The sequence below is a fragment of the Pongo abelii genome, chromosome 6 (assembly GCF_028885655.2).
Source record: "Pongo abelii isolate AG06213 chromosome 6, NHGRI_mPonAbe1-v2.0_pri, whole genome shotgun sequence".
Classification (NCBI taxonomy): domain Eukaryota; kingdom Metazoa; phylum Chordata; class Mammalia; order Primates; family Hominidae; genus Pongo; species Pongo abelii.
Genome location: NC_071991.2, coordinates 90,964,082 through 91,108,260, shown reverse-complemented (window position 1 = coordinate 91,108,260; position 144,179 = coordinate 90,964,082). Strand labels below are relative to the sequence as shown.

The window sequence follows — 144,179 nt, the reverse complement described above, 5'->3', positions numbered from 1 at the left end:
GGAACTCAATTAATTCACAATTGTCAGGAAAAGAGTGAAATATGTAGGAATACAGCTACCCAGAGAGGTGAAAGATCTCTACAATGAGAATTATAAACCACTGCTGAAAGAAATCAGAGACAACAATATAGATGGAAAAACATTCCATGCTCATTCATAGGAAGAATCAATATTGTTAAAATGACCATACGGCCCAAAGCAGTTTACAGATCCAATGCTATTCCTATCAAACTAAAAATGATATTATTCACAGAATTAGAAAAAAAAACTATTTTAAAATTCATGTGGAACCAAAAAAAGAGCCCAAATAGCCAAGACAATGCCATGTGAAAAGAACACAGCTGGAGGCATCATGTTAACTGACTTCAAACTATATTACAAGGCTACGGTAATCAAAAGAGCATGGACTTGTACAAAAACAGACAAATAGAGCAATGGAATGACTAGAGAGTTCAGAAATATTGCTGTCCACCTATAACTAATTGATCTCTGACAAAGCCAACAAAAACCAGCAATGGGGAAAGGACTTCCATTTCAATAAATGGTGCTGAAATAACCTGCTAGCCATATGCAGAAGTTTGAAATTGAACCCCTTCCTTACACCATACAAAAAAATCAACTCAAGATGTATAAAAGACTTAAATGTAAAACTTAAAACTGTAAAAACCCTGGAAGATAGCCTAGAAAACACCATTCTGGATACAGGACTGGGCAAAGATTTCATGACAAAGTTGCCAAAAGTAATTGCAACAAAAACAAAAACTGAAAAATGATACCTAAATAAACTAAAGAACTTCTGAACAAGCACACCCTAAACTATCAATAGAGTAGTCAGACAACCTACAGAAGGGAAGAAAATATTTGCAAACTACCTGTCCCACAAAGGTCTAGTATCCAGAAGCTATATGAAACAAATAGGTTCACAAGCAAAAAACAACTCCATTAGAAAGTAGGCAAAGGACATGAATAGACGTTTTTCAAAAGAAGACACGCATGCAGCCAGTAAGCATATGAAAACAATGCTCAACATTATGCATCATTCAAGAAATGCAGATCAAAACCACATTGAGATACCATTTCACACCAGTCAGAATGGCTATTATCAAAGAGTCAGCAACAACAACAAAAACAGGTGCTGGTGGATTTGCAGAGAAAAGGGAACACATACAGTGCTCATGGTAGTGTAAATTATGGTAGCCATTGTGGAACTCAGCATGATGTTTCCTCAAAGAACCTGAAACTTGATCCAGCAATCCCATTATTGGGTGTTATGATGGTTAATACTGAGTGTCAATTTGATTGGATTGAAGGATGCAAAGTATTGTTCCTGAGTGTGTCTGTGAGAGTGTTGCCAAAGGAGATTAACATTTGAGTCAGCAGACTGGAAGAGGCAGACCCACCCTCAACCTGGGTGGGCACCATCTAGTCAACTACCAGCACGACTGATATACAAGCAGGCAGAGAAACATGGAAGGACTAGACTGGCTAAGTCTTCTGGCCTCCATTTTTCTCCTGTGTTGGATGCTTCCTGCCTTCAAACAACTTTTGGACTCTTGGACCTACACCAGAGGTTTGCCAGGGGTTCTCAGGCCTTTAGCCACTAACTGAAGATTACACTGTTGGCTTCCCTACTTTTGAGGATTTGGGACTAGGACTGACTTCCTTGCTCCTCAGCTTGCCGACGGCCTATTGTGGGACTTCACTTTGTGATTGTGTGAGTCAATATTCCATAATAAACTCCCTTTCATATATGCATCTATCCTATTATTCCTGTCTCTCTACAGAACCCTAACTAATACAGGTATATACCCAAAAGAATATAAATTCCTCTACCACAAAGACATATGCTCACATATGTTCATTGCAGCACTATTCGCAACAGCCAAAAACATGGAATCGACCTAAATGCCCATTAATGACAAAGTGGATAAAGAGAATGGGGTACGTATGCATACAGAATACTATGTAGCCATAAAAATGAACAAGATCATGTCTTTTGTAGAAACATGGCTGGAGCCGGAGGCCATTATCCTTAGCAACTATGCTTATTAACTGGGTATTAATTAATCTGTATACCAAACTCCCATGACACATTGTCTATAAAACAAACCTACAAATGTACCCTGAACCTAAAATAAAAATTATGATTTTAAAAACTAAAAATAACAAAATTGTCAAATTCTACTTTAATTTCTTTACCTCTCACTTTTTATTACACAACTTTTTTCCTGAAATTTAATGTGCTTAATATTTTTTCAGTTATGTTAGAGGAAAATAAAATATAATTAATAAAACAATCTTGATAAAGGAATTTTTAGACATTTCTCAGTTTTACAAAAGGAAATAATAACATCAATATTAAAATTGATTTAAAATTATAAAACAAGTTTTTATATTTAAATATTTAAAAAACTATAATTAGATTTCTGATTTGTAATTAAAATTTAGTAAAACCACAATGACCATAAAACAAAACGACAGAAATCTTTGAGCAAAGAATTACTAATCTATTTATAAACTTTTGTTTTTCATTCTGTGGTATTGGATTATTGTTACTGGATATACAATAATTTCCATTTTTTCTGTTTGCTTTTACTTTAGCCAATGGTAATAAAATACTTGGTACTATTTGGTTGTTTTTCTTCTGTTTCGACTGAAAATATTATTATATAGAGACCTCATATAGCCAACTAACTTAAAACATTCAGTTCTCTATTTATTTCTTCTTTTATGTTGGTCTTATACCAGCATTTGAAATGAAATTTTCTGGTTTGCTGTCTTTTACAAACCGTGTTTCCACCATCTACATATTATTTTACTAAGGGAAATAAGTATAGAAAATAGAAGTAAACACTTCCTTATGAACTATGATTTCTACTCTAGTTATAGAGGCTATATGTGAGATTTTATAGATGTCAGGGAAATACTTGACTTAAATAGGGATTATATATTATGTGTAAATGAATTGTAAAGCCACTTTGAATGAAATATACACATTATTAGGTTAGGTGAATAGGTAATTCACAATGGAATTTATTTTTAATTTCAACTTTATTTATCGATTGTTAAATAGAGGAATGTTAAAGCTAAAATGATATCAGGGATCACTTAGTTCAATCTCCACAAACCAGAAATTTAAGAACTATAAATTTCCTAATTTACAGAAAGCTGTACAACCAGTAAGTGACAGATGTAACATGAGACCTAGGCCTCCTGAGTTTCAGAGAAATTTAGTTTCCATTGAAATATGCTGTATTCTCAGTTGTTATTACATGAGTGTAAGGCATTGACTGTGTCAAATGCTTTATTTATAAAATATTTATGAAGTTTTTAGTCCTATTCAAATGTTAGTTTATTTAATTGGATTCTAGTGTAAAACATGTGTCTAGGGACTATGACAAATTGTAGTCCTTGGAACCAGGCAAAACTACTTTATTTTGAGCTAGTTACTAGCCAGCTGTGTAGTTTTGCAAAACTCTTAGCTTCTACTGCTACTATACAAGACTGCTGTGGGGATTATATGTCACCGAATGTGTTTCCTGGCCTGTTTTAAGTCAATGACAAATAATAACAATCAGTAGCAGTGATATTTTTTGTGAAATTTTAAGATTTATTCTCAAGATTTAAGTCCATTTATAATCCATAGCAGGACAACAATTATTTTAAATTAAATAGTATTAGAAAAATGCAGAGCAATTACAAATAATTCATCTAGGGATTTACGTCAAGGCTTAGGTGTAACAATAACAACATTTTCTTCCACAAAGTAGTCTTTTTATCTGTAAACTAAACAAATGGATGACTACTGAGATTTTTATCTCTAAAAACTCATAATTCCATAAATAAGCTTAAGCATATATCATTAAAAGAACAAAAACAGCCAGAATATGTAAAATACAGTATATGCTTTGGAGAAGTAATAATTTAAGTCAGACTTTTGTATAAAAAGTAAAAGATTTCAAACTAATGGTAAAATAAATCATTTTAATTTTTAAAATTATTACACATTATTTTACTCAAGACAATTTGATTGATGAGAAAATTAAGATTGATATTTAAAAATAAAAATCATACCAATTATTTTAATGTATTTGCATACTTATATTTATAAAAAAATCAGCAGTATAATTATAATCCTTGTGATCTTGGGCATGTCACTAGTATTTTTAGGTATTAGAAAATGAAAATAACTGTGTTGTAGAAGCTCTAGGGAAACTGTCATCATACATGTCTAATGGAAGTCTAAATTGAAATTACAATGTAAAACATTAAAATTTTTATTTGCCTATTACTAAATGTAAATTGGTGGATAGCAAATTGGCCATATTTATCTACAATATTACTAGTTAGTAGCCTTACCTTATGTCCAAATGATAATTCTACTTCTAGAGAATTTCATGGAGGAATAAATGAATACATATATGCTAGGATAACTGTCACATTTTTATTGATTATAGTAAAAAATTGGAAATAACAAATATTCAAAGTAGGAAATTTGTCAAATAATTTTTGGTACATTATTATAATTAAATATAGTAATCATTTTAGAGAAATATGTTATAGCATTAAAAAGATGAGGACTATATTACTATATAAATGATAAAAAATTTAATTGCCAAGTTAAAAGTTTTATTAAACAATTCTATGTCTATATATTACATGCACTTATATAATAATTTATGTGGAATACATATTGCAATATTCTTACAAATCACTCCTGGCATATTGGGATACAGATTATCTGTATTTTTCTGAATGTCTTAAAAATGTGTTCATATTAATAATAACAAAAAGTTTATTATATTTTCAATGAGTCAGGTTGGGCTAGATGTCTCCTGGGGTTTTTCTAAGTCTGAAACTTTTATGGTTTTAAACTAAATGGATCATTTCAGGCTCACTGCCATGTAATAAATTGATTGGCAATTTAATGGTCAAAGTATGCAGACATTATAGAATGGAAGCCAATTGTTTTATTTATAATAATACTAAATATTTATAAAAGAAATACACAAACAAACCCTCAAGCAAATTATTTTATATAAGCAGAGCTAATATTCAACTGATAGCTACCTGTGCAGTTTTAGTGGTTGTTTATGGTTGGTTCTCATTCTGATGGATAAGGGCCTGTGCAGTTCTAGTTGTTAAACATTTAAAATTTTTATTTGCCTATTACTAAATGTAAATTGGTGGACAGTGATTTCAGTAACCGAATTTGAAAGGCAGGAATAAGCCTGTATATCGAGGAGGGGGAAATATATGGGGACATAATCAGTGAAAGTTCTATATCAGTTTTTTTGGAGGTATCTAAGTTACCTGTGGCAAATTATACTTTACAAAATGGCTACAGAGTATTTCTTTCTAGTCCCTCCTGTTCATCAAGATCCCTTCCATTACCCCATCAGAAGATGAAGTCCATGTCCCTTCACCTTAAACATAGGTGGGTCTTTGTGATTTCCTTGACTAAAAGAATATGGTAGAGGTAATGCAATATAACATGTGAGATTAGGTCATAAAAGGCAATACAGTTTCTTCCTGACTGTCTTGGAACACTAACTCTTAGGATTCTTCCACAATGCTGTGAAGAAGCCCAGTACAAATGCAGAGGCACAATTAGAAAGCAACTGTGGCCTCAGTTGGGTTCCAAATCAATAGCTGGTATTAACTTGCCAGCCATGTAAATAGACTATCTTTGAATAAGATCTTTCAGACCTCAGAGCCAGCCTAAGTGATGCTACATGGACCAGAAATTAGACTACTCTGGAGTCTTGCTATAATCACAGATTAATTAACAAAATAAATGAATGTTGTTTTCAACCACGAAGTTTTTATGGTCTGTTTCACAGCAAATAATAACTGATATAGGACCTTACTCATTGTTATTTGACTTTTAATAAAAATATTTCAGTAATATATTACACAAGAAAAATGCAGAAAATTAAGCTCAACTGAATCAAATAAGTGCAAAGGCTTTTAAATGTGTTGGCTTGAAGGCAGAAACATTTTAATCTGGCTAAAGGAAAAGAGAGACATGAAAAGCCCCATCTCCATTGTTATGATACTTATTTTTTTTCATACAGGGAATTGTAAGTATTAATATAGTTGTCTCACATTTACATCTCATAAATGTCCAAGTTTTCTTTATTACATTTTCCTTTTTGTAAACCACATCAGCCTCTTTTCATCCCCTTAATTGACAAAATATTTTGTAGGCCAAGTCATACTCTAAAGATTTATTTCAGCTGGGCATGAAATAAATGGTGGCTCATGCCTGTAATCCTAGCACTTTGGGAGACCCAGGCAGGCAGACTGCTTGAGTACAGGAGTTCAAAGCCAGCCTGGGCAACATGATGAAACACTGTCTCCACAAAAAATACAAAAATTACCCTGGTGTGGTAGAGTGCACCTGTAGTCCCAGCAACTGGGGAGGCTGAGATTGGAAGATTTCTTGAACCTGGGAGGTCAAGATGGCAGTGAGCTGTGATTGCAACACCACACTCCAGCCTGGGTGACAGAGTGAGACCCTGTCAGATGGAAAGAGGGAGAGAGCAAGAGAGAGAGAGAGAGGACAGAGAGAAAGAAAGAAAGAGAGAGAGAGAGAAAGGAAAGGAGAAAGAAAGAAGAAAAAGAGAAAGAAAGAAAGGAAGAAAGAAAGAGAGGAAGGAAGGAAGGGACGAAGGCTGGAAGGAAGGAAGAGAAAGAAGGAAAGAAAGAAAAATAAAGAAAGAAAGAAGGAAAGAATTTTCAGCAAGCATCCAGAAACTACAGCACATGGTAAGAGTTAAATTCCCAGGAGTTTAAAAAGGTGGGAAATCTTATTATAAAATTTACTCATCATAGAAATCACTCCTTTGTCAATATTGCTGAAGTTCGGGTCCCTTAAAGCCAAATTTGCTCCCTGTGAACCTCTGAGCAGCACCTGATCCTCCTGCTGCTGTGACTACTTGGCAAACAAGTTCAGTACTCTGTTCATCGAGAGGCAGTAGAGCATGGTATTTAATGGTACAGACTTTGAAGCCAGACCAGCTGTATTTGAAGCCCACCACAATCCATGTAACCTTGAGAACTTCATTTAACCTCTCCTTGCTGCAGTTTTTTCATCTATAAAATGAAAATTGTATAATAGTGTCTAACACATTGGAATAGTATTGTGTTGTTGAGGAAACTAAATAAGCTAAAGTAAGGTTCTTAAAACTGTACCTGATACTGAAGAAATACTATCTGTCAAAGTAGTTGGAAGACTTTCTCAAATGCTTTTCAACTTGCTGCTTTTACTATGGAGCTTGAAAATCCAAAAATTCATATTCAGTCTTCCTTGCATTTAGAGGCATCCATTGATTTAAGGGGATTTCAGGAAATCACTTGCTTTCCTTATTAAAGGAACAATTGAAGTTAGTACTGCCATTCTTTCTCCCCTTCTATCAACTTATAAAGCTGCCACATTGGCTACAGCTGCAGCAGGGAAAAGTTGAGATAAAAGCACGACCCTAAACTCTAACTTCTGTCAGATGTTAAGCCCACAGCAGCAAATACTTATGAAATAAAAAAAATAATAAATCAGTATTGGAGACACAGCTAGTTCAATCACAACATATATAATGGTACAATTGCTGCAAATAATTCCACTCCTGTCTAAAATGCCTAGCTAGGACTTATAATAATAGGTACCCTCTATACATTTCATACATGTAATGTATAATTCTAATAGACCTGCTGGCATGGGTATCATTATGCCAATTCAAAGGTGAGGAAATTGAGGTTTAGGGAGATTACATAAAATTACCTAAGTTGTACAGTTAGTAAATAGAGGAATAGAAATCTGAACCAAAGTCTGTAAGAGTTTACCATGCTCTTAATAATTATGCTTTTCAGCTACATTATAGGCATAGGAAGTAACCTAGGTGCAGAGAAGGAGAGTATCTGAAATTGCTTTTATGAAATTAAATACAAAAGTGTTCAGCAATTAAGAAATAAAGACACATTTCACTTAAATTACTTTTATAGGTATCTAAATTAATCAAATTCATCGACATTTATTCAACTTCCTATTTCTCTTTGCCCGTAATAAAATAGAAAAAGAGCTATTTAAATTCTAAATTATACATTCAGTTTTTGGTGGGGAAAACTAATGGTTTGTGTCTGGAGGCATTTTCTGTATCATTTGTGAATGGGTTAGTGGTTGAAATCCACTTCCTAATTGTCATGTGTCCACCCACCACTATTGTTACAGACTTAGCGGTGATTCCAAGATCTGGTATGGTAGGAGGAGGCACTGTTTTCTAGGGCTTGGTATTTGTCCTTTCACTAAAAACAGGATAGTTACAGATTAATTCCTTTGTAACATAATCCATTTCCATCATCACTGCTTATGTCAAACTTGCTATCCTATTTTGTGATTGACCCCACAAGATTATAAATTCTTACCTTCAGAGGATATAACCTTTCTAAAAGTAGTCTGAAACTTGAAGAGATCTGTAAACATTTATGTAGGAATCATAACCGCAACCCAAAATAAACAAACATAGGAAACCATTGGGGTGGCTGGTGAAGTTTAGAACAATAATAAATATGCTCACTTTGCTACTAGGAGATAAAATAATAACAAAACCAACTACACAATTAAATATGATGTTTCATCACATGGTTATTTATTTTCCCTCCAGAAATAAATTTAACTCTTTTGTTGTTAAGATACCTAAACAGTTTTAAATCAAAAACCAAAAAAAAAAAAACCCATCGTGAAAATGAAATTGATAATTTATACAGATGTTATGCATTGTGATCTTGGGCAACAGAGATCATAAGAATGATTTAGATCAATCTGGTTTTGTTCCTTTTGAAGAGTTAAGCATTAACGTATTCCAAACACATAGAAATAAATTAAAATGCAAAAGGAACACAGATTTTTGTGCATTTGTTCTACATTTTTCTCATTCCTTTTACTCATTCATCCTAAAATTATTTCTATAGCCTATTATCTTATAGGAAGTAAGGGAACTGAAAGGCCACAATCAAAACTTACATTTTCCATGGAAACTTAATAATCTAAAATGAAAAATAAAATGTAACAACTAGAAAGTATAACACATAATGCTGTGTTAAATATAGTAGCTGCAGGGTTTCAAGGAGTAGAGTTCAATGAGAAAATGAAGGCAGAGAATGAAGGATGAACATGTAGAGGATGAAGACTTTGAGATGGGCTTGATTTTTACTTGGTTTTGTAGGAAAAAAAAAAATGGGGCACTTCTACTTTTAGGGAATCAACTTCTACACTTCTGAATGTCCTTCTCTGTGATGCTTGGTCCCATCCCTATCTCAGCAGCTGTGCTTCAGAAAAACAAACAAACAAACAAACAAAAAAAAACAAAAAACCTTACCATAGCAGGCCTGTAGCAGTTACCTATAGAACATTTTCTTGCGGGTTGGGCTTTTGGCTGGCACTGGAACATTCAACCTTCAGAAAGTCTGATCCATTGATAAAGTTGGTTTGCCCGCCTGTGTCACTGCACATCTACTTTCTTTCTGGGAGTCTGGAATTTCATCAGCTACAGCTGATTGCTTGTGCCTATGCGACCATCCTCAAGCAAAAACCTCAAACTCCCAAACAGGGCTCCCTTGGCGTGGCCTCTCCCAAGAGGGAGAACATAGGGAGCCTATGCATGAACCCTTCCGGATTCTGTCTGCCCTGTTTCCTTTTCTTTTAACTGATGATCCTGCTGTGTATGCTTGCTGTGTTGAAGTTCTGTGAGTCTTTCCAGTGAATCACTGTGTTTGGATGGTCCCTGGGGCCTTAAAACATCAATCTATCAGACTCTTTCATTTTTCACAACTGTTTCCTACCTAGAATAGGCGCCATACTGAATCATTTTAGTACAACTTATTCATCACTCTAAAGCAAAAAGAAGTTACTTAAAACAACCCTACCAATATATCTCAGCTATCTTGTATGCATCTCTTTTGATAGCCATACCCTAGTCATCCTTACCTCTTCCTAATTTCTCAAAAAAACTAAGTTTTTTTTTTCTTTTTTTTTTCTTATTTGGGGTCTTACAATTAACTCAGTTTGAATGATTCTTCACCAATCTCTTCTCCCAAAATGCCCACTATACACACATTTGAATGGGTGGATTTGTTTCATCTGTGAGGTCTTAGTTTAAATGTAATGTTTTGTTTGTCTGTTTCTTTTGAGACAGAGTTTCACTCTTGATGCCCAGGCTGGAGTGCAATGGCGGGATCTCAGCTAACTGCAACCTCTGCCTCCCAGGTTCAAGCGATTCTCCTGCCTCAGCCTCCCATGTTGCTGGGATTACAGTCATGCACCACCATGCCTGGCTAATTTTGTATTTTCAGTGGAGACAAGGTTTCACCATGTTGGCCAGGCAGGTCTCAAACTCCTGACCTCAGGTGATCCACCTGCCTTAGCCTCCCAAAGTGCTGGGATTATAGGCATGAGCCACTGCGACCGGCCTCAAGTGTAATCTTCTTAAAGGGGGATATTTTGACTACATAACTTTAAATAGTACCTTCCCCTCTCTATTATTTGCTTATATAACACTCTGATTATTTGTTTCTCTAGCCATTTATCAAAGTTTCTAATTATATATTCAATTTTCTTTTTCTTTTTTTTTTGTCTTTGCTATTAGTCTGTAAGTTCGATAAAGACAGAGACCAATTTAGTTTTTTAATCAATGTATACTCGGTCCCTAACCCAGTAGCCTAACAAAGAGAAGGCAATTAAAAATTATCAAATAAAAATTTTTATTCAAATATAGGAGCTAGATGTAGCCGATATTACTTAAAGCGAAAACTCCAGGAAGGAGAAGATACTGGATAAACTAGTATGCATAGAAGAAAGCACATACATTACATAGAAGAAAACACATCAGATTATTTTTTAAATGCTTATCATTCTCATAATTTTTGGATTATGTGAATTTCACTTTTAGAAGTAAAATAGGATCTGTGCAATCTACTGGATATTCTTGGGTCAAAGAAATGGTACTTAAGTATTTATTGTAGTATTAAATAAAGTGCAGGAAAGCTAAGTATAAGCTGAACAAAGTAATAATTCTTCCCTGGAGCAATGTGTGCAAGGCTTACCTGGAACTGAAATGACCACTATCCAGTATGCTCAGGTATGTCTAAGACACTGGGGATTTCATCAAAAAGCAAATGTATCTGTAGGCTAAGTTTAAACTGTTGCCTAAGGATAGGTCTAAATGATCTAACAAGAAAATTGATTCCAGTTTGTCATTGCCTATAAAAGCTTGAAAATCAGTTGATAATATTTATTTATGAACTTCTATAAAAATGTTCCCAGTACCATATGTTTTAATTTTAATCATTGGCCCCAAGATCATTATAAGTACCCTTATCTACAAGTCATTTCCCTCAAAGGCAAGTTTCAGAAAGACCTGTGTCAGTAAAAAAGCTGATTATGGGAAATAGTTCAAATTTCAAAAACTTCAATATTTATACCCCAAGACATAATAAAGTTCTGAAATAGAAATTTTGAGGTTATGTTTTCTAACAATAACAACTGTTATCAAAATCTTTCCAAATACATAAATATATATAATCTGCTCATGTAAATCTTAATGGAATGTATTTAAAGAACAGCCTTATATGGCTCCAAAGTTCAGGTGTAAGTATGGTCAAATTTAGCAACCTTGACTCACTTTGTGGATTTTTAGCCAAGGTAAGATAAGAAACTACATCAAGCCAATATTTAGAAAACTCTGTTTAAATATTTTGTTTGAAACAGTTGGTTTTGCAAGGCATACCAACTGTATCGAAGGATCTTGAAAAATAGTTTTAAAATGTTGGAAGCAAGTTGCTACCCTTCCTAAAGAAATGCTTTGAAAAGAATAATATTTATGTAATATGTACCATACATATATTAGATGATTCACTAGACACAAAGTGGGCACTCTGATACTTGCTGATTATTTAATTTATCTAACATAATCAAAAATATATTTTGGGAGGACAGAGGATGTTTTTTAGGGGAATGAAATATTGCTCCTCCATGTTTGACATTAAAAAATAACATCAGGACTCCAGGATATTTCATATTCATGTTGAAAAATTGGTTCAGTTGTGTTCATTATAGTGACTTCTGGCAAATTCCATGTCAGTTTCTTTTAGTGAAAAATCCCTTCTACTTCTTACAAACGAATTGCACATTCAATAGAATAAAATTACATGAAGCAAATTGTTTACCTCTTCTTTCAATGAAAGCAAAAAGAGAGGCACATCATAGGGAATCACAAATTGATTTTTAAAGTAGCTTCAAGGAGAGAAGACTGAATTAAAGTAGCTTAAAGGAAGGAAGACTGAATTAAAATTGTTGCCAGCAGGTATGAAGAAACTAGTAAACTCCTGGGATGCTAGGGTGCAGTGGGGAAAACATTTCGAGGCCAAGCTCCACACATTCCAAATTCAACTACCCAATTTCTAACGGAGTGTTCTTTAATTCCCAACCCCTTGGACCCTAGTTTCTTCCTCCATAAAGTTAGATAATCCTACATGTGTAAAAATGTTCCCAGAAATTATATAAGATAAAATAGAGGGTTTCATACACTCATCAATTTTTACTCTGAGTGTATCAGAGCTCAGCTTTACCTATTGCTTCATATTTCTTATTTCTTATTATTATTATGATTTGAGATGGGAGTCTTTCTATGTTGCCCAGATTGGAAGGAGTGACTCAATATACAATGTTCTCACCATAACAATGAAATACCTGACCCCTTCCTTTTTATATAAAGGGCTAGAAAGTCAGTTACAAAGGAGTGACTGGATTTATAGTATTCTCACCGTAACAGTGATAACTATATGGGGTAATGCATGTGTCAATTAGCCTGATCCAGTCATTCCTATATATATAATATATAGGAATATATATATATATATGAATTGAAGTATATATATATAAATTGAAGTATATATATATATAAATTGAAGTGTGTATATATATATACTTCAATACATTGTGTTGTACATGATGAATATATAAAATTTTATCTTTTTTTCTTTTTCTTTTTTAAACAGATGGGGTCTCACTATGTTGCCTGGGATGGACTCACACTGTTGAGCTCAAGCTATCCTCCTGCCTCAGCCTCCCTAGTAGCTGGACCTCCAGGCACATACCACAACACCTGGCCCTATTTTATCTTTTAACTTAAAAAAAATACAAATTTTAAAAAAGGAGTTAGAAAAACATAGTAAACATAGCTGTATTTAAACTATGTATATATGTAATTATTATTTTGACATAATGCTTGGCATATTTAAATGAATGTAACTAATTAGTGAAACTTAGGCTAATTTATCTTAACTATCAAATTGTGTATCTACTCTCTCAGTAACCCCACATGAATATATAAAGGATATCTCTAACTTAATATGGTCAAAACTGAAACTCCAAACATGGTCTCCCCGGCTCTTCCTCATTTCAATAAAAAGCATCATCATCTATATATTTGCTAAAGCCAAAGTACAAGAGATCGTCTTTTTTTTTATCTCCTCTCAGCTTCAGCAAACTAACCTCAAAATCCAAACAAGTATCATCAAACTCATCCACAAAATATATCCCTGAATCTGTTTATTATACTTCAGCTCCTTTAACAGTCTCCAAAGCCATCATAATTTCACCCTAGTTTCGCCACCCTAATTCCATTACGTAGTCATTATTTTTTTCTAGTTTACCAAAGAAACCACCGAACAGATCTCTTTACTGTCAATCCATTTTCCACAGGAAAGTCTGAGTGATATTTTAAAAAGAAAAAAGTCATGACAATTACCTACTTAAATATCTCCAGTGGTTTTTCTCAGTGTTTAAAATACAATCCAGATATTTTATGAGTGGAAATCTCTACCAGGTCTGTCCCCTGCCTACCTTCTCAGTGTCAACTCATGCCACAAGAACACTGATCATCTAACTGTTCCTCAGACAGGTAAAGGCTTCTAAAATTTCAGGTTCTTTGCAAGAGATTTTGATATATCTCAAAAGCATCCTTCTTGTTCTTCAAAAAACTGTTTTTCTTTTGGCATTCAGTCCAAGGGTAAACGATACCTCTTTTTGTTGAGCTTTGCTTGAACTGACCATGTAGAGAAATCAGTCTGAGTTTGGATTTTCTGCCTGGCATTTTTCATACTAGGTTAATAATCTGTGATCTGTTCTTTGCCTACTAGCCCTAGATTGCAAGCTCAATGGACAATAGTAAATAATAAATCAATACATCTTGAATAAATAAATGGATGAAGAAGAAACTGGTAAAAAACTGATAAATGCTTGGCTTATTCTTTCTTTCTTCTTTTTTTTTTTTTTTTTTTGAAACGGAGTCTCACTCTATTACCCAAGCTGGAGTGCAGTGGCATGACCTTGGCTCACTGCAACCTCTGCCTCCCGGGTTCAAGCGAGTCTCCTGCCTCAGCCTGCCAAGTAGCTGAGACAACAGGCGCATGCCACCATGCCTGGCTAATTTTTTTTATTTTTAGTAGAGACGGGGTTTCACTGTGTTAGCCAGGATGGTCTCGACCTCCTGACCTTGTGATCCACCCACCTTGGCCTCCTAAAGTGCTGGGATTACAGGCGTGAGCCACCGAGCCCGGCCAATTCTATCAATTTTAAAGTCAGTTGAAGGCTAGGCTGTGTACTGCTTCCTGTGGCACTCAGCAAAATATTTTGTACAATTTAGTAATCAATGAATATTTTTGATTAAAGTAAAATGTTTCACGTCTCTTCCCCACCCCCCCACCCCCACCCCCCCGGGGAAGGAATTTCAGCATAGCAGTTTTCTTACACCATGTAACAGGTGTGTTGTGTCTGATTTTACAGTGTGTTGCTGAATTGAGAACAGGTGTGCCGTTTCAGACATTTCTCCAGTTGTACATTTAGTAGTAAAATAAATACAATGAGTACTTTATATTAATGTAAAAAATAGTTTTATGTTAAATGACATGAATATATCTACAGTGACTTAGAGACATTGTGAATCATTTCACTACAGTCTTAATTTCTAAATTAAATCCAGCAGCTTGCATGTGCTACCTCAAGATTAATTAAGAAAGACGTATGAAAATAAGATTATTTGGTTAGCAAAAAGTCATAGAATTTTAGAGCTAGAAGAGAATTTAGAGATTGCTAAGATTTGTGATTTCTTATATTAATAAATTAAGGCCATAAATGTTATTGGCTTGCCAAGTTTCTTACAAATATATTTAGTAATCTCTTACCAGTCTTGATAGTTACAGTTCTAAAAATTCTGTGTATACCAAAGTCATAATTAGAAAATTACTTAATTTTAAAAGGAAATCTAGAAAAAAAGTAATAAAACTGCATAATTCACATCAGCTTATAATGTCTTCACTTAAAAATTAATCAGATTCATGCTAGGAAAGAACCACTCAAGTAGCTACCCTTTCTTAAGCATTATCTCTTCCGAGGGTTCATGAATACAGTCCCATGATCTCCTGAGGCAGATTGCAACACAACTTTTCAGGTAAAAGTTGGACCCATTTTTGAATTTTACAAACCAGATCCTACTACTTTGAACTGAATGACTTTTGGATTTGTATACGCTTTGTTTTTTGCCATTTTTCCTGATCTGGATAAATTACATGTGTAATCCTCTGGTGTTTAAAAAATATTAGCAGTTAATATTGATATATTTAAGTGTACCATGTATTCTTTTCTAGGCCTTAATTTCTATCATGTAAAGAGAGGTTTTTTGCCTTCTTTAGAAATTTCAAAAATATATCTACATGGACAAATGAGCAGAAATTATCATTGTGGTTTGTTAGTAAGGGAATTAGAGAAAATCACTGTAAAAAGACCATATATTTTAGCATTATGGTCAACAGGCATAAAACCAAGTTTTCTCAAAACTTCATTGAAGAGAAATAACAGTACATGGACAAGTAGGTCATAGCATACATTTCTTCACTCAGTCCAATGTTCTCAAATTGCGCCTTTATATTTTAGCTTATGAAAGTGTTTATAATAGATACTAGTTATAGTATATAATACATCTATAGTAGATACTATATAATAGATATACTATTATATACTAGCTATATAAGTTATAGTACGTAGTATATAATAGATACTTCGTTCAGAGAAGATAAGGTCTGCCTTCCTCTCTTGTTCTCTCTCTCTTCTTCTTTTTTTTTTTTTTTTTGTACAAAAGATTGGTCCAAAAAGATTAGCTAAGACATTTATTAATATGGAGTGTTATTTACTCAAACTAGGGCTCTCACGGGGGTTGAGTGGATAGATAGTTTTGTGTGTGCTAGATACATCAGTTTACTTGAAAAGATTGGAAATAAATAACAGGAAATTGGTTGGTGCTTAGATAATTATTGGAAAGCAAAAAATAAAATTAAGCTAGGAAAATAATAAGAATCTTTTATTCTCTGCTTCCACTCAGGGTGAATCAGGACCAGTGCAATAAATCACCCTCAATACTTCCTGTGAATGGCAACTGCTGAAGGGAAGCTTCTGCCTCTCATCATACACTGCCTCGGGGGGAACAAAACAGATCATTACAATGGAGGCCAAAGAGTGGTAAGAAAGTTCTACTTATTTTTATACTGACTTATTTTCAATTTATACATCTAAATAATTTGTACATGTTGGTTAAGTATGGAGAATTGAATGGGGTTAAAATTAATTGTTGTTTCTAATTTCATAAAAATATTCCAATTATGGCAACCTCTAGTTGTGTGTTAAAAATTATTTAAAATAAATTCCAAGATATTCTTTCATTGCTTGAATGGAAAATGTTCAGGGCCTTATCTGCTATCCAGTATAATCTTGTCATTTTTGTGGCCACTTACGCTACAACTTTAAGTTTTTAGGATTTCCATTAAAAAAAAAAAACAAAAAACTGCTTTTCAAGAATGGGAGTAAACTTTTCATTTTGCCTTGAGCCACAGCCAACTGACAAAGTATTTATTTTTGTTCTTAAAAATATATACATTGACTTATTTTGGAAAATAACAAACTTTCATGTTTTGGCTTGAATAAGTTTCTTTTTTTCCTAATTTAAACCCATACATGTAAATACACACCTTCTCTGATTGAGAATAAAAAACACTGGAAAAAGAAGTTATTTATGTCTCACTGCAAAAAAGCTATATCCATATTGGTTTTTAGGCTTGAAAATGAAGAACGAGAAGAGTCAAAACAACAACAAAACAGCTTAATGATTAGTTAGCTCCTTCATTTTACAACTGAAGAAACAGGTTACAGAAAGGTTATTGGTGCTGGAAAGGAATCAGTGGCTATTCACCTCCAGATCTATGGAAAATAAAAGACACAAAGGATCCTTGCCATCAGCTATATTGTGGTGTCTTTAGACAATAGGACCAGAATTATGTAATAGCCTCATTATATTTTGTGTCATTTAGAATTATTTTAAAAATGTGAAGACAAAATAAATCTGTAATTTGGAGAAAATATGCTTACATAATATATTTTAGAACATCCAAATATAGCAATAAAAAAACAAAGTAAAATGACTTAAGAAGGAAAATGGCTTAAAAATACAATGAAATAAAATAAATTGAAATGGCTTAGTGACTACGCGAGGTTGTCACTCTTTACATTAAAAATTTTGTTTTAACCTTGCGGAACAACTTTTAAAATAGTAGCTACATAACTTAATTTGGGCACACATTTATAGATTACAAACTTATTAGCAAGGAGTTTTGGGGAGAAAAGATTAGAATTTATTGCCAAGTATGTCCAAAAAAAAAAAAAAAAGAAAAAAACCTCCTGAAATTATACCAGTACAAGAGTAGAATTAGATTTAAATAAAAATTTAAGCAGTACATCTGTTAAGGAAAGTGAAATATGATGGCACTTAACTATTGATTCTTTTGTGGGAACCATGAATTGTGTTTACAATAATGTTATGTTTCAATTACATTTTTTTAAAAATAAAAGGTTTATGCCTTTAAAAAGGAAAAAGACTCTCAAGAGCAAGATGTCAAATTACAGGAGCAGAACTACACTAAAGAAAGATCCCCTGCCATGTGGATAATCCCCTGATTATAGAAATTAGGAAAATAAACACGTTTTACTAAATTAACTTTTTAAATTAAAAAGTTACAAAGGATATAGGTTTTAATAGAGTGAAGTAAAGCATATACGACATTGTATTTTAGGCTTTCCTTTTTCTTTTGTTATCTTTTAGGGGCAGGTCTAGATAATTGTTATAAATATATACAAGCCCTGTATGAGAAGGCAATACCATAGGTGAAAATAATTAAAGCAGTCCCTGGTTTAATTTAAAAAAACAATACTTTTTTTTCAGTTTATCACTAGCATTTCATAAGGCTATTAATGATTCAGGAGCCCAAAGATTTTAAAAACTTTCAACATTGTGTATAGATGAAAGTAAGTTACGTCTTGAAAGTATAAAGGGAAACCTAAAACAAATGACTGATAACAAAGAATTCCAGTGGCTTTGGGTTCTTTGTATTTCCTTAGATCTTCAACTGTAGTATATACTGAAAGATTACAAATTATGAATGTTAATAATGATGGCAGCGGCAGCCCGTCCGGGATGGCCACTGAGAAGATGTCGGCTAATATGGGGGAGGTACAGAGGGGCTGCATGCTCCGCGGAGCCAGTGGGGGCCTCTCCCGCTTCCAGGTCGTCTGGGCTGGAGCCCGGTGTTTCCCCGCACAGCTACAGCTGCCCAGCTGTGGTTCCAGACCCTGGCATACCTGTGCTACTGGGGGCTGGGAGCTGGCAGGAGCCCCGCCTCCTACCTAGTTGGTGGGATGGGAGCCCCTCACTCCCTGGTGCAGGTGCAGTTGCATAGCCAAGGCTACAAACCTGGGCATCCCTGCACCCTTGGGGTCCTGGGAAGCCACCCGTATCCCGCAGGTTCCCTGCTTCCATTACCTGGGCTCCTCTGCTCCCAGCGCCTGCTCTGATTTCAGAGCAAAGTTGAGGATGAGCTCAGGCGCTGTGGCGACCTGGCCAGTTGCGAGCGCACTCAAGGCAGCAATGATATGCCAGCCCCCTGCTGCCTCAGCCCCCTCCAGACTTTGGGTGCTGACTAGCACGGGAGGGAGGCTGCTGGAGATGCCAAAGGCAGCTCTGGGTGGGCCTGCAGGCACCCGTAGACATGAACAGCCTGGGTGCCTTGGATGACATGTAGATGGCAGCAGCACGCAGACAGGCTCCTGGGCAGAAAGGGGTGGATCCCTGGTGAAGCCTCACCTTCAGGCGAGAAATGGCCTATGGCATGGGGACCAGGCTGAGTTCCAGGTGGAGTCTGTGGCTTGAAATGAAAACTTCTGGTGCTTTTTCCAGGCCTTCCCATGGCCACCCACAGACCAATTAGCATGCACGGCCTCCTATCTGGAGCCTATAAGCCTCCCCCACCCCCGACTCAGCCCGACACAAAGACGTCCGAACAACCTGCCTGCAGATAGGAGCTACACACTCACTAAGGAGCTCCTCTTTGCTAAGAACTGCATATTCCTTCGGATGACCTGCCAGTGGAAAGGAGCTACCCACTTCAGGCCTCCTGAGAGCTGTACCGTTGCTTTATAAAGCACCTCTTGGCTTTGCTCACCCTCCAGTTTTCTGTGTACCTCAGTCTTCCTAGATGCGGGACAAGAACTTGGAATCTGCTGAATGGCGGGAATGAAAGAGTTGCAACACAAACAGGGCTGAAACAGACACCCCCCTCCCCTACCCCTGACTCGCCATATTGCAAATGACAAGGAGAGCAGAGCTGCAGCCCTTCGGAAAGCCCAGACCTAGCTCATGCACACCTTGCCACTGCACACCTGGCTCACCCTTGTAGATCCGGGCTGGCAGCATGAGCCAGGCACAGCCTGCCAGGCCGAGTGGGTGGCGGAAGGAGCCCAGCAGGCCTGAGCAAAACAGACAAAGAGGCCACTGGCCATAGAGACTTCAGGCTGGAAAAGTGACACCCTAAGGATCCTATGACAATAATTTATTATCTTAATAGGATATATTTTGTATGACACATATATGATATCCTATGAATTTCAGTCAGGGTTGTGCTGGTTAATGTTCAAAAACTTATTTTTCAGGAGAAAAGCATCCATGATCTTTTGTTGATTTCTATGATGTAAATACTCCCAGCAAAGCCACTTTTTAACTGTCAGCATGGCATCTTCAAATACGGAGTTGGAAGTAGATATGGAACATACCATGGGCTCTCAAAAGCAGGCATAAGTACTCCAGCAACCACTGATCTTAACTCATCATCCATGCTTTTCTATACCTAGAATAGCTTACCATTAGGTCTGGGCACAAAAACTTAATTCACCTATGTAATTTCTACATGATTTTGTTAATTACATTTTTGCTTAAGATGAAATGATCAGTACCTATGGCACCTTAATAACTTCACAAAGTCATTAAGCTAGAAAATTGTATACATGATTGAGATGCAGAGTGGCCTTTTGAAATTTTAATATAACATACTCATTTGCTTGAGAAAAAAATTATTTTGTAATAAGACTTCATCTTATTACACAGAGATGTGGTACACAGTAAAGAAGTAAACAGCTAATTTTTGGTGCAATTGACTTCATTTGTATGTTATCATTCTTCCCACTTCTTCACTATCAGTGTTTTCCAGGCTCTGCATTTGACCCTTAAATCATATAATTCTACACACCCAGAACATTAGAATAAAATTAGGAAACTGGCTTTAATCACCACATGAAATCCTTTGGTATCAATATGTTCTGATTTTATCCTTAGCCTTAATTTTTTTGCCTCTTCTGCTGTTGTAGTTTTTCTAGTTTTATATGTTGTATCCAAAATACCTTAAAATCACTTTGTAATTTATAAGGAGAGGTATAAGTATACAAATAAGTTAAAAACCTTTCTCATACAGTTGATCCTCATTATTTATGGATCATATATTTGCAAAATTTGCCTAGTCACTAAAAGTTGTTTGTAACCTTCATGTCAACACTCATGTTTTCACAGTTATTTGTGAAATGCACAGAATTGTGACAAATTTGAGTCACCTGATGCAAATGTTCCCAGATGACATCAAATAAGGTGACACCCTGCCTTTCTTGCTTCAGGTCTCAGACTATAGAACAAGTATCTTTTTCAAGATGTATTTAATGCCAGGTTTTCAAATTTTAATGCTTTTTGGGACAATTTTGTTGTTTAAAATGGCCAACAAGAGTAGTACTGAAGTACTCTCTGGTGTTCCTAAGTATAGGAAGACTGTGATGTGTCCTAATGAGAAAATACATGTGCCACATAAACTGTTCAGGCATGAGTTATGTGCAGTTGGCTGTGAGCTCAATGTGAGTTAATTGATAATAGAGTACATATAAGAATGTGTTTGGCCCTGTACTCACAAGGTTTATTATTTACTTATAAGGTTTATAATCTATTTGTTGAACTTCTATTTAAATGAGATACTTAGGGTTATTTTAAATTATATTTTCACTATTGCTTAAGCTGATCATTTTAAAGTTATAATCTTCCTAGTTAGGAAAATGGAAATTAGAGCAAGGGTTAATGGAAAAGTCACAAAAAAGTCTTCATTCCATTTCTGCAACATCATACAATAAGAATTGGCCCAGAGGTAGTGGAGCAAGATAGTGGAATAGAAGCCAGCACTGTTCATAACCTGTGCTGTAACACCAAATTTTAACAACTATCTGCACACAGAAAAGTACAACCACGAGAACCAAAAATCAGGTGAGCAATCACAGTACCTGGTTTTAACTTCGTATCATTGAAAGAGACATTGAGGAGCTTCTGAGAGATAGTCTTGAACCACAGATGCCACCACAGAGTATGTACATTTGGCAGAAAAAGAGCACAGTGAATGGGGGTTATTACCTTGAACTCAGTTTTGCCCTGTCATAGCAGAGAACAAAGCTGAACTGAGCTCAGCCAGTGACCACACACAGAGGGAGCATTTAGACCATATCTAGCCAGAGGAAAGTCATCCATTCCATTGGTCAGAACTTGAGTTTCTTGGAAAGTCTCACGACCACAGGTCAAAGTGCTCTGGGTCACTAAACAAACTGAAAAGGCACTCTAGCACTCAGGGACTGATTCCTAGGCAACTCCTAGTGCTGGGCTGAAAGCCAGAGGACTAGGGTGGCATGTGACCTAGGGAGACACTAGCTGAGGTAGCTAAACAAGGGCTTGCATCACTCTAACCCAACCCCAAACTGTGGAGCTTGCAACAACAAAAGTGTCTCCTGCCTTCTGCTTAAGTGGAAGAAAGCAAAGACTGGAAAGGATTTTGTCTTGCATCTTGGATACCAGCTCAGTCATAGTAGGACAGGGCATCTGGTAGAGTTGTGAGACCCTTATTCCATGCCCTGGGTCCCTGGGGATTCATCACTGTTGACTAAACAGCCCTTGGGCCCTGAGTAACCACCAGTGATACCCAGGTAGTATGCCATGGGCCTTGTGCTCTAAGGCATGCTGGCTACAGGTGTGACCCAGCATGTTACTGGCTGTGATGGCTACAGTGAAAGACTCCTTCTGTTTGAGAAAAGCAGAGGAAAAATTAAATGGGACTTTGTCTTGCACTTTTGCTAACAGCTTGGCTACAGTGGGGTAGAGCAACATGGAGGCTTTTGGGGTCCTTGAGTTTAGGACCAGATTCTTGGACAGCACTTCTAGACCCGACCTGGGCCAGTGGTTAGCCCACTACTCTGAAGGGTGAGTCCCAGACCTGACAGTATTCACCACAAGCTGATTGAAGAGCCCTTGAGCTTTAAGTGAACTTCGGTGGTGGCCTGGAAGAACTTCCTTGTGGGCCTGTGGTGGTGATGCCCACGGGAGAGGCTCCTCTGTCTGTGGAAAGGGGAGCGAAAAGCTGGAAAGACTTTATATTGTGGTTGGAATGGCAGCTTAGCCACAGTACAATATAACATCAAACGAATTTTTAAAGTTTTTGGCTCTAATACCTGGCTTCCCAAGAGCATATGTGGACCCACCTGGGGCCTGGGAGAACTCACTGCCCTGAAGGAAGGGCACAAACATGGATGGATTAGACACCTACTGATTGTAAAGCCCTAGGGCCTTCAGTGAACACAGGTGGTAGCAAGTAGTAGTTACAACAGGTCTTGGGCAAGCTCCAGTGCTGTCCTGGCTCAGGTCTGACCCAGTGCAGTGCCAGTGGTGGTGGCCACATGCCTGCTTGAATCACCACACCCCCAGTTCCATGTGGCTCAGCAGAGAGAGAGAGACTCTGTTTGGGGAAATTAAGATGGAAGAATAAGTGTCTCTGCCTGGCAATCTAGAGAATCCTGGAATTTATCCAAGACCACAAAGGCAGTACCTCTACCAGTGTGAAAAACCACAGCAATATTGAGGCCTAATTCTCTATGAATACCTGAAAAGCCTTCTCAAGGAAAATGGTGACAAACAAGCCCAGACAATGAGGACTACAATAGATACCTAACTCTTCAATTCCCAGACATCTACAAACATCAAGATTATCCAGGAAAACATGACTTCACAAAACAAACTAAATATGGCATCAGGGACTAATCCTAGAGAAACGGAGACATGCAACCTTTCAGAGAGAATTCAAATTAGCAGTTTTGAGGACACTCAAATAAATTCAAGATAACACAGAGAAGAAATTCAGAATTCTATCAGGTAAGTATAACAAAGATATTAAAATAATTTAAAAGAATCAACAGAAATTCTAGAGTTGAAAAATCCAGTTGACATACTGAAGAATGCAGATGTCTTTTAATAGCATAATTCATTGAGCAGAACAAAGATTTAGTGAGTTTGGAGACAGGCTATATGAAAATAGTCAGAGGAGATAAAAGAAAAAAAGAATAAAATACAATGAAGCATGACTACAATATCTAGAAAATAGCCTCAACAGGGCAAATCTAAGAGCTATTGACCTTAAAGAGGTGGTAGAAAAAGAGATAGGGGTAGAAAGTTCATTAAAAGGAATAAGATCAGAGAATTTCCCAATCCTAGAGAAAAATATGAATATCCAAGTACAAGAAGTTTATAGAACACCAGGCAGTTTTAACCCAAAGAAGACTATCTCAAGGCATTTAATAATCTAACTCCCAAAGATCAAGTATAAAGAAAGGAGCACAAAATCAGCAAGAGAAACTAATAACATAAAATGGAGCTCCAATATGTCTGGCAGCAGACTTTTCAGTGGAAATATTACAGACCAGGACAGAGTGGCATGACATATTTAAAGTGCTGAAGTAAAAAAAACAAACAAACAAACAAAAAAAAACTTTTACCCTATAATAGTATACCAAGTCTAGTTATCCTTCAAGCGTGAAGAAGAAATAAGTACTTTCCAAGACAAATAACACCAGACTTATCCTACAAGAAATGCTAAAGGGAGTTCTTCAATCTGAATGAAAGGGATGTTAATGAACAAGAAAAAAAAATCATCTGAAGGTAAATAACTCACTGGAAATAGTAAGCAACTGGAAAACATAGATTATGATAACACTGTAATTGTGGTGTATAACCTTCTCTTATCTTAACCCTTTTCCTGTTTGCCCCAAGAGTACTCACTGGCAGCACTTGTGGCTGCAGTGGTTATCCTGAGATAACTATGCCATGAAATATCTCACTTTTATTATTATTTTCACATGGCTTTAGTACATTAACTTTGAAAACCGTATTTATATCATTCTCTGTTTTCAGTAGTGGTCTTTCTATTTACAAAATATAGTAATTCTCAATCACTAAAAATGTCAAATCTTAGAAAATGTAGCATTCCAATGTGTGATGTTAACATCATTCTTGAATAGTTGTTGGCTGAAGATTCATTTGATGAATTTGATTTGATTCTGATGATTCAGATAATTCTAATGTTAGTTCTGTTTAGGAAACAGTTTTTTAATACTTTGTTTTCACATTTAAGGAAGGAAAGAAGGAAGAGAAGACTACCAAACAACCAGAAAAAAAAAATAACAAAAAAACGGGAGTAAGTCCTTACTTATCAATGATACCATTGAACATAAATGGGACTAAACTCTCCAATCAAAAGTCATAGAGTAGGGGAACGGATTTTTAAAAAGACTCATTGACCTGTTGCCTACAAGAAACACACCTCCCCTATAAAAAAACACAGAGACTGAAAATAAAGGGATGGAAAAACCTAATCCATGCCAATGGAAACATGCCAATGGACACAAACAACAAAAAAAGCAGAAGTAGCTATACTTATATCAGACAAAATAGGTTTGGGGAAAAAAAACTACAATAAAAGACAAAGAAGGACATTATGTAATGATAAAGAGGTCGATTTAGCAACAGGATATAACCACTATAACTATATATGCAGTCAACACTAGAACACTCACATATAAAGAAAATATTATGAGAGAGAGAGAGAAAGAGAGAGAAAGACAAAGAGAGAGACCTGAATACAATAACAGCTGGAGACTTCAACATTCAACTTTTGGTTTTAGACAGATGTCCCAGACAGAAACTCAAGTAAGAAACATCAGACTTAGTCTGCAGTATAGAAAACATAAACCTAATAGATATTTACAGAAAATTTCATTCAATAGCTGCAGAATGCACATTCTTCTCCTCAGCACATAGATCATGCTCAACAATAGACCACGTTAGGTCACAAAACAACTATTAAAACATTCAAAAATATAGAATTTTTTTTTTTTTTTTGAGACGAGTCTCGCTCTGTCACCCAGGCTGGAGTGCAGTGGTGCCATCTCCGCCCACTGAAAGCTCCACCTCCCAGGTTCATGCCATTCTCCTGCCTCAGCCTCCAGAGTAGCTGAGACTACAGGCACCCATCACCATGCCCAGCTAATTTTTTGTATTTTTAGTAGAGACGGGGTTTCACTGTATTAGCCAGGATGGTCTCTATCTCCTGACCTCGTGATCCGCCCGCCTCGGCCTCCCAAAGTGCTAGGATTACAGGCATGAGCCACCGCGCCCTGCCAAAAATATTGAAATTTTATCAAGCATCTTCTGACCACAATGGAATAAAACTAGATATCAACAGCTAGAGGAATTTTGGGAACTATACTAACACATGGAAATTAAACAATATGAGCCTGAATGACTAGTGGGTCAATAACAAGGTAAGAAATAATTGAAAAATTTCTTGAAACGAGTGATAATGAAAACACAACATACCCATATCTATGAGATACAGCAAAAGAAGTACTAAGAGGGAGATTTATAGCTATAATGGCCTGTATCAGAAAAGAAGCAAAACTTCCAATAAATAACCCAAGAATGCATCTTAAAGAACTAGAAAAAGAAGAGCAAATTGAACCTAGAATTATTAGAGGAAAAAAAATGACAAAGATTAGACAGAAGTAAATGAATTTGAAATGAAGAAAATAATACAAAAGGTCAACAAAACAAAAAGCTGATTCTTTTGAAAGAAAACAAAATTGACAAACCTTTAGGTAGACTAAGAAAGAAAAAAGAGAGAAGACAGAAATAAATAAAATCAGAGTTGAAAAATGAGACATTAAAACTGATACCACAGGAATTCAAAGGATCATTAGTGGCCACTATGAGCAATTATGGCAAATAATTTGAAAAATCTAACTTTAATTGATAAATTTCAAATGGATGAATTCCTAGACGCATATAATCTACCAAGATTGAACCATGAAGTAATCCAAAACATGAACAGACTAATAACACTTAATGAGATGGAAGCTGTAATAAAAAGTCTCCCAGCAAATAAAACCTGGGACCGAATAGCTTCACTACTAAATTCTACAAAACATTTAAAGAAGAACTAATACCAATCATACTCAAACTATTCAAAAAAAAAATAGAGGAAGAGGGAATACTTCCAAACTCATTCTACAAAGCCAATATTACTTTGATACCAAAACCAGACAAAGACACACACGCACAAAACCAAAACTAAAGGACAGTATCTCTCAGGAATATCAATGCAAAATCTTCAATAAAACATTAGCAAAACAAATTGAACAACACAGTAAAAAGATCATTCATAGCAACCAAATGGGATTTATCCCAGAGATGTGATAAAGGTTCAAAACACTCATATTAGTCAATGTAATACATTATACCAACAGAAAAAAGGAGAAGAACCATATGATCGTTTCAACTGATGCTCAAAAATCATTAAAATTCAACATCCTTTCATAATGTAAATTCTCAAAAAGCTGGGTATAGAAAGAACATACTTCAACATAATAGCTATATTCCACAGATCCACAGCTAGTATAGTAGTCAATGGGGAAAAACTGAAAGACTTTTCTCTAATATCTGAAACAAAAAAGGATGCCCACTGTCACCACTGTTGTTGAACATAGTCCTAAAAGTCCTAGCTAGAGCAATCAGAAAAGAGAAAGATATAAATGGGATCCAAATTGAGAAGAACTAGTTGAATTATCCTTGTTTTCAGATTATATAATGTTATATTTAGAAAACCTAAAGACTCAACCAAAAAAGCTATTAGAACTGATAAATGAATTCAGTAACACTGTAGGATACAAGATCAACATACAAAAATCAGTAGCTTATTTATACACCAACAGTGAACAATCTGAAATATAAATAAACAAGTAATAAAGTAATCTAATTTACAATAGCCAAAAATAAAATTAAATACTTAGGAATTAACCAAAACAAAATGAAAGATCTCTATAAAAAAAACTATGTAATACTGATGAAAGAAATTGAAAAGAACACCAAAAAAATGGAAAGATATTCTATGTTCATGGATTGGATGAATCAATATTGTTAAAATGTCCACACTATCCAAAGCAATCTACAGATTCAGTGCAATCCATATCAACATATCAATGACATTCTTCCCAAAAACAGAAAAAAAAATTCTAAAATTATTTGGAACCACAAAAGACCCAGAATAGCCAAAGCTCTCCTGAGCAAAAAGAGGACAACTAAAGAAATTACATTACCTGACTTCAAATTATACTACAGAGCTATCGTAAACAAAACACCATGCTATTGGCATGAAAACAGACATATAGACCAATGGAATAGAATATAGAACTCAGAAACAAATCCACACACCTATAGTGAATTCATTTTTGACAAAGGTGCCAAGAATATACATTGGAGAAAGAACAGTCTCTTTATTATAATAAATGTTGCTGATAAAACTTTATATCCACATGAAATTAAATGAAACTAGGCCCCTAACTCTCAATGTATACAAAAATGAAATAAAAGTGAATAAAGGCCTTAAATCTAAGACATCAAACTATAAAACTGCTACAAGAAAACATTGGGGAAACTCCAGGATGTTGGTCTTGGCAAAAATATCTTGAATAATACCCCACAACCATAGGCAACCAAAGCAAAAATGCGCAAATGGGATCACATCAAGTTTAAAGGCTTCTGCACATTGAAGGAAACAATCAAAAAAATGAAGAGGCAAAAGAGGCAAATGACAGAATGGAAGAAAATACTTTCAGACTACCCATCTGATATGGCTTGGCTCTAGGTCCCCATCCAGATCTCAATTTGTAGCTCCCATAATTCCCTTGTGTTGTGGGAAAGACCTGGTGGGAGATAATTGAATCATGGGAGTGGGTCTTTCCGATAGTGTCCTTGTGATAGTGAAAAAGCCTCATGAGATCTGATGTTTGTAAAAATGGGAGTTTTCCTGCACAAGCTCTCTCTTTGCCTTCTGCCATCCATGTAGGATGTGACTGGCTCCTCCTTTCCTTCTGCCATGATAGTGAGGCCTCCCCACCCATGTGAAACTGCAAGTCCACTAAACTTCTTTCTTTTATAAATTGCCCAGTCTTGGGTATGTCTTTATCAGCAGTGTGAAAACAGACTAATAGAGTAAATTGGTACCAGTAGAATAGGGTGTGGCTGAAAAGATACCCAAAAATGTGGAAGCCATTTTGGAACTGGGTAACAGGCAGGGGTAGGAACAGTTTGGAGGGCTCAGAAGAAGACAGAAAAATGTGGGAAAGTTTGGAACTCCCTAGAAACTTGTTGAATGGCTTTGACCAAAATGCTGATAATGATATGGACAGTAGGGTCCAGGCTGAGGTGGTCTCAGTTGGAGATGAGAAACTTGTTGAGAACTGGTGCAAAAGTGACTCTTGTTATGTTTTAGCAAAGAGACTGTTGACATTTTGCCCCTGACCTAGAGATTTGTAGAACTTTGAACTTGAGGAAGATGGTTTAGGGTATCTGGTGGAAGAAATTTCTAAGCACCAGAGCATTCAAGAGGTGACTTGAGTGCTGTTAAAGGCATTCAGTTTTAAAATGGAAACAGATCATAAAAGTTCAGAAATTTTGCAGCCTGACAATGCAATAGAAAAGAAAATCCTGGTCGGGCACCATGGCTCACACCTGTAATCCCATCACTTTGGGAGGCCGAGATGGGCAGATCACAAGGTCAGGAGTTCGAGACCAGCCTGGCCAATATGGTAAAACTGTCTCTACTAAAAATACATAAATTAGCTGTACGTGGTGGCAGGCGCCTTTAGTCCCAGCCACTCAGGAGGCTGGGGCAGGAGAATTGCTTGTAGCTGGGAGGTGGAGGTTGCAGTGAACCAAGATCATGCCACTGCCCTCCACCCTGGGTGATAGAGTGAGACTCCATTAAAAAAAAAAAAAAAAGTTAAGTAAATCCCATTTTCTGAGGAGAAATTCAAGCTGGCTGCAGAAATTTGCATAAGTAATGAGGATTCTAATGTTAATCACCAGGACAATGAAGAAAATGTCCCAGGGCGTGTCAGAGACCTTTGCAGCAGCCCTTACCATCTCAGGCCCAGAGATTTAGGAAGAAAAATGGTTTCATGTTCCAGGACCAGGGTCTCTCTGCTGTGTGCAGTCTAGGGACTTGGTGCCCTGTGTCCAAGACACCCTAGCCATGACTGCAAGGGGCCAAGGTTATAAATAATTATAACAGCTTGGGCTGTTGTTTCAGAGGGTGGGAGCTCCAAGCCTTGTCAGCTTCCATGTGGTGTCTAGCCTGCCAGTGCTTAGGAGTCAAGATTTGAGGTTTGGGAACCTCCACCTGGATTTCAGAAGATATATGGAAATGCCTGGATGCCCAGATATAAATTTGTTTCAGGGGCAGAGCCCTCATAGAAAACTTCTGCTAGGGCAGTGCAGAAGGGAAATGTGGGGTCAGAGACCCCACACAGAGTCACTACTAGGGCACCATGTAGTGGAGCTGTGAGAAGAGGGCCACTGTCCTCCAGGCACCAGAATAGTAGATCCACTGGCAGCTTGCACCATGCATCTGGAAAAGCCACAGACACTCAATGCCAGCCCATGAAGCAGCTGGGAGGGAGGCTATGCCCTGCAAAGCAACAGGAGTGGAGCTGCCAAAGGCCATGAGAACCCACCTCTTGCATCAGCGTGACCTGGATGTAAGCAAGGAGATCATTTTGGAGCTTTAATATTTGACTGCCCTACCGGATTTTGGACTTGCATGGGGCCTGCAGCCTCTTTGTTTTGGCCAATTTCTCCCATTTTGAATGCCTATATTTACCCAATGCCTGTACCCTCATTGTATCTAGGAAGTAACTACCTTGCTTTTGATTTTATGGCTTATAGGAGGAACGGACTTGCCTTGTCTCAGATTAGACGTTGGACTGTGGACTTTTGAGTTAATGCTGAAATGAGTTGAGACTTTGGGGTACTGTCAGGAAGGCATGATTGGTTTTGAAATGTGAAGACATGAGATTTGGGAGAAGCCAGAGGTGGAATGATATGGCTTCGCTCTATGTCCCCACCCAAATCTCATCTTGTTGCTCCTATAGTTGTGGTAGAGACCCAGTGGGAGATAATTGAATCATGGGGGTGGGTCTTTCCCATACTGTTCTTATGATAGTGAATAAGTCGCATGAGATCTGATGGTTTAAAAAATGTGAGTTTCCCTGCACAAGCTCTCTCATTGCCTGCCACATAATATGTGGCTTGCTCTTCCTTGCCTTCTGTCATAATTGTGAGGCCTCCCCAGCCATGTGGAACTGTAAATCTATTAAGCCTCTTTCTTTTGTAAACTGCCCAGTCTTGGGTATGTCTTTATCAGCAGTAGGAAATTGGACAAATACACCACCTGACAAGGGATTAATAACCAGGATGTATAAGGAGCTCAAACAACTTTATAGGAAAATAATTTAATAATTCAATTAAAAAATGGGCAAAGTATTTGAATGGACATTTCTGAAAGAAGACATACAAATAAATGGAAGCAGATATAAGAAAAGGTGCTCAGAGTAATGTGAATCAAGCTACAATAAAATATCATGTCACTCTAGTTAAAATGGATTATAGACAAAAGAGGCAATACCAAATGCTGGAAATTATGTGGAGAAAAAGGAACCCTTGTACACTGTTGGTGGGAATGTAAATTAATACAACCACTGTGAAGAACAGTTTGGAGGTTCTTCAAAAATTAAAAATAGAGCTACCATACAATTCAGCAATCCCACTGCTGGGTGTATACCCAAAATAAAGGAAATCACTATATCAAAGAGATATCTGCACTCCCATGTTTGTTGCAGCACTGTTGACAATAGTGAAGATTTGGAAGCAACCTAAGTATCATCAACAGATGATTGAATAAAGAAAATGTGGTATTTATACACAATAGAGTACTATTCAGACATAAAAAGGAATGATATCCTTTCATTTGCAGCAACATGGATGGTTCTGGAGGTCATTATGTTAAAGGAAATAAGCCAGGCACAGAAAGACAAACATCACATGTTCTCACTTATTTATGGGATCTAAAAATCAAAACAGTTTAACTCATGGAGATGGTAGAAGAATCATTACTACAGGCTGGTAATGGTAGTGTGGGGGTTGGGGGGAAGGTGAGGATGGTTAATGGGTACAAAAAATAGAAAGAACATGTAAGATCTAGTATTTGATAGCACAACAGAGTGACTACAGTAAAAAATAATTTAACTTTACATTAATAAAAACTAAGAATATGACTGCATTGTTTGAAATACGAAGGGTAATTGCTTGAGGGGATGGTCACCCCATTTTCCATCATGTGATTATTATGCATTGCACGCCTGTGTCAAGATATGTGATGTACTCCATTAATATATACACCTGCTATGTACCCACAAAAATAAAAACAAAGAATTGTCCCAAATCATTTTTAGCAAATGCAGTTATCAATAGGTTAGTTTTCTTTCTCCATTGATGTTCACATTCTGCACAAGACTGAAGCTATTCCATTTGTTTCTTATTTTTGACAACACACTGTAACTATGCTGACGAACTATCCTGTGTCTTTAATTATTGTGCTTTGTACCCGAGAGAGACTGCAAGGACGTAGACACCACCATCACCAGGACAAAGCAATTCAGGGAAGAATGTCTTTGAATTCAAATTTCAATCACATTATTTTTTAATCATGAGGTTAAAGATATGGACAAACAAGACCTAATGTGGGACCTGGAGACAGTGAGAGTGGGGTGTTTTGCAGATGTTTAAAAGTTACTGAGAATTACAAGTGTATATACGGAGAAACTGTGCCTATTATCTCTCTGTGAATGCCTCCAAAGCAGCATTACCCAGACATATGGAACAGGTTTTTCTCTTCCCAGAAAGAAATTAAAATTTAAGGAGAGGAAATAGAACAAGCAGACAGAGAATTCATTTATTGTATGGCTCCTGTGGACCATATTGCACAGGGAATGACACTGGGTAAAACCCCCATGCAAAAGTGGCTTTTATAACTAACCAACTCAACCATATGTTTAAAGCATTTTAAATTTCCCTAGAGTTGACTCTCAGAAATAAAACCAAGAACTCTTTAGTTAGTCCAAAGAAGTTTAATGTAACTTTGAACAAACTTCTTACAGTCAAACATTTTCAAGGAGCCCAACTATCTACTAAAGAATTCAGATTACACTGCAACTCCTAAATCAGCAGAGACTGTAATTATGCTTTTTTTATATCACCTAGCACTCTAGGGGAAAATTCTGGGTTTGTTTCGAAGGTTAGAAGGTAAGGATCAGAAAGCCTTTTCAATGGAATATCTTTTGTTTCTTAAATAGAAGGCACATATACACACAGATCGATTATTTTTCATGTGATTCAACAGAACATATGATCTCTAGCGAACATCAATTTTTTAATAAAAGATGAGTGCAATATAAAGAGGAAAACTATTAAGTATTGCACAACAAAAGAAAAACAAAAGGTATTTAGTACTTCTTTATGTACTCCAAAAGAAAGACTAGAACCATACCTGCTTTTCAGTTGTTTGATTGCCCCCACTCTATATATTTGCCCTTGTTTATTGTCTCCAAAATTTTCCTTCTTGGCAAACTTCATTTTCAGCGGCAGAAGGCAAATTAGACATGTAAAGGAGTCTCAGAGCAAAGCACGACAGAATGTCTTTGAATTCAAATTTCACATTGTTGTTTTAATCATGAGATTAAGGATGTGCACAAATAAGACCTAGTGGGGAGCCCAGAGACAGTGAGAATGGGGTTTTTTGCAGATGTGTAAAAGTTACCGAGAATTACTAGTGGACAAACCAAGATTGTTACTGTTATCTCCAATAGAACGGACAAAAAATAGAAAGCTAACTTATTAATAACTATATTTATTATAGGTGATTTGGATGTATACTATATTTCTGCTGAAATTAAACAAAGGTAATTTATAAATTGATACATAAATTATCATGTTTTTTATTTTCTCAAAAAAGAAGAAAATCCCTCTGGGATAAAGGGGAGGGTTGAAAATATTTTATAAAATGAAACAGTCTGGGTTTTTATGGTTTTCTGTTTTATGTTTAAGTCTTTAATCCATCTTGAGTTAATTTTTGTGTAAGGTATAATGAAGGGTTTCCATTTCAGTTTTCTGCATATGGCTAGCCAATTTTCCCGGCAACATTTATTAAATAGGGAATCCTTCCCCCATTTCTTGTTTTTGTCAGGTTTTTCAAAGACCATATGGTTGTAGACGTTATTTCTGAGGTCTCTGTTCTGTTCCATTGGTCTATATGTCTGTTTTGGTACCAGTACCATGCTGTTTTGGTTACTGTAGCCTTGTGGTATAGTTTGAAGTCAGGTAGTATGATGTTTCCAGCCTTGGTCTTTTTGCTTAGGATTGTCTTGGTTATACAGGCTCTTTTTTGATTCCATATGAAATTTAAAGTAGGTTTTTCTAATTCTGTGAAGAAAGTTATTGGTAATCTGAAGGGAATAGCATTGAATTGATAAATCACATAGGGTAATATGGCCATTTTCACAATATTTATTCTTCCTGTCCATGACCATGAAATATTTTCCATTTGTTTGTGTCCTCTCTTACTTCCTTCAGCAGTGGTTTGTAGTTATCCTTGAAGAGGTCCTTCACTTTCCTTGTCAGCTATATTCCTAGATATTTTGTTCTCTTCGTGGCAGTTGTGAATGGGAATTCATTCACGTAGGCATGGGCAAAGACTTCATGAGGAAAACACCAAAAGCAATTGCAACAAAAGCCAAAACTGACAAATGGGATCTAACTAAACTAAAGAGCTTCTGCATAGCTAAAGAAACTAGCATCAGAGTGAACAGGCAACCTACAGAATGGGAAAAAATTTTTGCAATCTACCCATCTGACAAAGGTCTAATATCCAGAATCTACAAGGAACTTAAACAAATTCACAAGAAAAAAAAACAAACAACCCCTTCAAAAAGTGGGCAAATGATATATACAGCCACTTCTCAAAAGAAAACATTTATGTGGCCAGCAAACACATAAAAAAAAGCTCATCGATGATAATTAGAGAAATGCAAATCAAAACCACAATGAGATAACATCAGTCAGAATGGAGATTATTACAAAGTCAGAAAACAATAGATGTTGGTGAAGCTATGGAAAAATAGGAACGCTTTTACACCATTGGTGGGAATGTAAATTAGTTCAACTATTGTGGAAGACAGTGTGGCAATTCCTCAAGGATCTAGAACCAGAAGTACCATTTGACCCAGCATTCCTATTACCGAGTATATACCCAAAGGATTATAAATCATTCTACAATAAAGACACATGTACCCATATGTTTACTGCAGCACTATTTACAAGAGCAAAGACATGGAACCAACCCAATGCTCATCAATAATAGACTTGATAAAGAAAACATACATATATGCCATGGAATACTATGCAGCCATAAAAGAGACTGAGATCACGTCCTTTGCAGGGACATGGATGAAGCTGGAAACCATCATCCTCAGCAAACTAACACAGGAACAGAAAACCAAACACCATGTGTTCACACCCATAAGTGGAAGTTGAACAATGAGAACACATGGACACAGGGAGGGGAACAACACACACCAGGGCCTGTTGGGGGGTGGGGGGCAAGGGGAGGGAGAGCATTAGGACAAACACCTAATGCATGTGGGGCTTCAAACCTACATGACAGGTTGATAGGTGTGCAACAAACGACCATGGCCCATGTATACCTATGTAACAAATCTGCATATTCTGCAAGTGTATCCTGGAACTTAAAGATAAATAAAAAATAAATAAAATGAAACTGTCTGGAGTTGTTACTGCTTTTAAAAGGGATAGCACAGCTTATGCTGATAAAAATTGACATATATAGCCTTTCCTTACAATGTATAGAAACTGGTAGGAAGGAAGGAAAGGGGAAACTCTTTTTAAAGCCTTTCTTATTCCCTCTGTGTTGCAAAAACGAAAAGATCACCTACTCTAGGACTCTATTCTTAGAAGGAAAGAAAATTTTGGGGTAGTGGTCTTTCATTTTAGTAAGAATATTAATGATTACAGTTATCCTGTAAACCTCCTCCCCCATTTTTAGGGCAAGATAATAATAATTTTTAAGTCACAAAAATTTTGTGAGAAATAAATAAGATAATATTTTGTATACTAAACAAATTTGTGTAAATTAAAAAAGTGTATAATTATTTGTTATCAATAGAAATAGATAATCATAGAAATGATCATAGCACAGTTCCCTGGGAATTGTTGCCCAAATGATATTTCTCCAGAATATCTGAAAGTGATCTGTGAAAGACCTATTCAGTGATTCTTTTTATCTTTTAGTTTTGAGGATAGTACCAATCTTTTGGGTTAGAAATGGGGTTAAACTGTAAAGTATTTCACAAAGTTGTAAGCAGAAAGCTAGAAGAAATATGTTTATACTGTATGGGCTAATGTCCTAAATTTATAGAGAAAAAAATTATTCTGAATTTATAAATTATAAACTCTAGATATTATTTATAATACAGATTCAGGGTTGGTAAACACTTTCAGAAAAATGTCAGATAGTAAATATTTCAGGCTTTGTGGGTTCCGTATTCTCTGTGGCAACTACTCAACTGTGCCATTATGGTATGAAAGTAGCCATTGAGAATGTATTGAATAATGACTGGCAGCTTTTCAGTAAAACTTAATTTATAAAATCAGGCAGTTGTCCAGATATAGCCTATGGGCCATAGTTTATCAATCCTTGCTATAGAGTAAAACTAATAGTGTAATTCTGGACAGTTTCCTGACATCAGACCAATATAAGACAATGGGATCTAAAAGTCCATCATGGCCTAGCATAATCAGGAATTCTATTAGAAACTAATTCATTATTTATTTATTTATTTATTTATTTAACAGGTGTTGAATACTGCTTAGTGGCAGATACTCTGCTATTACCAGACTTCCAGGGCGTGGGCTCTGCCTTCCAAGGAGAAACATGAATTGCATGATGACTGATTGTTATACTTCAACAAAACTATAATGGAGGAGAAAAAGTTTTTAAAGGCCCAATCAGAATGATCAAAGGATTATAAAGGCTTCTTTATGAAGATACACTTAAATAATTAGGACCCTATAATCTGGAAAGAATAATTAAGAGGTGATGTGTCTGATTTTATTAGAATTAACTTTATAGATGCTAATAGGTTACATGTGCTAATTTATAGTCAAGATAGCTTGCGGAGTCTCTTGTTGAATGTTTTTGTGACTGCTAATAAAAAGACACAAACAATAATATGTCAGAAACAGAAATCAAAATTGTAAGAAAAGTTCAATATTCAAAAATTCACATTTTTTGCATGTCTTCCAGAATTATTCTATACACATATATACTTTTTGCATTGCTATTATCCTAGATAAGATGTAATCCTTTCTCAATTAACATTGTAGCATATATTCTCATATTGTCAGTCATTACAATGATAATTTCATTCAATTTTGGAATTCTCTTCTGATGTATTTGACTTTTCACTGTAGAGTATATGTTACCCGTTGATGTATTTCTACGTCATTTTTTTTTAGCACAGACTTCTATCTACTGATATTCAAATCTTTATCTCAACTATCTTTTGCATTTTCATAGGTCACATATACAACAAACTCAACATGTCCTGGAAATAAATTATCATTATCGCTGTTCAAAGCTGTAAATTCCTTCTTTATTCCTCATCTTTCCAAATAGCGATATTATAAAATTCTCAAGACAAGATTCAAAGGATTACTTTAGACTCTTTGTTTTCCCTCTCCTCTGATTCTGCAAATAATTGCATATTAAATTCTGTCATTTTACCCCCTGGGAATCAGTGCCTTAGTGTACACAGTAACATTGCTTGTGGTGATTATTGCAAAAATCTCCTTTCTAGCCTCCTGTCTTCAATTCATCTTCCTCTCTGCCGCAGAATTATCATTCTAAATGTAAGTTTGATTATGTAATACCTAATTAAAATCCCCCATTGACTGTGAATAATAATCCAGACTATTTAATCAAAAGTAAAATAAATCTTACCAAAACTGGATTAAAATTATTGGTGCTTTACCAATTTAGAAAGATGTTATGGAGATGACATGATCCCTGGCTTGAATGATGTTTTAAAATTTATTATCTCTGATTCTCTGTCATGGTTTTCTCTGTCTCAGTCTCTCTCTCTCTCCTTTCTCTATTTTTTCTTTCAAAAAACTTTAAAACACTTGATTTTTTAGTTAAAGAATTAAAAGATTCAGAAAACACCTAAAAGTAATAGGTTTCAATACACTATTTGGAAATTATTGGAAAATTCTGCTTGGTTTTGTTCTCTGTCTCTTTCTCTGCTTTCTGTCTTTCTCCCCTTTCATTATTAAAACATCCTAACCAAATTAATAAATGAGTATTTAAAAAGCTAAATATACATCTAAGTATCTAGGGACAAAAGTTTATATAAGAAAGAAAATAATATGTTTAATGTTAGGAAAAGGAAGGTAACAGTCTTAAGATTGCTCAAGCTAAGATCACAGATACGTCTCGACTGAGCTAATTCCCACTGGAGGCTCCGCATTGTTAGACACTTAAGTGATTTTGATTATTTTTAGATATAATTTGTGTAAATTGATGTATATAATTTATATCACCATTTGAGTTATTCTAGTTTATTTTGATTATTTCTTTTTGTTGTTGCTGTTGTTTAGCAGGTTAGTTAACATGCACCACAACTTCCTTCATTCATATCCTGTTAAATAAGAATATTAATAACAACACATGAAAAGTGACTTGGATATTAAAAATATATACATAGGCCAATATAAAAATTCAGAAAACGAAAGTTGTATATACACATATATACACAAACACACACACTGCTAACTTATTATTTCATATATCTCAAACTATTAGTGTTATATTCATGATTGCTAAGTTACTATTCTTAAAAGAAGTATACTTGAGCGTGCTAATTATTATGGGAATTCAATTCTCTGAAAATGAGGAAAAAGACCATTTCTAATTACAAATTGCAATTCCAAAAAGTTGTTTGTTAATTTTTTTGCGCCTCACACTGAGTTCTGAAGACATCTCTTACATAAAAGGAAGGGATTAATTCCAGTCTTGGGGCAGTCTTTAGGGAGAGACAAGAAATATCAACTTACATTTACAAAATGATGTTTCAGGGCCCTTTTGTTGAGCTCTCCACGCACCAGCTGATATAAGATGTTGAGTTACATGTAAACACAGGGAAGAAGGGCCTGCACATATCTCTGTAGTAGATCTCTGCCTGATTGATCCACTAGACAAAGAAGGAATACTGTGTTAGTGGATAGCATTCATTGGTTCCCACAGTGATTCAAGTATTTATAGACATGCTTTTTCATTTTCCTTCATACTGAATCTTGAACCACTTAAATCCAGATTATACCAATTATCAAGGACAACTGTTTGAAATCAGGGTTCTTTGACAATACTTTAAAAGTTTTCTTTTAAACTATCATACGCATAGATGCTCAGACACCAGCCTTGAATTTTCCCATGTAAAAATAATGTGAAAGACTCCTCTAATAGTTACCTCTTCATATGTATAAAAATGTTATTATAGTTACAAAAAAAGACACAATCTGTTGCTTAAACAGTATTGTCTCCTTTTTAAAAATGGTTATTTTGAAATAGAATTCCAGCTGAATCATTAATAAATATTGCTACATAAAAATTTTACCACAATAAGCAAGCACCATGAGCATTTCCCTGTGATTATTATGTTAGTACTTTACAATCCCTTAACTGAATAATTGAATAGAGATAAGAATATATAAATATATTTAATTTATTAGTCATCATATTTGTCTGATTAGGCTTTATTTTTAATATTATAATACAGGGAGATCTTTGTGGAAATAACAATGAATATTTGCTACAACTGGGTATGACAGAGGTATGCTAAACTGGGCCATATAGCTATAAATAAAAAAGAAAGGTAAGGTCATGTGAGCATCAGATTCATTTACATGGAATTAATTAACTGAATAATTACTACATTTATTTTAAAAATTCCTATGAGATAAAAAGTCATAGTAGATACAAGGTAGGTCTAAAACATTAACTCTGAACCTGAGAAATTAAAAATGAATAGCAACAGAATTAACAAAAACTTGGATAATGCTATTAATTACCCAGGCGTGGTGGCACATGACTGTAATCCCAGCTACTCGGAAGGCTGAGGCAGGAGAATCGCTTGATCCTGGGAAGCAGAGGTTGCAGTGAGCACAGATCACACCATAGAACTGCAGCCTGGGTGGCAAGAGCAAAACTCTGTTTCAAAAAAAAAATAAATAAATCACGTTGGTGAAGCATAGTGTTTTCAAACCAAATTATTGGAAAACTATGGTTACCAGGAGCAATACAAGGATTTTAAGACTTCGCTTTGAATTTTATGAATACTATGTATGTGTGTGTGTGTATCACTTAAAATTATCTGAAAACATTCAAATTTATAATTTACTGCATATTAATACATTAGAGACCAGTAATATGTTAACTCCTGCTTCAAATTTAATTGGCAAAGGACTTCTCATTTTTCTCCAGACCTTAAAATAAACGTCTCCAACTGTAAACCACATTAAAATGTATTTGAATTCCTTATAATGTGTCATGGGTCTTCATTTGAATTTACATCTCCACATGGGCATCCGTGTATTAATAAAATGTATGCATGAGTTCACGACCTGAACACACATACACCATGTTTCGTTAAATGCTCAATGAGTCTCAGCCATTTATGCTGAGAGAACACTCATGTCAGGGAATAATAGTTTTTCAGTAAGAAGTAAACATCTAATATGCTATGTTATCATAGACTTGTATCATTTCAACATTTAGCAATTCTATTTATTGTGTATTACTTATATTATTTTAATATTTAGGATATAACGTTTGAGAGCAATTGATTAAATTTGCACTTAGAATTTATTATTTCAGTTTAGTGTTTCTAAATCAACTTAGTTCAAAATTACGTGATTTTTTAAATTTTTAAATTTTTTTTTTTTTTTGAGACAGAGTCTTACACTGTTGCCCAGGCTGGAGTGCAGTGGCGTGATCTTGGCTCACTGCAACCTCTGCCTCCCGGGTTCAAGTGATTCTCCTGCCTCAGCCTCTTGAGTAGCTGGGATTACAGGTGACTGCCACCACTTCCAGCTAATTTTGTATTTTGTAGAGATGGGTTTCACCATGTTGGCCAGACTGGTCTCAAACTCCTGACTTCATGTGATCTGCCTGCCTCAGCCTCCCAAAATGCTGGGATTACAGGTGTGAGCCAACATGCCCAGCTAAAAGTAGGTGATAATGCCAAGAGATCTTAAACAAGATCTAGTTACTATGTTTTAAATATACAGAATTTTGCTGGATGATATATATAAGAAACTTATAGGATTGCTCTATGTAAGGAGTCCTTAGTTCTGGAAGGGAGAGAAGTTCAATTTACTTTTGGTTGTATTGTATTGCATTGCATACTCATTTACAACATAGCTATTGTTTAAAATTATTACCATGTGCCTCCTGTAACAAATTCATTGTCTAGTGCAATTTGGCAAATGTTATAATTATGGATTTTTTTAAATGTAATCTGAAATGACTTCATTGTAAGAGTCCAAGAGTTCTTGAATCTAAACAACCAATATAAAGTAAATTTGAATCTGACATGCAAATGTTATTATCATTAACCATTTATATAGGAAAATATATATATTTTTAAGTCAGGAAATACATTTATAAAATGCATTTGAATATTTTCTTTCATATATGTCATCTGAGAAAATAAGTTTTAATAGCCATTTCCCATAACTGCTATAAGGCTTAACTTTATAATATACTTTCACTTGTATTGGATCATTTAATTCTTCCAAGAAAAAAAAAATGTGAGGTGGGAATTATACTCATTTTATAGTGAAGAAAACTGAGGCTCAGAGAAGTTTAGAGCTTCTGCTAAGACCAAAATGTACTGTTCTGTTTTTCACAATATTTCCAGGGATGGAAGATGTACATATGAAAAAGAAATAACACATATTTGAAAGTACAAGACAAGCAAGCACAGTACTTTCTACATAAGAAATTGAGAATTCCAAAAATAATAAAGGAATGTAAGTTTTATTCCAGGAGCATCATGAGAAGGCCGTATCACCTCAGTGCTCTGAACAGCAGCACTGACACCTGTTAGAACCTCTGCCTTAGTGCCAGTAACTAGATGTTTTTTGGGTTCCTTGTGTCTAAGTCCATGTCTTGGGATTCTTTCTACTATCTGTGTTCTGTTAGGATCAAAACCTTACCTGTCTTTGCTACTTACTGCCTAAAACACAATATGTATTCATTAATAAGTATCTGATAAATAAATTTATGTTTTCTGTCATCAACCTAGAGATTAGTTTTATTTTCTTGAACCCTAAACAGATTATTGAGTTGTAGTTATGGATGCCATAATTGTTCTAATGCCAATAACTTATCTGCCCTCTTATATTATACATTATTTTCTCTTCACTGGTCCCCCACTGTCATGTTAAACTAACTGATGAAAATATAATGTATTACTTTATGTATGTAACCTTCTTCTCCTCTGCCATGCCCACCAATTTTTATCTGCCTTATTGTGCACTATTTAGGATATTGCATTCTGTCTGCTGCTCATGACTTCCTGAAGAGATTACAGCTTACTTCATTTACCAAATATCCGTTGTGCTCATTTTATAAGTTCAATGCCAGGCCAGCTGTACCCCAAATGTCTCATCTGTACTTATTTAAATAGACTGTGTCCAGGCCTGTCCTCAATCATCACACAGAGTATAATTTACCACACTGGTTTGTGCAAAGGCATTCCTCCAAGTGATATTTGACAAGAACGTAAACATTATAGACAGCATTTTTTCAAACCTTTAGCAATCATCATGACACCTGACATTCTTGAGAATCACAAAGAAAAAAATGAATAATTTATCTTTGAATATCATTTCAGTAGAAGGATCATCTTGCAATGCTATATTTAGTAAATGAATATCAGCATATTCTCGCAAAAGTGTATATTCTGATAATTATGCTTTTCCTATATTCCGCCTGAAATATAGGTAATGTATGATGCTGTTAATACATACACAATAGCCTGAAATAGATAAAAGTTGTTTAAATTCCTCTAGAATTCCCCACCTCCAACCCCTGCCAACCAATTCTACTCCAAGAGGAATCTCTACCTCTTTTTTTTTTTTTTTTTTGAGATGGGATCTCACTCTGTAGCTAAGTCTGTAGTGCAGTGGTGCAATCAGAGCTCACTGCAGCATTGATCTACTGAATTCAAGTGTTCCTCCCACCTCACCCCTCCGGTCCCAGCCTGTAGCTGGGACTATAGGCACGCACCACCATTCCAAGCCAATTTTTAATGTTTTTGTGTGGAGATGAAGTCTCATTATGTTGCCCTGGCAAGTCTTGAACTCCTGGGTTCAAGGAATCCTCCCACCATGGCCTCCCAAAGCGTGGGATTACAGGCCTCAGCCACCTGGCCCTGCCAAGAGTAATCTCTACCCCATATTTTATGTTTGCATGTCCCTTATTTTTATTTATGTATTTATTTTTGAGACAGGGTCTCAGTCTCTTGTCTGGGCTGGAGTACAGTTGCATGATCTCGGTTCACTGAAACCTCTGCCTCCCTAACTCTAGCTATCCTCCTGCCTCAGCCTCCTGAGTAGCTGGGACTACAGGCACATGCAACCATGCCTGGCTAATTTTTGTATTTTTGGTAGAGGCAGAGTTTAAGCTTGTCCCTTATTTTTAGTGTTTTATCATATAAATAATATAATATTTTAAGTCTTGCATGTTTTTGAAGTAATAGTATATTGTGTGTAATCTTACATTAATAAATTAATTTTCATTTTAAAAAATATTTAATTCTAAATACACTAAAATTTATTCATCCACTCTATCGATAGATTTTTGGGTATTTTCAAGGTTTTATTGTCTTAATGAAATGGTAATATAAATATTCTTATGGTCTTCTGGTGCACATATGTTCCCTTAGGTACCAATCTAGGAGACATATTGCTTGTTTCAGAATATACAAATATTAAATTTACAAGATAATGCCAAATTGTTCTTCAAAGTAGTTGTAGCAATTTACACTCACACTAGTAATATACAATTAATACCAATGTTTTTCTCCAACATTTTTTATTGTTGAACTTCTTAACTTATAAAAATTAAACAATAGCACATTGTTGTCTTGATTTAAATTTCTCTAATCTCTAATATTGGTTATATGCATTTACTTTCAGAATACATATTCCTATCTTATCCCCACCCCAAAAAAACACACAAAAATGAATTCCTCTAGAATATCTGTAATTAAATATTGTGCTTATAGGTTTGGAGTTGTAGCTGAGTACAGGTCAACTTTATGAAAAGATACTCACAAGGCTATTGCTTCTTATTGTATGTTTATTATAAATCAGTAGAGGAACAGTAAAAACAACATTACAGTAACATTTTTGGCAATGGTCTTTCTTTAGGATTTTAAAGAATCAAAATAAAAATAAAACAAGTAAAGATGGAAGTAGATAAAATACAAATGGGGACCATTTACTCCATTATAATATTAAGACATTGACTAATGGAAAATCATATTAATTTTTTTGCATGATACTAAAAGAGGAAAAAATGTAAACATATTTCACCCTTTAATGGATCAAACTGCATGTTCTACTTTCAAAAATATGTAATTTTCATTATGGTGCCACAAAGAAATTAGCGTTATCATCTATACTTCTACTGTCTTTTTAAATATATGTAGCCAGTGAACATTGAGTTAAGACTTTTCTTGTATTTAACCAGGACCAACAAGCAGAACATAAAACATGAATTTGATCACCAGACAATATTTTAAGACCATCTTTAAATAGCCTATATGAGTTAATTATATTTAAAATGAATGGCTTGGTTAATTCACTGAAATCAATGGTTTTATCTCTCTGTAAAGCAACAGTATCCCGAACTTGTACCTAATCAAAATGTACATAAGGAACTTACTTAAAATATTTATTCTTCTACCCTCTCTTAGTGAGTCTAATTTGGCAGATTTGGGGCTTGGCTCAGAAATTTGTACTTTCAACATGAGCTCCAGACTAATGGTGTATCAGCTACACTTTAAAAATGATTTGGGGGAAGTACTATCAGAACAGACTTTATCCCTTTGGTAGAGTTACTAACAAGAACCCTGACAGAATCATGTCACTGTATTACAACCTGGTCTACAAAGCAAGAGGCCATCTGCAAACAAAACAAAACAAAACAACTCTGAGAATTCAGAGTTGACTAGAACCTGGGGAAGCCCTCTAGATTGTTTTCTACATTTGTAAAAGAAATAAATGTAAGAACTGCTCTAGAACGTATATTCTCAACCAGAGTGCCAGCTTCATGAATGCTGGGATTTGTGTTGGTTTTACAGCTTGAATGTCTCTGCTGAAGGCTTTCAATAAATATTTGTTGAAAAGGAAAGAAGGAAGAAAGGAAAGGAAGAAGGAAGGAAGAAAGGAAGGAGTTAATGAAGACTCAAGGTGGTTCTTAACTTTCTAACACAGAATTCTCTTTTCGTTTCCTCCTTCGATCCAGATAAATGACGTGCCATGATGGAAAATCTGAAATATGTTTTGTGATGCCTTTTTCTGCTACTACCAATAGTAAACTCAAACTCTTGAAACTGGGTTTTGTTCCTCTTTTTCTGCCATGCCCCATAGTAATCTTCCTTGCTTGCATATTCCACTGCACCTCAATGATGCTTCAGATATTCAACTAAACTACAGCATAATAAATATAAAGCTAGGACAAGTCACTTAATTCAGGTTTAAATATACAAATTTTCCTTTCAGTAACTTAAAATTGATACTTCTCATCCACTGATTTCCTGTCAGGATCTTGCCTACTAAGGGCCATGATTATTCTGGCTGTCATATCTCATTTTTTCCGTTTAGTTAGGCAAGTTACTTTAGTGACACTCTTGGTAAAGACTCTATTGTTTGGTGTCTGGAAGATAGTCTTTTTTTTTTTTTTCTTTTTCCTTTCCCGGTGTTTTCTTTATAATCTTTGTAGTCTACTGTAATGGGTAAGCTTGGACTATAAACTCAGTTTTGAGTTCTGAGACTGACTTAATTAATACACTTAAACCTTAGATGATTTATTTTATTTTGGAGACTTTAATTTCATCATCATAAAAAATGGGAGTCCTGCTGGAGAAGACCTCTAGGATCTCTTCTATCGAATGATTGTGTGATTCTCTGCAGAAAGGTAATTTTGCTTGTAATGCTGACCCTGATTCTTCAGATTCACTCTCTTACACTGTACCCTTGACTATTTGTTTTCTTGTTCTCTATTAAGTATAAATAAATCCACAAATTTTCTGAAGATAGAAATTATAATTCTCTATCACTTTGGGAGAGGGATGATATTTTGTCACAACTCTGTAGGAAACAAATAGTTTAGGATTCAGAGCGATTTTGACTTTATGAACTTGAGAATAGCTCATGTTGAACAGGAAAATTTGAATATTCTCTGACGCTCTTTAAGATCTTCTAAAATGTTTAGCAACAGTGAAATTATCCAGCCTTGTTATCTGAAAAAAAAAGCTCTGAGAAAACAATTACACAAACTTTTGTTCATTGACAGATGGCTGACAGACACAGTCATAGGTCCCTTGTTCTTTTGTTACTTCTTTTGGAGCAGTTTAATCATGTTAAATAGTAAAGTTTTCACTCCGCCAGCCCGGCCCCCAGTACATCATGGTTTTACATGTTGATGAACAACATCACCTTAATGCCTTAAAAAGTGCAAGATATTTAAGCCAATTCCCCCATGTATAAAATAAATATGTGTATACATATCTCTTAGCTCCTAGCTCCTTCCTGTCAGCACTTAGGTTTCCAGAATTCGCTGTCCTCATATATTCTTTCTCTGCCTCTGATTTCTCTCCTTTCAAGCAATCTTAGCACTGTTTCCGTTCCTATAATACCTATGTCCTATAATTCTATATTTCCCTGCTATACTTTACCTTTAACATATATGCCTTATGATTAATTCGACAAATATTTATTGAATAGATATGTATGAAGTATAAATGTTCAAAGATGACTTAGATACAGCTTTTACACTCTAGGAGTTTTGCTAAGAAAGAGAGAATATATAAACCATTGTAATAAAGAATTAGTAGGATATATGTAGATAGATAGTTAAAGAAAAGATTAAAGTTTGGCCAGGTTATTTCCTGTTAGCTCTATTTTAACCAACTAATTTATTTTCAAGTATGGTAAAGACTAGAAATTGATTCACACACAGATTTTAACAGTGGATTTATGCATTTGTATTGCCTTCCCCCAAAATCAGGCCTCTAATTTTTAATTTTTTTTTTAATGTTTGATATGGTAAAACTGCAAAAATGACTTGGTGGCAAACTGGCCTTTCACATTAGCCCCTTAAATTACACTAAGTAGGCAAGAGAAGAGTATAATTACATATGAAGTCAGCAGTGCTTAAAAGATAAGCAATGGAAATGTTTTATGTCAATGATAACAAATATATCAAACACTTACTACAGGCCAGGCACTATTCTTAATTTATTCATGTAAATTAAGACTTAATTAAACTCCCTTATGTAGAGACTATTATAATAAACATTTTATAAATGAAGAAAAAGACGTAGAAAGTTGAAGTGAGTTGCCTAGCTAGGAATAATTATGCAAGTTTGTTCAGCTTAAGAGCCCGTGTTCTTAGTCTTTACCTCTGTGTCTCTGTGGAGTAAGAATGCTGTTTGAAGGGCAAATGGCTAGGGAATCAAAGAAGTTGGGATCAGAATATTTCTGATACTTTGTATGAATCATTCCATTAGTTTTAGATGCTTTAGAAAATAAATATAAGCTATTCTATCTAAAATTCCTAATAAACTTCCTTGAGTATGGACACTTGCATCTGTTCAGTTTCCTACCCTTGGGCAAAATGTATCAAGATTTGCATTCATGAGCTTCTATCTTTTGAAGAGCACATGCATCTTATTGGCATCTTTTTAGAGTGTACATGTGGGGTGCATCACATCAAAAGATAAATGCATACCACAATGGCTGAAACATGGCTAGCAAAATAGTTGTGTTGAAAATTTGTTCTGACTCTTACCATCATCTAACCATCAAAAATAGCTGACATGATAACAATATCAGAACAGCTGTGCTATTTTAAAGTGTTTTGGTTCCTAAACAACCTCCCACTATTACTCCCTGTCAAGATTTGCTGTTTTTATCCACTTGTGCAAATAAATTATTACTTGAATATGGAATAGATCAGGAGAAAATATGAAAGAAATATGCTTAAGTAGATATATTTCCAGACCCAACAGTAATGGATGCAACTGATTTGCCAACTACATTCAGTTTATACATTGTAAAAATGAATCTGCTACCAGAAAGCCTGAGTTGAGAAAGTCCAGACTGGTTTATAACAATCTCCTGCTGGTGTTTTTTGACATAATTTAACTCTGAGTCAACAAAAAAGTTTTTTCTATATCATGTAGCTTGACAATATTAATTGAATACTTCCCCTTAGAATTTGAACCATTGACAAAAAAGCCGAAATTTTTATCATGTTTCCAGAGGTCAAAGCTTAATTAGCAGGCAATAGTTTCCTGGGCAGGTACAGTTGTTATGTCTAAAAAAGACCTCAATGAAATATACCATCACTCAGTTTAATGCTCAGTTTTCTGAATAAGAAAGAAAATGGATCCACTGGATGGTGAACGTAGTGTCATGATAACTAAAGTCAATTTGTTTGTTTGGGAATCCACTTAGAATTTTAGTTATTCAGCTGTGTTTACTAATAAACTGTGCAGGCATGTAAACAAGCAGTCTCAGAGACACAATGGCTAGACTCTCTGTTTCCAAAATATTGGCCCCAATTGTAAAGTTCATTCACAAAACTACACTTACATTGTTTAACCAGTGGATAGCTGAGCAAAAGAGAAGCTGTTGTTCTAACTTTGTGATACTTTTGAACATTATGAAATAACAAGATACATACTATGTAATACTACCAAAGAATAAAAATAGAATAAGAGCAAAATTTCATATAAATACATACAAGTGCCACACAATTCTTTTAAATTTAAAAAAAAGAGATGGAAAAGAAAAGGAGATGAAGATCAGTGTTATCTTCAGGCTTTTCATGTAGGATATACTAAAAGATCATGACCAAATGGCTCTGCCATTGTGGGTAGTTCCTGACCTGCCATTTCCCACAGTCCAAATTTTTCAGGTCAGAAGAATGGGTTAATTGCTTTACAGTCTCTAAGATTCTTTTATAAAATTGTTAGGTCACATCAATAAGATCTGCCAAATTAAATACTTGACTTTTATCTGATAGTCTAGATCTGGTAAAAAAAAAAAACAAAAAACATATATATATATATCTAACATTCTATGAGTAACTCAAGTCAATGACTTAACTATTAATGTTTTATGAGTTATAAATATTATATATATATATCCCTTTAAGTAATAGTTCATAAAATACATTTAGCTTTAGCTTTCTACTCAACATATATTTATAAACTTTAACATTACTGAAATATCTTGGATCTCAATATACAGGTAGTCTATAATTCCCACAGAGTTTAAATTAAAGCTACTTTTAAAGAGTTAATAAAGTTTCTTATTTAGTTTTTAAATGAAGGAAATAAAAGTTGAGCTTGAAATATTAAGACTGACTCTTCATGGGAACTGAATGAATTGTTCAGAAGCATTCAGAAAAATATCACTTTGCCATATTTTTTTCTAGTATAAAAGGTGGATACCCTATTCACTCTGAGTATTTCCTAAAATTTCATGGATTCTGTGTTTTGATCCCAACATAAATATTTTGGAAGTCAAATATTAGAAAAACGTTGGAGAAGATTCTTGAATCCCACCTTTATATCCCTTTCCCTCCGTAGCTGAAGTAGAAGGTTTCAGCCTTGTCCTAACAGAACTTCACTGCAAATACCTGCATCCCTTTGTTTCCCCATCTTAGGCTTTCTTCAGCTCTGCAACCAAAAATGCACTAAACTTAATACACCCAGGGTCAATCCTTAACAGATGAAAGACCAGGTGGATAAACCCCCAGCCTTCCTATTGTTCAGTGAGACAATTTGAAGGTATGGTCCACACAATAGCTCAGAGGCGATCCAATAGAGTGGAGCATCAATTATCTGTAGCAATAACCCTCTCATTAATGTACCATTTATTGGCTTTTCTCCTTTTCCCATCTCACTTATCTCATCTGTCCCTCATTCATATCTCCTAAGATCACCTCCCAAACAAATTATATGTTTGTTTGTCTTTGTCTCGTATTGGCTTTTGGAGAAAAATGAACTAAAATAGTTTGACCTCCAGTTCCTATAAAGAGATACTTAAACCTTTCCAATACCAATAAACAAAAATTCAGTGAACCTCTTGAAGTAAAACTCACAAAACAATGTTCTGATGAATTAATCTATATGATTCAAAAACTTGTGTGTTCCATTGCCCTGACTGCACAGATAATCTAAATATCAAAAAGAAACCAAAGTTATCCTCAATTGTCCCTAATTTTTGGTTTTGCTGATGCATGAAACTTAGATGTTGCTATGTTGTTCAGTATTTGGCCAGCAAAAAGCTTGGCTAATTCTCTTATTATTAACCACAACCTACATCATCATTGTTGCCAAGAATGTGAAGATAAACTCCTCAATGTAATACATGCCAAAAAATATTGTGTCCTTTGTGTCTAATTGAACATTTTTTTTCCATTTTTTAAAAGTGAGCACTTTTTTCAATTACATTTGTTTTTAAAAAGACTGTATTTTTAACTGGATGAACTGCTTACTAATTCTTTCTTCTTTTTCTGTTTTTCCTGTGGAGTACTTCCTATTTACTTTTCTTACCTAAGGTGAACAACATAATGTTTATACATATATACACACCATATATATTAAAACATATATAGTTTTATATGTGGTTTTATGTATATATATACACACATACACACAAACACATAGTTAAATGGTTAGTTTAAACACATGAACAAGGTAAGGCTATTATTCTTTGGTTGGTAAGTAACTAAATGAAAATGCTTTACTCCGAAGTATTTTTATTAAATACTGGTACCACTAAATTAGAAAATTCTCAGGCCCTAGATTTTATATTAGGGATTTATTTAGCTGTAGTGCAAATATGTAGAATATAATTCATAGGGAAACATTTTTTCCAGTTAAGAATCTTGAGGACTACATTAGCAAAAAAATACTTAAATTTGATTTTTGAGGCTAATAAAATAAATGTAATTAATAATAATGCAAAAACATAACTACAATTGTTAAAATATATTAGTTTGATATTTTGTCTGGTTAATTTAACAAAAGAAAATGAGATGGAGCAGAGAAAAGGAAAGAACATAAATTGTCAGAAAGTTGGTTTACTTTGTAAAATCCTTAATTGACTTAGATGTAATTAACTTAATAATATGCTACTTGAAAATATAAATAGTGAAATTTGTTATAATTTTAATTGTTATCTCATGGCCAAATGAGATGTAAACTGTAGAAAACCTCTGTTTTTCTAAGTTGTAATGAAGAAAACTTATCTTTCTGTCTACCTGTAACTTTTCAGAGCCAAAATATTTCTGAAAAAAATTTGCCGCTTTGAAACTCTTTTCCTTTTCTGATAAGCAATAATTACACAGTTTTTCAAGTGACAACTCATTCTTAAGAGCCATAAATGACATTGAGAGAGTTATAAAAGATTTTAATTTTATATATTGACAAGTATAATCCAAATTTCCTATTTCACCAGATAAAAGTAAATTTTCATAATTACATAAAAATATGTACTAGTATGTCTTGAAGTTGATTATTCTATTAGTGTTTTTTTTTCTGCTTTTGTATGGATAGAATCAACCTTCTGTATGCTGTTACTTTTGCCCTATCTTTATATTTCCTGGGTACCAATCTCCTTACCTGCAAAGAAAGAGATCTGAAAATGTGGCCTCTAGTGTCCTTTCCTGACATAGCCTATAGATTCTAAATCCTATCCACAATTCCCAATTCAAGACGAGATGGCGATTTTCAGTTCCCCCACCAATGTTATCGAGATGGGCTGACTTCTCTTTGCCAAGTTTGTTCATGGGACCAATGTGGTATATCCAAAGTGTATCTGATCTTGAAAAAATGATGACATCCTTGAGGATAGACTATGTGTTATACTTTCCTATCCTCATCACAGAATCGATGTTTAATAAATACCTATATTATCATCACAAAATCACTTATATCTTGTATGATATTGTACTAAAAAGAAAAGAAAGTGACTGTCACTTGATTAAGTTTCTTATCTTTTGGGGGGCACAAACTCTGCTTTTTACAACTTTTACTCAGGAAACTGATTTAACACAGAGAGAACCAATAAGTATCACTATTTTTGTTGTATCACTTCCCCCTGCATATCCTGATTTAGAAATATTCTTTAATTACCAAAGAAATAATGCATTACTGAATCAGGAAATGTTTAATTATGGTCTGGTAGGAGCTTTGCTGACACATAGGTAAACGTGTAACTTCTGGAGTCATTGAAAAATAATATTTCTTAATATCTGACAAGACGTCAGCTATGCACTTAGGACAAGCCTCAAAAACACTTGTTTGACTATAGGTGGACATTGGGTCAGAGTCAGATAGACATGTGTTTGAAATATAGCTTTGCCATTTATTGAGTAAACTTAGAGGAGCTGATTAACTCTTCCGAGCTTCAGTTTCTCTGTTACAGTAAAATAGAGAATGGTAGTAACTATCTTATATTTTTGTTAAAAGATTCCTTAGGATGACATATATAAACCACTTAGCCTTCCTTGGCACAAAGAAAGAAGCTCAATAAGTAATTTTCTTACTATTGAAATTATTGTGTGGAAACATTTATAGAGTGTATTTTTGTTTATCTTTAAAAACAGTTTGCTTTGGTTTGTCAGATTAATTTGTGAGAACATGAATAGCACAGTTGTATAAGAAGTTTAGAACCTGTTTAGTGTAAGATCATGGAACCATCGAATATTAGAGCAGTGGAACCCTGAGACATGAAACATTTCATTTCACTTCCATCATTCGCAACACATAACACATATACATCATACAGATGAAGAAAAGGAGACCCTGGAAACTGAAATGTATTTTCTTTGTTTGCACATATAGAAAACTTGGGGGCTAGTCCTAATTCTCTCTTTTTCTAGCCAGCATTGCTTTATCCACACAATTCAGTCCTCTCAGATAATGAGAGATCAACATGAAGAAAATTGGAAGAAAGTAACAAAACATGACATAGATTTGGAGTGTATGTGTTAGCTATTAAGAAAATAATGCTATAAGACAACCACAATGCTCAGTAACATACAATAATAAACATTATTCAGATCTATAGGTGGGTTATTTATGCTGGACTTAGCTGGCCAGATTTTCTGATCTGACTGGGCACCCTCAGGCATCTGTGGTCTGTTTCTGAGGAAAGACGGCTATTGGCTGAGGCACTCAGCACTTCTTAGTCTATTATCTTCAAGGTAGCTTGGGCTTGGTCTCCCAGAATGGTAGGAATCCAAGAGAGAGAGAGAGAGAGCAGAGGCATTCACCTCTTGAGGCTTAGGCTTATCCCTGCTACCGTATCACCTCTGCCAAAGTCTACTAATCAAATACATCATGAAACCAATCCAGAACTAAGTGGTGTGGAAGGTGGGGAAAGAGACTCCACTTCTTGATGGGAAAAATGTCAAAGTGCTGTTGCTAAGATGTAAACACAAACAGGGGTGAAGACTTGGGGCCAATTTTTTAAGCCTTCAAAGGAGATTGCACAATTATGTAATAAAATTAACCTTTCCATCTTCTGTCTTATAATATTTCTCCAAAATGTTTGATACATTGGTGTCCAGTTGCTGTCTAATTGATATTATGAGAAAACTTCAACACTTAATAAGAAAAAAATGCCAAAATAAAATATTTTAAATGTTAATAAACTCAGTTGGATTGCAAAATGTAAATATCAACGTTATCTCTTCTTTAACCATAAGCAACCTTCTACACCCTTAGTCAGGGTGCATGTGGGCTATTCTTTATCATGAATTAAAACCAGCTTTGAAATCTCTTTGTCACTTTCTGAAATCAAGATTAGAATTAAGTGTTAATGCTACCAAATATATCAATCATCTTAACACAACCATTTAGGCACTCATACAGAAGACTTACCATCCTATTACAATACAACATATCAGAAAATCTTGAAAATTATTGTGATATATATGCAGTTTATACATTTTTATTTTATTTGTATTTTAATATAGATAAGAGTAAAAATAATTACTAAAATAATCAGTTTATTTTATTATTTTTAATGGCAAATCAAGTAGATTTTAGGTGAAAAGATTTAGAGTTGAAATCATCTATCTTATGTCTAAGATAGAAATATTTGCCTTTTTTCTAAATTATTATTGTTAGTTACCAAGAAGCCAATTGGAAAGGCTGTTTATAAAACAATTTATAGTTACTGTTTGAAATATTAGTAATATTCTTCAAGGATATTAGTAAGTTATTGGAACTTATTAAGAAGATAAATCTCTGAAATTAATTTTCTATCATAAACACAAACATTTTTTAAAAATTGAGTTTATCTCAATAGAATAATATTAAAATAAGCTTATTCCCTACTTCAACACTTAATACTCTTGTGTTAAAATAAATTACTTTCATAACAAATACATTATGAACAATGCATATGATTTTTCTATTCCACTGGAAATAAAGGTAAACTTTAAAGTAAGATAATTGTTCTATAAATTTCAAGACAATTGTAAGTAAAAATGTGCTAATTTCATCTTAGTGGTGTTACCTTAAACTTAAGCCAAATCATGATTATAAGAAATCAGACTAGGAGAGAATGAAATATAAGTCCCTGAGCTTTAATAAAGAGTAATTATTTTAACTGAGGGTTTTTTCAGGACTTGATGTTTTTTACATCACTGACATTGTGGGAGATATTATCAAAATTATTAACAAGTATTTTTGAAGATATTAATATTTAAGAATTATAAATGCAAGACTATAGTTACAAATGCTGTAATCAAACTTTTCTCATACATTTATGAAAAAATAACATTATAAATATAAAGATTTTCTGTTTTTCATCTTTCATCAATGATGAATGGCTTTCAAATTCTGTTAGCATAGGAGGAATAATGTTTCAAAATGTATTTTTTTGAGCATATATATTGGCAATATAATGTGCTAGTTGAACTTCTAACACTTGGCTGATATTAAGTCTCAGTTAATGTGCTTTTTCTCTGGTATTTCTAAAAGTGGTGTACTGCAATATTTTTCATTTGTTGATTTACCTGGTTAGACAGAATAGGTGTCTAATTTAAAAAAGGTAGCTCTTGTTTATTGTGACTTTTATATTTATTTACAATGTTCAGTATTACGTTACATTCTCCTTAACGAAATCAGCTAAATTCCAACAACAACAACAAAACTCTGAGGCATTCATGTAGAGTAGGGTGCAATAACCTTTGCTGTTTGTCCAATAATTCATTTGGCACTTATAGCTTATAATAAACGGTTCTCTTCATGCGCTCTGAGGGAATCTGATCTTTCACTAGGGTAAGTGTTATCCCAATGGTTCAGAGAGGATGGAAAGAATTTAGAAACCTCAAAGTTGGCTTCTGTGAACACCTGGTTAATTATGTGAGACAATAAATGGGAAGTATGACAACTTTAAGCATACTTATTTATTTCCAGACTACCAGTGTGTGTGTATATATATATATATATATATATATACACATATATATGTGTATATATGTGTATATGTGTGTATATATATGTATACATATATACATATATATACACAGATACATATATACACATATATACATATACATATATATATACATATATATATATACTTATTTTCCTACTTCCCTATGTAGAATACATATAAAATAAATAACTTTATAATAAACTTTATGAAAGATAACTCTCCAGACTCTGGCTCATCTAATTTTACCTTGGAAGGAATAGGATTAGTTAACAATCTTAATAACAAATACCTGAAAAGATACCAGATCATTAGGACTGGAAATCAAAGCACATGTCCATTTAGGAAGGGTCTTCTGAAATTGGTCTTCTGAATTATTTTAAATGTTAGGGATATTTGTGATATTTTAGTATATGGAAATATATTTTTGCATTGAGTCTCATCTCAGTCTTTACATGTATGGATGATATACATGTAATAATGTTTATGTTCAGTTGTTGTTTATGGTCCATGAGGGGTAAGAATAACTCTCCCATTGTCTCCCAGAGTAAAATTAACAACCATAATAATACAAATAATAGCTAATAAAATATGCTATTATGTTACGTATGTTAATCTTTCCCAAACCATGCTGATTTTACTATTATTATTACAACTTTACTGATTAGAAAGTTGATTTTAAGTAGTCAAACACTTAGTTGTCCACAATGATCCAGTTCACAAGGGGCGAAACTAGAATTCAGATAGAGGAGATGACTCCAGATTTTGAGCTGTTATTAGCTGCTACACTGTACACTGTGATCATTTGACTGTATTAGGAGGTCCAATCTCACACTTATATTTGTACTTATGCAAAGCCCAAAACACTCCATTGAAAATGAATATAGGTATGACAGAGGCCTCCTTTTCTATCACAGGTTTCTTCCCTTTATGCTCATTAGAGCTAACCTAATCAATAAAAAGGTTTATTTTTATGAGAATGTTTTTAACATATCAAGATTTGCACATGCCATATCATTACCAATAAAGTTCGCTAATGAGCATGGCTTTGTACATCAAGAACTATAAATGGTCCAAAGTGCGTCTTATCCTCAGGCAAAATAAGTAACTTCCCACATATATATGTGATTTTGGAGGTGCCTACAGAGCTCTTCTGTACCATCCTATCTCCACTCCCCAAATCCCAAACACCATCAAACACCTAATTTACTCATCACCAAACTCTGAATTGTCAGGATGCGTTATAAATGGAAAAAGCTCCAATGTGGGAAGAGTTGATAGGTGAAGGAAACCGCAGGCTTGGGATTTGAACTAATGCTCTCTCCATCCCTATCTCAGTAAGAAAAGGCAGTGTCTTGCCAAAGAAAAGTCACAGTAAAAGGGAAAATGAAACTGCTATGTTTTTGTTATATTCTAAATGATGTCATGACCTAGAAAATGTTATCCTTTCATAAATACCATTGTCAAATATCAAAATGTTAGTGGTATAATAGTAGAAATTAAAAATCTAATTAGATTAAGATACTGATTTAGCAGTGAGGTCCCACTTCCTACTTCAGATTTGGCTTCAATTCAAAATAAGTCAGAAAAAAATATTTTTAATGCCATTGTAATAGCATTACAGTTCTCTATTTTTGTTTTGCCTCTGTTTCAAAAATTATATCTACGCAATTTATTTTATAAAAAACAAAAATGGCCACAAATTTTACCCTCCTATACAAACTTACTTTTGCAATGTAACTTTTTGTATCTCCTCCAACTTGCAACTCTTCCATCAAGAAGTAGAATCTATCTTCCACCTCTTGATTTGTAGCTTATCCATATGACTTGCTTTGACCAATGGAATATTAACAAGTGTGATGCTAATAGAGATTTAAAACTATTTATGCACTAGATCTTGCTCTCTTACAGCTCATTGAATCTTGATGCTCCATGTGCAGACACCTGAGTATCCCTGGAGGATGACAAAACTTTTTAAATGAGGACTTTATAGACTAATCAACTTGCCAACTGTCAGATACGATTGAGATGATTCTAGACCATTTAGCCTTGGCTGAGCCTGTGTAGACAGAAAAAAAAAACTGTCTAAGCAATCTAAGGAATTGTGAAAATAATAAATACTTGTTGTTTTAAGCCAATAAGTTTTGGGGTGGTCTGTTACACAGCAAAAGATAATTGATACATTCCCTAGCTTTTTTTTTTTTTATTGTTGTTGCTGTTATTGTAGATACAGATATTTAAGAAAACGTAACTAGCACTTTCTGGCATGGGAAAAATACATATGGAAATGTAAAAATATGAATGTTCACACTATTCAGTAATTCTAAGAGAGCATCTAATTGCTAGGTTCCGAAATAGAATGAAATACCACTGCCCAGTTTACACAATGCAAAACTGGCTCCCATTGTGTTGCCAGTATTACATGTGAGGAAAATGAGAAGTACAGTTATGTTTATGTTGACACGTCTTCGTTTCAAGTTTAAGCATTTGATTTGTTTATACTTTCCCCCATTTCCTTGGTTCAGCTGCACTGTCTGGGTTTTAACAAGCTTCAGTTTTGCCTCATTCGGTGAGACAGTGTCTGAGTTTAGGATTAACATTTGTACAGTGAAACATAAATGCTCATGAATTGTATATAATATTTTAGCAAAAGCTTATTTAGTTTTACTGCTTTCACAAATTTTTGGTTTAACCAGCAGCCTTCTGTTACTCCCTTACAAGTTCAATTTAATGGATGGTAAGAATGTAATAGTTGGAATGTTTTTATTCTAGGTTAATAAGTTTAGTAGGTAGCTGCTCTCTGCTGTGGATTAAATAAAAGTTTCAAATTTTTTTTTGTCTTTTTCTGTTTCCCTTTATTCAAAATTCTAACTGCTACTCTTAACAAATAAACCTAAAAAGTTTAAGTTACTCTGAAATAAGTGCATATCCTGATCAGATTAACTAAAAATAATGCTTGAAAAGTTTTTTAAAAACTACACACAAAGTTCTATGTCACTATGACACCATTTTTCTATCTTGTGTATGTAGGATATTTTTGAAATCTTCTGCTTTCCCTATTTTTGCCCTTCTTCCAGTCTCCTGAAATAAGCTCTCCCTGTCCTCAGGAATTCAGTGATCTAAACAACATAGAGTTAGAAGAAAACTTAGAGGCCTTCTTGAGTCTATATTTAAAATATATTTTACTCCTATTATCAGTAAGAAATGCTTTAATAGATATACATATAATATTAATAAAATATCATAAATTAATATTTATTTTCATATTTTCATCAGTGCATGATGATAGTTTTTAATTCTATTTTATTTCATTTCCATTTACTTCTATTATATTATCTTTTTATTTGTTGGGTTTTTTCTTGTTTTGTTTTTGTTTTTAAGTGTTGGTCACTCAGTACTAAATTGATTTTGCATTTTACTATTGGATTTTGACCTATAGGTGGAAATATACTGTCCTACCTTAGAAGGAATAAAGTAATTTACATCTTAAGATGCCTGTTATTATAACTATTTCATTCCTTCTCATCTTTCTCTGCTCTTCTCCTAGTAAAGTAGATATCTCTATTCTAACCTCCTTTCGAAGGAGAGGAAATGTTATCTCCACAGACCTCAGGCCCTTGGCAGAGCCATCCCTTGAATCTTCTATCCTTGGATCTCCTTTTCTTTGATTTCCTGATAATTATAATGACTCTCAAATTGGCTTATAGTTCATTTCATCTTTTTAAAAAAATGTCTTGTCACCTGTCCTTCTTAAGCCACCCTACACACATATACCCTGCTTCCAGCTACTTTTCAGTTTTCTTTTTTAGCTTCATTTTTCTATCCCAGTGGCCCCTGCCCCAAGACTTTTTCTTAGATACTACTCCTTGTGATCATAGCCCTTACCATCATCATTTTTGTAGAGCCCCAAATACCACTAGGAATAATTTAAAATGGCTGGAATCAAGTATGGTTAGCAAAAATCACTTCCAAAGATGGAGAAATAAAAAATTATTTTGATGAGAAATGGGTCCCTCTACTGGTTTAAAAAATAGTGAAGGTTTAATTAACTAATTTATGTCCCTTGAATCTTTCTGTCACTTTTCTAGATAAGCATTGGACAATGATATCAAGTAAATAAATTAAAGTTTGAGAATATATGTCCTTGTTTAGAATTATGTCAGGTAATCTCTCATATATGAGCCGAATCTCAGTCTACTCCACTTCCCAGAATCACTCAGAACTCACTGGAGGGAAGCTCTTGCTTTTCTGCCTCTGGTATCTGCTCAAATGCAGGCACTCTTATGGTTACAAACTTTCCCAGCTTCCACTCTCTCTTATGTTTCTCACCCCAAACCTTTCAATCTATTTTCCCCCTTTCAATCTATTTTCCCCTGCTTACCTATGTCCATCTTTATGAGAAATGAAGTATGTTATTTTCAAACCCAAAAGTAACCATCCTTGCAGGCACATGCAATTAAAGTGGGGTAGGTGCATTCCTAACATGACTTTCCAGACTTTCAGCTGTAAGATGGGGATGCATTTATACTGTTCAGAGAATCTCACTGTGCTAAAAACCTGTATTCTTCTCTTTGGAATCAAATCACTTCCCTTCCTTTTTCCTCACTAACCTCAATTCCCAGTTACTCAGTGTTTATTGATCTCAGTTAGATGTAGACAGAAAAGCAAAGTTCAGGGTCATAGGTCTCTGCTAGAGAGCTTTTGCAGTTTTGAAGGTGTATTGCTAATTGGTGGATTTCAACAGGGAGAAAAAAAAATCAGTCAATGTGGGCTGAGAAAATAGTTAAGTGCCAATAATCTTACTTCACGTTTAATAGTCACCACATGCCTTCCCTATCTCATCCTTTATTTATCAATAAAGTATTTATTGATTGATTCATTTTCTAATGGTTATGCAATTTATTACTAGTGTCTAATTTTGATTTGATAATTTTTATCACTTATTTATAGCAATATAAATCACATAGTAATCTGCTGTTTTTCACTAAAGCCAACATATGAATTGTATTTGATGCTTTTTATCTGGAGGGCCAGCTGAAATTTTTAATTTTAGAAAACAAAAGCAAAACATAGAATCTTTTCTTAAAAAGAAAAGCAGTACATATGTCCTTAATTCTGTAAAAACTCAGTCAATGGAAGCCAGAAAGTGGTAAGAGCAAACTAATGACAACTGTTGCCAGACAATGTCTCCTTAACAGAATTAGCTACATAAATAATTTGTAAGGCCCCAGTGCAAAATAAAAAGTGGGGCTTCATGTTAAAAAATTACCAAGAATTTCAATATGCCAATAGCAAAACATTGAATTATTCTCAGGGCCCTTCTAGGTATATAGGACTCTTTACAGCTGCACAGGTCATGTATATCCATGAAAAAGGCCTTGATTCTAGAACATGTTTTGCAAATATATACTGAAAGCTACAATCTCCTCCTCATCTGAATCTGTATCTATTGTATTGAGTCTTTTTTTTTTTTCTTCACAAGAAGAACTTCTTGGAAGAGTAGTCTAATTGACTGCTAACAAATTCGTTGGGAAACTGCTTATACATGTGGAAAATAACACAATTAGATTTCTGTTTCATATTATTAAGCAAATAATCAGTTCTAGGTGGATTTAAGACTGAAGTGTAAAAATTGAAAGTTTTTTTTAATTTGAAAACAATAGAGATTATGGCTTTAGTCCAGGGAAATGTACTTTAAAGAAGGTGTACAAAAAGCACAAAAGTTGAGATTGATATATTTAACTATATTAAACATTTTAGAAACTAAATTAAAAGAAAAATTGAATACGTTAAAAAAAGTCAAGGCTATAATGTGAGAAAGTTATCTGTCATACAGATAGCTGGTAATAGGTTACCATCAGAATGTATAAAAAATCCTTTCAAATAGGCAATGATACATTTTTAAAATACTATAAAAATGAATATACTTGAATGACCGATATTATCTATAAAAACATGCTCATTATCAGAACACTTCCAGGTACCATTTTACACCTCATCCTCAGCTCCATCAATAGCCTTGGATGTAGTCACAGAACTTCTGAGTCACTAGGGGTAGGGTGGGGCCTTGGAAAGTTAATTTTGAAGAAGCTCTCTGAGGGATTCTGATGAGTACCATGGTTGAAAAATGTTTTCTTGAATTTTAACAGATCCTGGTCCAAAGGAATCAATCATCACAGCCTAAAATTGTAACTTCCACACAGTTTTTCAATCTGTCACTTCCTTTCCATTGCTGTGGTTCAGAGAGGTTTAGAGAGGGACTTTGGTACGTGTAAAGAGGTTGGTCTTAAATGCCAGACAGCAGTATGCTCCAGCTGTGCAGGAGGTGCAAGGACCATTAACTGGAGACTTCCCACAACTACCTGGAAAGCAAGGAGAATAGTGTTCATGAGTCTCCACCAATGTCTTCTATATTAGGTGACAATCATTTCCTCCAAACCCTTTCTCTCTAAACCCACAGCTCATAGAGAAACTGTATTTCCTGATGTCCACAAGAATCTGTCTCACTTGTTCTTTCATCCTTGATTGATGGAGGGAATAAATCATTCTTCACTTCTAGTGAAAAAGCAGGGAAGAAGTGCTCAGGGAAGGATGCAGCCAGGACATGGATTTTTATTGGACCTGAAAAGATGATTAGTTGCCCTATAATAGAGCACAGGCATGTTCTGATAATAGTAACTTCTGCATCATTTGAGGCAGAAACAGAAAAACAAACCTTATATAGTGTCTCACAAAAGTACCCTTTAGCTAATCTCTCTAATATATAAAAAGCTGTAAATCTGAAGAAATAAGAGATTAAAAGTATGTATAAAAATGGGTAAAAGACATGGATAGAATTTACACAGAAAAAATAAATGTACATAAAATATACAAAAATATGCACCATATTATTCTTTATAAAAATGCAGAGATTACTATTACTGGGAAACTGGAACATTTCAAAAGTTTTACAGTTTATTCTGTAACTGTGGCTTTTGGAAAGCAGGAACTCTCATGTCTTGCAAAATGCTCAATCTCTATCAAGGAAAATTCCCTTTGATCTATAATCTCACTTTTAGAAATCCACCCTGACAATAGGCCTTCCAGAATACAAAACAACATGTTATGATGAATTGTTATAATTTTGTGTTGCCTTGGCATTCATTCTGAATGCAAGTTAAACTTTCTGATACCAGAAGCAGGGCTCAGTCATTTTTGACACAACTTCCAGTTCTACACCACACTTATACGACTCAACCTGGCCAAAAAACTTAGATCCATCTCTCCCGCTTCTTTTAAAAGGACAGTCAGGCTTTGCGTGGGAATGTAAAGTGACCCACACCATATTCCCTTACATATACCGCTAGTTGCTATGTGCTCTTCTCCCTCTCTGTCTGACTCTTCATTCCTGCCTCTTGTGACCTGGGGACAGAGGACTGCCCTCTTGACTCATTGTGTCTCCCTGCCCAGGATCTGTAAGTGAAAATCTTTGAACTTGTTTCTTATTGCGGTAGTATATTAAATTTGCGCCTTCCATCTGAAAAACCAGGGGCTTCCCCAGGCTGGGTTTTTTCCTTGAAATGCAGGCAAGAGCACAAAGTCATGCTTCCAGTGCCAGAGCAATGATCAGTCATAATCTGGACACAGGTCAGACAAGGACAATATAGGTATCTGCCAGTATAAGGAAGTTTCTCATGTGACAGATACCCCAACTCCACCCCATCATCATGAGTTGGACAACCAGACATTAAGCCATCCTCCAAGTAAAAGCAATAAATATCCTGTGAAAGGCATACTGTAAACACCCATATCCAGCCCCAGTCCTTTTCCTTTAGGGCAGGGTTACTAGGTGCTCTGGTACTGGAACCCCAGTTTAGCTGGGGGCTCTCAAAACACACATGCAAATGTTATTTTTTATGATGCTATTTCATAATAGCAAAATTTTAAAACTTGAATTCTCATCTGTAAAAAACTGCTTTAATAAAGCATCATAAAAAAACAAAAAGAAATACGAAGTAGCCATTAGAAAGAATGAGAAAAATCTGTATAAATTGATAGAGGAGTAATTTCTAGAATATAATTTTATGGAAAAAAGGAAGGTCAAAAACTGCATTCAATACTTTAATATGTTATTATTTGTGCAAAAAGAAGATAGATTTTCCCCCAAAAAGAACTAGGGGAAAGATAAACCGAAAGGCAATGAAAATGATTATATATAATGGATGGGAGGGAAAGGGTGGAGCTGGATATAGTGAAAGGAAGATTTCCTTGAGTAAAAGTTTTAATATAGTTAAAAATCTAAATAAAATAAAAAATCTAAAGTTATCTAATAACTGAGTCTATAATTATTACTGTTAGTGGCAGTATCCCTATTTATGATATATTATGGGTACTGTAGAATAAAGCCAATAAATTAATATGTTAATTTTTTAAAAGAAAACATGCCTGTAATCCCAGTGCTTTGGCAGGCAAAGGAAGGACGATTGCTTGAGGTCAGCCTGAGTAACATAGCGAGACACCATCTCTACAAAAAATGTTTAAAAATTAGCTGGGCATGGTAGCACAAGCCTGTAGTCCTGGTTACTCAGGAGTCTAAGGCAGGAGGATTGCTTGAGCCTACTAATTTGAGGCTGCAGTGAGCTATGATCATACCATTGCACGCCAGCCTGGGTGGCGGAGCGAGACCTTGTCTAAATCATACATATATGCATATTTTTACTGAGAGAAAAACAGGTACCAATATAAAATACAAGGTAAAAAAATCCTGTTAATGTTAAAATTTTATTAGAAATATCAGCTTGAATTCTTGATTAAAAACACCAAAAGACATTTCCTGTGTCTGTCCACTATAAAGGTGTAGAAATAACAGTAACGTGGTAGCAATGAGACACCAAATGACCAGATATTGGTTTCTAAGTACAATTGCTGATTACAAGTAATTAATACTTATTATGCCTGAAGGAAAAAAAATACTAAAAGGCTCATGAAGTAAAAGGGAGGGGGCAACACTGACCTAAAGGGGCCCCTTCAATTCTGGTTAAGTTGAGAATCTCCTAGAATAATGACAAAATTTGATTATAATCTCCTAAAACTGTGAGTCCAAAACCACAAAACATAAAAAATAAAAAGCAAAAGTCTCCTTTTACAGAAGACTACCAATAGAGCATAGAATAAATGATGAAATCAGATGAAACGTGAGAACAAATGAGTTTGTAGCTCTCAATGTAAAAACTCCTTTAGGCAATTACTATAAATAGATGTTTAAACCATTGGGTTAAAGATCATTGGGGAAGAGAATCTTTTTGCATCAGTTGTAAATTATTACCCATAGATTACCAGCTAATTACAGAGGAAAAAATTACAAGGAAGAGATATGACAATCACTACTCATACCCAAGTGATCAAGCAGTTACACACACAGTTGGGCAGCCTGATATTATGTACCTCCTACATGTGATGCTGCAGAGTACACAGCATTATCTATGTGGTGTCATTGCTAAATGACAGATTTTCCCTTAAGGTGATTATGATGAAATAAAATAAAGCAAATTCAGAAAGTGGAATGTTCTCAAAGAAAAATGGCCCGACTCTTCAAAACAAAATGTAAAAATATAAATAAAAAACAGTAAAGTCTTTAAAAATAAGACAAAAAAGGAGTGTGTTGGGGGGAACTCTTGTAGATTAAAATAGACTAAATAGTCATAACAGTTAAATGCCATGATGAAACCTCATTGGGTCCTATACCAGGAAACAAACCTAAAAGTTATTTCTAGGACAATTGGGAACATATGATTGTGGACTGTATACTCAATAATCTTATAAAATTATTGTTAACATATATTTTATGTCTGATAATGATATCGTGGCTATGCTGGATAATGTCTTTCTTTTAGAAGGTGTATGCTGACGTATTTATGACAAATTATTGTATCTGCAATCTACTTTTCAAATGGTTAAAAATTGTATGCAGAGAGAAAGAGAGAGAGAGCAATGGTGAAGGATAGAAACACTGATGAAGCTAGGTGAAGGGCTTAGAGTTAGTCATTGCATCTTTAAAAAGTTCTCTATAGAGTGGGATTTTTTAATAATACAAAGTTGGGGAAGGGGAAGGTGTTTGTCTCATATTTACTTTCTGCAGCTCATATTTTGCAAGTAATATTCTTGCTCCTTTCAAACTGTACCAAAACTCCCTCATTAAGCAGTCAAGCTATAACCACAACAGCATCACCACACGTTCAAGAACAGTTGAGTTTTGTACGTTGTTCTCTCATTTTAAACAGCAAATGGCTATTTCTTGCCCTCCTTGTCCATCCCCACACTGTCTCTAAAGGGCAAAAGCCCAGATAAGCAATTTAACAGTTTATATTAACATATAATACTTAGTATCTGATTTCAGGTTAAGGTGATTTCATAATTGCTATTGCTGTTGTTTTTGTCCATTTATATAATTTTTCCCAGAACAAAGAATTCTATGACACAACTGGGGATTATACATTACAGCTTTAGGGAAAACCTAATTACCTAAAAATTTTAAAAGACTCCCATATATGCACATGCTACATTACGTGGATTTGTAGGGTATCCTCACAAAATTTTCCATTAGGTAAAAATGCATTTCCAGAAATATTTATCATACCTGTAATTATTTATGCAATGTGAGTTTTCTCCTTTATATTAGGTCTGTGTAGTGCTAAAACCTACTAATTGCTTAACAAATACATGCTGAGTAAATCACGGAATGTATGGTACTAGAGACTTGAGGTTCAATAGAAATAATCAATAAATAAATCTTTGAATATAAAGGAGATGTCTGAGGGAGATGTGTAGAGTTTAAGGGAAATAAGTCAAAGAAGAAAAATAAGCTGAAAAGGGAAGAGGAAGAGTAAAAGAATGGCAATAGCTGCAAACATCAAGAGGGATGTTTCGTTCATATTCTTTCATTGTTCTTAGTCACATTTTAAATGAATGCTCACTACCTCATAGCTAGAGAGGCTACCATATTGGAGAGTGAAGCTTATAAAAATTTTCCATCTATTGCAGAAAGTTCTATGAGGCAGCACTGCTGGAGAAAGTATTAGGGTAAAAAAAGAGGTAAGAAGTAAAAACTTGAAGAAAAGAGACAATAAATAAAACTGCAACATCTGTAACAGTGACATCTGTTGGTTAAAAATGAATCAGGAGACTTTCAAAAATATTTATACTTTTGATTTTATATTCTATTAACACAGTTGGTTTGATTTCTCATGGACCCTTACTTTAGTATTTCCAATTAAAACCACACTCTTTAAAATTGTGTTTGCTGCATATAAAATAATCATTGTTGTAGCAAATTTTTCAAAAACTAAAGCCAAGGCAGTTTAAAGATGTGTGATGGAAAAGAGAGGGGGAGTTAAGTCAAGAAGCAACAATTAAGGAAATGTCTTAAACACCAACTCTATTTTGGTTTTCTTGAGCATTTCCACTCTTTCCACTTGTGTTAGTCACCATCCCGCAGTTTCCTTTCATGTCACTGAAAGTGAGTTAACTCAGAAAATAAAGAGGCATCTGTCTCCATGCTTTCACTATTCTAAAAACAACTTACATTGCTCGCTACTGCGGCACAGAAGTTTAGTCAGACTCATTTGTTTTTCAAGTACCTTCCACTGTTTGCTCAGAATAAACACTATTGGAAAAAATTTACTATAGTAATCTTATGTGAGTTGTTTCCCTCTCTCTGAACTCAAAACATTCTTTCAGTATGTGAGAAAGGCAAACTCAATTATTTTATGCTCAACAGAATTTTATTGAATCCCCTGACAGTTCAGATGAACTACTAAATGAATGTTTATTATAAGTATGCATGCAAATGATACATTATAGGGAGGAAACTACTCGAAGCAGTTATTCCACCTGTAAACAAAGTTTGCCTGGGAAGATTTTATTTTATTTCTAGAAAAATGCCATGGATTAGATTGAAAACTGGAGGATATGTCATTGTGATTTTGTTTGTCTGACTCTGCATCTTGTTTAATCAGGAATGTCTATTCTCATAGATTTTGAATTTAGACCAAGTGAAAACTTGACAACAGACTATGTGTCTGCTTTTCCCAAACATCATTAACTTTTGAAAAACCCAAACCATCAGATGTGGTGAAGACAGGAGATGAGGGAGACTGATAGATAAATAGATAGATAGATAGATAGATAGATAGATAGATAGATAGATAGATAAAGATAGATAGATAGATGATAGATAGATAACAGACATAGATAAGTAATTTTAGTGTCAATTCTAAAGTCTCCTATGAATATTTGCACCATTCTTTAACAGATTTTAAGGTTTATTTTGTCATCATTGTGAAACCAAAGAATAGGTAGAACTTGCTTATGTTTTCAACAATGCTTTTAACACAAAGTATAACACTTCTATCAACATATATTGTATATAATACCCTTAACTACTTTGACATTAGTTATCTTTTCATTATTAGGATTCTAATCAATAGAATAATTGAAGCATATATGTTAAAAATCTGTTAAGTTAAAAATCTTAGTTTATAATATTTTAAGGAATAGTCTATCTGAGTAGAAATCCATAGTCATAGAATCACAAGGAATCAGAATAACAATGGAACTTATATTAGTCTTGGGACATCATCAGATGATTCCAGACATGACCTCAATTGCTCTCCATAATATTATATGTATCATGCATATATGAGATAGTAAATATGGAAGTGTGCTTCTAAACAATTTCGTGATAGTGAATACTTTAAAACTTATCTGTGACTCTATTTAATAAGTCTGATAAAATTGTAACTAAAAGAAGGACAAATAGGGGGCAAAAAAGAGGAAGAAGAAGGAAAATAAGAGAGAGAAGGACAAAGATACAGAGAGAGGGAAGGCGCAAACCACCACCACCATTATCACCACCACTATCACCACAACAACTGGGATAGCAATGTTTCAATAGGGTAGCATTATTATCATTATTATTGCTTAATCTTTATTTCCATTAGCACTCTAAGTGCGGCGTATGTAAAAAATAAAATGTGCAGTTTCTCAAGGAAAGAGTTTTGAGAAAGCCAACTCGCAAATCTAGTGCTTCATTATATCAGCTGCATAAATTTTTTCCTAATTGGGCGCTTACTCATCTTTTAAACATACTAGCAGGTATACAATGTTCAGGTGGAAAACCAGTGTAGGTTAAGATATCATGTTATCTATTAGCACTGTAGCTGATTACTAAGTAATACAAATGTTTAAATTACCAAAAAACTATATCCTAATAAAATTGGAAATTTTTAATAATGACATTTTGTTTAACTTTAATTCTCTAGAAAATACACAAAACAATGCATATTTTCAGGCATCATGGAGCATTTAGACTAACATTTTCCTTCATATTGATGTCAAAGAGAAAGAATCAAAGTGACTTATGTCACCAAAAGAAACAGGAAAGAAATATTCTTTTAAACACCTACTCAAAGCTGTTACCAAAAATCATAGTAGATTTACTATCACATCAAATAAAAAAAATCAAAATGCTGTTTGTCTTTATTATTTCCTCTCCTCTGGGAAAGTAAGTGACCCATGCTAGTTGGTGAATTTTTTTCCTTTCTAGTGCAGGTGACAAGAGTAGGTTTTGGCATTTGTTTTGCATTACTGTCATTCTAAAAAGAAACTAGAAAATATATAACATTTGTATATATTAATTTCAGAAGCCAAATTACATATTTGTAATGAAAATTAAGTGCAACAAATTCAAAGTCATAAAGAATTAGATATACTTTTATGTTAAGATGGCTTTTCTGTTAGACTCATCTTTCAAAATTACAGCAATGAATAAATACATTTATCTGGTATCGATCTGAATACCTACATTGTCACATGCACATCTTCATACAAGTCAGACAGTGCCCACAAATATGCTCCTTTAGTAGTCTGAGCAGTTTTGCTGGCCTGTACCAAAATAGAAAGAAAATTATTAAGTAGAAATTCCCCAAGGGGAATCAAGTTGAAGTAATTTAAATGACAATCTTGTTTAACTTTGCATTTTTCTATAGGAAGTCATCTCCTGATCATGTCAGAAAGATTTTTTTTCCTTTGCAACTCAATAACCCCCACATATGCCGTTGTTATAGTAGTCATTTCATTTTCAGTTTATTTTCCTTATTTCTCTCTATTACACATAGAACATAGAATTTTTGTTAGTACTCAATCACACATTACACATAGAACATTGTTTAGTACTCAATAACAGATAAATTAATGAACAAAAATTATTATTTAAATTCTATTAGGCTTCACATATAGCAATTCTACAAAAGAGTGCAAGGGAATAATTAAGACACAGAGCCAATAGTTTATCAGCACAGAATTTGGTTCCTTTAAATTAGGTGCTTAATATTAACTTGTCAAGTGGATTTATAACTAAAATATGCAAAAATTAAATGATAATATTATATTTTATGGTCTGTAAAATAGTAAGAAAGCATCTTGCACAAGTTACAAAAACAGTAAATATCCACTGTTTTGAGCTGACTTACTTAGAAAAAGCCTCAGTTAATTCCAGTTAAGTTAAAAAGTTCTGCTTTGGAAAGATTTCCCCCCAACCGCGGCTAAGAAGCATTAATGACAGCTTAATCCTATCACATCTTTTCATGAGAATACCATGTTTTGGCAATGACCTCAATTATAACGTTAGTTTATTCTTTTTCTGAAAGATATACCATGAAACTTTTAACTGCTCCACTCCCACAACAGGATGTTCTGCTCTGATTGGCAGGGAGAGTTTGAAGGTGGGCTGGCAGAGACCGTGACCGCAACTGACTGCGTTCTGCAGAATTATGGTAATGAAATTGGAATCCAACTTTCATGAAGCAGAAAGCCTCAAGGTAATTGCCATGTACTATAACTTTTCCTTCCATTTGGAAAACAGAAATAAACAGCACATTTCCCCCATGAATCTACTGTATTTACCAGTATTGTTTGTGGGGTATACTTTGCCAGTTGACGTTACTTTAGTAAACTTATTATTATACGGTGAACACCTGCCCCATAAATATAGAATAGAAAAGCTATATTATATTTGTGCTTGGTGAAATGAAGTGTTACCCAAACTCAGATGTGGTGAAGACCTTTTGTGCTCTCTATATTTATGGGAGCTACATGCCACTTAACATATACCAAATTTGGTAAGCAAACAAGCTTGACTCAAAGTTCAACTTTACATGATCTTTGTGACCGGAGATTGGGTCATTCAGTTTCTAATGTATAGTTTCAACTAAGTTAGAATTCTAAGTATGTTTTAAATTTTAAAAATAAAATGTTAAGTTTCTTATTGAATAGCTAAATATTGAATTGAAAGACTACTTCCACACTAGATTGATGGAGTTTTCTCTTATTAGTATAGAAACCCATCAGAAGTTTATTTAGATTAGGTATTACTTAGGAAGATAGCATTAGAAAGTACAACCTTATCTTTTCCTATAGTAACAGGATGTAATGGTAAGAAAGAACAGAAGCCAGAGAGATCTGGACTTGTATTTCTGCTACTTTCTGTGTTCTTAGATAACTCAACTTCAACTCTCTGAATCCTAATTCCTTGTTTAAAAATGCAAATCTATTCTGTAAGTCTGTTTTTTAAGTACTTAGAAATAACATATATAAAGACCAAAAACAATCTCTGGTATAGAAAATTTAAAAAAATTGTTGTACTGAATGCTGTTAATACCACTACTCTTGTACTTTTAGTAAAATATCTTATAACTTAATTATTCTAATATTATACTTCCCATTTGTCTTATTGTGAAGACAGAAATAAAGTTATAATTGCACCCCTCAACAACAAAGACATTGTTGAATGTCTACTATGTCCAATTGTAGTGGATAACAGGACTGTAGGAAATGTAAAACCAACACAACACCCCAACCTCTTTCCTCAAGTCAGTTGGTATTGCCACTGAAAAGGAATTTACTGTGAACCCCCTGGAAGAAGGCATAGCACTAGAACTGAGGGTCAAATACTTTGAATTAATTATCAAGAATTTACTGATTTTTCAAATAAAAACTGTGACCTATGAAAGTAAAGTGAACTGAGAAAGTTATTTTTATATATATATGTGTATATATAATATATATATGTGTGTGTATATATATATATATATATATATATATATATTCCAGATAAATGTAATCTTGTAGTCTTGGTATTGCTAATTTCACATTGTACTGCCAAGTTACAAAACAAAACAAACCAATCTAGTACGCCCATAAATAGAGTCTGGCTATAATTCTCTGCTCTCCTCAGACTGGAGAAAATAATGTTACCAGATAAAAACATAGGGAATGACTATCTTAACAAGGAAACTGAGGAACTTGTTTCTCCAGTTAAAGTCAATGTGAATTTCCTTACTATTTATTTCATTTAGAAGCAGAACTTCTCATGAAGAATGAAGAATATACTATAAAGAATGTCTTTATATTATACTCACATTATTAGTCATACTCATGTGCAATGGAATATTCTACAATTTTTTTTTAATCTGAGGTAACTTTACATGAACTAATATGAGCAAACCTCAAGACATGTTATGGGAATAAAATAAGATTTTATAAAAATGAATATATAATTCCATTATTTTTTCTTGTTCTGAAACTTAGCATGTTTAATTTAATTTTACTTTTTATTATTGTGAAAACCACATAACATAAAGTTTACCATTTTAACCATTTCTAAGTTTGTGGTTCTGTAGTGTTGAGTATATTCACATTGTTGTGAACTAGATCTCCATAACTCATTCATATTGCAAATCTGAAACTCTATACCCATTAAACAATAATTCCCCTTTTCTCTCAAGCCTTGATAATCACGATTCTATTTTTTGTTTCTATGAATTTGACTACTTTAGATATCTCACGTAAGTGGAATCATACAGTATTTGTCTTTTAGTGACTGATTTATTAAACTTAGCATAATGTCCTCAAAGTTCATCCATACTGCAACATGTGATGGGATTTCCTTCCTTTTTAAGACTGAATAAAATTCAATTTTATGTATATGCCATGTTTTGTTTATTCATTCATCCATTGATGGACATTTGGGCTGCTTCCATCTCTTGGCTAGTTTCATTTTTTAATTGAAAACATATGAGATATGTAATGTCTACATCCATGTATAATTGGATATTTATGATATAACATATATATATATATATAAACATTTTACCAAAAAATAAGCTTTGAGAGTAGAGGAAGATATCATCTTAATTTATTACCAATATTATTTCTCTAGAGGTATAACCACTTTTATCAGTTCATTGTATATCACAAAAATATTTTAAATAAATGTATGCATATATGTACATTTAAAATTGAATTATTTATGCTATGCTATTGTATTTATTATTCTATTTTTTAAAGCTAGCACACCTTTAGAGTTATATTTGCATCAGTAGATAGAACTTTACGTCATTTATTTTAAGTGTTTATTAAATATATGATTATTCATGATTATGTGGACTGCTTTCACTATTGTGACATCATTTAGCTATTTTTGAAGTATAATACATATACAGAAAAGTATACACAGCAGTTAATATACTTTCACAAAATAAATTCACCTAGTTCCGCAAATAGATGATTACCAGCCCCAGAAACTTCCCAGTCACTGTTAACTCTGAGTGGCAACCACTCTCCTGAATTCTAACAACATGAATTAGTGTTGTCTCTTTTTGTACTTCATGTAAATTGAATCATATGCATAACATTCTTTTTTGGGTTTTATTCCTTTCATTCAACATTATGTTTGTGATCCTTATTCCTACTGCTGCAAATACTGGCAGTTAATTTTTTTCATTCTTATTTCTATACATGCCACTGTATGAATATAAAACAATTTGTTTATTCATTCTGCTTTTGATAATCATTCAGAAAATTTTGACGTGGGCTACTACAAATAGTGCTGTTGTGAGCAATATCATTCATGTATTCTGGCCTACCCATTGCTGTTAGTTCTATAACAGGCAGTGAAATTGTTGAGACAACAGAGAATTTATAGATTTAGCTTTAGCAGATCCTGACAAATAATTTTCCAAAGAATATGTACTAATTTGAATTCCAATCACAGGGTGTAAATAAATAGTTTTATCAGAGGTGTGTGAACCCCAGCAACTCCATCTTAAACAGGAGCTAAGTAAAATGAGGCTAAAACCTACTGGGCTGCATTGCCAGACCGTTAAGGCATTCTAAGTCACAGGATGAGATAGGATGTCAGCATAAAATACAGGTCTTAAAGACCTTGCTGATAAAACAGGTTGTAATAAAGGAGCCAGCCAAAACCCACCAAATCCAAAGTGGCAACAAGAGTGACCTGTGGTCGTCCCTCACCGCTACACTCCCACCAGCGCTACGGCATGAATAATCCACCCTTTGTTTAGCGTATAATCAAGAAATAACCATAAAAATGGGCAACCAGCAGCTCTTGGGGCTGCTTTGTCTATGGAGTAGCCATCTTTTTTCCTTTACTTTCTTAATAAACTTGCTTTCACTTTGCACTGCGGACTGGCCCTGAATCTTTCCTTGCCCAAGAACCCCTCTTGGGGTCTGGGTAGGGACCCCTGTCCTGTAACAGTTTCTTCATTTTATTGTCACATTTAGTATTTTCTACCTTTTTTATTATCATCATTGGTGGATCTACAGTGTATCACATTGTGACAGATATACGTGTGCTATGATATGCATGGACCATTTCTAGGAATGCATGCAGCGCTTCAATGATTGCCTATGGTCAGGGAACTAGAATTTGGGTGTCAAGTATATAGAAAAAGTCACTTCTCACTTTATAGTTTTTGATGTTATTTGAAATATTTTAATATGTGCCGTATCACCTTTTTGTTTTCCTTTCTTTCATTTCCTTTTTAATTTCTAAGAGAAAAGTAGTATAAGCCTTTAGTATTAGTCTAAAAACCAATTCACTTTTGATCCCAAGGTCACTGGGAGTTGGACAATCACATGGGAAGTGTAAAGCTCAAATTCTCTTGCCAGTCCTTAAGTTTTTGTGGACAGAGCAAGGAGATGGGAAACAGAACAGGAAATGAGACTGAAACTCCAGAGTAATGTGAAGATCCAGATATTCATGGCCCTCCCAAATATCACTTACTGTTCCTTTACTATCTGATTATTACAGATGTTGAAAGTTTCTTTTTTTAAATACACACACACACACACATATATACACATATATGTATATGTATTTATATGCATTTATATACATATATGTATATGTATTTTTATATATGTATAAATATATATGTGTATACACACACACACACACATATATATATATATATATATAAAAATATTTATTCCACAGGGGTCCAGCCTAGAGATGTAGAAGCAGCTGTCTCTGCCTCCCTGATACTGGCCTATGTTTTCATACTGGCCTGACCTGAAATGGAAATGAAGAGAAAAGTCATCAAGCTGACATATAGGTACATGACCAAAATTTCTTGTGCTATTAAAAGAGAAAAAAAAATAAAGCAAAGAGAAAGTATAGAATTAAGAAGTATGATGTCAAGATTTATTCTTTGATTGAATAAAAGTACCCTCAAATGACTCAACTAACAGATGACTAAGGTTTTATGAGTTGTATCGTTAGGGAACTCATACTTGGAAATCAAGTACCTGTGATTCCCTCAAGAACCTACTGGGCCAAAGCTCATATGATTCTTAAGTACTGTTCAGGTTGCAGAGTCTAGTGCGGTGGGATAGTGTGTTCCCTTGTGAGTGTGACAATAAAGATCAATGGACACAGGAGAATGGGTCAAAGCAATGAATTTATGCCAACAGTAGAGAAGAGCTCACCATTAATTATTTTTGCTTTATTGGACTGTTTCTGTTTTCCCTAACATTGTTTGTTGTGTAAGATAGAATGGTTACGTTTATAATTAGAATTTGGCAGTGGTGCTGTGAGGACTCACATCTGAATTTGATTAAGGAAAATGCATTTTACCCAGAGATGCTGGCCCTAGAACAGGGTGACTTAACAGCATGTCTTTGGATTGTTCCTGTTGGAGAGAGGATGAGTATATGTTTATTAAGTAAAATAATTATATTAGGTGGAGCTATTCATGGAATTATACACAAATGTGTTAACTAGACAGCTAAAAAATAAAATGAGGAAGACATAATTTAAGCCACTTGTTTCCTCACATTTTGTTTATTAACAGCAAGTGTCATTATTTCTGGAGATCCAAGCCTCTCTCTTACTCCATGAGATTCTGGGTGGGACCAGTGTAATAAGTGCCATCCTGTTTTCCTTTTCTAACCTGTATCCAAAAAAATATATGTCCTAGGTCTGACTTATTATATTAGCCATTAGTTTGATCACAGTCATTGGCTTTGTTAGGTGATGTCAGCATAAATTATTCTCTGGGATTTAACATGTGGGTGCCAAAGGGGAGAATAGCACATGTGGGTGCTAAAGGGGAGAAAAATATGTATTTATAATTAGCAAAGCATACTAAGCTCAGAGGTAACCTGGCCTTTGAACAGGATTGTTACATTTCAGGTTACCTCTGAGCTTAGTATGCTTTTCTAATTATATATATATATATGTGTGTGTGTGTGTGTGTGTGTGTGTATAGCTTACTTTCCTCTGAACTTAGTAAGCTTTGCTAAGAACAGTCTAGAGTCTTGTGTGGACATATTATTACAATTTTTTCCAACATGGAGGAATCTTACCTGCAATAAGCCAAATGACCAACAACAACAAAAAAGGAAAGCTGATGAAGACAAGAGACAGAGTGACTGACTAGTATGTGTCCCTAAGTTACTAAAGCTTATGTAGCCTCTAAGTAACCTCTGAGGTGGAATTTTCTACAGTCCTATAGCTAAGGAAGAACTAATCAAATATAGAAACCATGGCTGAGAGACAAGGTAAAAGTGATGGAAACCTAAGTCTCTGAATCAGTTGGAGGCACATGGATTTTGACAGTTTGTCATGGGTATTTGGAAAGTCATGGTCACAATGTAATTGTACATTTTTATGTAAAGAAAAATGTTTCAGCTTGTCACACTCTAAAATTTGTGTCACTATTATATAAAGATGGACTTTTATATAGGTAGATGTATAACTTTATATATAGATTGATACATGGTTTTCTACAGTTTGTCTTTGACTTAAGAACCAACCATAATTTAAGAGGATAATGGATTGTTCAATAGTTAGTAAACATTAAATAGTAGTAAGATATAATATATTAAACATACCATTGCTTTTATAATCAAAATATGTGCTTCCATTAAGTGAATGGAATATCAATATTATGCACAATATGTGGTTATGATTGTCACAGGCAGAGCAGAAGCTTTCTCTCTTGACGGGCATTTAACACAGCCTAATAACATGGATAGAGAGATAAACACTCAAGAGGAATAATAAATTTATGTTCTGTTGCTATAAGAGGATAATTTTATGTTTTATTTAAGATTGAAGCTTACATTGATATTAAAAACTGTGCTTAATGGTAGGAGTGTGAATTAAATTCTTACTGTTAAGCCTGTTTAGCAATTAAAAATAATTTAGTATATTCAACACATCATGTTTTATAAATGCTGTATTGAGGAGATGGATACCTTGCCACCTTAATAGTGGTGTGTAATATGAAGCACACCAAAGGTCTAATACCTTCATTTTATAGCTTTTTTCCATTTTCTCAACTGAAATGACAAAATAAATCTTCCTGGCCTATGTTTTGGATGAGTTACAGTCAGTAGCATCCTGTGCTCAAAAAAACAGACTTCACTCAAGGCAAACAGGCATGGGAGGAAGAACATGTGACTCAAAATTAATCTGAAGTTAAAAGACTGTCTTTTCCCTCATGCATCATCAAAATTGGATGTGTTATGTCATAAAGCTTTACCTTCTTACTAAAACTGTGTTTTAAACTGCTTAATTTTGTTGACCAGAGGTAGAGTGGCAGAAAGGAATGCATATGCATTGATTATTTTTTAGTACACGGGAGGACTGCATGTTTAAGCAATATAATTTTTAGGTTTTAGGATTATTTGATAAAAGATAAATCCTCATGGGCTTCAAAAACAGGAAACCTATTAAGAGATCTAAGATGACTTGAAATCATTTTAAATACAGTATGCACATTTCCAATGCTTGACTAATAAACTGCTTGAAGTTACTTACCTATTAGCTCATCAAATTGTCTATAATAAGGAGCCTTTATATATAACATAATACAAGTTTTTAAATGGATTATTTAAGAAATTTGATTTTAATATTCTTTCATTCTTTTCTTTTTAATAATAAACAGTTAAATAATTGATTCTTAATTATCAATTTCTCATAATAAAAATGTATATTAACCAAATATGGGTTTTATAATTTTTTTTGAGTGCCACTTTAAATTTTTTTCAAGAATTTAAGTCTCTCATAGTTTGTAGCCATGAAGAATACATAGTTTATGCTGTTTGTGTATTGGAGTTAATGTAGAATGGAATATTATTCAATGACAGAGTTCACGCTAGTGCTGATCTCTTTCATTGTAGTGAGGCCACAAATGAATTTGCAAAATGCATTAAGGAGATTTTAGCAGAATAAAATAATAAAGAGTTTTAAATTGTTTTTCTACTCACTGAAAAATTATACTTTTTAATGATACAAAAAGTATTTGGAATATTCTTGCGTATGACTTTGTAAAGAAATATTATTTTCTCTGCAAAATATTTTAAGTAAAACTCTGCTTGGAAAGAGGTTAGATAAACTTTGGAGGACCCTTCAGGTTCTTGAGTCAGTAATTCTGTGATGTAAGCAAATAAGACAGTATGGATTTGAAGTGGACATGTTTAAGCCAAGTCCTTCTATGAGCCAAGCCAGTCATCTGGTTTTAATGAACCTCCTTTGGAATGCAAAAATTTTAATGTTTTGCTTGGGGCCACTATAGTTTTAATTACTTGTATTTGACATGTGTTGAGCAATAGCTAAGCACTAGTGATTACCCAACACAACATTTTATGCAGTGCTTGCTTACTTTAGGCTGAAGTGTAAAATACAAGCATTTTTCAGATAGGGTAAAGGGAAATAATTATAAAGATAGGCCATTGGTATTTCTGATTGAAGCTTAAGAACATTCAGAATAGTTTAAGGTTAATATGACCTGCTGCCCATATTTTTGTACATATTCAGTTGTCTCCAAAATACATATTAAAAAATTCTGAATCATGTAAATTTAAATTAGGAGATTATGAATACCTGATCATAACCAGATGTTTCGAATCTCTACTAACTAGAGACAAAAAGGGAAGTAAATTAAATTGCATTAGTTAAGAACAGTTACTGCATTGAAATGGAGTGAATTAGTGCCTAAACTTTTATGTCCGAGGACCTGGTTTTTAATGTCAAAATGTTTTGCAGATATCCACATGGTAGTTATGACAATTTTTGTAAGCTCTGGTTAGGAAATTATGTAACAACTAAAACTATCATGAGGTCAGTGACATTTTAAAATGAATCTGTATGTTTAAACTTAGAAAATATCTAGTCATTTAAAAAATATGTGAATATGAGAAATACTATTTACTAAATCTACAAAAATGTACATAATGAATTTTAGGATACCTTACTGTAACTAAGAACTCCCTGAAGCATCTTTCATCTTGAGTACCAACCTTGTTATTAGAAATTAATCAAACATATTTAATATCAAATTATTATTTAAATAAAGAAGTTCTCAACATCTAACCTATTTTAAAAACATGTATAAAACCATGTAAATATAAATAAGCAAATAAATTGATAACTACAAAACGATGCATATACTTTGAAATATATTGAATGCAGATTATTAAAATGTTTTTTCTTTATCTGTCATGAAAAGCCAGCATATGCACTGCCAACCTATATTAGAAGAAAATGTAGACTCTGTTAAATCTCATGGACAGATAGTTTTAAAAATTTGTATTTTAGACATGAAAATATCCTTCATCATTTTTATTAGGTATAATATAAGGTATTCTTTTATTTAAATTTTTATCATTTTATACTGCTAATCAGAAATGCTTAAACTAATGCTTTTAAAGCATGCTTATAAGAGTTTGGGTTTGAGCCTACTTCCTTTTGCATAAATTTATTTTGTAGTGAGAAACATGTTTTAAATATAGACTGTACTTCTCACTGGTTTTACCGACATTATAAATTATATGCAAAAGAGAATGAATGGAATTATCAAGTGTAAATCTGTCATTACTATTATAAAAATCACTTGCTTCTTAACACAGGGGTAATACTCTAATATTAGCAACTAGAAAAAAGATGAATATAGTACCACGAAGTATAGTGCTCATTCTAAAACCCAAAAGGCACAGTGTTCCAATTTTTTGTATTCTATAAACTCAAGTCAATCAGTGTTCATAGCATTCTGCTCCATTACTAGCAGTATTCTAAGTTCTGATATGGTGGCTACAAAAGAGGAAATGTAAATGGTTGCTGAATTCACATAAGTTAAAGTATATGTACTGAGACTGCACTCATCTACTGTAGTTTCATCTACAGTAGTCTCCCCTTATACACAGTGGATACTTCAAAAATCTCCAGTGGATGCCTACACCATGGATAGTGTCAAGCTCTATATAGTATATACTATGTTTTTCCTGTTCATACACACCCATAATAAAGTTTAATTCATACATTAAGCACAGTTAGAGATCAATAATAACTAACAATTGAATAGAATACTGTAATAATACAGATCAATAATAACTAACAATTGAATAGAATACTGTAATAATAGTTATGTAAATGTAGTATTTCTCACTATCCCTCTCTCTCTTAAAATTTCTTATTGTACTATACTACTGGTAGCTGAAACCTTGGAGAGTGAAACCACTGATAAGGGAGGACTACTGTAGAAATGAAGGAGTAATTTTTCTATGCCAGTTGACCAGTGATAAGAACTTTACAAGTCTGACTGTATTATCATCACAAACAAGACTGTAATTCGATACATCTTTATATTAACAGGAGCTGGTGGGATTTCCACTGACCTTTTTTTTTTTCTTTTTTAGTCCAACCAAATCAATTTCTTTGGATTGTTTATGAAAATCATATTAGACTTCCTGTTCACAAGTGTCAGTTGCACTAACCAAATAGAGTTGGCTGATTTTTCTTTGCTCATAAAGCTGAGAGTTAACATGATTAATACTAGACTATTCAATGTTGATAGAAGAATCTGAATAATTATGATGATAGACTTTAGTATATTCATGAGGGTTTCTTGGGATTACAGAGGGTGAATAACAAGAACAAATTTCTGTTCACAATACATTCATAGATTTTTATCAACAAAATTAAATAATTATTTTCTAATCATCCCTAGCTTAGTAAGTTATAACTTCATTCTTCCAATTTTGAAAGCCAAAACTTTGAAGGCATTTTTGATAGCAATTTTTCTCTTATAGCACACATCAATTAATTAGCAAATTCTGCCATCTCTGTATTCAAAGTTTGTACAAAATCCATGTACTCTCACCGTCTCGACAATTACCACCTAGTCGATGCACTCAAAGTATAACAATAAACTCCTAATACATGAACAAAGCATTGAATAAAGTACATTCCCAGCATGTAAGAAAATTAGTGGGTGATTGAGACAAAGAAAAAAATGATTAAGGTAGTGTAAAACTATATATGTGTTTTAATATGTTAATAAACATGCATGCTTATTGTGTATGTTTATTTTAAACACATTAAATGTAGCCTTACAAAATCTAGAATAAAATGAAACATTCTAATATAATGCAATCAATTCATAGAATTAAAGTTTTTTTAAAAAATATGATATCCATCAGTGATTCTCAGTAATGCTATATTTCCCAGGATCTGTGGTGATTCAGCATATTTCTCCAGGTTTGCAACATTTCATGACCAGAGCTTCTTAAATTTAAATGCTAGGATGCTTTAGGTATAACTCTCTAAAACTGACTACGATAGATCATAAATGCTGCTTCTCATTTTTTGGAACAAATTATATTATTTAATATAATTAAATATAAGTTAAAATGACTATTATTAGAAAAATATATCTGTCAAACAATTTTAGGCTTTTATTTTATAATTTACCATTAAAAACAAAGAAAATTATCTTATAGGACTAATAATGTTGGCCAAATAAGAAATCCACTAGAATTGTTACACATTGAAATCTGGTAGATGAAATTTTTCTTTTTTTGTCTCCATCTTTTTTCTTTTTCTTTTTCTTTTTTTTAAACGAAGTTTCGCTCACGTTGCCCAGGCTGGAGTGCAATGGATTGATCTCAGCCTACTGCAACCTCGGTCTCCCAGGCTCAAGCAATTCTCTTGACTCAGCCATCTGAGTAGCTGGGATTACAGGTGCCTGCCACCATGCCCAGCTAATTTTTGTATTTTTAGTAGAGACGGGGTTTCACCACATTGGCTGGTCTCGAACTCCTGACCTCAGGTGATCCTCCCACCCTGGTCTCCCAAAGTGCTGGAATTATAGGCATGAGCCACCGCGCCTGGCTGTCTCCATCGTTTTTTATACTTTATTAAGGTATAATTGACAAACAAAAGTTATATATATTTATGGTGTAAAAAGTGATATTTTGATACATGTATACATTATAAATTGATTAAATCAAGCTACTTAACATATTCATCACCTCGCATCCCTTTTTTTTTGTAGTGAGAGCATTTAAGATCTGGTCTCTTAGCAATTTTATGTATTAAAAACTTTATTAACTATAGTCAGCATGTTATATATTAGATGTTCATAATTTATTCATGTAATTGGAACTTTATATGCTTTGACCAACATTTTGCCATCCCCCACACCCAGCCACTGTCAACCATCATTCTACTGTCTGCTTCTATAAATTCAGGTTTTTAGCTTCTACGTGCAAGTGAGATCATGCAGTACACACATCTTTCTTCATATGTTTTGCAGAAAGCTAATTATGGCTTTCCATGTGATTTTTCTTTCATATATACAGTATTATTTAAAATAAATTTGTATAAAATAAGTCAAGTGGTTTTTATTGTAATGTGTATATTACATTAAGAAATAATATACATTCTCTAATGCCATTGTATATGCAATCTTCTAAGCACTAAGTTTATATTTACCAGGAAAAGGTTCAATTTGGTGACTTAAGTCATGTCTTTTTTATTCTTTATTTAGAGTTGACAGTAGTGTAGGCGTATGTCTGGGCCATTCGCCCAACTATACCAGTGGTTCCCTTTCATTTTCTTTCCCTGATTCAGCATCAAGCGTGAGTTACATATGGTCACCAATCTTCCAGACAAAAAATAGCTAAAGAAGAGTAAATTTTTCCACTACATTAGTCATCTGGGACTCCTCTCTGTGGTCAGTACCTGTATGGAAAAAGAATTAAAAAAGCATTTTCACTGATAACAGTCCTTCAAATATATTATTTTTTCAAAGATCATCAAACCACAAAGATAGTTCCAGTCAGACATCCAGATGTTTACTCTGAGTCAGAGAGTAGCTATCAAACACTGTGGTAAGGGATTCCCTAAGTAGGTAACCGAGTTTTATGTAGACAGCAAAGGCTCTTAGACGTGGATTTGAGTAACTAAGTTTTATTTAGTTTGCTGACTTTTAAGTTTCATTCCATGGATTTTTTGACTACTCTGTATAAAATTTGGAGCTATGTTTTATCATAAATACAATGCAGAATAGAGCAGAGTTCCCACAATGAGGTAGTTCATAGATGCATCAGATGTGCTTAAGAAACTATAAAAATATCTAAACATCTAGACACATTATAATTAGCACCGTCAAATATCATTGGAACAATTTAGAGGATAAGGGTATCACATCTGTTTGGAAATATCAAGAAGTCTTCACAAAATTGATTCTACACTTTATGAGACTGAAGGATTTCAACACACAGAAAGAGGGTGACTTTTTAGGGAGAAGCAACGTTATAAGCTTGTATTAGACTTTTGTGACCATAGAAAATTATTAGGATTAAATCGTGAAAACTATGCAGAGCTTTAATTTTGGATGTTGATTTGGGCAATTTTTATTTAATTTGGTAGCCTTTTTTAGTATAATTACATTTTCTAAGTGTAATATAGAAAATTTAATCTGAAGTCTTGAGTAGAATGAAATAACATCAGGTAAGAACAAAGAAATGAAACCAACAAGGAGATAATGAGACCAATGAAGAGATAAGAGAACAATGAGGATGCAGTACAAAGTACAAAAAAAAAAAAAAAAAAAGAGAGAGAGAGAGAAAAGAAAGGAGAAATGTATTGACAAAGTAGAAATTATACTGCCTAACTGGCTAAGAAATACATTTGACAGACTATGCTAAAAATTTATGTTATTTTGAATTGGGACTTGTATATTGCAGATATTTTTATTAGATTGAGAGGTAGGTTAGTAGACTTGGCTTTCACCCTATTACGTTTGTAGTTCCATGAATTCTTCTGGGCAGTTTATCTAGTAGACAATTAAAATTAGAGAACTGAAAGTCCAGAGAAATCTAGACATAATTCAACTGGTGGTAACTGTGAAAATTGTTAATTATTGAAATCAAAGTCTTATATTTTATTGGCAATGCTATAGGGTATTCCATGTGTAGTATGATTAGCTTTATGCTACAATCGTTTTCAGCAAATTTATCTCAATTTTGCTTTATGCGTTGGCTGTAATTGACAAGCTTTGGTGTGCAATGACTGGGACAGATGGTCTCATTATCCATACCCATTTATCTTTTCTTTCTTAATTTCATTCATTACTCAAATAACAGTAAATGACTACTATGTGCTCAACAATATGCAAATTACAGTGCTATATAAAATTGAGAGATACAGAGGTTTTTTTTCCCTCAAGATACTAAGGTTGGTTGAGGAGTAGGATATCATTGCTAATTGAAGTATGGTTTTAGAATCATGAATTCAAAAATTCCATTACATTAACTGATTTGTCGTACAAGGCTCAATTAGAAATCAGGAATAATTAAATACATTTACCTAAAAATATCTGAGTGCCATTTGACAAAAGCATAAAGAAAGAGTGATTCAGCAATCTGTATTCATGACAAGTAAGAATCATATTTTGGCAATACTTGCCCTTCTTTGAAAAGTTGTCTTTTGCAGTTTGGCTTAGGAAACAATTTGGAGAATATTGCTTGTTGTTCTTAATATGGTTGAAGTTTCATATTATTACAGATAATATTTTTGATTCATGAACTTCAATTACTCTTCTCCAAATTTGTTTTAATAAGCCACATCTAGACTTTTAAAATTTGGAATGTGAAGGCAGACTTCTATGCCACCAATTATTTTCCTAACCATTTTCCCTTTTCCTTTCCTTTCTTTTTACTTTTCTTTTTTAAAAATTTTTCTTCCCTTTTTGCTTTTCTGAATAAATCAGAGACCAAGATTCTGTGTTTGCATACGTCAACACGTATGGCCCTAAAATACATTTAATGTTTCATTTAATTCAAAACAGTCTTGGTGGATAACAGTAATTGGACGAACTATACAGATAGGCTCCTCCTTGGTTCTTCACCAAATAAGCCTAGTTCTCACAAGCTTTGCTCTCTATAATCCTGGCACCTGAACAACATTAGAAACATTGCAATCCATCTAAAATAAGGGAGGTTTTCTAATAGTGTTAGAACTACAAAACTATAACTACTTTCAAATTACCTTTTAAGTTTTGAAAACTTTAATTTCAGAATTTTATCTTGACTTATGCAATGTATACTTGAATATATTATCTGTTATTGTTAAAATTTAATCTCCTTTTTGTTATAGTTAAGGAAAAAATACATATTAATAAGAATAGTAATATCTACACAATAGTTTTTTGGAGGTGCCATCTATGCCTGGAAAAATATTAGATTAGACATAAAACACAGGTAGTTTTATGAAAAATTTAGTTTTCATTTTCTATTTGGTCACCTTTACTTTTTTGAATTACCTATAATCATGGGCACATAAGCAAAACATTGGTGTCTTATAGAGGACAGTACAAACAACATTAAAAAAGAAAAAAATTACCCCCAGCGATTTATATTACTTTTAAGATAGGTTTATTCAGGAGGTTAGGCTTACCAGTACCTCTCTACCTCCACTATGATCCTCACTAAGAAGATTGTGTTGAATCTTGGTGTTTGCATCAGTTTTGGCATTTAACCAAAGACATCTGAGGGGCCATATCACAAATTTGAAACAGCAGAGAAAACTTGCCTTTTGTTTTCCTTGTGGAGTAATTACCTGAAGGTGCAGAGTATCATTTCTCTGTAAATTACTTGGGATATATTTTTAAATTAACCATCTCCAAACATTTTATGTATAAATAGAATTTTATAATTCCAAGCTGTAATTACCTCCTCATGCTAAAATCAAAGTTGGTAAAAATATATCAGCTTCTTTTGTTGGACTTATTTTTTATACTCTTCCCAGTTTACTCATTGGGGATACACTCTCCAAAGTTTTTTTTCCATAAAACAAAACAAACAAACAAACAAACAAAAACTTTAGATGTTTGGGTTTCCTTATTTAGCCAAAGAAAACATTGGATGTAGACATCCAATGTTTCTTTATTAAATTTTTAATTCTTTATTAAACTCCTGTCATTTATTTGAATTTTCTTTTTAACATTTCTTGTTTAAATCTATACAAGACCGTGGTCCCCTAAAAGTCAGCAATTTTACTTTAAACCAAAATTTTAATTTACATATTTTTTCAGAATTCTAAATTGAGCCCTGATGATTACTCTTACAGTACCATCGTAGTGTTAATCTAAGAGTGTCAAAACCTACACAGGAAAATAGTAACAAAGGTTTTGATAGAAATTTCAAATGTTTACCTACAAAACCATATATAATGAGATTAACATATGGCTGAAACACAACACTCATATCTTATTAAAATGATAACTCCATGGAAGTGGAATATTTTATATCCTTATTTTAAAAGCTAGCTGTGTTAGTTTGGCTGGGCTGCCATAACAAAGTACCACAGACTGGATGACATAAACAACAGGAATTTATTTCAAACAATTCTGAAAGGCAAAATGTCCAAGATCAAGGTGTCAGTCAGGTTAATTTCTTCAGAGGCCTGTCTCGTTGGTTTGCAGATGGTCATCTTCTCTGCGTATGTTCATATGGGCTTTCTTCTGTGTGTGTCTGTATCCAAATTTCCTCTTCATGTAAGAATACAACTTACACTAGATTATGGCCCATTTTAATGATTCCATTTAAACTTAATTACCTCTTTAATTACCCTATCTCCAAGTACAGCCACATTCTGAGGCACTCTGGGTTAAGGCTTCAATATGTAAATTTTGGGAGGAAATAATTCAGCCCATAATATAAGCTGTTAAATTTAAAATGCTGTATTTAAAACACTATCTACATACTCTATTTTAGAAGTAAGCACAGGTTGAGTTGAAAAATTGTTAATTATATATAAAGCCAGAATTAGTAATTCTTCCAGAAGCAAAACTTATTTTCTTCTTTAAATAACATCCTTAGGATTTTGAGGGGAAAATGTTCATTAACTAGAATTTTAAGCACCTAATATCTAAATTCATTGGTAGATTTTATTGCCAATTTATTTGTGGTAACTTTGTTACTTTGTCTTGGAGAAGACAAAGATCAATAAGATACTGGTTCTGTCCTTAAAATATCCACTCAAGATTCAAGGGGGGAAGGCACATTATTCCAAGAAAGAAATGGCTATTTTTCCTGAACAAATTATCATGGACATAAAAATATTAATGGATATAAACAATTTTCTACTGTTCTTTAATTTTTCATTATAATTTCGCTAGCACTGTCAAATTTAGGTAATGTCTTCATTATATAGAAATTAAATACCTATTACTTTTAAATATTAATACATTTTGTTGCAATTCAGTTCTGGAACAATGAAATGCTTAACAGGAAGAGGAAAAAGGTTCAATTCTATGGGTCTGCATAGCAACCAAATTAAAAATAGTCTAAAAATACCTAGGATAAGGCAAGGGAAAAACTGCATGATTCATTTTTCATTTTGATACTTCAATGTTTTCGACACTCTTCACACTGATGTAGGATTTTTCTTCTTGGTCATTTTGTAAGCCAGGACCCACAGCTGGCAATGCTCTGCCTGGGCCTCACTTGGCCATGCTGGTGTGCCCCAGGTTGCCTGTGTTGTAGCTTGCACTCACATTTGGTGGTTCCTGAGCTCTTGCACCATGTCCAAGAAGAATGAAGTTACACAGGACATTGAAGGAAGGGGAGGGTGGAGAAGAATTTTATTGAGTGAAGGAAATGGCTTTCAGTGAAGAGGGTATCTGGGACTGGTCCCACTACTTGAAGGCAGGAAAGGTCCCCCACCTCATGTGGCTGGGTCTGGGGCCTTTTGTTGATACAGAATGGGGAGTGCGTGCTGATTGGTTTGTGAGTATGCAAAAAAAGATTAAAGCAAAGACACCACTCAAAGGTGGGCACCACAGTGTAGAAAATCAATTAGGAGAGGGTAGACATATGTAAAACAGGTGAAGAGTGGGGATCAATCAGAGGAAAGCATGCCAAATGGGAAAACAAGTTCTCAATCCAGTGCAAGGATATAAGTTGTAGCTTGGCTTTCAGGCTTTAAACTGTCTGGCTTGAGGTGGGGTTTCACCAGCAATTCCCCATCCGCCTAGGCATTTAGCTGCCTCCTGCCACTCTCAGTACTACTAATAAATAATCACTGAATTAATTTAGCTTATTTTATGTTAAAACATTTTATTTTGTAAAGTATGGAATACTGATCTTTAGTAAAGATAGCCACACAATTGGGAAAAAATCAATGTAAAGATAATGAGTACGTATTTAGTTTTGTCCAATATCAATCATTTCTTCTAGAAAATAATCTCTCACTATCTCTTAATTTTATAATTCATTTGAATATTTTCTATCACAAGGTTTTTGCTAATTCACATTTTAAACTGTTTTTATGAAAGTAATTGATGTTAACACAACTTCATAAACATTCATGCCCATGTTCCCTCTTTTCTGCAGATTAAAAATTTTCATCATAGCCATTATATCTCGTTCTGATACTGCTAAGGCAAAGTAAAGGTAAAAAGAGGTAAGTGCTCAGAAGAGCTAGAAATGTAGCTTATTTTTTTATGATAGCATGTGCTGGTAACCTTATATCAAATTCCATCACCTTATAACTGAATATTAAACTAAAAAGTATATAATAATATGTGTCCTGTATGTATCCCTAAAGTGCATTTTATTATAGCCAATGTATTAGAATACGTTAAGCTGGATATACTCACCTGAAAAAGGAAATAAATAATTTTTTTAAAAAATCAGTCTGAAGGAGGATTGTCCATCTTTTCATATATTTAAAAAACTAAGCCAGGGGTGGTGGCTCATGCCTGTAATCCCAGCACTTTGGGAGGCCAAGGCAGGCAGATCACGAGGTCAGGAGATCAAGACCATCCTGGCCAACATGGTGAAACCCCGTCTCTACTAAAACTATAAAAATTAGCTGGGTGTGGTGGCGCATGCCTGTAGTCCCAGCTACTCAGGAGGATGATGAAGGAGAATCTCTGGAACCCAGGAGGCAGAGGTTGCAGCGAGCAGAGATGGTGCCACTACACTCCAGCCTGGTGACAGAGCGAGACTCCATCTCAATAATTAATAAATGAATAAATAAAAATTAAAAATTAAAAAAACTGAAAAGAGAATTCTCTAGTCTATTGCTTTGCTGTTTTTATTTAATGAATACAAACTTCCATAATTTCTCCTTTTTTTCTTGCTATTAACATGGAAAGAAATATATAATTTTGTATTTGTACTTAGTAACTCTTTAGCTAGAGTTTCCTTTTTCCTTTCTCTTTCTTTCATTGGAACAAATTATGTAAGGACATTATATAAATTTTCTTAGATATTATGTTTTTCTCTTTTAAAATTTTCATTTGATTCCTTTAAATTGTTTTCATTTCCCTTAAGATTTCTTACTCATTCATTACAAGCACATTTTCCTTTATACCCATGCACATAAATATAACAACTGTTTTATTTAGTAATTTCAACATTTTTGTCATTTCATGTTGGTTCCCTTTCTTACTGAATACAGGTCACATTGCCTTTCTTCTTAAATACAGATCACATTTTCTATGTGTCCTGAGTATTGTGGATTAGAATATTGCAGACATTCCAATTTTGGTTATATTCCACCAAAGTTTAATGAGTTTTGTTTGTAATAAAACACTGTTAAATTGGCTAAGTCAAACACAACTTTCCTGAAGTGGTTAGCAGCAGAAATTTGTTTAACTCTTTCAGCCTTAGCTGGGCTATTTGAAGTCTGTCACATGCATCCATCATTCAGCAGTTGGCTAGAGATTTGAAAAGAGTTCATGTGCAGAATTTGAGGATTTTCCCCCCACCATGGGTCCCCCCTTTTGTGGAATTCTTTCCAGTTGTAATAGCTCTCCTTTCCTATGGCTCTTCATGCCATTAAGCTGTAAGATTCTAAGTTTTTGTCATTTTGTATGCCACCAACTGGGGCCTGCTTTCAAGGTAAAAGCTATTAAAACAAAAACAAAAACATGAGAAAGTCCTCTAGCTTCTGCTTGCTTTTGGTCATTCTCCAGTACCTCTAGATAATTTACTTATATTATTTATTTATTTTTCTCCTAAGATCATAATTGTTATTTCTTGGAGAAAAGGTCTGACAAGATCTACTCTATCACTATCAGGGCAGAACTTTCTATATAAATTAACATATCTAATCTTCCAAATTTATCTCTAACACAGAATAGTTATCTCATTAAATTTCATGACACATACGTAGCTCTTTTAAGGATGGTGCTATTCAACATATCCTCATCTTGCTCCCCAATAAGATGAAGAGCAAAACTATTTGTTTCACTAACATTATGCTTAAAATATGTCTACAACATAGATATATTTGCATAGACATATTGTCCTACAACAATAATTAGTAACCAATATTTTCTGATTTCCATGCAACTTCCTCCACATAAAACAGTACACATACAATAATTTTACCCCAGGAATGTAATAAAAATGTGTGAGACTATAACACATAATAAAAAAATTACTTATTAAAAAGTCTATATGTTTTCATTTTAATATAAAATGTGTCTTTGGCTTATAATTCATACTGTTTTATAATAATCGGCAGCATTTTGAAAAGGTTGGTGGCACATTATAACATGATGCATCCTATGACTGAAAGTGTCTTTGATTTGAGGGAATAATGTAAACATTTTTGCATATATGCATATAATGTTGACGGAATCACAATAAACTTGTGGAAAATATACTATACCTTTTGGATTCACTTGGATTTAAAGTAATGTACTTCACTAAATATAAACCAGAATCAGCATACACTTGTTTCATTCATTTTACTGTAATCTTCTTAAAATGTGACAATAAAAATTGCACTTAAAAGTGTAATTTTTTTCCTAGTTGCTTTCATGTATATGTGAGTGTGCCCCTGTATGTGTGTAATCAAACAATAAACTGAATATTAATCAGTAAAATACCATCTTCTACAAAAATCGAAGTGAGCGCTTTACTATAAAATCAAAATCTCAGCATATTAAGAGTAAAAACCCAAGGGATAGATATGAATCTCATATGGATTATAGAATAAGGAATAAAAGTCACTGTGTTTCCTGTCTAACATAGAAACTACAGCTGAAAAAAATTAATGACAAAGCAAAAAGTTTATAGAATACATAAAAGAAATGTGTTTTCAAAACTAGGCATTTGGCCAGCTGTGACTGTGTCTGATTCTATATATAGTTTTTAAAGCCAAGACTGTCAAAATGAACTTGAACTAAATTACTAGAACTATGAAATTCACTATAGAGACAATAGCCATTAAATAGCTGGTGGCCAAAAAGAGTTAAACATTCTCTATTTGATTTCCTTCTTTTGATCTTCTCACCATGATTTAAATGTTAGAAGAATGTTAATAGTGATGCCACAAATTCTAAGCAGTTATTTATTTACATAATTCCAGTTATGTGCTACAGGAGGAGATTGAACCTATTGACATGCTTCTCTAGGAAGAGGTTGGCCTTAAAAACAGGGAAAGAAAAGAAATATATGAGATTAACAATAAGTAAAGAAACTTACCTTTAACAACATCAGTAAAAATTAGAATTGGAATTGGAGACTGATTTGTAATAACTCTGTCTGCTGTGTGGCTGACCTCATGTTAATTAAACTCTTTGCTGCAATATCATGGTATTAGTGTTTTGGTTTTGTCTGTACAGCAGGTAGGAAGAACCTGCCAGGCAATTATAAATTTGGGAGCTCACCCAGGATGTACCCTTGCAGATGCCTGTCTGAGATTTGTCAGCCCACCACCGGTACACAGACCTGGAGGTGAACTCTGGTGGCCACTTGTTTCCCTTGAACTGAGGGCCATCTGTGGTGCTGTCCCTGTTGGGGGCAGTATTACTGACCTATAGTGCCTGGACCTAATTGCAGTGGAGAAATAGTTCTTGGAAGACATCTTTAAACTGGTCTGGTGAGTATTTCAAGCACAGCCAACAACTCCTTCCCTCTCTGAATTGGTTGACTCCTTTGAGGGTCATGGTTGGCACCTTCTGGGATCTTGACCCGCTCTCTCTAAATGATAAGAAGCGTCTTTGTTTGGGGAGATTTATCCCCAGTTAGATGGAAAATAGGAGGTTCCTTTGGAAAAATACTCTTGGAAAATTTTTGTTAGAAATCTTGGTTTTGAAGATCTTTTTTCCTTTACCGTGTTGTGTGTGTTTATAAGTGTGGAGAGGATTTCCCAAAAAAATCACTGGCAGAAGTTCTATAGGCTCTCCTAGTTTGATTGACTATTCACATTTGGTGAGCCCTGAAGGAAGCTCATTAGGCCTAACTCAGAGCAACCATCCACTCTTCTACCTTGACTGGAGACCATCCATATAACTTTTGGTCAGAGATCATTCCATCCCATTTTGAGTGGATAAAATATAACAGGGCCAATGGAAGCAAGTTTGAGCTTTGTCATGTCAATACTTGGGTGCTGAGTGGGTGACTGGTGCACAGACAAAACCAATTTATTAAGACTATGATATTGCAGTAAAGAAAGAATTTAATTTACATGAGGTCAGCCACATGGGAGACAGAGTTATTATAAATCAGTCTCCAACCCCAGCTGTAATCTTTATTGATGATATTGAAGATATTGAAGTTACTTGTTTCTTTACTTACTGTTAAGCAAAATTGTGGTCTCTTGCCTATGGTGCCATTAAATAGAAAAGGATAATTTTCTTTTGTAACACAGCTTGGCCCCCACTGCTATGGTGCTGTGAGCAGGGTCATCAAAACCTGCTCTGTTCTTCCAGAAGCTGCAGATAAAGGGAACCCAGAAACCTGTCAAGCTGGCAAAAGATACTAATTCCTTAGCAGCCAGGCTACCAGTTTCCCTCTCTCTGCCTCAACCAGTGGACTGAATGATAAAAATCACTGTTTTTCTTCTCTGCTAGATTCTGATTAATGGGAAAAATGATTTGTGAGAGTAGTATTAGGCTCTAGTAAATCTGATGTACTTTGTGCTATAAATTTGTCTTGTGTTATTCTGTCATAAAGAGGGCTACCATAGGATACAATGCAGGCCTGGGACTCCTATAACCTTGTGTTCAAGCTGACCTTGCAGACTGGTCAATTAAAAATTTAGCTGCATTTCCCTCAGGCAAAAAAAACTGGATATGGTTTCCTTCTTGTTTTAACCCTCAAGAGCTTGACTTTGTGACCATGTAGGGATACTCTCTCTTGGTCTCTGCCATCCAGAGGGTGGGAATTTTCAGGTTCATATTAGGTTACTGGTCTGAAAGGACCAAGAGACTGAGATGCATTAGCACATTGTTCATCCCAAATGTGTCAAGCCCTCTGGTGAGTTTTGTTTTAAAATGTCCCATACTATGGGGTTTTTGTCCTCTTTTGCTATATTAAGCCCCTTTCTGAGGGTGAATTTTTGGGGATCGTGAGGATGCCTCCTCTATCATTCTCCAGGAATACCTCTTCTGCAGTTGATAAGAACCAGGAAAATTACCATCTGAGTTTTAAAAGGGCTTTTGGATTGAGGTACTATTTGAACTAAGTATGCCATTGAAAGAAAAATATTTTTATAGATATTTTATTCTCAACGATTGAATAAAAAGGTTTAAACTTAGAAAATGACACATAATAATGTCATGGATTCTCTTGGGCAGTGAAAATTCTTTGCAAGCTTGATGGCTGTTCTAGACTTCTTTTCAGAAAAGTTCTGGCAACTGCCCAATGCTGTAGCTTGGTAGCTAAGGCTTTGCCCTTCCATGACAGTGGCCTGGGTTCATACTTCTGGCTTAGGAAATGAGTCCTTTCTGGTTTAATACCTGTGGGAATTCTGCTATTTATTGATTATTTTTTCCCTCCATAGAAAGCTTCTGATGTTCCGTCTTGCACCATCTCATCTTACAGTGGTTCCTTCCTTTGGGGAATCCAGGATTTGATGTAAAAATTGGATCCTTGACTTTTGGGGATCTAGTCTGCCTTCCACCTATCCCTCCCCATGAGGCCTATAAACTCCATGTTTTCTTGGTGCTGCTCCTTACAAGATTCCACCCTTAAGCCAGTAATACAATTAAGAAACTTACATCTAAGAAAATCACCACATGTAGTGATCCTGAAGACAGGCTATTTGAAGATACACAGTCAGGGGAGACAAAAGAAAAAGTATAAAACAGTAAAGCATTTCTACAGGAGCTAGAGAATAGACTCAAAAGAGCAAATCTAAGAGTTATTGGCTTTAAAGAGGAGATAGAGAAAGAGATAGCAGTAGAAAGATTAAATAAATAATATCAGAGAACTTCACAAACCTACAGAAAGATATCAATATCCAAGTACGAGTAGGTTATAAAACACCAACAAGTTTATCCTAAAGAAGACTACATCAAGGCATCTAATAATAAAACTCCCCAAAAGTAAATTTAAAAAAAATTCTTAAAGCAACAAAAGAAAAGAAACAAATAACATAAAATAGAGCTCCAAAAGCACACTTTTCAGTGGAAAATGTATAGGCCAGGAGAGTGTAGCATGACATATTTAAAGTGCTGAAGGGGGAAAAAAATTCCTTTTACCATGGAAGAGTATATCTGGTTAAATAAACTTCAAACATGAAGGAGGAAAAAAAGACCTTCCAAGATAAAGAAAAGCTGAGGAATTTAACCAACACCAGACATGTCTTTCAAGAAATGCTAAAAGGAGTAATTAAATCAGAAAGAAAACGTTGTTAATGAGCAATAAGAAATCATCAAAGGTACAAAACTCACTGGTAATAATAAGTACACAAAAATACATAGAATATTATAACACTATAACTGTGGTGTGAAAACTATTCCTAAGTGGAAAGACAAAATGATGAACCAATCAAAAATAATAACTACTTTCAAGATATATTCAGTACAACAAGGTATAAATATTAACATCAAGAAGTTAAAAAGCAAGGGAATGAAGTTAAGGCATAGAGTCATTATTAGTTTTTCTTGTTCCTTGTTTCTTTGTTTATGCAAACAGTGTTATGTTGTTATCAGCTTAAAATAATGACTTATAAAATAGTATTGCCACATGGTAACCTCAAATCAAAGAAGATACAAAAGATACCTAAAAACAAAAGGAAGAAAATAAGTCAATCACTTCACTAAAAGGAGGATAGAAAAGAAAAAAAAAAAGAGAGAGAGAGAAAAAAAAGACCACAAAAAAAAAAACAGAAAACAAATAACACAATGGCAGGAGTAAGTCCTTAGTTAGCAACAATAACATTGATTGTAAATGAACTAAACTTTCCAACAGAAAGACACATAGTGGCTGAATGGATGAAAAAAGCAAAACCCATTGATCTGTTGCCTACACAAAAGACACTTTACCTATAATGGCACACATAGAGTGAAAATAAAGGGATGACAAAAAGATATTCTACGCCAATGGAAACCAAAAAAGAGCAAGAGTAGCTACACTTATATCAAACAAAATAGATTTTAAGACAAAAACTATAGAAGAAACAAACAAGTAAGGTCTGATAAAGCTAGAATATATAAAAAATTTAAAATATATATGCTCCAATAGTCTTTAACATCCAACTTTCAGCATTAAAAAAATCTTCCTGACACAAAATCAACAAATAAATATTGGACTTAATCTGCATTATAGAACAAACAGATCTAACAGATATTTACAGAATATTCTATCCAGTACTCGCAGAATACACGTTTTCTTCAGCACATGGATTATTCTCACAGAATGGAAGAAAATATTTGCAAACCACCCATCTAACAAGGGGTTAATTACCAAAATATATAAGGAGCTGAAACTGCTCTGTAAAAAAAAAAATCTAATAATCCAATTAAAAATGGGCAAATATTTGAATAGACATTTCTGAAAAGAAGATATACAAATGGCAAAGAGAAATATGGTTAGGTATTTAACATCATTTATCATCAGAGAAAGAAATGCAAATCAAAACTACAATAAGATATCATCTCACCATGGTTAAAATAACTTACACCCCAAAGACAGGCAAGAACAAATACTGGTGAGGATGTGTAGAAAAGGGAGCCCTTGTACACTGTTGTTGGAATGTAAATTAGTCTAACACCATGCAGAATAGTTTGAGGGATCCTCAAAAAGCTAAAAATAGAGCTACCATACGTACCAACAATTCCACTGCTAGGTATACACCCAAAAGGAAATCAATTTATTGAAGAAATATTTGCACTCCTGTGTTTGTTGTAGCTCTGTTCACATTAGCCAAGATTTGGAAGCAACCTAACATTCCATCAACAGATGAATGGATAAAGAAAATATGGTATTTATACACAATGGAGTACTACTGAGACATGAAAAAAAATGAGGTACTGCCATTTGCAATAACATGAATGGAACTGAATGTCATTATGTTAAGCAAAATAAGCCAGGCACAGAGAGACAAAGTTCACATGTTCTCACTTATTTGTGGGATCTAAAATCCAAAACACTTGAACTCATTAATATAGCGAATAGAAGGATGGTTATCAGAGTTTGGGAGGGGTAGTGGGGAAATGAGGGGGAGCTGGGGATAGTTAATGGAAACAAAATATAGTTACAATGAGTGAATGAGACCTAGTATTTGATAGCACAACAGGGTGACTATAATTAGTTATAATGTGTTAATTCTGAAATAATTAAAAGAGTATAATTGGATTGTTTTTAACACAAAGGATAAATTCTTGAGGGGATAGATACTCCGTCTTCCATGATATGATTATTACACATTGTATACCTGTATCAAAACATCTCATGTACTCCATAGAATATGTACTTAAAAAAATAAAGAAATTACTTATCAGTTTTTTCACTAAAAATAAAAGTTTGTTAAGAGTTAACATTGTAACATAAGTAATTTGGACTGCTGAAGAAACAGTTTTGCATTCAAGGCATATAAGGAAAGTAGAATGTGCTCTTGGTGAAAGGTTATAAGGCATTGAAATATGCTTTTTGTTAAAGGAAAAGTAGTTTTGTATATATTAGAGGGGTTTTATTGTATTGTACTGTGTTAAAAGAATGATAAAACAAAACTGAATATTCATGCAAGTTGTAAAATATTCATAAGAGGTTGATTTATAAAGGATTTTCTATGTGTGTAAGCAAATTTGACCAAATTTAAATGGGATTATTCAATATTCAATATTCAAGATTATTCCATTTGTTTTTAAATGAATTATACATTAAAGCACACTGATGCAGGGCTAGCATCATTTATTTCAGAATAACAAGATTTTCTTGTAGCATTCATTTGCTCTATAATAGAGAATTACAAAAGTTGTAAGAGGTTTATGAATATCTCACTTTATGGTCAAACTGATTAAAACTAGATTTATTTACAAAATTTTCTTAAAAGTAGCTTTAGCATGAATGATACACTAATGCAAAGGTCAAATTTGGTTTTCTCTTCTAAACTTTTTTTTGGAATATTGAGATATAATGAAAGTTTGTTTGCCTTTTGATTAAATTGCAGGAAAAAGTGAAAAAATAGGGAAGATGGAAGAGACAGATTCAGTTGGCCTCATCCCATCTTTACTGGGTCTTGTTGTTTGGAAAGCTGAGTCTCCTTTCTATCAACAAGTAAAGATATTTTTCATCTTTGAAATCTTTGAGCTATAACTTCTGCTAAATGAATAATTTGTGATCCTGTTCTGTGATATTCAGTGTTTTAAACCTTTGATATTTGACAAAGCTTTCAAAATTGAAATTTCAAGTTATAAACTAAGTCCTTTTGACCTCATTTACCTTTTAGATGCTAAGTCCCCAAGAGCCCGAAAGAGACATTTGGCTTACTTGGTATGTTACGGTCTCAAGGAAGCATTGTCAGGTATAAAATGGTGTTTGTCTTTCTTTGGGCTGTCTTTGTATAAATGTGTCCTTGGTGTGTATTTCACAATTGTGTGAGACTTCTATAATTCTGATATGACAGTGTATAGTATTAGTAAAAATTGATTGTTATACTAAATTCTTGTGTGCCACACAAATGACCCAATTTCTCTGTCAATTTTGTCTTTAACTGTGGTTATTCTAAGACTTTTTTCAACCACAATTGTTTTACTTTGATTCTTTTCAAAAGATGCTTTTAAAATCAACTCTAAGACTCTGTCGGGTGCTGTTAAATGCAGGTTCCCCCAAAATTTGGAAATAATGTCATTGAAATAAAGAAAAAAAACTTTCCAGGACTCTCATGGATAGCCCAATATAAAGTAAAACAGAAGTTAATTGCATGAAATGACTTAATAGAAGACTACCATAATCTTGTTATGATGTTTTGCTTAAAACATTGCTAATTATTTTTGTTTTGTATTTCAGAGTCAAGAAAACATATTTTCTTTTGAGCCATTTACAACATTTAATAGTTGAGTAAAGTATAATACTGTGAGCAAAATTAGAATATATTTATGTCTCTACATGATTTCTCCAGAATTTTGAAACAAATTGTGAGTATTCTTAGTTTATGGCAATATAGTTATTTGCATAAGTTCAATAAGAATCTGTTTTCTTTGGTAACACAACAGAATTGGAGACACTGGTGATTTTACCAAGGCTTTGAATCAAATGGCATGTTTTCAGACTGCTTTAAGAAATTGAAGTTGACCTATAGAGCTGATAAAAGCCTTTTGGAAAAACTGTCCTCATATCTTGTTCTGTACAGAGTTTCTAACCCCGTAAAAAATCTCACTTTCTGGCAGGCCCAGGAACCCCAAGTTATTTTTGGACTTCAAGAAGAGAGAAATTCACTCAATTTTTACAGGTATCTGCAGGCACAAATAAATCCTTGGCTGGGTTCAAGAGGCTTTTAAAAGACCTAATTTGAGATTCCTTACAAAAAACTTCCAGCAAAGCCATAAAAAAAAAAAAAAAAAAAAAAAAAAAAAAGCCTATCTGGCTACAAATTAGGTCAACTGTGATAAGACTAAAGTTTATTTCGCAAATAAATTGGTCCTACTCTGATGCGTCTTTGGCAGAAATGTAGACAGAAAAATTATGTTTCACCAAAACTTTAGTACACTTATTAGATTGCAGCCCTGTTCATTGTTTTTGAGTCTTTCTGATGCCCCGACATTTGATGGGTTCTCGGGGTTATTCACCTGGATCTCTCAAGGCTTGGAATCAGCTCTCTGTGGACTCCTGAAGCTAGGGCTTTCACTCCTTGTGATAGCGCTTACTAAGACTGTGGATAACAGTGCCTGAAGCGGCTACATTACCTGGGTATATACTCTGGGGTTCGTTGTCTCATGCCAGGAAAATTTAGGACGTGGACACACAGTAGGAGTTTAGGAATGGAGGTTTAATAGGCAGAAGAGAAGAGGAAGAGAAACAGCTCTCTTTACATATAGAGAGAGGGGTCTCTGAGCAGAAAGGAACAGCTGGCAGTGGATGTGCTGGAATTTAGAGTCCAGTTTGAGGAGGTAGTGTCTGATTTATGTAGGGCTCACAGATTGGTTTGATCAGATATGACACTTACATAGTGCCTGAAGAAGGCTGGTGGCCTCACCGTAATCTTATTATGCAAATGAATACTCCTTGGCTGGCGCCATCTTGTCTGCTCCTTACTGTACATGTGGTTGGCAGAGAAGGGGAAACGGAGCCACCATCTTGAACATGTCTAGTCCCTAGCTCCTGCTGGCATTCACCTGTGCAAGCTCCCAGCTTGCTTGTCTGTGTCTGAAGTTTGACTTTACAGGCTGCTCTTTGTTAGAAAATAATTTGGGGCTGCTTTTCATTAAAAAGAAAAACCTTACCAAGGACTCCTGTACCCCCACTATCTGCCTAAGTGATCTATTCTTAATTCCTGTATCAGTACTAATGTTTTTGCTATGTGGATGTCGAAATTTAAAGCAGACACCAGTGAATATATACAGACAACTGTAAGATGATTTCACTCCTTTCACCCTGAGAGCAACCCTTACCACAACTATGCACCCTGTCAGCAAGAAGTTAGAGTAGTTGCCAGTCTTTCTCTTCTCCGTGGCTCACACCTCAGAACTGAGTCAATCTGAAGCCCAAGTTGGGTGCTTAAATAACCTTTACAGAAATTGTAACAGAGAGAAAAATCTAAAGTGACTGACTACATCTTTCTTCTAGCTTCAAAGGTTGGCTGTCTTCACTCATTCCTTGGCATAAGGCAAAATTAACCATGGAGAAATTTAGTTTATAATTTAGCTTTGAAGCAAGGGTGATAATAGGCCTTCTTGAAACTGATCCCTTCCTTGTTCAGTGACTGAAATCACCTTTGTAAAACTAATGAAAGGCCATAAGATTAGGATCGTGGGTGGGTCCTGAATTCTGCTAAAATGTAGGCATTCTTTCTATAATCCTTTGCTGCTCATGTGTCCAGAGATCATAAGATTTATGACATCCCTAATTGCTCCTACAGATAGCATCACTATTGTAGAGCCTAAGATTGGTCTTTGGAGATGTTTTTGACTACTTTTGAATTCTCAGGACTGACTGACTCCAGCCAGACTCATGACTCATGGCTCAACTTGTTCTGTGGTCTCCCTCCCTAAAGGCAGCCTCAGTGTATGAAGACCATTTTCCCTGCCCCTATGATTGCATCCCCAACCAACCAGCAGCACCCATTTCCTAGTACCCTACCCACTAAACTATGCTTCAAAAACCCAAAGCTTCAAGCCTTCAGGGAGATTGATTTGAGTAATAAATTTATCTCTTGTGTGGCTAATCTTGTGTTAAACTCTTTCTTCAATACACTAATAATAATAAAAAAAAAGTGTTGGAGATCAGGAAATAACTACATTGCAAGGTAATTTATTGTAAATTATAGCTTGAAGTATTATGTTTTAGCAGACTATTTCCTCTCAAAAGAGACTGGAATCCTTTCCTACAACTAGAACCTGAGAGACATTTTTTCTTAATTAGAGATAGATATATACCTAAGTATTTTATGCTATTTGAAATGTTCTTGTTTTCTAACATGCTTTTATTAAGATAAATAACCATATTAATCAAAAATTTTAGATATATTACTACTTACCTGGTTTGATTTGCACAGACTTTTTTGGTAATAATTTCTCTTAAACTAGGTTGTGAGTACCTAGAGCTGAGGCATTGTGATGTGTTCATCTATATAATTCAGGAACTATGCACTTAAAATTGAATTAGCCCCAATTGGAACTGAATTAGCCCCACATGTAAGTCCTCAAGTATCCTAGATTCATTATTATTTTGAATGAGAGAGCACTTCAGAAGACTTAGCCTAACAAGTGATCATCAGATAACGAGTCATCAAGTGTGCTATGCTGGCATTAATCGAGCTTCACAAATTGAATTTATTTCTATTTCCTGCTTGTCATTGCTAGAAATGGAATTCTTGTGGGAAAAAATTCATCTATTGATCTCCCTATCATTTCTATTTTGCTACACTTGGCTCATTACAGCAAAAGTCCCAATCCTTTTATTCAATAAACAAATATTTATGACTACATTTTATGTTCCAGGCACTATTCTAAGTGCTTGGTATATGTCATTGAAGGAAACACTGATCGCTTTCCTAATACAATTCACATTTAAGTAGGGGTGGGGAGGCAGATAACAGAAAATGCATGAAATGGATAATATGCCAAAAGAAGAAAAGTGGTAAAGGAAAAAACAGAACAGGGCAAGGAATATCTGGAGTAAGAAAAGTAGGAGGGTTTCACATTGCATTTTATGGAGGTAGTCATTGAGATGGTGATGTCTGAGCAAATAAAGGAATTAATCTCAGAAAAAATCCTTTTATGTATAGAGCAGTCAGTGCAAAGGCTCTAAGTTGGAGGTACATCTAGTATTTATAAATGATGAGGAGTCCAAGAGCCGGAGCAGTCAAAGTAAGAGGGAGAGCAAAGTAAGAGGGAGAGATGAGGTTACAAAAATAGTAAAGGGGTCATTTCAAGCACTGTCTGGTCATTATAAAGACTTATTTTTGCTCTGAATAAAAATGGGAGCCAGGGCAGGGTTCTGTTCAAATCTCCTGTGTTTTTATAGCATCTATCTTTATTTCCCCTATTAATAATAGGAGTATATCAAAATATCCCATTATAGTAGCAGATTTGTCTATTTCCCTGTAGTCTTAAAAGTTTAGCTTTAAATGTTTGATTAGGTGAATATAAGTTAAGAACTGTCATAAATCCATGGTGAATTTGATGTTTTAAAATCATTATATAGAGGTTACTACTAATAAAGCTGTTTTTGTACAAAAAATTATTTTGTCTGAGAGTAATATATACTACAATGCCTTTTGGCTACTATTTGTCTGATGGGTTTCTTTTTTTCATTTTATTACTTTCTACTTTTCTTTAGCTTATGGATATATTTTAGAGAAGAAGCATACAGCTTGATGATGGTTTTGCTTGTTTTCTTGTTTTTTTTCTTTTCCAATTCTATCTGATATTCTTTACATTTTCACTGACCCATATTTTATTCTTTTTACATTGTAGCTATTGTGCTTTCTACATCTTCCGTATTTTTATGTTCTTTCATTATTTTTTGTCTTATTTTATGAATTGATTACATCGTTTTTAGATTTATTTTATTGATTATATATGTTAATTTGAGAAGTATAAACATAATTTCACTTTATAAAGCATATGCTTGAAAATTTACTGTGCACATTTAACTGGATATTAAATTAAATAATACCTTAGTTGTTACTGGATAAACGTAAGAATCTTAGGAAATTCCACTTTAATTATTTTAAATGCTAATATTGTCCGGTAGTTTATTTATCTTCTTTTTACAAAGAGTAAAACCAAATAAAAACATCATTATTACAAGGATCACCTTTATATATTATCTATTAAGTTGTATTTATTTCCCCAGAAGGAGTGTTACAGCACTCTTCTAGCTCTGCCATCTGCAGACAGTTTAAGTGTTAACAGCTCAGTGGGCCCTCTGTCATTTTGCATAAAGTGGCTGCTTTCCATCAGTGTGGGCAAAGGAGAAGTGTGACAGCCTTTTGTATTCACACTCATGGCACCTGAGCTCTTGTATGGCTTCCAGGAGAAATGGTGTCCCAGAAGCAAATTGAAGGATGGAAAATGCAGGCAATTTTATTGCTGATTTAGGTGGCTCTCAGTGGGAAGGGGAGCTGAAAAGGGGATAGGGCAGGAAGGTAATCTTGCCCTGCAGTCCCGTCAGGGGACCCACTGTGTTCCACTCCTCACTGGAGGAATTTTGTATATATGTGTGTGTGTGTGTGTGTGTGTATATATATATAATTATAATTATATATACAATTATATATAATTTTATAATTTTATAATTTATATACAATTATATAAAATTTATATAATTTTAATATAATAAAATTTAAATAAATAAACAAAATTTAATATTTTATAAATATTTTATAATATTTTATATTATTTATAAATACATATATAAATCTATATATAAATATATAGAACTATATTACATATCTATTTCTTTTTGCATTTTTTTCTTGTCATTTCAGTTGAAAGTTTTTCTTGACCTGGCTTCACGTTCACTTCAGCCGTGTCAAATTTACAGATGAATCCTTTGAAGTCATGCATCATTTCTATTATTGTGTTTCATACTTCTAGGATTTCCTTCTGATTATTTTATAGTGTAAATCTCTCTGTTTACATCATCCATCTGTACTTTTATTGTGTCTCTTCATTTCATTAGAACCTATAATATATTATAACCTAGTTATTTTAAATTCCCTACCTGATAATTCCTACATCTGTGTCACATTTGAGTCTGGTTCTAATGATTGCATTTTCTCTTCAGAGAGTGTTATATTTCATAGCTTTTAGGATGCCTTCTCAATATATGGTGACAGCTGGACGTGATATATTGGGTAATAAGAACTGAGGTAAATAGGCTCTTACTGTGAGGATTTATGCTAATATGCCTGGGAGCTGTAAAGGTTTTGAGGTTTGTTGTAGATGTGGGTGCCAGAAGCTTCCACGTCTTTTAGTATCCTTGATTTTCCTCCTCTCTTGACCTTGGGCTTCTGGAAGTACTCCTTCTTAGACAGAGTCTGTGTCTTACACCTCTTTACCTGTTATCTTTATTACTGCACCACAACCCTGGTGTTAAGTTGTAAGAGAAGGTAAATGTTGTACAGTCATATAACTAAACTTTAGTCTTTAAGTGGGTCTGCGTCTCAGGACTGTGACATTATATTTTAAAATGTTATCATATTTAAAACAAATATGATAGCCCCTCCCCAAGACTATCTATCTATCTAGATAGATAGAAATATATATAGAGGTAGAAATATATTCCTTTTTGCATTGTTTTCTTTTGGCATTTCAGTTGAAAATTTCTCTTGATCTGGCTTCAAGTTCACTTTGGCTGTGTCAAATTTACAGATTAATCCTTTTAAGACATATTATTTCTATTATTGTGTTTTGTACTTCTAGAATTTCCTTCTGATTCTTTTATAGTTGTCATCTCTCTCCTTATGTCACCCATGTGTACTTTCACTGTGTCTCTTCATTTCATTAGAACCTATATTAACCACAGTTATTTTAAATTCCCTGCCTGATAATTCCCCCTTATTCCCCATCCTCTTCCTGTTTACAGCATTTTTTTTTTGTTTCTTTAGTCCCTTAAACATTATTTATCATACTCCCCCTGCCTTAGATGAGATAAAAAAGGTGGAGGGAACTACAGTTCCGAGGGATTACTTATCCCCAGCTGTTATAAAGGTTCAGAATTATGCACTGGCAAAGTATTTTCTCCTAAAGACTAGGTTTTTTTTATAGAGAAGGCTCTGGATATGCCTATTCCCCAATGCACTGAGCATCTCCATTCCTACCTCCACACAAGGAAGAGAGAATTCTTCAGAGATCCTAACGAAGAAAACCTGGTGGGGTTTCTGGAGGAAAGGATGAAAATGTGGGAGGTCTTCCTAAGACTATAGCCTCCAGGAGTTTCTCATTTTTGTGCTAGCTCACACTCAACCTCAAGTAAATCAAAATTAGTATTTAAATGTTCCCAACAATTATGGCTTCAATGGTTCTGTTCTAAATAAGGTAGACATTAGTTGCTCTGTCTCCCTGGATGAATTTGTCTCTCCAGCTTTTTGAGTATTAGTGTGTCCTTAAAGTTGGTTTTTTGGTGGATCCAAAAAAAGTAATTGATTCTAAGTTTTTCCAATTATTTTTTGCTGCAAGGATAGAAGAGATGTCTTTCAAGAACATTACGTGGTGAATTTGATACCAGAAGTCCCCAAGTGGTCTTATCTAAATCAGTAAAGACAGTGTAATTGCCATCCCCTGCCAAGTGTGATATATTCTGTTCTGTTCTTTCTTCATCTTGACCTTCTCTGCACTTTTTGATTACTAATTCCCAATCCACGGTTCGCTTTTCTTGCTGTGGCATAAATGATGAATATCAGAATCTGATTCATACTTCTAAATTTTTGGATCCAGAACTTTCTGGGTCTAGATCATCTTTTCAACTTTCTACTATCATTCTTCTACACACTCTTCTCTATTCAGTGTATACATAAAACAATTTCTGAAACTGTCTTTGCAAAGATTATAGCAATAAGAGGGAGCGAGTATCGCTGAGTCCATCTTGCTTCTAAAGCTAACTACCCTTTCTTATTCTTGCAAGTAGGCCAAGTTAACTATGGGAGGAATTTAGTCTATAGTTTAAAACAAATATGATAACAGCCCTTCCCCTAGACTAACTTCCTCCTCGCTCAGAGACCAAAACTATAGCATTAATGAAAGGCCACAAGGTTAGAATTGTGGTAAAGGCCTGAAATCTGTTAAGACATAGACAGAAGTTAAATGGTAACCAGCCATTGTTCCTTAGCTTGCTTTTCTATAATTGTTTACTTACTGCTAAGAGAGTCATATAACTGGGGTCCAGAAGATTTATAACTTCCCAAAATTGCTCCTGTAGATAATACCTCTATTATGAACCTCAGGACTAGTCTTTAAGGTATTTTTCAGTTTGCATTCTTGTGGACCAGCTGATGCCCACTGAACTCACGATCCATACCAAGGAACTGACTCAACTTGTCCTGCAACCTCCAGCCAGAAATTGCCTCAGAGTATGAAGATAGTTTCCATACTCCTATAGTTTCATTCCTAAGCAATCAGCAGCCTCCATTTCCTATCCTCTTGCCCAGCAACTTATCCTTAAAAGCCTTAGCCTCTGAGTTCTTGGGGAGGCAGACTTGAGAAATGTCTCCCATCTTCTTCTCTCAGCTGCCTCGTGATAATTAGACTCTTTATTTGATGCAACACCTGTTGTTCTTAGTGTATCAGCTGTTTTTGGACAGCGGGCAAGAAGAACATGGTTGGGCAATAATATTTTCTGCCAGAATTTCAAATAACTAGTATGAAAATAACTACACTTTGGCACAATGTTTTGACCACTCTTCCTTTTTGAATGCAACTTTTCCTGAAATTTACTTTTTGTTTTTAGTTGCTCAACCCAAGTTTATATTTATAGTATGCTACTGGCTGTACTTTCACCCTCCATTTCTCCTCACCCCAATTCCTAGAACTTCCAAAATACATTATTATAACTTTAGCACTTTAGACCTCTTTTGGAGTTGATTGCAATTTTCAGTTCAATCAATTTGATATGCTACCATTCTGAACTCCATACTATAACCCCAATATGATTGTATAACTTGTGTAATTACAGAGGGATTCTGGAAAATTCCTGTAAATATTACTTCTATCTAGATTATAACATCATATTGATTGACTTCTTGTTTTGTTTTACTCAGAGCTTTAGAGAAAATGTGCATGGCTTTAGAGACAAACTTCATGTAAAATCTAGCAGCTGTATAATTTCGAATGGCCAAATTCCTCAACTCTTTGGAGCTTTTAAAGAGCTGCCATATTGTACAACCTCACAGAGCACCATTTACATAGACTCCAGTATAAATGACACTTTCCAGAGGGGCTGGCTACATGGTGGTTCTAATATTTGTATCAACTATAAGTAACAAGACATTTAACAGGGTATATCCTGTTGTCTAAAAATCTCATACAAATTCCTGCAACTGAGAATAATAGCTGATAACTGCTTGATATCTACTAAACTCATCCATTCAGAACATATTAGATAGCAGTACTAGTGTGCCTGTCATCAACCTCCAATTCAAATTAAAATTATGTCAAAGAAGACTAGAAATTAGGAGATAGTTTTATCACACTAAGAGTGTTTTAGATTTCTTCTCTCCCCGTGAGGTTGTAGGAGCATATTCTACAGTTGCACAAAGTCAAAAGGTATGGTACAAGAGAATTTCTTATAAGTATGGGCTTTCTTCGAGAAGGGAACACTCTTATCTTACTGCCTGCCTTACTACAGAAACCAGAGACAAATGCTATGAAAGGTCTTTTTGGCAAAATGGACATGTGTTCCATGAAAACATTGAGCTAACCAAGAATACAGAGCCTGCTGGCTGCTTTCTACCTGAGAAGTTCTATAAATAGTAGGCTGGTTGGAGCTGCGTCTAACAGAATGGCAAAGATAAAGGGTACTGGTAGCAGCAATCTTCACAGCCGTCTTCTGGCGTGGCAAGGATGAATGAGTATTCCTTGGAGCCAACTGAAAACAAAAAGGTCATTTCAAGCCATCTTTATCTAAGAAGGTTTCTGCTGAACTGCAAAGACTTTAGCATTAGAGGCTGTAGTTCTGCTAGGGAAAGAAAGTGAGTAGTTTCAAGAACTGAGCCAAGGAATGACACATCCGTGTTAGAAAAGACAGCAGTGAGGACATCCTTGATGGCCTTATAAGGACCTAAACATTTACTCTATAAGAGTTAGTATTTGGACACTTCTTTTAGTAGAACACAGAGTAGCTAGCTAATGTTAACTAGGAGACCAAAGCAGCATAAGTAAAAATATCTGAATCTCTAGGTCTCCAGTTTCTCCTTATTTTTGCTCTGACTCTGGAAGTAGAGTGGGGCATGGGGGCCTGGGCCTAGAAGAGTGAGAGACAATTTTATGTCCCTCCTTTCCTTATAGGAGGATGTCTATAAACAGGAGTCAGACTTGGACTGAAGGAATCAAATTTGTTTTTACTAGATATAAATTTGAAGTTTTAAATTCATGTTAGATTAAATATTTTAGTTCTTTAAAAAATGAGTTCATGAATCAATCTATATCGCTGAATGATATCTTTATAAAATAAATGCTGAACGATATCATTATGAAACCTCTATTTTCACTGAAATAAGTATGATGTAAATTTGGGTGGACTCCCAAGTCGATTTCAACTTACTAGAATGATATTATATATTTATGAGATAGAGATGCCATGCCTATCTAGCTTGTCATTAGTTCTTTATTATTTCCTAATAAAATTTCTGGAAGGTTCTAAATAAACATATATTAAAAATAAGTATTTATTAAATATATTTTTTGTACTTATCAGTCTCAGGTGTATACAAAAGAAAGTACCTAAAAGAATGAGACTATTCACAAGTAATTTACATTTAATTAACAGAAAAAAGCAGATATAATTTAATAAATATGTCAATAATGTAACATATACTTTAAAATATATGATTTAATAAACTAGTACAGGTCATAAGATACTTTCTTTTTCAAAGTAAATTAGTTATACATGTACAATCAACCAAAAATATTTAGGATAATGTAACACTAAAAATCTGAGAAGCCCATATGAATATTCTTGTAGTCATATCTCTGCCCTTGAAAAAGCAAGTAAAGCATCTTAAGATAATAAATATTCTTTTAGGTTTTGCATAGAAAATATTTACGTTTTCTTTCTGATTCTATTTTGCTTCATTTTTTGTCATGACATCATTCTCCATTAAACGGAAGATCCACAGTATATTTGAGGTCAGTTTCCTCTAAAGATTTCTTTATTTTTTTGAAATGTTTTTAAAATGATTTTCATACAAAGACATTTTAAGAGTTTACTATTAATCAGATTGAATTTTAGAAAATATAAACCTTTATGCTCATATTATAGAAAATTTCACAGTATATCAAAAGTGAACATACTTTCTTTTAGAAAGTAAAATAAAGATAGAATCCAAATTTCAAACTCAACTACTAGAAAAAAAAAAAAAACCAATACATTCTAATTTTGGGGGAACACTTAGAATATTTTATATTTAAACAATGAATAAATAGGATAGCTTTCCAACTCCAGCAGGACTTACATATCTAAATTATTTATAGAAAAATTAAATATTGTTTCTAAGCAAAATAATCTGTCCACAAGGGATGGCACAAAAATAATTAATCTTTATTTCAGAATTTTACTCATATTTTTGAACATACAATTTGTTCCATTTGGAGTAGAAATGTTTTGATGGGCCACCTTAGCAGCAAGAAAACAATTGCATATATTCCCTTCTGGAAGAAATTACAAATGGAATAACTTCCTTTTAAGACAAAGCAAAACCATAATTCTTTATAAGATGATAGAAAATTATTTTAAAAATCAAAGTAACTTATCATTTGCCTGTGCTATATATATGATATTTGTAGTTGGTATTTGAAAAAGAACGTGGGAGGAGAGAGGAAGAGAGAGCGACAGAATGAGGGAGAAAGGTCGGGGAGAGGGAAGGAGAGAGGCAGACAGAGAGAAGAAGGAAGAAAAGCAGGAGAAAGGATAGAAGAAGGAAGGAAACTGGGTAATTTATATTCCAAGGGAACAAAAAAAAACAAAACAAACAAACAAAAAACAACGCTATGCCAAATCCACGGCTAAGCATGTGATATAAAATTTTGGTACAAAATATGTGGTATAGAGGTTACATGCTTCTTTAGAATGTAAGTACCTCAATGGCATAGACCATAAACGGCAATTTTTTTTTTTTTTTTTGGACGGAGTCTCGCTCTTTCACCCAGGCTGGAGTCCGGTGGCGCTATCTCGGCTCACTGCAAGCTCCGTCTCCGGGGTTCATGCCATTCTCCTGCTTCAGCCTCCCCAGTAGCTGCGACTACAGGCGCCTGCCACCACGCCTGGCTAATTTTTTTGTATTTTTAGTAGAGACGAGGTTTCACTGTGTTAGCCAGGATGGTCTTGATCTCCTGACCTCGTGATCCGCCCGCCTCGGCCTCCCAAAGTGCTGGGATTACAGGAGTGAGCCACCGCACCCGGCCGGCACAATTAAGAATGTTTATTCCTAATAATGTTTTGCAGCATAGTGGAAAGAACTATGGAAAGAATAAGCTAGTATCCAGGAGTATTTGATTTGGATCTGGCTGCATAACCAGTTAACTACTAAGGAGATATGGGTAAATTCTGTTAATATTACTAGACCTCAGCTGCTTCACACGTTGTTCTGCTAAAAGTAAAATATCTAACAAAAATACCATTGAGGTATTAAAAGTAGCTACCAATTGATTGACAATATTTATTCATAGTGTTTAAAAGGGAAGTACATTGTTGAATTTAGGTCATATTTGTATTTTTCAAGCACATCTATTTAATGGAAATACAGACTTGGAGCTTCACTGGAGAAGATATGTTTAGGCTCAAATTTAGTCAAAGATCTGTAGCCATATTTGCCAAAAGAATCCAGAATGTCATAGACCCAGAAGTACTTGTGTTACAATTTTGAAACCATATTTGGAAAATTGTTCCTAAAACTAAGCTAACTTTCATAAATTTGGCAAAATAATATACATGTGAAATAGACAAAATAATTTAGATACAATGCAGTGAAATAAATTATTCATTTTACTACACAAATTTAAAAAAAAAACTAAATAAGCCCAAACAATTATCCAGAGATACCATTTGACATCTACAGGCTATATGTACTTCATATGATCTTGCTGCATTAACTTGCCTCAGCAGAAAGGAAAAATTAAGTAGTCAGTATTTAATGAAACTGTGGCTCACATACTGAGCTAGAGATATATGATTGCAAATTTTTGAAGCCCAAACACTATGTGACATGTTACTGCCTTTATTTATTAAAGAATAATGAATAATGTTCTATTTAATGACATTCTGTTTTTTAAAATGTGTATACTATACTGCCAGAATTTATAAGCAAGAAAAAAATGATTCTTTATTACTATCTTACACTAGACTATGTTGGCAGAAAGAGCATTGTGGAGAAATGGAGCTCATTTCCATCAGTGAAAAAAGCCTATTGCACTTACAATTGCTTGTATTACACTAAGATTTTCTACTTTTTCAAAAACATAACACATCAGTATATAATTTTATGTTCTGCAATAAAACTATCAAGTGAGCTGGATTCTCAGCTTATAAAGCAACACATTATTTCACTATAAATGAATCTGCAGGAGATGCCAAGTTGTAAGGGGATTTGAAGAGTTTGAAGTAAGAGACAACATACTTATTGTAAAATTGAACCAACTGATTATGCAATTCCATTATAGCTGATATTACCTTATAATTATATATAAATTTATATTTATCTATTTACATCCTTTCTAATTTACTGAACCATACATTTCATGAGGGAAATATCTAAATTTTCACTCAGTATTTAGGAGAGTGCTCAAATTTGAGCAACAAATATTTGTGAAATGAGTGAATACACAAATGACTGGCTAGTGATATCTAGTTATTCTATCAGAGATTTTTTAAATACCTGTTTAAACTTTAACTGTCAAATGAAAACAAATCATTTCATTTTGAAGAGTATTATCAAGTTAGTAGAAAAAACAGGAAGGCAAATCTGACTCTCAGCCTCTTTTTTCTCTGAAATTAGTTAAATATCTTTTCATTTTAAGGTTGATTGTGGTTGAAACTTTGGCTGAGATGCATGTGTGTATATGTATAATTTTATTAAATATATAAAATGCACACATATAATTATATGTGTAATTTTCCAAAAATAAATTGCTATAAAAACAAATAAAAACCCCAGACAGTGAGAATATAAATATTTCTTGAGCATTTATTTACAGCACACTTCAATAAAAGATTCTGCATTATTAATACACAAGTCCCTTTTTCTCTTTTTTGTAAAGAAAAAATGAATTTAGCCACCAATAATTGGCCTGAAACTTATCTAAGTTCTGCATGGTTGGAATGTTTTGCCAACTTACAGTGGACTGAATTACATGTGATTTTAAAAAGCAAATAAATGAATGTAATCTTACACTAAGAGAAAGGGGAAGGCTGGAAAGAATTCTCTTATATAAGCACTGAGCCTATTTTCTATGTGGCATGTTTCCAAAGTGATAAAGGAGAAAACCAAATCCGAAACTGATATGAATATGCTGTATATACATGCAGCAGATTTCTGTACTAGCACTCAGGAGTGCAGTTAGATTCAAAGAAGGAAGGGAAAATGAGAGTGTGGGTATAAAATCCCAAATCACTATTATCACGAGAATTTTTGCCTTGTCAGCAGTATTCTCTTCAGTTGGAAAAAATACTCTTTGTGTGTTTGCATATGTTTGTGGGTATGTTCGCACACGGATTTACCATGTATACTACCAGGGCCAGACAGAGGCACGTGAATGCCCCAGGCAGACTAATAAACTGGCACTCCCTGAAACCAGTATGTTTTCAGTATTTCTTCTATATTCATGTAGAAGAAGGTTGACCTCTATATGGCAGAAAAGGAGGGAAAGTGGTGTATTGGGAAGAGTGATTAGCCTCTTCCTATTTTCTCAGACAGTTTATCTCTAGCATCATAACCTACTTGGCAAAACGATCTTGTAGTTAATGAGGTATATGTTTAAGAAGGCAGTTTAAAGTTGCTCTGTTGATACTTGATGCCTTTCCTGCGTTTTACTCATTTGCTTAAATAATCAAAGAATTTTCCCACCTCATGTAATTCTTCTAAAAATGATCTTGCAAACATAATATTCTCTCTATATTTACACTTTAGTGATTTTAGAACCTGTTTTGGATTTTGATCCTGAGCAATTACCTAGGTGGCCTGACACCTGAACCATTTTATTAAACCACAAACCTGTTCAGCCTAACCTGTCAAAGCAAGATGGAAGCAACCCACTGAGCTTCTGTCATGAAAAGCCTCTTTACGGTGGAAACGTCTGCACCACCTTTTATTTCTTTAGACTCTTTAGAAACCTCTTGACCTCATTTTTCTCCTTTAAAATTCTACTCTCAGGAAAAAAAAAAAAAAAAAAAAAGATTATACTGCCAATGCGTACACTTTGGCGTGTGTGAATAGGTAATCTCTCCTCAAACACTATCCCTATTCAGATATTCTAAAGACTTTAAAAGCTTCTTTTCTTTTAAAATATATTGTAAAGTCCAAAAGACAATTAAGAAAAGGACTTTGTAAGTGGTATAGAATATCTTAATGGAGTCACACCACATAATATACTTAGGTATTTAGGGGATTTACTTTTACTTTTTGGAAGTCAGTATATTTAATTTTATGAGTTGGAAGTTTTAGACTGATATGGTTAACTTACTTTTCTAACACAAGCAAATGATTGCTAGTCTTTATATATTTCTGGTAAAGGCCAGATGCGGAGTAATGGTTGTATGTGTATATAAATTAATGTACATTCAGGAACACACATGCACATGTACACACACATACACTCACTACCAATAGCCTCTCTCTATAGAGTAAAAAGGGATAGCAGACTTTGGTAAATGTTATTTGTTTGTCACTTCCCCTGAAGTTCATAAACATGCAAACACAAACACAATTAAAAATCATGCAATAATAAATATTCTAGGCTATTATAATGGAGTTTAAAAAGATTTATTTTAAAATATAGACTCAAAGGAAGTTGCAAAACTAGTACAAAGAGTTCTGTCTACTCTTCACTGAGCTATCCTAAATGGAGATATGACAAACTCAGGAAATTGGCTTGTTACTGCTAACTAAACTACAGTGTTTTCACCATTTTAAAATCTGCATTTATTTGAGAGTATATACAATTCTGTGCAATTTGGTACCATGTATAAAGATATATATCCACCACCAAAATAAAAACACAGAAGAGTTCCATCACCACAAAACAACTCTGGCATGTTACCTCTGTGTATCTGTATCCACGACATCACCACACATATATCCTGTCACCTGGCAACCATTAATATGTTCTCTGCTTTTATATTTTTCTGATTTCAAGAATGTTATGTAAATAGGACTACACAGTATGTAACATTTTGAGACTGACTTTTTCCATGAAGCATAAAGATCTTGAGGTCCATTCAGATTGTTGGATATATCCTACAGTACATTCCTTTTAATTGATGAATAGTATTCCGTTGCATGGATGTATAAGAATGTATGAATATTCATATATTCACCAAAGAAAGAATATGTGGACTGTTGTTAGAATTTTTCTATTAAAGATAAAGTTGATATGAACATTCATGTACAAATTTTGTGTTTTTTAAATTTTATTATTTTGATGTGAACACAACTTTTCATTTCTCTGGGATAAGTGCACAAGAGATACGCATGTTTAGATTTGTAAGAAACTACCATACTCTGCAAGAGCAGTCGTACCATTTCACATTACCACCAACAATATAAAAGACATCCAGTTTCTCTGCATCCTCTCCTCATTTTAATATTATCACCATGTTTTATTGTATCTCTTAAAATTGATGTGTAGTAATATATCATTGTGATTTTCATTTGCATTTCTCTAATGACCAGAGATGTTAGAAATATTTTCATGTGTTTATTTTGTGTTCGTATCATAGTCATGTCTTTTGCCTGCTTTCTGATTGGATAGGTTGTTTTTCTACTTTTGAGTTTTGAGAATTCTTTACATATTCTAGATATAAGACCTTTTTTGTTAGTTATGTGAGATTACCTCCTCAAAAATGATTGAATTCTATGGCAGCAGGAAACAAGGGCCTTCTTTGGTACCAGCAAAGTAATACTTTTTAATCTATGTTTGTTATACAGGTAGTTATTGTATTACTAATAATTAAACTGTACTTATAATTATATATTGTTTTTATATGTTGTATATTTTCAAATAAAATAGCAAACAAAAAAATGGTATTGCTTGTTTTGTTTTGTTTTTGAGATGGGATCTTGCTCTGTCACCCAGGCTGGAGTGCAGTGAGTGACCTTGGCTGGCTGCAACCTCTGCCTCCCAGCCTCAAGTGATTCTTGTGCCTCAGCCTCCCGAGTAGCTGGGATCGCAGGCCTGTACCTCCATGCCCAGATGGGGTTTCACCTTGTTGCACAGGCTGGTCTTGAACTCCCGGTCTCAAGCAATCCACCTGATTCGGCCTCCCAAAGAGCTGAGATTACAGGCTTGCGCCACTGCATCCAGCCTCCATTATTTTTTAACTTTATTTACTTACTCTAGTCCTTTTTCTCTGACATGGATCCATGGATGATACAAACACACACCCTTTGACTTTGCTTTTGCTTCTCATTCTTCATAACTTAACCTGATGTCTGATCAGCTCATAAACTAAATGAAGAGAGTAATGTATTTTCTTCCTCTGTACAGTTGTTGATGTATTTTAATCATATTTCTTGTACTCCACATGTAATTAATATATGTAAATATTGTCAGTACTTCCTGTGGGGCTGGGGGAGTGCAGGTACAACCTAATGCTTTTGTAAATTAGTTTTCATTTTTGAAAGAGCTTCTGGAAATTTTATGAAATTTGGAATTTATTATAATTAGGTAAAGCCTTTTACTATCTGTTTTGAAAGATCAAGTAGTCAGCAGAAAAAAGAAATAAGTTTAACTGCTCTATATATTAACAAGGGAAAGTGAATGAAAGCTTCATTCATTTGATAAGTGAACAAATAAAATTTAATTTTAATTTTTTCCACAGGGAAATAAATCCAGATATGTAACTTAATGACATTACTTAAGAAAAGCTTATGGTATTAATAATTTTCTTTAAAAATTGAATTTATAAATATAGGCACATAAAAATTATAATTCTGTTAAAAGATGATATAGGTATAGGGCTGGGCACAGTGGCTCACGCCTGTAATCCCAGCACTTTGGGAGGCCGAGGCGGGTGGACCACGAGGTCAAGAGATCGAGACCATCCTTGAAACTCCGTTTCTACTAAAAATACAAAAAATTAGCTGGGCGTGGTGGCGGGCACCTGTACTCCCAGCTACTCTGGAGGCTGAGGCAGGAGAATGGCATGAACCCGGGAGGCCGAGGTTGCAGTGAGCCGAGATCGCGCCACTGCACTCCAGCCTGGGCGACAGAGGGAGACTCCGTCTCAAAAAATAAATAAATAAATAAATAAACAAATAAAATGATATAGGTATAAATGTTTATTCACCAAATATGTGGAACAATATATTAAATAGTGTCTTATTTTAACGGTTTAATTAATTGGAGTAATTAAGCAGTATTTTTCACATTAAATCAGACTTTTAAAGTTATTAGTAAGACCTCTTTTATTCAGGAATAAGATACTGGGGTGGTTTTTATTCATGAAGGTCATCTTTGTATCTCCAAATGTGTGTTAAGCTTTTTCAAAATATCATTGTAACTTGTATGAACCACGTGACCTGATACTAATAATACACAGGCATTTATCATGAAAAAAATATGTTCTGTTCTACCTTCAGGAATTAAATTTCTTTTTCTATTTGTGAATGACAGCTTGCCTTGTAATTCATTGAATTTATTTTTAAAATACTCTAATTTGTGTTCCAGTTTGCAATAACATTACTCAGACTTAGCTATTAATAGAACTATGCTCCAAGTAAACATATAGCATATTTCCAACGTTAATAACCACCCAATTTATCATGTACTTGCTGATGATAGAAGAGTGCTTTTTTACATGATTTTAAGGATGATAGGAATTGCAATTATAATATTTTTACAGAGTATTTTGTAGTTCACAATGCAGTCTAAACTGATTGACTATTGTACAGTCAATTTTACAGATAGAGAAAGGAGAGTCAGAAAGCCTAAGAAATGTACCAAAATTCCATAACTTTCAAATTTTGGGTGATGAATCTTTGTGGTTGTGCAACATTTGTGTTTGTCTTATAAGCAAACACAAATGGCTCTAGACTATTATTTCAAGAATATTTGTAGGTGGAATAACCACTAAGATAGACCAAATGTAGGCAACATTGCTTGCAGCCCAATAAAAAAGATCAAGACTCTTTCAGCTTGACGGTTCCTAGCTGTGATGCAAACCTACTGTGTCAGCTGCATCCATACTGATTGTTCCACATCGGTCCCTTGGGAATTAGGGACAAAAGAAATAGGCGTAAAAATGAAGCCACGAATAATAAAGTTATTTGTCTCTGATTCAAGAGTTTTTGTGTCTTTTATCAGCACCTATACAACTGCAGCCAACTTGTTAGTATGAAGTTATTTCAAAATCTCAAAGAGTTAACAGTTCTTGACAATAAATTGTGCAGCAGAAGAGCAAAAGATTTCCTTTGTTTCATGGTTCAGTACACATTTTACATACTGTGATGGGTCCTAAGCAAATTAACATATTCAGATGCCCAGGATATATTTTCTACATAAAAATGAAGGATGTATGCTATTGTATCCTAATCGGGCTAAGTATCTCATGTACAGTCATTTTGGTTTTATGTATATGTTTGGATACAGGATGTCTCTGGAATGATATGAACAACTGACAACAACGGTAGCATCTGGCAAAGGAAACTACATAGTACAACAACGGGAGTAAGATTTCCTTTTCAACACCATACATGTTTGTTCTTACTGAATGCTATTCGATGTGAAAGGCAGTATATTATAATGGTCAATAAAATCAAGCTCTCCAGGTTCACAGACTTAAATGACTGTGTTATATTGATTCAATTTATTTACAATTAACTTGTATATGCTTCAATTTCCTTATTTATAAAATCGTGGAGTTATAATATTTCCCAACAGATTGTAAAAATTGAATAAGTTTTTACTTTAAAGGCTTTAATACAGTGCCTTAGAGTAAGAGTTCAGCAAGAGTTAGCAATAATTATTCAAAATAATTTAAAAAGATTTTCAAATAATTTTCACTTGTTCATATATTTCTAGATTAATTCTGAATGACAGAGTATTTCATTACGTGCATACAAGGTACAACAGTAGTTGAAAAGACTGACAGAGTATAGTGTGTGTGTGTGTGTGTGTGTGTGTGTGTGTGTGAAGTCTTCAGTTCAGACTGAGACTGAGATGTAAATTACTGATGCCAGAACATACATTTTGAATATGTTTTATTGAGGGGATGTAAGAGAACACTGGCTGTACTAAGAAAAGGCTAATGATGCCACAGATACTGTAAGAAAATGACACAAGGAATTTTGAAGAGTGAAAACACAATCTGTTCATGACAAATCTGTCCCTTAAATGAGCACTACTTCAGTAAACAGTTACCAATTAATTATTTTCCCATGCTTTTCTTATGCATTTATTTATCCATCAATTCAACAGTTATTTATTCAGCACCTTCAATCTGCCAGGCCAGGTAATAATGAAGAAAAATGCTAATCAAATGATCCACTATTAACAGTACTTAATAGGTACTCTTATAACCTTTTAACAAGTGTGGGATTGAGGTTTAAAAAATTCACAAAACGTGCTGAAAGCCACATGGCTCAGTTTAAATTTCCCAAATGTTGATAAAAATTTTATCAATTTTTGAGGCTTAAGCAATATAATCACTGAAAATAACTTATTTCAGTGCTTATAATTCTGATCTCAGACATACCATCCTTTGGAACAATCTGTGATAGTTCTGAAATTGACACACTCTGGTACTGATACTTTTTTTTAAGTATAAATCTCACTTACACAGATAATACATCTCACTTCTATCTGATAGTATACCCTCTAGCCATCTTCTACTCCCCAAAAGGGGAGTAGATAGGGTGCTTATGAAACTAAAGTTCTAGAAGTTCAGCCTTTTGGCTTTAGCCCTGAGGACCTAAAGTTAAAATGAATTGGAAAAATACCCATTTGTTTTGTAATAACTGGTTGACTATATATATTGGGTCTTAACATATGTACCAGAAACCTCAGTAACATCTGCTCACTTGTTTGCTTTCAGCCAGACCATGTTAACCCTGGGATGAAGCCATTATTGTTTCAAATGAACACAAGTATTTTAGTCACATCCACAGGGTCAAGTCGCATCACTGCAGTAATGCCCACTACTCTTCTCATTTTCACAATTCCTTCTAGGAATTCTCGCTCCTGAAAATGTAGTCCACACATGATCTCTAGTCAAATTAGGACTTGCAAAGAAATATGGACAAAGTATGAATAACTAGAAAAAAAACGCTACTGGCTTCAGATGAAATCCATTACCCAGCATGGTTTTTCTGCTACCAGTACTTAAGCATCCCTCTCTGATTATAACAATTCTGCGAACACGACCAAGGCAGTGATGTTGTAAGTCAGGCCAGATCTTACAGGGAAGTACCATTCTTGACCAACATTGTGTCTTTCTTATCTATGGTGCCATGTGTGAACAAGATGTATCAATCAGATAGTCAGGATAGTTGGGAAAGATACATCAAGACCTAACTCAGTTAAAAATGTGAGGCAACTCCATAGAACTGTGAAAGTGAACTCTGCCAAGACATTTCTATGAGAGAGAAAGATCTTGGAATTTCACAATCTGCATCCTCTTTAGAAAAGCTGCCTAAATTTTCATATGCCTAAATATTATCACATCTGTTTGTGATAGTCAGAACTCTAAGATAGTGCTCCCCAAATTTCCAGCCTCTGGAGTACACATACCTTTTCCCAGTCAATTACACCCTGACCTGGGTGCTGCTATAAAGGAATTTTTCAGGTGTAATTAAGTTCTTAGATAAATTGACGTTAGCAATGGGAGAATATCTTACCTGAGACTGATCCAATCATGTTAGCCCTTAAAGGGATCTAGCTTTTCCCAGTTAGAGAGATTTGAGGTATGAGAGGAATTTTAGATAAAGATTCTCTGTTGCTGAGTTTGAAGATGGAAGGGGTCTCATGGCCTCTGGGAGATGTAGGAGATTCCATCTGAAAGCCAGAAAGGAAGTGGGGACCTGAGTCTAACGGCTACAGTGAACTGAAAGAGGACTTCAACCTCCTGATGAAAATGCAGTTACTTGACACATTGATTTTAGCCTGTGAGACCTTGGACAGCATCCCAGCCACACTGTGCCCAGATTTCTGACCTACAGAACTATGAGCTAATAAATGGGTGTGGTTTTAAGCCATTATGTGGCAATTTACTATGAAGGAATAGATAAACAATATACAGTTTGGCTGTGCTCTGAATGCAGCTTTATTGCACTATTATTTGATTTTTAGAACTTTTTCTATTTTCTAGTCTTCTCTTTTACCTGGGTAACTGTATTAGTATTTAAAAAGTTTAGTAGTCTATCCAATATATTACAAAAGTGAGGGAGAGTTCAAAGAGCTTGGATATAAATGTGCAAATGAATAAATGACTCCTGCCAACATTCAATAGAATTATTCCTGAAATTTTGTTTAAGTACACATGTTTCCATAACATTGAACAGACATTTGTCTAATTGCAACAGAAAGTCAGTTTTTTAAGCCTCTTTCTCTTAGGGGCTCAGGAGCGTTGCTTGATTTTCTTTGGCACTTTCCACCATATGGAAGACTTGAAGATCCAAAGACAGTTATACTGAGGCTGAAGTATTTAGCCCATGTACCACTTCAAGGGAAGTCAAACTTTCCATAACAATCTTTCATTTATTTCATAGTTTCCAAGACTTCTCATTTCTGTGGCATTTCCTTAGTGTGGCTAAACCACACTTCAACTCTCATCCTGGCAACAATTCTGCTTCCTGGCAAGTGCTCAGTCATTTAGAGTCGACTGTGGGTTACATAGCCTGCTTTATAGTCGACCCCAAAACATCATGGTCTGAAGCTGTTTCAGCATTCCAAAGGCCTGTCTTTGCTCTCCTGGAGCAATCTATCGCCACTTAGAAGCTCTGAGATAGACAATGAGACCTTGTACACTACCAGAGGGAATAGCCTGATTTCTTACTGGAATGTTTACATAATCTGTCATTTGTTTATTTAACTTTATATTCCCAGCAAAATAATAAATGTTAAGAACTCACAAATATTCACTGAGTGAATTAATGCCTCTTTGTATTCTAATTAACTATTACAGTTAGCAAGGTACATGCTTTTTAGTCATAAACAGTGGTATTCAAGTTTCACTTCTCTGCTATGTCGTATACATTCTATAGATGTGATATAGGAGACTGCTTGAGAACCAAGGAACAAAATTAAACAGGTTAACCTTCTAGTCCCCACCCCTACCTCCATAAGATAAGGCCCAATTAAATTCACTTCTTATACTGGGCTTTCCTGTATAATATCATTCATACTAATGAAAGTTTGAAAACCACTGTGATATGAAATGAATGTTTATATCCCCAAAACATTTATATGTTGAAGCCCTAATCCCCAGTGTGACTACATTTGGAGACAGGGCCTTTAGAGAAGTAATTAGGTTTGATGAGGTCATGAGGAAGAGACTGTTACAAGATTAGTATTTTTGTAAGAAGAGACACCAGAGCTTGTGCTTTCTCTCTCTCAGCCATGTATGGACACAGTGAGATGGTGGCAGTCTATAAACCAGGAAGAGAGACCTCTCCAGAAACTGACTATGATGGCAACTTGATCTAGCATAGCTGGCACTATGCTAGATTCCAGAACTAAGAGAAATGAATTTCTGTTGTCATGGAATCCTGAACTGACTTAGACACACTGATGAAAGGAGTTCACATGTATTGAATGCACACAGTTTTAAAATTATATTAAAGAATGAAATCCCTCAATAACCATATGAGATGGTGTTTTTTATTATTATCCACATTTTACAGATGAAGGGAACAGGAAAGAGACAGTACAAATATCTTACCCAGGATTTCCTGGCTGCTAAGTGAAGGAGTGTATTAGTTTCCTATTGCTGTCATAACGAATTACCACAAACTCGGTGGCATAAACAACAGAAATTTATTTTCTCACAGTTCTGCAGACCACGAGTCCAAAATCAAGGCACTGGCAGTGCTACATTCCCTCTAGGGGCTCTAGGAGAGAATTAATTTCCTTGTCCTTCCAGCTTCTGGTGGCTGAAAGAGATTTGTGCCCGCACTGCTCCAGTCTCAGCCTCTGTCTTCATATTGCCTTCTCCTCTGTATTGGTCTCAAACATCCTTCTGCTTTTGTCTTAAAAGGACTATTTGTCAAGGTTTTATTCCCCACCTGAATAATCCAGAATGATCTCCTCATCTCAGAATCCCCATAACTTGCTTACATCTGCAAAGATCTTTTATTCCAAATAAGGTAACATTCATAGGTTCCAGGAATTAAAATATGAATACATTGTGCTGGGGTCATCACTCAACCTAGTACAAGAAGCCACAATTTAGACCAGGTAATCTTGTTCCAATAACTATTAGGTATAACAAATGAATTAAGGCAACATTTTAAAATCTAGATTTAAAGCAAGTTGGTCCTATTTTTATATTTATCCTTATACCTTTCACAGAGTGCATATGAAGACCTTCTGGATAATAAAATCTCACATATATGTGAGTTAAATTGCAATAAGCAAAGCATCATAACCCCAAATTATGCTACATGCATAAGAATGACTGAATTCTTCTGATATAAGTTCCTCTTAGACCAACATTGACTCTTTCTTATAAACACTATCTAAAAATACCAATATCTAAAACACTATCTAAAAATACCCGTCATGCCAATGTGTCTCAAAAAAATATTTGTTGATTGTTTTGTTAAAAGAAATCTAAGTACACCTCCCAATTAAAATAGTTTTCTCTAATTACCCAATATTATTAAGAACTAAGTATATTGCTGGAGATAGCATCTGGAGATTTTGCTGGAGATATTTTACTGGGGTGAATGATATTTTAGATTCAATACAAATACTTCCTCTAGGCCTCTCAGTGATGTTCTTTTGGGGAAGTCACATTGGATCTCCTGTGATATATTTCACTGGAAATACCCAATTAGATTGCCTGATTGGTATATATAAAATATGGCATGTAGGACAAAAGATGTTGAAAGTCTTTGCTAAATATATGCAATGGCAAAAGTATTCTTGTATCAAAAGTTGGATATGAATGACAGAAAAAAATAAACTTTTAAAATACCATTTTCTGTCAACAAACAGAATTGAAAATATGTTGAGTGTTCTGCCAGCCATTTTCATTTTGTTACAATTATTCTATCATTTTTAAGACTGATATTATATCCTCTCTTTATTAACTTACCAAACATACCAGAGGTTTTGAACTAAATTTCTCTCCCTTAATTCTGTTTCAATAGTATAAACATTCCTTTGGCATATAACCTCATTTAAATATTTTCTTACTTTAATTTAATCCTGAAAACCCCATGTTAATTTTTAAAGGCAATTCTTAAATGAAAAATTTATAATAATGACTTAGTATCTTTGTGTAAATCAAATAGTACTGATGGGGAATTAATTCTTGTGGTTACATTCTGCAAACAAAATCACAAATGCAGAAACACATTTTGCATTTCATATAACTTTGAGTGCCCCATTTCAAATCCCAAGATGACTGCTATAAAAAGGGAAACAAGCGCAATATATGCCAAAAAATGAAAGAAACATAGAGAGACACTTTAAAAATATTAGGAAATATGTGACAAATCTTGGTGTTATATTATTATTCATTCTTAAGAGTTTGAACATTAATTTAGAAACCAACTGACATGTTGTTTTCTAAAATAGCATTTTGCTATCACTTTTATTTTAGATTTCAGACACGGCAAATTCTTTCCTGGATTATAATGTATAAATTATGAAGTTTTTAAGTAGGAAAAATGGAAGAAACTAGATTCTCTTTCCTAAGCCCTTAGTGGAGAGTCAACAATTTACTTCAATCTCCAGAAATAGAGTAGGCATTAAGGACATATAAACCTTTTATCTAGCCAAGAATGGTATAGTAAGGAGGAAGGCATATTATCCAAGGTACACATTAGAAGATGTAATATTTAAAAGAACACTCTTTTTAAATAGGAAACTACATGAAGATCTCTCACAGGTTTAGAAGAAGAGTTTGCAGACTATAAGATATTGAAATGTTTTAATGCTAAAACAATGTTATCCATATTAAGACTATGTTAAATATTAGACAAGAGTCTGTGGACTAAATGACAGCATTTTTTTCAGTGTTAATGTTGTAATTTTTCAGGTAATATTGTGATAACATAGAGAATTTATCATTTACAGGAAATGTACTCAAGTATCTATGGGTGATCATGCATTATGCCTACACCTTACTTTCCTACAGTTTAGTAAAAATGTTCTTTGCATTATTATTGTAACTTTTCAATAATTTTGAAATTGTTTCTTGGTATAAAGAAAAAATATATTTCCAGGACAATTTTTGAGTTAGATGTAGCTCAACTAACAAGGCTACACATAATATAAAATGTGGTAAAATATGATCTTGAGTAACCTATAGTATTAACTTATAAATAAACAATACATGGAAACTATAAGAAATAATAACATAAATTACTTTTACTTCCTTATTTTTTCCTTTAATACTAACAGTGACTTTTTAAAATTTCAAGTAAGTTTATAATTATAGGGGAAAATTGCAAAAATCGTGAAAAGACCTTCATGTTGATTACCCTTCATTTAGGCTATCCCAATTGTAAACTTTTATTATATTGCTTTGTCATGTCTTTATTTTATATACCTATCATTATTACTATTGTTATTCTGAATCATATGGGAGTAAGTTGCTGAATTACTCCTAAATACCTGAGTGCCTTTTTCTACTTTACCACTCATACTAGTAATGCTAATAACGTCCTTTAGAGCATAAGGAAAAAAAAAAGTTGTAGTCCAAGATCCAACACAGAGTTACACTGCATTTACAATCTGGAAGAATTCTTCAGTCTTGTTTTCTTGTCTTCCTTGATCTCTACATTTTTGAAGATTACAATTTGGCTTTGGAGGTATCTATTACTAAAATATCCTGATATAAGCAAGAAAGTCTCTTTCTGGGTATTTGTCCTAGATAAACCACATATAAATACATCTGAGCTTAGAGAAGCAAAGTAAATAATAGCTAGTTTTAGAGTTATTTAATATTTTTAAATATGGATGTAAACAGCTTTAATAAAGATTAAAATTAAAAAAATAAAAAAGTGAGTAAATTTAATCACATAACTGGCAAGCCTCATCTTACCAATTATTAGTAAGGAGAAAGACAATTTGATTTTAGTGCTTAAATACAAGGGCTTAGCCCTAACCTGATCAGGTTGCCAGGTTACTATGTCTGCTCTCAGGCTTCCTTTCACAAATACTCCTTGGATCATGATGACCAAGACTGCTCAGGAAATCAAATTTATCCTTTAAGGTTTGTTTTCAGATATATATACATATATATATATATTTTTTTTTGCCTCACAGAACCCCACTTCTAATTCACGGTTTCTTATCTGGCAAGTTTCCAGCAGATGGGGCCTTTTGTTTCCAAGAACTCTACTGTTGAACAATGTAAGACTCTTTTCTCCTCAGAAATCATCCACTATTTGATAAATGGCATTCTACTTAAGGCAATGAAACATAAAGGTCCAACATAGGTTCTTGCTCACCACATAAAAGTTATGGAGACCAACATATAGAAATCAGGGTGGACCAACATTCTAGAGTAAGGATCCCAGAATTGTAACCTTGGATCTGTGAGTAGATTTCAGAGGGTTCATGAAACTGTGTGGGCAACAACTGTACACTTATTTCACTAACTTCTAATAAAACTGAGCATTCTCTTCACTTAACAAAGTAGTCAACAAAGTTTAATAAGTTTAGCAGTACCTGCAATTTTTCACTGATATCACATGTTTTCACACAAGTTTCATGACTCTTGGCCTGCTGAAGTTGTTCATGCCTGTAATCCCAGCACATTGGGAGGCCGAGAAAGGAGAATCACAACACAGGGAGACTGCATCTCTACAAAAAATAAAAACAATTTAAAAAGTCCAGGCATGGTGGTGCATGCCTGTGGTCCCAGCTACTCAAGAGGCTGAGGTGGGTGGAAAGATTGAGCCTGGGAGGTCAAGGCTGCAGTGAGCCTAGATTGCATCACTCTACTCCAGCCTGGGCAACAGAGTGAGACCTTGTCTCACACACACACACACACACACCCCCCCCAAGATTCTTAATGGAAGATCTTTGAGTCATTGCATATAAAGTTGTCTTCACAAAAGCAAGTCATGGTACACATGTAACTGAATTAAAAGATAGTTTCATATGAGAAATAGACATTTTTGTAGATAAATTTGCAGAAAGCCAATTTAATAAAAGCCAATTTGCCACAAAGAATCAACTTACCTAATCAACTTAATACATTTTTAAACTGGTTTTAAAATCTTTCAAAATTATTGTGCAAATATAGGCGATCAATTACTGTGTTAAAAGTGCTTTTCCATTTTATGGAATATAAAGTGTTCATAAACTGAAGAGTCAAAGAGTGTTTAGTTGATATATGCAATCAACATAAATATGTATTTGATTAGGAGTAATAAAAATATCATCATGATCATGTTGGTATCATTTGTTCTTCAAGAAGAATTATACATGATCTTCTGAATAGAGACAGAAAAAAATTTGATATGATTCAGCACCCTATAAAAGTCTGGAAAATCAGCCAAGTGAAAGATAACAGCGAGAGGAATAGAGAGTGAAGGCGACCTATTTAGAGTGTGGCAGCAAGAATTCAGATAGTTACAGTCAATAGATCAGTTATAAATTTTTGAATCCCAGGTGAGATAGTTGTATTCCAAAATAAGAGCCAAAGCTACCACTAAGCTGTGTGCACAGACTGCTCTTGCCTTACCAGGCACTGGCTAGGTGCTCTCCCTCTGTAATTGTAGCTATCTAGGGCAATCTCCCACAGTGCCTGCTTCCAGTGTTTAAAAAAGTTGATATCCCAATATTTAACTTCCCGTCCTCCTAAAAAGTTGTTTAACTAACTTGCAACATAAATACTAATAATTTTTTTAAAAACCTGAAACTCATAATTCAGATATTTATTAGTTGTTCTACAAAATTTAGACTCTGAGAAACAAAAAGAATAATATTTATGTGGCATTTTGCAATGATTTTGAACTGGTTAGTGGTAAAAAATGTCAAATATTTTTACAATGTAAATAAATTTCTGGGGGAATAATTGTACTGGAGATGTGAAAGCACTTATATCTAAACAACTTGCTGTGTGTAGTAGAGGTAGATGATGTTGTAAGAACCAGTCCTAAGCACAACCATTTAAGTCATTGTGCCCATGTACAAATTAGGAACATTATGAGAACTCTTCACAGTTGTAAAACCCTGAGAAATTTTCTCAAATTCAAAATGTAGATCAAATCCTTCTGTCATTTTAAAACTCTAAGTATAACAATGTGAAAAGTCACATAAGAAGAATTCAGTGTCAGAGAAGCCCAGCCCATTAATCCATTTCTCACAGCAACATTATAATTCCTCTGGCTTCAATAAAATGAAAAAAATATATAGTGCATAGTTTTGTTATCTGTTCCCCTGTATGAATGCTCTCCTTTTCTTTCTTGAAAATCTCTGATTTTCATTTGTGAATCCATGAGGTTTTGGGGGAAATGACACTATTCATATAAAACTGAGGTATCTTACTTGTTCTAGGGTAATCAGCATATGAAATAACCTAGAGAGAGTGATTAATTTAGAAATAGGCATGTGCTTCAAGCCAGTCAAATGGAGCAAAAGTCAAGATTTGTGAGGCAAATTATGCCTATATGGTAAGCATGGTATTTGAAAAATATTTAGAACCATTTTTGCTACATTACAAAACTAATTTGAATGAAACTAACACACAGAGGAAGGGAATAATGAGGAAATCTTAGATAAATGGAGCTTTATGTCATTGTACATCTCTGAAATAAGACTCAGCTTTATTCACAAATAATTCAGTTTGGATTAGTATTTCTGTTACTACTGTCTGTAAAGTAGTCTAACTGCACAAAAATATCCACTTTAAATATGATTTTGATGCAGTAACAGATCACAGGGTATATTATGTTAGTAACTTTTTTATAAAATATAAAATTAGATCAAAAGCAAAATGAGATATACTTTCTTGAGCAGGATATAAATTTCATTAGAATGTATATATAGTAGTTATTTGTCTTTGTTAGGAATGTGACTGACTGTGGCTATTTGTCACACCAGTAGCTAAAATGTGGATTACCTCAGAAAAAAAGCCAAGTAGGAAGAGCAAATATTTGAGGGACTTGCGTAGGAAGAGAAAATGTGAATTAAATACTTCAATTAATTATTTCATCAATCTTTAGAACAGTTAAGAAATTCAATCAATAAAACTCTATTCACGACACCATACAATCATGTCATAAATATGCTAAAATAATAGCTTATAAATTGTGAAGGACAGATTTGCATTTCCACTAAGCTGTCTCTCTTAAAAGACTTTGTAGCAGTAATTTATTTGTATGTCTTATCTTAGCCATAGCCATTTTTACACGAATCTAATTCTTTTTGTCTCCAAAAATATTTCGTATAAAGTTTGATTGCCTCAAGATGTACAATCTCATCAAAGAAAAGTGTTTTTTTTTTTCCAATACTATTTTGCATTATCGTTTATGGGGCTCAAGGAACCTATCACAGTAAAATTATTACTTTATGTTTTGGTGAGCTAGTCTTTATTTGGTGAGCTAGTTTTCCATACTGTATAGATATTCAACTTATTAACTCTTATTTTATAAAATAAATATACTTTATTCTCAGAAATTTTTTCTTGCAAGCATCTTTTATCCTTTCTACAGGTGATAATTTATATATTTATAAAAATACCATAAATATTATCACAATATCTACAAATCTCTAAGCAAATAAGAGAACTGGAGAAAAGTGTTGATATTCTTTCCCTTTTATGCTATTTTATAATAATCTCTTTTTCATTAAAGAGTTGAAGTTTTACAATATGCCCAGAGATTTTTTAGAAATTTTTGTCTGTTGTCCATTGCTTCTCAATGCAAAGCAACGTTTCATAGTGGCCCTCCCATAAGGATTTTATTCTTCCTTTCTTTACAGTTTTTTTTTTGTCAATATACATTGAAAATTTTCTAAACATTTTTACAAAGCCACCAAAAACTTTATAATCCTAAAATGGGAATTTTACAACTGTGTTGTCAATTGTCCTTATTTTTATAATTTTTAATATTTTAAAAATGTTTTACTTAATACTCTTCTCAATTTGAGCTGCCTTTGTTTTAATCCCATTATATTGCTTTAAGTAATATCTTAATATAATGACTCCCAGATTAATTTATTCAGCCATGACTGCTTATCTGAGCTCCATACTTTTATATTTAACAGCTTGATACTTGCATGAGTATTTCCAATAGGCAGCTTATTATGGTTTGGATATGGTCTGTTTGTCCCCATCATAACTTATGTTGAAATTTGATCACCAATGTGGCAGTGCTGGAGGGTGGAGACTAGTGGGAATTGTTTGGATTATGGGGGTGGATCCTTCATGAATGTCTTGGTGCAGTTCTCCCTCTGACAAGATTGGATTAGATCTCTGAGGAATAGATTATTTCCCTCAAGAGTGGGTTGTTATAAAGCTAGGATGCCCCTTATGTTTTGTCTCTTTGCATGTCTCCACTTCCCCCTTTGACCTCTCAGCCATGCTATGCAGTAGCATGAAAGCTCTTCTCAGAAGCTGGGGACATGTCTTTGAACTTCCCAGTTTACAGAACGGTGAGCTAAATAAACTTTTCTTTATAAAGTACTGAGTCACAGATACTCTGTTACAGCAACACAACATGGACCAAGACACAGCTCAATCTTAAAATGGATAAACATAGAACTATTAATTTCTTCCACCATCCCTAAATCTGCTCATCTCTCCCATTTCAAGAAGATAGCACAATGAAATAAATATCTGGTAGTTATCTGGGATTATTCTATTTTTTTCAGCATCCTTATCCAATTTGATAGTAAGTTCAAAAATGAGATCCATCCATTTTTTTTCCATTTCTATTGTGAGGATCTCTAGTGAAGACTACTAATTCTTGTTTAAAGTCTTAATCTGATTAAATTACTTATTAGCTATATAATTTATTAGAGGGCTTTAAAACTCTCAAATGACTTAGAGTGAAATGTTGGGTCTATATGACCTGGTCCTTATCTATCTCTAACTTCTTTTCTTCCCACTTTCCCATTTATCCCCTCTGTGGTAGCCATGAGGGTGATCTTTTGCACCTTGCTCAAGCCAATGGGTTTCTATCTTTGGGCCTTTACAGTAGCTGTTAATTTTTCTGTGATGTACTTTCACTTGATTTCTGTTTGATTGAATTCAAACCACAGTTTGTTATATTTTTGAACACTCAGACTTATGTTTATTCTCTACATAACTACAATTACAATCTGATTTCTTGTTTATGTGTTTATTGTTTTTCTCTATTAAAATCTGAGCATCATGAGAGGAATCATCTTTTTGACTATTATATTCTTCGTGCCCTGTATATAAAACACAGTAAAAACTCTATAAAAATTTTGCAATTAGAATTAATGTGATAGTATAAATTGAATAGTTAAATGTTATTTCAACTCAATTATTTCACAAACTGTGATGTATAAAATAGAATGCAGAGTTAAAATTGAGAGCACAAGTATTATTTGAACACTACTAGTCCGTGTGGTACTTATAAGAAATTATAGCTATATTACCAATACTCCTTCTTAAGTTATTTTTAGTTGGCTATTCTAAAATATTTTATGTACATTTTGTCTTTTGTTTTGGAGGAAAGAATCACCTAATTATGGCACTATTTATATCATGAGTATAAGGTATAAATCATCTTGTACAACTTTATTGAAACTCATGCTTTTTGGGAGAGAAATTTCAAATGCATAACTTATGATTATTTTTTCTTAAAATTTTTACTTACACTGGCATCCTGGATCACATTGCTACTTTTCCAAGAGTTAAACCTCTATCAGTAAAGGCAGTGTGATCTCTTTTTTTAAGAATATTTTCTTTGCCTTCATTTAGTTTTACTCTTAGGCAAGAATGAAAATGTGACTGCCCCTTAATAACTGCTCTCAGATAGGTATCCATGTACAATTACAGCTGCCATCATAAAAATAAGCTTTGACAAAAAAACTTGCTAAATTATTGAGAATATAGAATTACATATATGTATATACACACATTATGTATACACATATAAAATTAGTAAGAAAACAAACACTGATTTTCATTAAAACAGACTTTGTATGGGGTCTGGTTCTTCTGATTCAGTTCACTACTAGGGAAAACCTTTTACTGAATTTTAACAAACCAATAGAAAACAAATAGAACCATTGAGATGTTGGAAATATTGCTCAGTGCAGCAAATTTCTTGTGGTATTAGACTACATTTTTAGGATGCCTTGAGATACACTGTTCCCAGTCTTTAAGTGGCTACTTTGGTTAAGTATTGAATGTTCAACATAGATTGCATGTTCAGGGGCTTCCTCTTGTAGTGCTTTTACATTAAAATGCTTTAATAAAAACACCATGATAATAATAGGAGTAAGTAAGTGAAGTGAAAAATGACAAGCATCTTTATTGTCATTAAAGTATATTCAAATTCATTTGCATGTTCTATTAAGTTCCAAACACCTTCCTACATATTACTTCACACTTTGGATAATTCCTATATAGCATAATGATAGTAAAGATTTACACATATTTCAGGTTCAGATACTTATTAAGAAATACCTATATGAGTTGTGCTTTAATCTAGCTACTTTATTTTTTTCTGAATCTCACTGAAAGTAGCTAATTCTGTCTTGTTCTAGAATTACTTTTTAAAAAATAGATGTTATTTTTATTACATTTTTAAGCTCACAGCAAAATTAAGCAGAACTTACAGATATTTTTCATACACCTGCTGTCCCCAAACATGCATAGACTCTTCCATTGTTAATTTTCCCCATCAGAGTGGAACATTTGTTACAATTGACGAACTTGAATTTATATGTCATTATAATTCAATGTCCATGGTTTACATTAGTATTCTTTCTTGGTGTCCTACATTCTATGGGTTTGGACAAATATATAATGACATGTGTCCACCATTATGATGTGAATCACACAGTCACTTACTGCCCTAAATATTCCCTGTGCTTCTCTTATTCATCCTTCCCCTCCACCTAATCACTGGGAGACCTCGATTGTTTTGTTTTCTCTGTTTTTTTGTTTTTTTTTTTCAGAATCTTATATAGTTGGAATCATACAGCAGGTAGCCTTTGGAGGCTGCTTCTTTCACTTATCAACATGCATTTAAGTTTCTTCCATGTCTTTTCATACCTTGATAGCACCTTTCCTTTTAGCACTGAATAATATTCCATTTTCCAGATGTACCACAGTTTGTTTATCCATTTATCATTTATTCATTTACAGAAGGACATCTTGGTTACTTCCAAGTTTTGGCAATTATGAGTCAAGTTGCTATAAACATCCGTGTAGATGTAAGTTTTCAATTCATTTGGGTAAATACCAAGAAACATGATTGCTGGATCCTGTGGTAAGTACGTACTTAGTTTTGTAAAAAAAAACACCAAACTGTCTTCAAAGTGGCTGTACTTTTTTGCTTTTCCACCAAAAATAATTGAGGGTTCCTGTTGCTTCACATCCTTGCCAGTATTTGTTGTTGTCTGTTCTAGATTTCGATCATTCTAACAGGTGTGTAGTGGTATCTCATTGTTGTTTTACTTCGCGTTTCTCTGATGACAGATGACATAATCATCCTTACATATACTTATTTGTCATTCAGATCTTCTTTGGTGAGATGTCTATGCAAGGTCTTTGGTCTGTTTTTTTTTAATTCACTCATTTGCATTCTTATTGTTGAGCTTTCAGACTTCTTTGTGCATTTTGACTAATAGCCTTTTATCAGTTGTTTCTTTTGCAAATATTATCTCCCAATCTGTGGCTTGTCTTTTATTCTTTGACAGTGTCTTCTGCAGAGCAAAACTTTTCATTTTAATGAAGTCCAGTTTATCAATTTTTTCTTCTTTGATTGTGCCTTTAGTTTAGCATCTGTATACTTTGAATGTTTGTGCTCCTCCAAAAATCATGCTGAAACATAATCACCAATGCAATAGTAATAAGTGGAGGCTTTAGGAGATAATTAGGTCATGAGGGTAGAGTCCTCATAAATGGGATTAATGTTCTTATATATAGAAAAAACAACTTGAGAGTGTCTGTTTAGCCATTTTTGAACTTCCACCATGTGAGGACACAGTGTTTACTCTTTTCACCATGTGGAAATGAAGCAATAGGTGCTATCTACAAAGCAGAGAATGAGCCTTTACCAGACACTAAATTTGCTGGTACCTTTAACTTCCTAGCCTATAGCATTTTGAGATATAAATTTGTATATTTATAAATAACCTAGTCAAAGATATTTCATTACAGCAACAGGAACAAATTGTGACAGTATCTAAAAAGTCATCCCCAAACTCAAGACCATTTATATTTTCTTGTTTTATCTTCTAGGGCTTTATAGTTTTAAATTGTGTATTTAGGGCTATGTCCATTTTGAGCTAATTTTTGGGAAGGATATAAACTCAGTGTCTAGATTCTTATTTTCTTTTTGCATATTAATCTCTGTTTTTTTTCACTGCCATTTGTTGAGAAGACTATATTTTCTCCATTTATTGCCTTTGCTCCTTTGTCAAAGATCAGCTTTTTGTCTGTATCTGGGTCTATATCTAGGCTTTCTATTTTGTTTCATTAATTCATTTGTCTATTCTTTTTTATTATTATTATAAGTTCTAGGGTACATGTGCAAAACGTGTAGGTTTGTTACATAGGCATACATGTGCCATGTTGGTTTGCTGCACCCATTAACTCGTCATTTACATTAGGTATTTCTCCTAATGCTACCCCTCCCTCTGCCCCCAACGCCACGACAGGCCCCAGGGTGTGATGTTCCCAGCCCTGTGTCCAAGTGTTCTCATTTTTCAATTCCCACCTATGAGTGAGAACATGTGGTGTTTGGTTTTCTGTTCTTGTGAGAATTTGTTCAGAATTATGGTTTCCAGGTGCATCCATGTCCCTGCAAAGGACATGAACTTATCCTTTTTTATGGCTGCATAGTATTCCATGGTGTATGTGTGCCATATTTTATTAATCCAGTCTATCATTGATGGACATTTGGGTTGGTTCCAAGTATTTGCTATTGTGAATAGTGCTGCAATAAACATATATGTGCATGCGTCTTTATAGCAGCATGATTTATAATCCTTTGGGCATATACCCAGTAATGGGAACACTGGGTCAAATGGTATTTCTAGTTCTAGATCCTTGAGGAATTGCCACACTGTCTTCCACAATGGTTGAAGTACTTTACACTCCCACGAACAGTGTAAAAGCATTCCTATTTCTCCACATCCCCTCCAGCATCTGTTTTTTCCTGACTTTTTAATGATCGCCATTCTAACTGGTGTGAGATGGTATCTCATTGTGGTTTTGATTTACATTTCTCTGATGACCAGTGATGATGAGCACTTTTTTCATGTGTCTGTTGGCTGCATAAATGTCTTCTTTTGAGAAGTGTCTGCTCATATCCTTTGCCCACTTCTTGATGAGGTTGTTTTTTCTCTTGTAAATTTGTTTCAGTTATTTGTAGATTCTGGATATTAGCGCTTTGTCTGATGGATAGATTGCAAAAATTTTCTCCCATTCTGTAGGTAACCTGTTCACTCTGATGGTAGTTTCTTTTGCTGTACAGAAGCTCTTTAGTTTAATTAGACCCATTTGTCAATTTTGGCTTTTGTTGCCATTGTTTTTCGTGTTTTAGTTATGAAGTCCTTGCCCATGCCTATGTCCTGAAGGGTATTGCCTAGGTTTTCTTCTAGGGTTTTAGGTCTAACATTTAAGGCTTTAATCCATCTTGAATTAATTTTTGTATAAGGTGTAAGGAAGAGATCCAGTTGCAGCTTTCTATATATGGCTAGCCAGTTTTCCCAGCACCATTTATTAAATAGGGAATCATTTCCCCATTTCTTGTTTTTATCAGGTTTGTCAAAGATCAGATGGTTGTAGATGTGTAGTGTTATTTCTGAGGACTCTGTTCTGTTCCATTGGTCTATATCTCTGTTTTGGTACCAATACCATGCTGTTTTGGTACTGTAGCCTTGTAGTATAGTTTGAAGTCAGGTAGCGTGATGCCTCCAGATTTGTTATTTTGGCTTAGGGTTGCCTTGGCAATGCAGGCTCTTTTTTGGTTCCATATGAACTTTAAAGTAGTTTTTTTCCAATTCTGTGAAGAAAGATATTTGTAGCTTGATGGGGATGGCATTGAATCTATAAACCACCTTGGGCAGTATGGCCATTTTCATGATATTGATTCTTCCTATCCATGAGCATGGAATGTTCTTCCATTTGTTTGTGTCCTCTTTTATTTCATTGAGCAGAGGTTTGTAGTTCTCCTTGAAGAGGTCCTTCACATCCCTTGTAAGTTGGATTCCTAGGTATTTTATTCTCTTTGTAGCAATTGTGAATGGGAGTTCACTCATGATTTGGTTCTCTGTTTGTCTGTTATTGGTGTATAGGAATGCTTGTGATTTTTGCACATTGATTTTGTATCCTGAGACTTTGCTGAAGTTGCTTATCAGCTTAAGGAGATTTTGGGCTAAGACGATGGGGTTTTCTAAATATACAATCATGTCATCTGCAAACAGGAACGATTTGACTTCCTCTTTTCCTAATTGAATACCCTTTATTTCTTTCTCTTGCCTGATTGCCCTGGCCAGAACTTCCAACACTATGTTGAATAGGAGTGGTGAGAGAGGGCATCCCTGTCTTGTGCCAGTTTTCAAAGGGAATGCTTCCAGTTTTTGCCTATTCAGTATGATACTGGCTGTGGATTTGTCATAAATAGTTCTTATTATTTTGAGATACGTTCCATCAATACCTAATTTATTGAGAGTTTTTAGCATGAAGGGCTGTTGAATTTTATCAAAGGCCTTTTCTGCACCTATTGAGATAATCATGTGGTTTTTGTAGTTGGTTCTGTTTATGTGTTGGATTATGTTTATTGATTTGTGTATGTCGAACCAGCCTTACATCCCAGAGATGAAGCCGACTTGATTGTGGTGGATAAGCTTTTTGATGTGCTGCTGAATTCGGTTTGCCAGTATTTTATTGAGGATTTTCGCATCGATGTTCATCACGGATATTGGTCTAAAATTCTCTTTTTTTGTTGTGTCTCTGCCAGGCTTTGGTATCAGGATGATGATGGCCTCGTAAAATGAGTTAGAGAGGATTCCCTCTGTTCCTGTTGATTGGAATAGTTTCAGAAGGAATGGTATCAGCTCCTCTTGGTACCTCTGGTAGTATTCGGCTGTGAATGCATCTGGTCCTGGACTTTTTTTGATTGGTAGGCTATTAATTATTGCCTCAATTTCAGAACCTGTTATTGGTCTATTCAGAGATTCAAATTCTTCCTGGTTTAGTCTTGGGAGGGTGTGTATGTCCAGGAATTTATCCATTTCTTCTAGATTTTCAAGTTTATTTGCGTAGAGGTGTTTATAGTATTCTCTGATGGTAGCTTGTATTTCTGTGGCATCGGTGGTAATATCCCCTGTATCATTTTTTATTGCATCTATTTGATTCTTCTCTCTTTTCTTCTTTATTAGTCTTGTTAGCGGTTTATCTATTTTGTTGATCTTTTCAAAAAACCAGCTCCTGGATTCATTGATTTTTTGTAGGGTTTTTTGTGTCTCTATCTCTTTCAGTTCTGCTCTGATCTTAGTTATTTCTTGCCTTCTAGCTTTTGAATTTGTTTGCTCTTGCTTCTCTATTTCTTTTAGTTGTGATGTTAGGGTGTCAATTTTAGATCTTTCCTGCTTTCTCTTGTGGGCATTCAGTGCTATAAATTTCCCTCTACACACTGCTTTAAATGTGTCCCAGAGATTCTGGTATGTTGTGTCTTTGTTCTCATTGGTTTCAAAGAACATCTTTATTTCTGCCTTCAATTCGTTATTTACCCAGTAGTCATTCAGGTGCAGGTTATTCAGTTTCCATGCAGTTGTGCGGTTTTGAGTGAGTTTCTTAATCCTGAGTTCTAATTTGATCGCACTGTGGTCTGACAGACACTTTGTTGTGATTTCTGTTCTTTTACATTTGCTGAGGAGTGCTTTACTTCCAACTATGTGGTCAATTTTGGAATAAGTGTGATATGGTGCTGAGAAGAATGTATATTCTGTTGATTTGGGGTGGAGAGTTCTGTAGATGTCTATTAGGTTGGCTTGGTGCAGAGCTGAGTTCAAGTCCCAGCTACCCTTGTTAACCTTCTGTCTCATTGATCTGTCTAATATTGACAATGGAGTATTAAAGTCTCACATTGTTATTGTGTGGGAGTCTAAGTCTCTTTGTAGGTCTCTAAGGACTTGCTTTATGAATCTGGGTGCTCCTGTATTGTGTGAATATATATTTAGGATAGTTAGCTCTTCTTTTTTAATTGATCCCTTTACCATTATGTAATGGTCTTCTTTGTCTCTTTTGATCTTTATTGGTTTAAAGTCTGTTTCATCAGAAACTAGGATTGCAACCCCTCCTTTTTTTTTCTTTCCTTTTGCTTGTTAGATCTCCCTCCATCCCTTTATTTTGAGCCTATGTGTGTCTCTGCATGTGAGATGTGACTCCTGAATATAGCACACTGATGGGTCTTGACTCTTTATCCATTTTGACAGTCTGTGTCTTTTAATTGGGGCATTTAGCCCATTTACATTTAAGGTTAATATTGTTATGTGTGAATTTGATCTTGTCATTATGATGTTAGCAGGTTATTTTGCCCATTAGTTGATGCAGTTCTTTCCTGGCATCGATGGTCTTTACAATTTGGCATGTTTTTGCAGTGGCTGGTACTGGTTGTTCCCTTCCATGTTTAGTGCTTCCTTCAGGAGCTCTGGTAGGGCATGCCTGGTGGTGACAAAATCTCTCAGAGTTTGCTTCTCTGTAAAGGATTTTATTTCTCCTTCACTTATGAAGCTTAGTTTGGCTGGATATGAAATTCTGGGTTGAAAATTCTTTTCTTTAAGAATGTTGAATATTGGCCCCAACTCTCTTCTGGCTTGCAGAGTTTTTGCTGAGATACCCACTGTTAGTCTGATGGGCTTCCCTTTGTGGGTAACCCAACCTTTCTCTCTGGCTGCCCTTAACATTTTTTTCCTTCATTTCAGCCTTGGTGAATCTGACAATTATGTGTCTTGGGTTTGCTCTTCTCGAGGAGTATCTTTGTGGTGTTCTCTGTATTTCCTGAATTTGAATGTTGGCCTGCCTTGCTAGGTTGGGGAAGTTCTCCTGGATAATATCCTGAAGACTGTTTTCCAATTTGGTTCCATTCTTCCAGTCACTTTCATGTACACCAATTAAATGTAGATTTGGTCTTTTCACATAGTCCCATATTTCTTGAAGGCTTTGTTGGTTTATTTTAACTCTTTTTTCTCTAAATTTCTCTTCTTACTTCATTTCATTTGTTTGATCTTCAATCACTGATACCCTTTCTTCTACTTGATCAAATCAGCTACTGAAGCTTTTGCGTGCATCACTTAGCTCTTGCGCCATGGTTTTCAGCTCCATCAGGCCATTTAAGGTCTTTTCTACACTGTTTATTCTAGTTAGCCATTCGTCTAATCTGTTTTTCAAGGTTTTTAGCTTCCTTGTGACAGGTTTGAACATCCTCCTTTTGCTCTGAGAAGTTTGTTATTACCGACCTTCTGAAGCCTACTTCTGTCAGCTCATCAAAGTCATTCTCTATCCAGCTTTGTTCCGTTGCTGGTGAGGAGTTGCAATCCTTTGGAGGAGAAGAGGCACTCTGGTTTTTAGAATTTTCAGCTTTTCTGCTCTGGTTTCTCCCCATCTTTGTGGTTTTATCTACCTTTGGTCTTTGATGTTGGTGACCTACAGATGGGGTTTTGGTGTGGATATCCTTTTGTTGATGTTGATGCTATTCCTTTCTATTTGTTAGTTTTCCTTCTAACAGTCAGGTCCCTCAGCTGCAGGTCTGCTGGAGTTTCCTGGAGATCCAGTCCAGACCCTGTTTGCCTGGGTATCACCCGTGGAGACTGCAGAACAGCAAATATTGCAGAACAGTAAATATTGCTGCCTGATCCTTCCTCTGGAAGCTTTGTGCCAGAGGGGCACCTAGCTGTATGAGGTGTCAGTTGGCCCCTACTGGGAGGTGTCTCCCAGTTAGGCTACACGGGGGTCAGTGACCCATTTGAGGAGGCAGTCTGTCCATTCTCTGAGCTGAAACACTGTGCTGGGAGAACCATTTGTCTATTCTTTTACCAATACCTCATTATTTTAATTACTGTAGCTTTATAGTACGTAAGTTTTACAGTCAGGTAGTGTCAGACTTAACTTTGTTCTTCAATATTGTGGTGGGTAGTCCGCGACTTTTTCTGTATACGTAAACTGCGGAATAATTGTGCCTATTTCTGCAAAGTAAGCTAAGATTGCATTGAATCTATATATCAAGCTGGGTAAAACTGACATCTTGACGATATTGAGTCTTTATCCATGAACACGGAATATCTTTCCATTTAGTTCTTTTGGCTTTTTTTCATCAGAGTTTTGTAGTTTTACACATATACATTTTTCACATTTTTGTTAAATTTATAAGTGACGCTTTTTGGTGCTAATGTAAATAATATATGTTTTAAATTTTGAATTCTAATTTTGTTTATTGCTGATATATGGGGATGATTGAGTTTGTATATATCCTTATATCCTGTAATCTTGCTGTAATTGCTTATTAGTGATATCGGGATGTTTTTGGTCTATTCTTTCACATTTTCTACATAGACAATCATATCATCTGTGAACAAAGAGTTTTATTTCTTCTTTCCCCTTATGTATACCTTTTGTTTCCTTTTCTAATCTTATTGCATTAGCTAGTACTTTCATTATAATGTTGAAAACTAGTGGTGAGAGGGGACTTCAATGCTTTGTGGTAAATATTAGCATGAAAGCTTTTAGTTTCTGAACATTTAGCTTAATGTTTACTGTAGGAATTTTATAGATATTCTTGATTAAGTTGAAGAAGTTTTCTCCTATTCCTAGTTTACTGAGACTTCTATTTATCATAAATAGGTGTTAGATTATGTCAAATGCTTTTGAAATGATCATGTGACTTTTCTTCTTTACATCAATTGATTTCCAAGTGTTGTATCTGCCTTGATATCTAAGATAAATTCCACTTGGTTATTATGTATAATATTTTATACATTGTTGGAATTGATTAGTCATATTTTGTTGAGGATTTTGCATTTATTTTTATTTGAGATATTAGTCTGTTGTTTTCTTGTCTTGTGATGTTTTTGCCTGGTTTTGGTAGCAGGGCATTAGCCTCATAGAATGATTTAGAAAATATTACTTCTACCTTGTGAAGTAGCATATAGAGAATTGCTATAATTTCTTTATTGGAAGTTTGGTAGAAATCAGCAGTGAAAGCATCTGTGCCTGTGCTTTCTGCTTTAGACCTTTAATTATGGATTCAATTTCTTTAATAGATACAAGCCACTTAAAATTGTATGTTTTTTCTTGTGCGAGTTTTGGAAGATTATGCCTTTCAAGGAAATTTTTCATTTCTTATAGCTTATCAAATTTATGGGAATCAAGTTGTTCACAGTATTCCTTTATAATCTTGTTAATATACATGAGTTATATAGTGATGTCTTTTCTTTCATTTCTGATATGAGTATTACAGCTATGTTTTTCTTACCCTAGCTAGAGGCTTACTGATTTTATTCATCTTCTAATAAGTAGCTTTTGGTTTTCTTGATTTTATATTTTTAATCTTATTGATTCCTGCTCTAATTTTTATTATTTTGTTTCTTCTGCTTACTTTGGATTTCATTTTCTTCTTTCCTAGTTTTCAAAGATAAAGTTGTGGTGATTTATTTTGGATATTTCTTCTTTTCTAATATATGTACTCAATGCTACAAATTTTCCTCTAAGCACTGATTTGCTGCATCTCACACATTTTTGATCAGTGGTGTTTTTATTTTTATTCAGCTTACGCTATTTTTGAAATGTGTATTCTGCTGTTGTTGGATTTAAAAAAATATATAGATGTCTGTTATATCCAGTTGACTGATGATGTTGTTGGGTTCAGCTAAATCCTCACTGATTTTCTGCTAGCTGGATATGTCTATTTCTGATTAAAAAAAAAAAAGTCTCCAATTATAACAGTGGGTTTATCTATTTCTCATTTTAGTTTTTGCTGCACAAATATTGATGCTCTGTTGTTAAGCATGTATACCCTAAAGATTTCTATGTCTTCTTGGAGAATTGACCCCATTATTATAATATAAATTTCCTTGCTCTGAAATCTGCTGTGTCTGAAATTAATATAGTTACTCCTACTTTGTTTTGATTAGCGTTAGCATGGCGTATCTTTCTTCATCTATTTACTTTAAATCAACTTGTTTCTTTATATTTAAAGTGGCTATCTTATACACATACATAGTTGGGTCTCTTTTTTATTCACTCACAGTCTCTGTCTTTTATTTGGTGTATCTAGGTCACAGTAATTAATCATGTTGTTGGATTCGTATTTATCACATTCATTACTGTTTTCTATGTGTTGCCTTCGCCTTTGGCTTCTATTATTGTCTTACACTTTTTTTCTGCTTTTTGTGGTTATAATAAGGCATATCATAAAATTCCACTTTTCCTAACATATCAGTTGTATTTTTTTTTAAATTACTTCCTTAGGAAATTTTAATTCCTTTCTCTCCATTCATCTATTATAATGAAAGGAGTGTGTACATGTGTGTATGTCAATATCAATTAATATATGTTAAATGGATTAACTGAAGTAATTAAAGTAAGCTCTGGCACACAATTGTCCTTTGTAATAAGTACATCAAAAAACCATAATTCAGGTGAACTGAAAAATAATTAATTTAGTGTTACTCATGTGTAAGGTATTATTTTTTAGTGTTGCAATCCCATTATGCATCTATTTGATTTTAGCTCCTCAAATAGGTTCTAAATTTCTAAACCAAATAGACAACATACTTTTGACACTGCTGATACTGGCTTATTCCTTAATTATTCCTACAATTAGCCTATAAGATTCATGAAGCACAGTTCATACCCAGTACAACAGAATTTGGCACATAACTTTGCAATTGGTCAATTATATACCTGTGTCTTTAATCCCTGAGAGCAGAATGATGAATATTTGAGCCCCAGTATATCATATATACATGTAATTAATTTTAAAAAGGTAATTTAATATTCAAATTTATTGCAAAGGTGGCCAAGACAGTGCAAGTGTTGATGACTTATAAATAGAACTACATTGACTATTTACATTAGGTTCTTGAGGATTGAAATAACATTCTTCTGTTTTTCCTAATAAATGACAGGCTTATATACATAGACTTGAGTTAAAAATTGACCAATATTAACTGCCATGAGCCTGTGAACCAATTATTGCTGTCATCTCAAACACAATAATTAATAGATTAATTGCTAGGATTTACCAAAATGGCTTTTTGAAGATCTATCTTTAATGTTGTTTTCTATTAAAAGCAACTTACACAAGTTTCCTAAATCTATACTGCCACTAATGATAGTTCCACACTATCTTAGTATAAAATTTCTGGAGTTTGAATGTTTGCCCCCTCCAAAATTCATGTTGAAATTTAATTGCCATTGTAAAAGTATTAAGATACGAGACCGTGAAGAGGTGATTAGGCCACCCAGTATTATGGGTGGAATTAATGCCATCTATGAAAAAATGAATTTGGTTCCCTTTTTCCTCTGTGTCCTTTGGCCATGTAATGAGACAACAAGAAAGCCCTTGTCAGATGTCACCACCTTTATATTGGACTTTCCAGCCTTCAGGTCTGTAAGCTATTATATTTCCATTCATTATAAGTTACCCAGTCTTGGTATTCTGGTACAGTAGCACAAAATAGATTAAGACAAAAAATGTTCCCTCATATTTATATAAGAACGAATAGTCTTCCTTTTAGTTCTTTTATTTCAGTGATCATGATTTGCTCACCCATCTGCCAGTTCTAGTCTTGCTGTGTTATGTATTGATTAAAACAGTTGTACTTAGTTGAAACATTGGAACTCATAGGGCAATAGACATACATAACCAGACAGTATTGAATCTGTGATATTGGTTATAACTAAGGAACTATGTAGAGGCCAATTACTCTCACCAAATCACACCCATAAAAGTAGCTTAACTGTAAAAGGAAAATTTGATATTTGAGATACTGGTCTTTCAGGTCAAAGTAATTATACAGTCAAATTATGTCCGTAATCTTGGGAAACTTATAGCATAAACTGCATAAATGATAACTACATGCTCTAGAATATATGCAAGTTTTTGTAATGCAAGCATAGTAAGAAAACTTGTTAGCAAACTTTATTTTCCCTAGGAAAATTATTCAAAATTATGTCATGTTAAAATATGATATTTGAATTTGAATGTCATAAACAGGTAAAAAATATATGGGAAAACACAATGCAATTTTGATATCTATAAGAATTCAAAATTTAAAACCTAGCTTATATTAAATTTTAGCAATATTATCTACCATTTATAGCATGCTCAATGTGTGCCAAGGATTTTACATGAATAATTTAATTTAATCATCGCAGTTCCCATATCAACCAACCTACACTATTCCAAATTGCCAAATAAAGTAAGTATGGCTCTTTGAAGTAATTTAGTTGCTAAGTTCAAAATTAGATCTGTTTGTCTGACTCTAAAGACCCTGCATGTTCTCTAGGCATATCATGCATTTTTCAGTTGGCCAAAGTTGTTAAGGAAGTAGATTTGTTTCTACTTACGTCTTATGGCTGAAATTTAGAAACACTCAGATAGGGAAAAATTATAAAATTATATTTAGTTTCTGGAGCAGAGGGTCAAATGGCCCAAAATACTCCTCAGATCTCTTTAAGCTGACACATATAGCATTTTGTATTCAGGGTAAATGTCTGGAAGTAAATTAATTCAAGTTACGAGTTAAGTAATTTTAAGGATAGAGACTCATTTTGAGGAAGACACAAAATTTAAGCACCTAAAATTGTTGAGTTGTTTCTCCAACATAT

The 144,179-nt window shown here is 34.2% G+C and overlaps 1 long non-coding RNA gene across 1 annotated transcript; it reads right to left on the bottom strand.

Moving 5' to 3' along the window:
• Positions 1 to 38,852: 38,852 nt before the first annotated feature.
• On the bottom strand, positions 38,853 to 120,114 carry LOC129060262 (uncharacterized). Its single transcript, XR_008526841.2, has 3 exons — positions 119,857 to 120,114; positions 39,867 to 40,005; positions 38,853 to 38,989 (listed from the first exon to the last, which is right to left on the bottom strand). It is a non-coding gene; the product is annotated as an uncharacterized LOC129060262 (long non-coding RNA).
• Positions 120,115 to 144,179: the final 24,065 nt, after the last annotated feature.